This window comes from Populus trichocarpa, chromosome 3 (genome assembly GCF_000002775.5).
Source record: "Populus trichocarpa isolate Nisqually-1 chromosome 3, P.trichocarpa_v4.1, whole genome shotgun sequence".
Taxonomy (NCBI): Eukaryota; Viridiplantae; Streptophyta; class Magnoliopsida; order Malpighiales; family Salicaceae; genus Populus; species Populus trichocarpa.
The window spans coordinates 14,950,197-15,054,786 of NC_037287.2; the positions used below are offsets into that span (position 1 = coordinate 14,950,197).

Genomic DNA, 104,590 nt, shown 5'->3' on the forward strand with positions numbered 1-104,590 from the left:
GAGAACCGTGTGAAGATAAGTCGAGGAACATGGTATCTTCAGGAAGTTTTTGTTACCCAGATGTTTCATCGAGTAACCCAACAATCCAAACCCATCTTGTGAATCAGATCCAAGGATATGAATCCAATCCGGAGATCTTCAACTTGACTACAGGTATGGAGATGATAGGGTTTTCAAAGAATCTACAGCACCAACAAAGCGACAGTAACTCTGTTATGTGGAAAGGTTTCTTTAACAAACCAGCAAACAACCACCACCCTGGTGGTCCTTCTTCTTCAAAGACGATTCATGAATCGACAAGTGGTGATTTTTATCAACATGAATTCAGCAAACCTGATTTCTCAACTGGGATTTCTGAGGCAAGTAATGAGAATCTAATGGTTGGGGCTGATCACTCAGCTCCTTGGCAAGAAAACAGGTTGCTTGTTGATGATTCTTCGTTGACATGTGTGTTTCCATGTGAAGGAAATGAGAGGCCAAGTCAAGGTCTTTCACTCTCTCTGTGCCCAAGCAACCCTTCCAGTATTGGGTTACATTCTTTTGAACTAAGACACACCCCTACTCATCAGAATCAAGATAATTCACAAGAAGAAATGAGGTTCTTTGGCAAATCTCCAGCAAATATACAGCAACAGATGATGCAGGATGGTTTTTTGAAAGCTGCAAATTTGCATCATCAAGCGCAGTTTCAGCTGAGGAACTCGAAGTACTTGGGTCCTGCACAGGACCTATTGAATGAGTTCTGTAATATTCGGACAAAGCAAGGTGATGCGCTAAAGCAAAAGCCACACAAGCCTAAACAGTTGGATGATGATCAGAATGGAAGTTCTTCAAGAAAGCAATCTCTTGAATCTCTTGAATTCATTGAATTGCAGAAGAGAAAGACAAAGATGCTTTCAATGCTGGAAGAGGTATATATGTTCGTGAACTCGTTTTAAAGTCTATAAAGATCCTATCTTTTTCGTTATTCCTTTCGACAAAGATAAAAAGGACACAACAACATGTTTCTTGTACCTTAATTACTGACAAGAAAGATTGAAAATTTTACTCTTGTTGTTGATTAGTTGTGGTTCTAAACTTCGTTCCTGAACTAATTTAGCGACTTGGGGCCTCGTCTTTTATGCCCCCATCATGACAATTCAAGTTTTTTATGTACTTTCAGAAACCTCTATTCCTTTATTTTCTTTTCATGGCATCTTTGTTTTCATCTTATTAATCTCCTTCTGTATGTATTAATCCTTGCTGAAACTCGTATTTTCAATGGCTAATAAAAACTAACTCAATTTTCACATCTATCTCTATCTCTTTCTTTTTTTATCTTTTAGGTGGATCGAAGATACAGGCACTACTGTGATCAAATGAAAACTATGGTGTCATCCTTTGAAGCTGTGGCAGGTACTGGAGCAGCCTCAGTCTACTCAGCTTTAGCATCTAAAGCCATGTCAAGGCACTTCAGATGTTTAAGAGATGGAATTGTGGCTCAAATTCATGCAACAAAGAAAGCTATGGGAGAGAAAGATCCTGTTGCACCAGGTACAACAAAAGGTGAAACTCCAAGGCTTAAGATTCTTGATCAAGCTTTAAGGCAACAAAGGGCTTTTCAACAAATGAGCATGATGGAGAGTCATCCATGGAGACCTCAAAGAGGCCTTCCCGAAAGATCTGTGTCGTTTCTTCGAGCTTGGTTGTTTGAGCATTTTCTCCATCCGTAAATATCTCTCTCTATCTTTGAGCTTCTACAAAATTTAGTGTCTATATAACTACACTACAAAGTAGATTTAATGAAAGAATCAAAGTTTTCTGCAAACAAAAACAAAATACAACACATGTTGTTGTGTTATAGCCCCAGTAACTTCTTTCATATGTTAAGTGTTAAGAAGGGTCTCAATCATTTTGCTTTCAAATACCTTCTTAGTCTCTACCCACCTCCATCAGATTCTTTTTTTTTTTTTTTTTCCTTTTTTTCATATTATTTCAATCATTTTAGTTCTCATTCTATGTACATATTTTAAATATTTGTGTGGATTTGATTCTATTGCATAGGACCCATATCTCTCACTCACACACGCAAGAGGAGTTAAGTAATAAACACATGTTGTTCTAGCCTCACATCAAGCTTAACCTCCATGTTTTTCATGGCAAACCTTTTGCAGGTACCCAAGTGATGTTGATAAACATATTTTAGCCCGTCAAACTGGTCTCTCGAGAAGCCAGGCACGTCCACATCTCTCTATAGATTATTTTAATCTTACATGAATTAATCTATATTATCGATGGGGCATAGCTTCATAGGATCCACAGTTTTGCTCATATGATCACAAATGTGATTACAATATGATTATGTGTATGATATTAATTTAATTATATGATGCCTCTTGTTCTTACGTCTTTCAATAGGTATCCAATTGGTTTATCAATGCAAGAGTGAGGCTATGGAAACCTATGGTGGAAGAGATGTATTTAGAAGAAACAAAGGAGCAAGACAAAAACATGGCCTCCTCGGATGGAGTCACTGATCTTGATGAAAATATTAATGGCCGGCCTAATCAAAATCCTTCTTCAACAGATCAAAAACCGACACCGGACCATCTCATTCGAATTGACTCTGAATGCCTGTCTTCCATTATCTCTAACCCAGATAAAAATGGCACCAACAAAAGCACTATATCATTTCAAAGCCACCACTTGCAACACCAACAACAGAGTTTTGGAAACTTTGGAAGTATGGATTTGGACTTTTCATCTTACAATCATCACGCGGCGGGTGGGGTTTCTTATGCTAATGATAGTGCTAGTAACCAGAACTTCAATGGTGGTGGTGGAGTGTCGTTGACATTAGGGTTGCAACAGCATGGAGGGAGTGGAGTGAGCTTAGCATTCTCTCCTGCCTCTCAAAGTTCTCTATTTTACCCTAGAGACCATATTGAAGATTGCCAACCAGTCCAATACTCACTTCTAGATGGTGAAGGACAGAATTTGCCTTATAGGAATTTGATGGGAGCTCAGTTACTGCATGACATGGCTGGATGAAAAAAAATTGCTTGATCGGACATTCGGTGAGGATATTGCCGGAGTTATTACTAAAGGATGGTGATGGTTGCTAAGTAGTTTTAGGTGTAGATAAATACTCCATACGTATCTACATAAAGCTACCCTAGTTAGTTAAAAATACTGTGGACATTAGTTCCATAGCTAGAATAGTTTTGCCTTCTTTTTTTTTGCATTGGAAATTAAGAACTTGTTTATTTTATGAGAGGCTAATTTGGAATTGCAAGTGATCGATGCAAGGTAATTCAGGTATTTCTTCCCTCTTTTGGGTAGAATCAGTTTTTCAAGAATTTTATCATGTTTTATTTTCTAAAGTTACGTAGATGTCTCTCTTTCTTTTTCTGTTTAGTAGAGTAGTTGTGATTGTTTTTTAAAATATTTTTTATGAAAAAATATATTAAATTAATATATTTTTATTTTTAAATTTTATTTTTGATATTAGCGTGTCAAAATAATTTAAAAACACCAAAAAAATATTACGAAGCAAAGAAAAAAATAAAAAAAAATTAATTTTTTTAAAAAACATTTTTAAAATATAAAAATAAACATGATCAAATAATTGCTTAGACTGAGTGATTGAATGCTCTTGTTTAAGTGGTGATTTCAAAAAAAAATTATAATGGTTTATTATAGCTAGATATTTGTTTTTTATTTGCTAGACAAAATTAAGTTAGCAACTCAATTTGGTTGGACCTCGGTTTTGGAGATTAAGACAATTGCTATACATGGTGGTCCCTAATTCATCTTCATGAAGGTGATCTTTCATGCTCATAAGAATTGCTTGCTTAATGATTTGTCCACTTTGGCTACTGCTTTTGCTGATGGAAAGGTGCTTTTTTTACCTTCCTTTTCGACACGGTGTGATAGCTAGAGGATTTTCTAGGATTATATGCTCCTTCAAGTGGAAAACGCAGCTCTTCCGGGGAAGGTTTTTATTAATTCCTGCCCTTAATATTATTCCCATGATTGAAGATCATGAACTTGTTGAGGTAATCAACATGAGTAGCTTTTTTTCAGTGGGAAAACAAGTAGTGGCCTTCTCGATTCTTGATTTCGTAATAGAAGTTTTAAGTATTTTTTAGCATTAGCAATGGTTTTAATTTTGTATCGCGTGCTAATTAATTAAAGAGCTACATAAATATAACTATGTAGGAGCAAGATTAGGCAAAAATGCGTGAAGATTATATATGCTCCCTTAAGAACAATTTGCATTACCGATTAATGCATTTTCCAAAAAGGTTAGGCCATCATAACTCTCAGGGGGGATCGGAGGAGCTAAAAAACAACATCAGCACTTACATTAGCATGGTAATTAATCTGCATGACCCAACGTTGAAAACGACTTTACTAAAGGCATAGGGCAATAGTTTTTTTTTTTAGTTTTTAGTTTAATGTGGGTGTCCGGGCCAGCTTGCGCGTACCTCGACTAATCATGCAGATGTTGTAAAGTGGCTATCATATGAGCAACCACAGGGCTCGAACCTGAGACCACAGAGAGAGCAAACCTCTTGGTCTCAAACTCTTACCACTGGGCCACCACCTGGATGGTTGCATAGGACAATAGTTAATTAATCATATGGGAGCATTAATTAAACAATAGTTACTTAAGCATATGAGAGCATTAATTAAATCAAACAAACAACAATTAATTTATGCTCTTTTTGCTCAAACAGAAAGTGGGAAAGGTTTTAGTGATTCATGCATTACCTTTGACGCTGACGCTGATGATTATCATTTTATATGCTGTAACGCTTCAATCATTTACTTGTCTTATGAAAAATGTGTGCCTAACTGGCTACTCATCCTGAAGGTGACATCGCTAAAAAGCATTATGTTTTTTTTTTATATCGCACACATGCATTGAAGGCATAGAGTCCATTCTACTGTTTGTGAATATCTATCTTGAAACTCCTCCTTGTTGAAGAATCTAGCTGAATTATTATACTAATTAACTGCAGATCATGCTGGTGGGATCGATCCATTCATGTAATGGATGGAAAGTTTCTCTACAAGTCATTTAACAGTGGTGATTTTGCTACACCTCCAACAGTGCATTTCTGCTTTGCTGAGCAGCTTATTAATTATTACAGTATTGAGGTATGCCGTTATAAGAGAAAACATGGCATGGTAAAATCACCATCTCCCATTTAATTAGGCAAAACAAGGGATGGGTGCCCAAGTGTACATGATCTTAAACAAAAGCCTACACCCAACAACACATGACTAGAGAGCCAAATCCAGGAGGACTGGAAGGCCAAGCCTCTGTGCTTTTTTTTTAAATGAGTCGATGTCATGAATATATTTTGGTTATTTATGATCATCAAAACATAAAGGTTCAAGTTTTTCGGACCTTCAAAATCTTACTTTTAATTTATTTTCATTTTAAAATACCCTAAAATATATTATAAAAACCTCAATAATTCTATTTTCAACCCCAAAACATCCTATAATTAATCTAAAAAACAAAAATCAAACAGAATAAAAAAAAATACAAGCCATGATTTACATTTTTAAACATGGTTAAAGAAAAAAATCACCTCATTTGAACTCTCATCTCCTAGACTAATTAATTGATACTGGTCTTTCTCTCTCTTTTTTTTTTTAATGGCAACTTTCTCTCTTCTTTCTCAACAATTAAGGATTGAAACATTACAAAAATAAAGGTAAGAACTCAAAACTATAGGAACCAAATAATGTAAAAATAAAAAATTTACGAGACCAAATGAAATATTTTGCAACTTATAAACGATATGTGCGTGTCATGAGTTTGATATTTCAAGCTATATTCTTCTGTCGAGTTGAAAGCATAAGCAGGACTAAAATTAACCAGGTTCACATTGGGCCTAATAACCCCACCATTAGCAATAATTGAGCCCAAAAGTAGGATATAGACTTTCTCTCGGGCTTGGAGCTTGGACGTTGGAGCTCTATCTAAACCCAGTCCAAGTCTGTTTGGGCCACTTAATTGACCATCTTGTTTCAGGCATCTCAGCTTCATAGATCAACAGGAGTCTAAAAAGTTCTACAAAATTATTTTTCTAGCTGACTCATACAGTCTAGGATTTTTATTTTATTTTTCTGTTTCGACAGGTCCAAGGCTGTGTTCAAGGACAGTGGCCCAGGACCCCTTGTTTTTAAAATGCCAACCAGGTTCTGGACAAATTTCTCTTGCCTACTATAATCATGCACCGACCACATGCAGGCCCACTCTTGATCATCTTGATTTGCTTGTCTGTTATTTTATTTTTTGTCTTGTAATAAAAAACAATAGTCTAAAAAAAAGGAGGCTAGCTTTGAAAGAAATCTCTTCCCAGGCCAATAATGCAACATCTGAAATCGGCTTTTCAAGGGTCTGACCGTACCTAGTGGACCGATGTATGCTCACAATTCAATTATAGAGCGTACAGTCGATGTGACCCTAGAAAAATTTCAATTCAGGTCTTTTCTATTGGTCGCACCTCAATTCACGTTTGCATGGCCCGTATCTCACCGTATTTTCATTCTTCTACAGCATCTCACGTAGACATCCTGTAAGATTACGATTACGATTACGATTACGATTACGATTACGATTACAAATTATTAAAATTAAAATGCTTCGGTGCATGCACCAAAGTCTCCGTGCGTGCATATTACAGGGGAATGAAAATGTAAAATGAAACTTTTGCTATTGTTAAATAAAATTATTTAACTTTTCCATAAAATCTATTTACTGTTATTATATTAATTGAAGACAAATTAGTCTATTAATATTTTAGAAGAAGAATAAGATAATTTAAATACCATTAAAATTTTAAAAACTAGGGTCCAAAGGATTTTTTTTTCTTTTAACTTTTTTATTGCACAATGAAATAACTACATTGTCCTTAAAAGAAAAGGTTTTAAAACTAACTTCTAGTATTTTCATCATGGTTTTTTAGTTATAAATAAAATGAATGAAAAGCAATTTATTTTTTTAAGAAATAAAAAAAAAATAATAGTTAGCACATGCAACACACACGTCAGTGAGTGGCAAACATGCACACTCTTTAAGAGGTGCATGTTGCGCCTCCCGACATCCAAACATCATCTTCTACGACTACATTGGAAGCATCACAACTTCCTTTTCCCGCTGATCAAGTGTATGCGCATAACGGCGCAACGTTTCTACTTCGATGGACTTTGTTTCTTTCCCTTCTTCTTCTCTCTCTTCTCGTCTAGAATTTCGAGTCAACCCTTTAAAAATTTAAATGTGTCATGTCAATTTGAATTTGTATCAATCATGGTCCTTATTATTTTTATTGCTATTTATCTTACTTTTAATGCATTTTGAAGTTGATTTTTTAAAAAATGTTATCCATCACCTTTTTATTTCCATTTAGTTTTTGTATTCAATTGATTTTTTTTTCATTTACATCCTTTGACATTAGATTATTCAGCTTTAAACTTTGTGGTTTTCCTTGCTTTTCCTTTTGGACTCTGATCTCATATCCAAAGTTACGAGTTAAGTCAAGTTAACCTGGGTTGATTCTTGTTTTTTTTTCAATGTTTTTGTAATTGATTTTTTTCTGTTGTCTTTCATCATTTAGTTGTATTGAGAGCTGACCTCCATTGTTTTATTTAGTTTTTTTTATATGAAGTTATTCTGATCTCATGATGGGGCCATGAGTTTGGCATACTAACTCGAGTTAGGTTTTTTTATTCTTTTTCTTTAAAAAAATTAAGTATGTCCCTTAACGTTTGATTTGTTGATAATCAAACTTCAAGTTTTTTTATTTATTTTTCTCAACATAAGATTATCTTATTCTTATTTAATTTTTGTTTTGTTATCAAATAAGATCATTGAAATATTTTAATAATATTTAGAAGATATCTCTTTATAATGTGAGTTTTTTTTATTAGTCATTTACTTTTTTTATTGTGTTTGTTTTTTTAATCATATTATTAAATTAACCAAGATTATTAAACTTGTTTAAATCAATAATCTGAGTTTTAAATTTTTTTTTCTTCATTAAAAATACTATTATTACCTGAAATTTGTTTTTACAGTTCATAATATAGAACGAACCACCTCTCTCTATCCAGTGTATAACGAGAAGGAAGGGACAAAATAGCAAAAATGTGGTGCTCCCATTATTATTATTTTACTGCAGTCTGTTAATTACCATGCTAAACTCTCCTCGACAGTGGATGATTGGGTCAAATTTAACACACATCACTCATCAATGTTTACTTCCCATCGTATCATCCAATCCTTTTAACAAAACACAACTCATGAAAAATGACAAGAGACAGAAAGATCTACTCAAACTACCTTAATTTATCAAAGCAAGTCCCAATATTATCCTCTTTTTATGAATTGAGTACTGATGCCGTTGTCCCCTGCAAACACCTCTCTTATTATTATTATTATTATTAAAATTATAGAATCTGAGAAAAACCATATAAAAACTTTACAGCAAGAAAATAATTAATTAAGTATTTTATCCACATTAAATGTTTTATAAGGAAAGTTTTTCAAAAAACTAAACATAAGTTCATACATAATTATTAAAAAGGTAACCGCTCATGTTATCATAAACGTATATAATATTATTTGAAGACTATACCATAATCGAATAACTATTTAAATATTAATAGGATAAATTTATTTAAATTACATCCTATTATATATATATATATACATATATATAGTGTCATTAATATAACTTGTAAGGATATAATTTAAAATAAATAAAGTTTTGAGGACCAAATTGGGAAAAACTTCATTCATCTACTCCCAAAACATTGTTCATTTATTGTAAATGAATCGGACCCATTGGAGAGATTTGCTTGAGAAATAAACTCCCCGGCAAAAAGGATTACTCATCCATTTACAAGAGAATTATACCTTACTTATCGAGTACCTCATGAGAAAGAAGGTTTGAACAAGACGCCATACATTATTGTGAATTTATGCCGCAACTGATCATGCCTGAAAATATACTGTTAATTTTCACAGCAAGAGGGGACAAAGATCCGATACTGAAATCATAAATGGGCTGGTACAATAATTGATGATACTCGTGGAAGAGATGGGCCACCGATCAAGGAATAGCTAGGGCCCACCTCTCTGTAAATGAGAAAAACTCTTCCTCTGGGCGCTTTCCGGGGAAAACCATGGCGGTGAATTGAAGATCCCTTCTCCTTCCTAGATCTTACCTACCTTGAGAAATTGCGGTGTCTAAAAAGGCAGTTGGAGCTTGGAGGTGGTAGCTGGTGGAATTATTGCAATCATGGGACATGAATTCTTAGAGAAAGCAATGTTGGAAAAGTAGTTTGACATTTTACATATTTTATGTGAATTTTGGACCGACACTTTTGGCGTGTTATGACTATGTTTCCTTTTGTTTTTAGGTTATTGAATTTCAAGAACTCGTGATTAGTTTCTGTCATTTTAGTGCTGGTTAGATTTGTGATATATTCCTCAACAAGATGCATGGTTCCCCTGGAAAGAAGAGAAGAAGAAGAAGAAGAATGCATGGTCTCAAAGTGGCACGCAGCGCATAGTAGCAATCAATACATCAAATTATTAAGTTAATGTATGTTTATTGTTTCAGTGTAGAGAAAGACAGAAAACATGAATAGAAGGAGATATAAATTTATCTCTAATGTATCAAAAAATTTATTTTTTTTATTTTTTAATTTCTAAAATATTCATGCAAAAAAAATTTAATTTTAAAATTATTCAACTAAGACATGAAATAATAAAAATTGTTATTATTATTGTTTTAAAACTCGACCCGATAATCAACTTAGGACAAGACCCTAATCACAAGTTGAGAGAGTCAATTTAGGTTAATTCTAAATTTTTTAAAAGGATCAAAACAATATTATTTTAACCAAATTGTTTTTTTCAAAAAAAATTAACGGGCTTTTTACTCGGATTTTACCTTGAATAGATTGAGTAGTAAATCGACTGAGTTTTTTATTGAGTTAGATCTAGTCAATCATTTTTTTATTTAAAGAAAAAACTAAATCAATCTTAGCCTCGAGTCGACTAGGTCCTAAATCGACCTATCAAACTAATCCTAATTTTATAATTTGAGTTATTATATTATTATTAATTTTAATATTCAATATAAACTATATGTAAAAAATAATATTATATTCTAAGATATATAGAATGATTTTATCTTCCAACAGGCACTTAGTGTTATCTCTTTGCTTCCATCCTTCCGGCGAAAAATATTCCTAAACCCGCGCCCATTTAAAAAGCGCCCTTCGGAAGCAACAGGAAACAATAATAAATAAATAAGGAATCAATTGGTCCCTTGCCCCGCTATAGGCTCTTTCTTTGATCGAGAGGCTCAATCATGCTCCATATAATGTTTTTTTAAATTGTGATAGATTTTTCTTTTTATAATGTTTTTTTATTTAAAAATATATTAAAATAATATAATTTTTTATTTTTTAAAATTTATTTTTAATATCAATAAATTAAAAAAATTAAATTATAACCAATTTTTATTAGAGCCGCGATACCAAATCAAATTTTAATGTCGGTCACTTCTCAAACTAAAGGTCAGGGACCCTGTGGTGAGCTCTGTGTCCATTCCTGAATATTTCGCACAACGCTGCAGATAAGATGCTAAAGTTAATTTATCACGTCAAAAAAAAAAAAGAAGCGTTGCCTTTAAAAAACGTCTTCGATAATTATGTTTGAGAAACGGAAAATGGTGTTTATATTTAATAAAACAAATTTAAAAAATATATAAACTTATAAATAAAAAATTATTATTAACACTAATTAAATATTATATATGAGAAATTGATTTTTTTAATATAAACAAAAGATAAATGTACATACAAATATTTTATCTCGATATCATCTTTTTTATATATATATGTTTTTATTTATTTTATCTTAAAAGTTAATTTTAGTTGGAATCCACGGTGCATTTATATCCATGGCTCTTTTAGTTTTTATTTTATTTTATTTTTATTTTAATAAAAGTAATACTAAAAGGGAAAGAGGAAATGCCATGGATGACATGATTGAGGGGTCAAACAGGAATCCAAAGCTTCTTACCAGTCACCGCACTCCACACCATGCTACGAGTAGAGTTAAAAAGTAAATTTGCAAGGCAAGAGAAAAAGGTTCTAGAGCTGTGGATATGTTAAAACTTTTAAATTAAGAACTAAAAAGACGATGTTTGTGTTTTATGAAATGAAATTGAAAAATATATGAATTGTTAAATCATAGAGAAAAAATGGTTAATACTAATTAAAAATTAAAACAGGAAGGTTATCTTCATTGTAGAGAAAAATAGATATACATAATAATTTTTTATATAATTACGTGGGTGACTTTTAAATTTTTTTATTTAATTGTGAAGCCATAAAATAAATATTCATTAAAAAAAATAATTCAAACTATGAAGAAAAAATGTATTTTTCAGTCAAAATTCTCTCTTTTCATTCATGTATTTTTTTTTTATTAAAAACACATTTTTTATTAGCATTATGGTTTATTGAATGAAATATTAAGGCAGTTAAAATTAAAATTAGAAAAAAAATCTATTAATTTAAAATACATTGTAAAAATGTATCTCTCTAATCAAAAACTTCTTTTTCATATTCATGGATTTCTTTTTTTCTTTTAACAAAAGCATGAATTATTTTATTAGAAGTATTATTTTTTAAATTAAAACTTATCATAATCTTAAAAGCAAGTTAAAAAAAATTATAAATCAATAATTTTGATGTAAAACATTAAAAAATGTATAATGTGAGAAAAATCATATAAAAATTCACAATAAAAAAATAAATATTTCTATCCGCATTAAATGTTCATGAGGAAATTTCTTTATCCGCATTAAATGTTCACTTACCAGACTTTCCAACGACCTCTGTACCATTATGTTCCTGTTCTACAAGAGTTGGAAGGACCTAAATGCAAAGAAATTAAAATTGGTGATTGAAATGTAAGAAGGCTACAATTTCAAGGAATTGAAAGGAAAAATGAGCTATGAACATTAACGTGAACAGGGAAATGAAGAGAAGAGTTACAGTAAATGAACAATAAAAGCTTCGAATCTTTTGGTTTCTTTTATATTTAATGGCCAAACTTTCCGACAACCATTATTCCATACATTTTATTTATTTATTACTTATTTTTATTCAGAAAAAAAAAGAGAGGAAGTGTAGCCTTTACCAGACTTTCCAACTACCTCTGTACCATTACGTTCCAGTTCTACAAGAATTTTTTAAGAATATTTCTCCCATTTTTATTTTTTTGGTGATATTTCATTGCACTGGGAAATGTTTAAGGCGTAGCTTTCCTTGCGGCTTTCACAAGCCAATCAGCTGCCATTTGCATTCCTACCCTCATGCTTCACCAGCACCTTGATACTGGAGTTATTTTTGGAGAGGTAGAAATGGTTATATCAAGTTAAAGAGATCCATCTGATCTCTGATGGAACATGGCAAGGCACCATGTATTGCATGCACATGGGGACATGATGCTGCTGTGCTCAAATTGATCCCATGCTCAACTTTCTGTCATAAATTACTATTTCCCTCTGTTTATTTATGCCATATGCTCTGTCCAAGGGAAACAAGGATACTGTAGGTACAAGCAAGAATCATGATAGATTTTGATAGAATTAAGGGCAGCACATGCCTTTTGGTAAGGCTATATCTTAGTCTCTAAAAATAAATCAAGTAATTGAAAACTACATCTAGCACATGTATAAAATGTGTAAGCCACAGTGTCTTATATATGAACATATTTCTTTTCTAATGATTCTTTGGAAAGGGCTACACTGGAATACAGTTACACGTACAAAATTGGTAACTAAAGAAATAAATTAAAGAACCAAGAATTTGAAAGGGAAAGAAGGGAAAAGGCTCCTATCTTGAAACTTTTCACTTACCCCCTCCACCCTATACTTCACTGATCTCGTCATCCCTGCAGACACCCACATTAATCATGACACTTCCTTTCTTCTTTGAGTTCATTACACGGCAGCAGTTTCTTCTTGGAGACTGCGAATTACATGCACAAACAAAGCCACAGAGCCCCCATGTTACTCTTTCTGGATTTATCAAATACAGGTTTAATGGTGCTAGTGACGAAGTAAACAAAATTAGAGCTACTTACTCTATCCCATAAATGAGGATCAGGCTTCTTGTGAACCACAATTGTCTCAATTTTGTCAGGATCGGCCATCTTCCACTTGCATGCAGGATGTGGGACGTAATGCCTGGAATACTCGCTCACTGTTGTGTTAAGTGAAGAATCAAATTTGACCTTTGACAAGTAAAACACGAAGGGCTTTTGGCAAGGGTTTCGGCTGACTGGTCGAGTGTTGAATGCATATGCTGTGTAATCTGCTTTTCTGTACCAATTCAAGAATGTTCTTGAAGGCATTTCTATCTCGCGGGGTGAAAAGACCCCTCGGAAAATTTGAACTGCAAAGCCCCATGAAACAGAAACGGTCCACCTCTTGGATTTATCATAGCAAATGGATTGCTGCATTAACCCTGCAGAGTCAAGCTTCATTGGCACTGTTAACCATCGAAGGGCTTGAACTCGAGTTGCATTTGGGAAAATGGGCTCAACAACATCAAGATGATGCAACGAGACCAAGGGTGTAACAGGATGCGCTGCAAGGAGTCCAAACAGGTTCCCATACACATCATACTGACAGGCAACACAAAATATTAGAATCACTATTTCAATGGCAAGGATCATACTTCAGAAACTAAAAATTTCATAAAAACATAGAAGGACAATATAAATATAATCAATGCCCCTGAGTGGATAAGCCCTCTTTCCTGTCAACTAGCTTCATCAGTTGGAGTTCATTCCATATTTTGCAAAACAAATGATACAAGATGTCAAGAACCATACAAATCAAGCAGCTATTATTGAGCTCCTGATTCAAATAATGAATTTTGTCTCACTAATGACAGTGCTTTGCGTCCAAGCAACCCTTTAAAATTGCATGGAGCACACCATATGCACGCAATTGCCAGCACAATTTGTCCCATAATTTGCCACACAAGAAAAGCCTGAAAGTGGTTAAAAAGTTATCTTCTCTTGATATGGCCTACTATTTTTTATAAACTTTTCCTAGATTGCCAGACATCAAAACAAACTGCCTATTGCCCACTATAAGAAATTTGTGCCAACAATATCAAAGATGCCCCATTAGAGGGCATAGCCCACGAACATACTATGCTAATTATGTGGTTCCTTTTACAATCAGCAAATATGTACACCCTATATCAAGACGAGTTTCTCCAGTCTCCCCAGCAAAATCAGCAGAATTTTCTGTCCACTTTCTGGTTAAACGAGTGCGACATACACGAACTCAGAATGCATGCAGGTAGTTATACAGGCATGGTGAGGGGCAAAACTAGGTCCAAGTCCAAAGTACACGCGGGACCCAATCCGACACCCTACAAACTCATCAATGGACAGGACATCTTATTGAGTTAATTAGGGTTGGAACTCAGGACTCGAGAGTTTACGGACCAATGTTAGCACCTAGAATAAAGTGGCCAAACTCACGAGTCACAATTCACAGTTCACAATTCAATGTCCATTAACATCTCCCTGAAATTGCCTGAAAAAAAAAAGTCTTGAAAATGTAAAAAGGGAAAGAATCCTGCTGAACAACAATTAGCATTGCCAATGAGCATGTAGCTCAAGCAGTAGGGTCCCCTCCCCCAAGAAGAGTTCTTATGTTCGAGCCTCTCTTTTGTAATAATAATAAAAAAAAAACAGGTAGCATTAAGTGCGCCTTTTAGCTCCATCGCCAAGCTACTTCACGCAACCAATATCGGCCGATATATCGGCAAATAATCTAAAAACAGAAGAATCCAGAGTTTTAAGGCGTCCACCTGCCACTGGGTTTGTATAGTAAACTGGACACTCCCAATTTGTTAACACTTAACACCATCAAGGCAGAGAAATCAAAACCAAAAAACACCAAACAAAACCCACAAAAAGACATCACCTAGAACAGTGAAAAACAGCAAGAAATTCAATTACCTGGTGAAAGCCAACTTCTTTAGTGAGGGGGACACCGAGTTCAGCCATACAAGCCTGCATTCTATCATCAGATCCATAAAGCCCTGGGTATCTCTGTATACATCTATCCTGCATCTTATCAAGAGCTTTCGCTAACGGATAACTAACAGCAAAACCACCTCCACCATAAGCCATTCCATAAGAAAAGTAAATGTTTTGCAAATGAGATTCTGATAAGCTTCCAATATAATAATACTGATTATGATCATACTTTCTCAAGATTCTCACAAGATTCTCCGCAATAAAAACAGTGTCATCATCTCCCATTACAAACCACCGCACATTTTTTAGCCCGAGACGCAATGTTTCGGACACGATCCGGGAGATCCTGATTGCAGACCTATGACCCTGTTTGTTTGTGTAAGAAAATCTTGATGTATCACTCGAGATTTTAATTGGTGGCAAATTGTTGTCTTCTCTTCCTTGATTCTTCACTTTGTCGTCTAACCAAACAATGCCTCTCATTTCTTGAGGTTTAAACCAAATCTTGATGTAATTTTGTCGCTGTTCCCATAACTTAGCAGACGCTGCAATACCAAAAACTATGTGTTGTAACCCAGTTTCTTGACGGGGTTCATGATTTTCTCTTCTGTGAATGGCTAGAGATGTGTGATTTTGAATCAAAGGTAAGGAATTGTTGTGGGAAATTGCAGAAAGATGACGATTTGTAGTGAAGGGTTCATCATTGCAAGCACGTGAAGTTGAAACAAGCTTGAGTGTGTAAACAACATAAGAGACTGAAACAAGGAGGATTAGCCATATCATGAGTTTTGGTAAGGTTCTTTGTGGCCCGGAAATTGGGTTAGTAGATGGACTTCTCATTTGATCCCAGATTATCTTCTCTGGATCTTTCTGGGCATTCAATTTCATGGTTTCTTGTCTTTTTTTCCTTCTCTTACCTCTCTCGCTTTGTAAGAACACTTGTCTTGTTTTTGGTTTTGAGGTTGTGGGCTACTTTTTACAGCTAACAAGCAAAAGAAATGTGAGTTGAAAGATGTTAAATTTAGGAGAATCTAGGAGGGTTTTCTGCTAGATTGGGGAGATACAGGTGCATGGGAGAGAAAATGGAGCTTGAATCTAGCGAGAAAATAAATTGAGGGACTCGAATGAATATAAAAATCCATGTGAAAACTTAAAACCCAGAAAGAGAAAATGAGGGAAGGCGAAAGAAAGTGAGGTCAAATTTTTGGGAGGTGGGGGATAAGGGAATTCAATTACAGTAGAGGAGAGAAGGTAAAGATCAGATTAGACTGAGAGACCATGCAGAGCTACCAGGGTGCACCCTCACTCAGTTAAGAGCTGCTTTCTCAAAAAGTTTTTTTAAAAAAATATTTTTTTATTTTAAATTAATATTTTTTTTATAATTTTAGAACTTGATATGGATAATTAAAAATATATTTTAAAAAATATATATATTATTTTAATATATTTTTAAATAAAAAATATTTTAAAAAACATTTATTACTATGATCTCAAATACTAATTATATAAAAATGTTATATTGCCTTTATTTTTCTTTTATTTATAAACATTGAGGCTGATATCTGAATTTATTTAATAAGTAAAAAAAAGAGAAATGTTCAATAATAAAAAAATAAATTATGGTTTTTATGTGGTAACTCTATTCTATAAATTTTGTGTTGCTTGTATTTGTTGTTTTTCTTGTGTTGTTCTTGCATGTATCGGTTGCTATTAAAACTTAACAATTCCTACTAGTTAATTATTATGTATTGTTTAATAATTATAGATGGAAAATGTGGTTATAGAATAAGACATTCTCGTGTTAGAGGGATAAAGTATTTCTTTCTTGAAAAAAAATATTCAAGAACCAGTGATATAAAACATATAAAGAAAGATTACAAAATTAACATGTCAGTTAGTGATAATAAAGTTATAAATGCAAGTTGAAGAATTGTCATGTTTAAATAGGATACCAATACATACGGTAATTTATTTTTCCATGGAAACCAATCATTTAAATCTTATAAAATCCACATTTTAGTATTTATACATTGACACTTCGGTCCCTATGAAAATTTACTATCAAATAATTACTTGTAAATTATTATTTTTAATTAAAGAAAAAAAATTGCATGTTTTGTGAGGGAATACTAATATTTTGGGGGTTGGGTTGGTTGTTCGAAGCGTGTGAACGGAAGATGTGGAAAGTGATCTTGCTTGGGTCTTTGTCTTCATGTCTGGTCCTCCAGAAGCTACAGGTAACCGACTTGTGAAAACTATGGACATCGTTTGTTATTATGGTCTGTTTTTTTTAAAAAACTTATTTTTTAATTTTAAATTAATATTTTTTAATATTTTTTTATAATTTTAATTTATTAATATTAAAAATAAAAAAATATTATTTGAATACTTCTATATTACACTCCGAAACAGACTTTAATTGTACAAAGTATATTATGAGAAATTAGTCATATGCACCTTCATAAAAAATTGCCATAAACAATTGAAGAGGAGAAAAAACATTCTTTGTTTAAATATATGGATTTAAGTGCTGGTAATTTATCTTGAAATCTAATAAAAAAAATTAGTCTCGATTTAACAAAAGTGGGTCGGAAAAAAATTGATCATTAATTTAAACAAAAAATTATGGAAAATATGTCAACGTTCTAATTATATTTTTCACCTGAAATACATGTTTTTTTTAAAAAAAATATATTATGCTCTCTACCTTTAACTAATCATTGTTTAAATCACAAATGTATTTTCAAAGTTAAATAATGTGTCAACCAAAAATATAAGGCAATATTTTTTTTAGTGGTGGTGGTGATGAGATGATAGTGATAACATAACGGTGATAATAAAAAGAAAAGTTGTGATGACAGAGATATAGAGATTATAATTAAAATAGTTTGATGATATTATAACTGAATTATTATTTGTAAATTATTTTATAAAATTTTATGAGTTGAAAATATTTTTTAGTAAATAAATTAATTTTGAAGATTAATAGTAAAATATTTTACATTAATTAATTTTCCTGCAAGATATTTAAAAAAAATAAATACAGGAAAATATTTGTTAGAAAACCAAAACAAAAAAATTTAAAAATATTTTATTGTAAAATATACTCCACAAAACAGACGGATCCTTACCGCGTATTCTTTCCGCCTTGAAGATTCAAACCCGAAACCCGTTCCTTAAGGAAAGAGTGTTGCAGTCGATAAAGCTACCGTATATCTGTCTTCTATAGATAGAGACCGAAGTACATAGGAAGTGTTACTTTATGAGGTGGCATGAAAGGTTCGAACAGTAATTATCAATCCAACGTATTAAGAAAGGGAAAGGAAAATGATCATCATTGGTACTCTAGAAAGCCTCGTCAACTTAGAGCGTGTAATTAGGTTAAAATAATTTTGATGCCTTGTGTTGCGAAAGATAATAAAATTTGCTATAGGTTAAAAATTTTAAAAATTAAAAATACTTTAATTTTAAAGAAATATTTAGAATGTTTAATTTTATTCATCAAGGTTTTATTATTAAAGAGTCATTACAACTTTTTAAATAAAAAAATTAAAGAACCCTGATGTGAATAGGAAAACATAATAAGATAAAAATAGAGATTTGTGCTCTGCTCCAAAATTTCTCAAAACCTATAAGATTTTAATAATAAATAAATATTATAATGAAAATAATTTAGTCTAAAGTAATAATATTTATCGAATTTCAATATGTTTCATTTCATGTTTTGTTTTCTATCCCATAACTTTTTATGATAAGAACATGCATCACCTTACACATCAGTTCAATAATTTTTGTAAAATATCCCTGGTTGACACCAACCCCACATGCTTCTCCACCGGAAGAAAACTAATAGTGGATTTGATACTGGAGATGTTTTTGAAGTATATTTTTTTGTTTGAAAATATATTAAAATAATATTTTTATTATTATATTTTAATATTTATTTTTAATATTGGTATAGTAAAATGATCTAAAATTATTAAAAAATTAATTTTAAGTAGAAAATTTAATTCTTTTGAAAACAATTTTTCAACCGCAAATACAAACAGGACCTATCACGATGAGATGTCAACAATTGTGTGATCTTTATATATCTAGCGCATCATTAACATTAATTTAGGTGGTGTTTAAGATTGTGGTGTAAAGTGCTTTTTAAAATATTTTTTTTATATATTTTTAATATTAAAACATCAAAATAATAAAAAATATTAAAAATATAAATTTAAAGTTTTTTTAAATAATAAAATATAAAACATATACGGTAGAGCTACACTTATAAATTGTACTTTAGTGCCTCAACAGTTATCTCTCTCGTTTGTCTTTTCATTTCAGGGGTTTTTGAAATTACAGTAGCAATTATTTTTTAAAATATTTTTTACCCGAAAATACATTAAAATAATATTTTATTATTTAAAAAAAATTATTTTTGACATTATCATATCAAAACGATGTGAAAACATAAAAAATAATTTAAAGCAAAAACAAAATTTATTTTTTTAAAAATATTTTTAAAACGCAAAAATAATCATTTACTTTGCAATAAATGATTTATTGATAATATAGAGTAGAATATTATATGGAGTATATTATTCTATTAATTTATTGCATCCTATTCGCACTATGAGTACATAAATTTTCTGTTGTAAAAACTCACATTAGAGATTTCATTTTCATAAGAGATTTCGTCAAAATAAGCATTTACAATGGAATTACCTATGAAATTTTATTTAGGGTTCTTAATTTTAGTTCTTGATTAACTAATAATTTAGAGAATGACTTTGGCACCAAGCACGTAAATTGATGGAGCATGGTTTTTGAAATTACACTGTGACATTTGTTTAAATGGAGGGATAACGTGTGCTTCAAAAATAAGTTGTATTTTGACAATTGACTGTATGTTTGTTTTTAAATGTTAGTATACGAGAATTAACAATATAAACCTAATGCAGTGGAATATCTATAAAAGAATTTAAAATAGATGTTAAAAAAAATTGAATGAATTAGATTTTCAATTTGCAATATATTCAAGAACAAATTAAATATAATTTTAAAGCCCAACAGCACCCAACTGTATGCCGTGTGCATGTTAATGTGTTCCGAGTCAAAAATGGAGCCCGCAGAATAGTGGTTTTTAGTAATTTGTGGGAAATTGTTGATGGTTAGTCCGAAAATCACTCGGGTCTCCCAAGAAAAATTACAATTGGTGTTTTTTTGGTTGCCAGGAGGACTGTTGACTCCTCCCGTACAATTGACCTGTCTTTTATTAGAACTTCGAGGGCATAATAATCCATAGATAAAGTTACTTTATACTAAAGTTATTTATATTACCATTTATCTGCTTATTTTATACACTGCAAAGTGCAAACATGTCCGCGTGATAAAAACTCACTACTAGTTCCTGATTGGGAGAAGTTGTTAAGCTGGAACCCACAAAAGAGAAGAAAACTCGCCACGTTGACAGTGATGGAAAGAGAGAAGCAGTGACAGCGCTCACCAATGCCCAAAACTTGTCAAATCCCGTTGACCTTCAACTTTTTTTTTTTATTTAAAAAATAATATTTAATTGAGTTGTGTCGTGTGTCGGCCAGCTTTCGGAGGGATTCGAGTGTTATTGATATTGCTTTAAAAAATATTTTTGGTTTGTTTATTATTTTAAATGTGTTAAAAATATATTTTTTTAAAAAAAATATTATTTTAATATATTTATGATAATGTGTTAAAAATAAATGTTAGAGAAGACCATGTATGGAGTAACAGCAGCTGGAAATCAATTAATAGCAGCTGGAAATCAACCAAATGTTTATATATATATATATAAAAAAAAAAAGAGTTTTTTTGAGACGTTACGTCTAATAGGAGATACATCCGTCTCTCCCGCCTTTCACTTGGGATTTTGTCAAAGGTTATGGTTAGATTGGGTGGGACAATCTCACCGCTTGAACTTTGACGTGTAAACTATAGAGTGGTGACAGCCAACTGTATTTGTGGTGTCGTTTTATACAAGGTGCTGTGTCATGTTATTTCGCCTTATAGACATAGCACTCGCTTTAAGCCCATGTCCAGTGGGCTAGCACTGTTGGCCACCGTTGGCCCGTGCATAAGACATTAAATTATTTTTGATATTATATAGATTAATTAATTTGTTCTTGTGTCTACTTACTTGCATGCTGTTCTATATTGTTTTTTCAGGGAACTATATCATGTCAAATATGATCCATATTGTGTTGTGTTTATGCTTTACATGTATCAATCAATTCTATATTTAACACTACTCGCAACTACATATATAAAATCCATTTTGTGTTGATAGCTATTATTATTTTTTTCATTGTAAATTGCAAGAACAATGACAATCTAATGGCTGAGTTAAGAGGCAGATCCTAACGGAACAATAGCGAAAGAAAGAAGAATATTATAAACCCGTTGCCATTCTAAACAAAATCGCTTGGCAGAAAATTTGGCGCCAGAAGGAAATGGCTGACCAGCATTTTAACAATTTGGATTGTTGTGTTGGCCGCCCGTCAAACCAAAATTGTGCTCCGGCGCATATTTAGACTTTAATTACTGCGCCAGCATTTTTAACATCAAGAGACTTTTGAACTGTTCATTCATATTTGGGCCAAAATAGATTTCTTCTGTGTTGTTACCCTCAAGAACCTGAAATATAAGAAGTTGAAAGAAAATTAGACGAATTTTAAAAATGCCTCCTAGATTCCATCACTTACAACGCAGTCATTTCTTTAAAAATGCCTTCTGCGTTGTCCTTGAAGCATGTATAACAGATATGCATCAGGGAAGAGCAGTCCATACCCTATCACTAAAAACTGTATTTGATCAAGATAGCTATGTTGAAAGTTCTGTTATTGACATTAATTTATTACAAGTGTGGCAGCATAGGAGAAGCAAAGAAAGCATCCAGGAGTTCATCTATGCACAACTTGGCTGCTTGGAATGCCATGATGATGGGATTTGTCCAGCATGGTTTCTGTCAAGAATTTTTTTTATCTCTTTAACAAGATGCCTCAATTTGGAAGAGAACCTAATGGGACAACTTATCTTGGTGTTTTTAGTCATGCTGCCATGGAAGGCTCTTGAAAGAGGCATGTTACTACTTAAGACTCTATGTTCGAACTTCATGGAATTGTCCCACATTTAGAACATTATGCTGGCATGATTGATCTACTTGGTTGAGTAGATTTCCTGGAAGATGCCAAGAAAACCATAGATCATATTATTCAATCTGATGTTCATATATGGCAAAATCTTCTGTCTGCCTGGAACATCCATGGACATGTTGAGCTGGGAAGAGTTGTGGCAAGCAATCTTCTTGAGATGCATCCTGAAAACGAATCTGCTTATGTTCTTCTATCAAATCTCTATGCTTCAGTTGGTATGTGGAATGCTGTTGGAAGATTAAGAAAAGAGATGAAAGAAAAAAAATTCTTTCAAGAAAAATTCTGGTTCTGGCAGGATTCAAGTTGGTAGATCAATTCATAACTTTATGGCTAATGATACCTCACATCCTCAAAGTAAAGAAATATATGCGGAGTCAATAAGGTTGTATGAACAAATGATAGTGTCCATGGAACCGGAACAAGATGGTGCTTCTCTCTGGATCTATGGACCCAACAAATACCCCTTGGTTTTTTCATTTCAGAAGTGAACTGTTAAATACTTCTATCCCATCAGGTGTCCTCAATTATAACTTCAAAGGCATTTCCGCTCAATCCATTCTTTATTTGAAATGAGTGTCTAATGATTAACTGAAAATCTTCTTTATCCCTCATGTCAACTCTTCTAGAATACACTGTCTTCATATTGAAAAATGAACGAGTGGTTCCAGTTGCTGTGAGGTGCATGTAAAATTTACAGCAAGGGAGATATATAACTGTTTATAATAGTTAGTGTAAATAATGTCCTCAGTGTTAATTAGAGCAGGGTGCATTATGCCGTTCATCAAAAATAAAAAAATGGGACAGGACGTTGATATTTGGCTCAGATCATGCCATCCTGGAGGTTAGATTACTATGGCAATGCTGATCTCTGTTATTTGATGTAGAGGATAAGAATATGTAGTCAGACACTTTGCGAACCATTTTGTTTTCATTATTTTCTCTCGCTGCTCTTTTTTTTACTTGCTTGCTAATCCGAGTTAATGTCTCTCCATTGTGTCCATGTTGATGAACAATTAGTGTCCTGAAAAATTCATTGATTCTGATCCTTTTTCTAGGTAAGCTGAGTGAGCAAATGTTAGCCAGATTATTACTGTGAGGAAGTTGTTGGTAAATTGTCTGGGAATTCAAAATATGTGCTTAATGCCTAGGTCAAGTGTTTGACAGAATTGCTTTGCATTATGTTCTAGTGATCCCTTAACTTTGGAGATTCAGAGGTTTTATTATTTCTTCAAATTATGTACCCTAGTTTAAATCTAATCCTTAGCAATTCATCCTTTTCTATTGGCCATGCTCTAAATCTGTCTTCCAACAAGGAAATGCAGACACCATTCCCATTATTTGCATAATAATAATAAAAAAATACAGGTGCTAGAAGTGAACAGGAAAAGATAAGAAAATTGCAAGCTCAATTGTCAGTGCTAAACACTATACCATTAATCTTCAGTAGCTCAACCTATACCCTCGTGCAAGACAACAATTCCTCTGGCATGCCTCCCAAGTCCCAACCACCAATTCTTGCTACAAAGCCCGTTTTCTGTTTCTAACGCACGCTATGGTTGGTATGACACCCAATTCATCTCATCTGCTTAACGTAAATGTTTAATGCATGTTGAACTCTTTTTTGTGGCAACGAAAATGGGGAAGCGAATTGGTTACTCCAAAACTGAGGAGAATATTTTTTACAGTTCAATAAAAAACATACCAGGTGCAATTAGAAATATTTGAATGAGATACCTCTAGAAGAGCAAACTTGAAATTGAGGCAAATTAAAGACAAGGTAGAGGACAAATATGTTGTTTTTGGAAGATCAAATACATTACTATTATGAAAATTTTGAAAATTCAAGTAATAGTACCATGCCCCCTCCCAAAGAAAACAAAAGAAACAGCATAACATTTTTTTTTTTGGAGTGAAGTGTAGTAACAGTTGCTTTTTAAAATGTTTTTTACTTAGGAATATATTAAAATAATATTTTTTTTAAAAAATTATTTTTGATATCAGCACATTAAAATGATTTGAAAACATCAAAAATATTGATCTGAATTTTTTTTTTTTAAAAACACTTTTAAAACAATAGAGGAGGTGATACCAAACACAAGCTATGATCATGACAAGGATCATACCAGACATGCTATGTGACCATGAGCTTAAACGACGGAACCACCCCATTGCTGGCCTTGCACAAGGAACTTTGAGATATCTCTATTTTTGTAGGTAAACCCAGGGGCATATTGAATCAAAAACTGCAAAACAAGTGGTCATTTCCCTTCCCATTAACCACTTCTACTCAGATTAAAAATTAGAACCTTCAAATTGGAAAGGGTGGTAGTTCGTGCTGTAGGCTATTCCCAAACTGGAAAGGGTGGTAGTTCATGCTGTAGGCTATTCCATTTATGTCTCGAGACACCTGATTTATTCCTCGATTGTGTTATTGACCAGGTCTAAATTGTAATCATAGTGAAATACGAAAGTGGAAATTAAGTGATTCTGAATTTAAATGGAACTGAATATTTAAGCTTGAAGAATTATGTTTTTGCAAATTTTTTCAGCTTCTTGTACAACTAACATCCCCATACATATATTCACTGTAGGAAATTTGTCTTCCAACATTCCGAATGAAAGCATTCAGGTTTGATAGTCTGCCTTCAAATGGAATCTATTCCAAGAGAGGCCTCAAAAGGCTTAAACTACGTAAAGTGGGTGGGTGTTTTCGCAGCCCGAATTTAGGTGGAAATTAGTCTTGGAGATTCTTCACAAACTTTACGGGGCTAAGAGCTTCCTCGGCTCAAGCTTGCATCATCATGGGTAACACTAGGAGAACATTCTTTGATTTCCTGCCAAGGCACAAAACATGCTACTTTATTCTTTGCTCGATTCTCTCATATTTGGCTCATTCTTATACTCCTTTCTACATTCAATATCACCATTTTCTTATGTGAATAGACAATGGCTGCTGCTGTCAATTTCCCTGGCCAGCTCCCACGGCAGACCATCTCCCTCAAAGGAGTGGCTGGACTCACTCTCGCCTCCTCTCCCTTTAAAGGGTCGAGTCAATTAATGCTGAGCAACGTGAAGATGGAACAAGAAGTAGCATGTTTAAGAAAACAGGTAAATAACAAATTGTTCAACAAAAGATGGGTCAACTTGGTTGTGTCAGCGGCTGCTGATTTCGACTTGAAATTGGGTTCTTCTCCGTCCAATATGATCAAGCAATTCTATACATGCATCAATGACAAGAAGCTGAAGGAACTAGATGGCTATATCTCGGAGGATTGTCACTTCGAAAACTGCTCCTTCCTTCAACCAATGCAAGGGAAAAGGGTCTCTTCTTATTCTTCATAGACTCCTTTTAAATCTAACAAATACATTTCTTGATTCTTCCAATTAACACAGCCTATAATGTATCACTGAAGGAGGTTATGCATTTCTTTCGACAACTTACAGCAGGCATGGGCGAGAATATGAAGTTCATCATTGAACATGTATGTGAAGATGATGAAATGACAGCAGGCGTGAATTGGCACTTAGGTAAAAATTATAATCATCAGACATTGTCAAGCATTAAAATGTATTTTGTTTCATAACAATTTAACAAATTGATGAGAATTCTCTACCATGCAGAATGGAAAACGATCCAGATACCCTTCACCAGAGGATGCAGCTTCTATGAATGTTCTCACAAAGACGACAGACTTGTTATCAAGTAAGAACCAAATTTAAAAACATATTTGGCCCCCAAAATCCATAAGAAAACAAGAGTCTCTCTAATAAAAACTATGCTTTGCTACAGGAAAGCTCTGGTTGTGATAGAATCACCCATCAAACCAGGAGGCATTGTTCTGGTAATCACCCAAAATAAATTTTTCTCAACATTTCCTAAATCTTTTAGGCTAAAGAACATTTTTTTCTAACCAATTATATTACATGGTTTAACAACTTTGTTTTCTTCTTTATGCGCTCTTTGCTCCATGTATGAATACAGACTCTGTTAAAGAATATGACTGCAATATTTGATGATTTCCCAAGAGCTGCAGAATGTAGGTGAAATTTTATTAAACTATAACAAAACTTCCATTAATATCAAACTCATAGCTAATAGCATTAAACTACACCTATGCTTTGTTTTCTGCAGGGTTGCTAAAGAGTCCTCATGTCATAATGCAATTCTGTTCAAAAATTTACAGCAGGCTTTTGGCCCCTCTTGTCAACCCACTTCTTGCAGGCTACATCAGAGCCTGGAAACCCATTGCAAGATTATTTGCTTTTGCACTGAACATAGTATTCCATTTTCTAAATAAGTATTTTGGATAGGATGCACTCACAAAAGTTTTTATATACATAAACACCAACAGTAGAGATTGCAGCTTTACATCAACAGTCAGTCATCATCACCGTCATGGCTCGACCACATTTCAAACAACGAGAGAGCAATTAATGGTCCAAAAACAGGTGGTAATGGAGGAGGTTTGCTGAAGGCAACAATAGGATCCATCTTTTCATTTGGAGCTAGCACTTTTTCGAAAGAAGCATTGCCCTCTTGTCTCTTCCGAGTTGAAGTGGCTACAGTACCTAGTTTTGTGAGGATGTGATTATCAGTAATAAAAGCTGTTAATTATATGATTGTCTTTTTCGCTACAGTTCAAATAAAAACAAGAATCGTTTCAAGGGATGGGATGTTACCCCATGATCCTGTCATAGGGCGTATCTGCTTGAATTTGTATTTTGCAGGCAATAATGCAGCTATTCCACGCATACGCTATGATATTGTGATCCTTTTAACAAAAAAAATAAAAATAAAATGGTTACTACTAATTGTGAGAAATTTTACACTACTCGAGTAATTAAATAGACGAATTATTGTAACGTGTCGGATATAAGTCATCAAATTCCTTGCTTCTGCTTAAAATATAGGCATCAATAGAGAGCATGTATCCACCAAAGCAACAACTTTCAAGAATACAAAGATTTAAAGAATCACAATAATAATAATGATGGATTAAACACTAAATCAAACCAAAAGCTAGAGACTTTGCAAACAAAAATCCACATACAAGTTGAAAATCATGAAAAATTTCACTTTAACCATCTTCACAAAATAACCAACAATTTCAAGAACTCCAAGATCCCGTTTTCAAGAAATCACCTTAATCCTAAAAATTAACCACATTTACATAAAAATCTCCAATTCTCATCAAAAGAAGACGTCAAGCCAACTGCAAAAAACACAAGAAAGAGAATTATCCATACCTTTATTTGATGATATAATAAGATCTCCTGCAGTGCTGGCTTTACTTCCTATGGAGCAACAGAAGAAAGACACCCGGGAAAAATGGAGTTGATGTGGAGAGTGAGAGAACTTTCGGGAAAATTCAGGTTCCACGTGGCATGCGACGAATTTTGTTCCTTTTTTTAAGGCGGGCTTTTCAGCCCAAGCCTTACATTGAATTTGGGATTGTGTTATATTTTCAACCTTTCGAGCTTGGGCCTCATCAAACCCCTCCTAGCTACCCTTTTAGGATAACGCTGATGGCTGTGGATCCTATGATACCATGTTAAATCATCATAGTAACTGTTGATTACTATGCTAGTGAACACTAGCTAGGGGTACCTGCGCATGCTATTATTTATTTATTTATTAACATAAATATTTGATTTGCATCTTCCTTGATTAATCTCATTGGTGTTGAAGTTAACGATCATGTAAATCTTTAATGACCCTAAAATTTATAAAACTCAAATTGATAACCTTTAAGAAGCAAATATAAACTAATTTATATCATAAGAGCATGCAATTACTTGTCCCTAACCTTTCCTCTACTCTAGGAATTTTGAGAATTTAGCCTAATGGAGCAGTTGATGAGCATAGAATATTACAATTGAGTATATTAAAAAAAACCCTCCATTTATTTTTTATTTAAATAAAAGCTAAAGATTAAATTAATGGAAAAAAACTAACAGATTATAATACAATAAAAAATATTTAGTTTAATTTTTTTATTGTATTTAGAAATAACAATATTTAGTAAATATTATATTTTTAAAGCACGATCAAAATAAAAATATATTATATTATCAGAATTTTTTCCAACAGTATTAGTCATCTGAATTGTTACATTTAGTGTGATAATTGCCAAATTGATCGAATAGTCTAAAGTCTAATAAAAGTAGAGTAAAGGTATTTAATGGGCTGTTAGTCAATAATCTGTCACGGCAAGAAGAGCATAAAAGGTCGCCGAAACTTCAGTGTTTTATGATATTAATGGCAACGTCACTCTTCTGTTGGCGACAAGTCAATAGTCTAGTGAATATGGGATCCTTTTTGTTACTCAGTTTTCCACTCAAGAACATAAATTTCATCAGTATAGTGACAGAAAATCCTTAATATATACGGTAGCATAAGATGAGAAACTCATATGCTTTGTTTCTCTCTACAAAACTGCTAATTTCCTTTCAATCTATACCAAATATATAGTCTTTTTATTTTTCTTTTTGAACGCATATGGAGTTAATTTTGTCTATTTAAAAAAAAAAAAATCATATTAAGAGGTCTAAGTTGTCCCATAACCAAGGGCGGAGCTAGGATTGAAAGATAAATAAGAAAGATAAAGTTTTTTTTTTAAAAAAAAAACCGGGGCCAAACATTTAAAAATAAAAGAATTAACCTAAAAATAATTAATTTCTCTCCTTCTTCTCTATGTAACTCTGCCTTGACCATAATTAACCTCTCTTTAAAGGGTTTTTTCAATCAGAAAATATAGAAAAGGAAATATGAGTATATTCATGAGCTTGTGTAGTTTAATTGATTTTTACATCACCTTTCTTTCAAGAATTCTCAAGTTCAAATTTCATATATATATATATATATATATATATATATATATATATATATATATATATATATATATATATAAGTAGGCGAAATAATAAAATATTTGCCCAAAACAATTGCAGAAATGCTTAGAAGTGATGAAACCACTTCGGAAAAAAATCAATGTAGGCGAAATCAGTTGCTCTAATAATATAAGCTTAATAACTCCAAAACTTTTCTAAATTTCCTTTTCTCAATAAAGGAGCATCACTAGTCCTTCCTATTTTAGAAATGTGATGGGCCTGATAGCAAGTCACTGGGAAAAAGGAGAAATAATTGTATAAATATATATTTAGGAAGCATCTATACCTCTCTTTCATCAATGACTAAGCTTTCAACATTATAAGAAAATAATAATAAAAAACCCTCTTAACCTCTACAATTAGGAGTTGTTAATTACTGAAACAAAACGACACTGTTGGGTCCTGCAGGCATCAGCTCTAGGGATCCTTATAACCACCACACATTTGATTGAATTAGATACTTCAGATCTAAACGAAGTTTCAGTGATACGCTTCATCATTCAGGACTAGCAAAGGCCAAAAGGAGTTCACATAATATCGAAAAAGAAGCATAAAAGCTTATGGAGGGATTGCCATTCTGTTCGCTAAGCTATCTTTGAAGATGAAGTTTAAACCATCGGCTATCCTGTATTTAGATGAAGGGACTCACCTACAACTCCACTTTAATTAGTTGGCGAATATTGTCAACCAGAATTATAATATGATGCATTTCTACAATGACAAGATCAAGTGGGCCAAGCATGTATATTGTGGAGTTTTATTATTGTTGAATCTCTCATGATTCTCACACCTGATATCACGGTGAGATTAAAAAGATTGAATAAGAAGTCACAATCTAATTAATTTATAATAACTAGAAATATTACCTAATCTATAAAAATTCTTAGACAAGAAGGTGGTTATATTAAAGAAAAAATCTCATCACTCTAAAACATTCTATCTAAAATAAGTTGTTTTAATATTCTGAATTTATGATGATATACCTATTAGGGCCTTTCTAATTATTTCTCTATACTGAACACGTGTTTTTTTTAAAATAATTTGGGATCAGATCCTCACTTCTCGAAAATAATTAGGATTTCAGGTTAACTGAGCTGTAGACAGAGATTTCGGTTCTAGTTAAAGGAAATCGTCAGATTAGGATTTCAGGTTAACCGAGTTGCAGATAAAGATTTTGATTTTGGTTAAAGGTAATTTTCATATTGGAATTTTAGGTTAATCGAGCTATATACATAGATTTTAATTCTAGTTAAAGGGAATCGCTATGTTGAAATTTCAGGTTAGCCGAGTTGTAAATAGAGATTTTGATTATAGTTAAAGGGAATAGCTAGGTTGGAATTTCAGGTTAGCCGAGTTGTAAATAGAGATTTTGATTATAGTTAAAGGGAATCGCTAGCTTGGAATTTCAGGTTACCCGAGTTGTACATAGAGATTTTGGTTCTGGTTAAAGGATCACCAAATTGGAATTTTAGGTTAACCGAGTTGTAGATAGATTTTGATTTTGGTTAATTAAATGGAATCACCATATTGAGATTTCAGGTTAGCCGAGCTATACCATGAATTTTTTTTTGTTCTAAGGGAACCACTAAGATGCGGAATTTCAAGTCAACCCTGCAATCAGGAAACACAAAGAAATTCAACTTTGCAATCAGGAAGCACCGAGTTTTCAAACCTCGTAATCGGGAGGTATCAGAGATCAAGGTTTTGGTTAAAGAAAATCGTCAGATTGAGATTTCAGGTTAACCAAGCTGTAAATAATTTGATTATAGTTCTGGTTGAAAGGGATTGCTGCAAAGACAGAGTTTCATATCAACCGATATAAAAGCTGTAAGAAGATTAGTTTTGAAGAACAATTTGTTTATCTTTACAAACTTACTACATAAAGCACTTAACAAGTCTTTGCTCAGTAAGTGTTGTAAAGGCTCAATAAGTGTTGAAAAGAGGGGACATCTATTGCTACCCCTTTTGAGGTCTCACACAAACAAAAAAAAATCAAAGAAAGGAAAAAAAAGAGAAAATACAAAAAATAAAAAATATATATCAGCGAGAAGAGTATATCAGAATGCCCAGGAAATCACCGAAAATTGGTTGAAGAAGATCAAATATACAAGATCAAAAAATATGACAAAGTATTTTCGACTGATGAATGCCCTACTGATAAAGAAAATTTAATTTGAGGAGGAAAATAAAAAAAGTTGGATGTTTAAAAACTCAGTTAGAATTTTTTTAAGGTTTATTTGAATTTATTGAGGGCTTAATTGCAAGAAAAATTAATTTTTAAAGTTAATTTAGGCTTTAATTAGAAGAAATTAAAGTCTGGGGGTTGAATTGTAATTTATAGGAGTTAATTTGGTCTAATTAGGGGCTTAATTGCATAAATATTGAAGTTTGATGGACAATTAGGGACTTGATTGAAGAAATCCAAAACCAAGGATCAAACTGGTAAAAGCACGGGAATATAGAGATGAAATTGACCAAATCAGGGGCTAAATTGAAAAAACTAAAAGTTTGGTGGTCAATTGGGGGTCAAAATATATAAATTCAGAACCAATAACTAAAAGGAAAAGTCAACCAACTTAGGGGTTGACAATCAAGATTAGCGGGGGTTAAATTACTTGCAATTAAAAACAATTTGTGTAAATTAAGGGTGTTACGCCACAATTGAAAGAGCATAGACTAAATTAAAACTTTGTCAAATTTCAAATTAAAAACCCTAACTTTTATGGTTTTAACCCAGACAACGAGTCATTCAGGATTCAGCCTCTGTTTATTTTCTTCCTTGATAGTTCATGATGATTAGGTTGACATCTTCCAAGAGCTCGTTTTGAAGTTCTAGACCTCCAAATGACATGAGTTTTTTTTTTTTTTTTTTTGCAAATGGAAGTTGAGCATCCCCTCTACAACCTATTTTCATGAAATTAAACATTTACATCCCAATTTCTCTATGGAATTCCCTAACATCTTATCCTTGATCAGCCATCATTCAGTTTTTAAATTTTGGGTTGATCAAGTAAACAACTTCAAATGTATGAATATGAAGCTACAAACCTCCAAATTACACAAGGTTGGATTTCAATGAATGGTGTGCATCCCTTCTACCAGTGTCAGGTTGTCTTAGGCAATGATAATGTCAGAATTGCTTCAGAGAATTCTCGAAAGTAGGCAACTCAATAAGCTCTGACAGTATTGGCTAATCGAGTTGACAATTTTAAACGCATGAATATGGAGCTACAGACCTCTAAATGGAGCAAGTTTGGATTCAAATGAAAGAAGTGCATCCCCTCTATCAACATCAGTTGGTCTTAAGCAACAATAACATCATAATTTATCTGACGAAGCCTCAAAAGTAGGCAACTCAGTCAGCTATGACAGTGCTTTTATCTTGCAAAAATTGATTTGGTTCTCGTGTGTTCACACATAAAGGCTCCTCAATGGGTCTTTATCAAGGGTTCACAACACTCCTCTCAAGATTAAGTGGTCAGAAATGGATTTAAGACCTCTCAAAACGCTATAAATACCTCCTTCAAGCATGTTGAAGGGTGAACATAAAAAGAAGTAAAGAAAAAGATATGAAAAAAGAGAGTAATAACGTTAAGAAATATAAGATTAGAGATCCAAGAGTAAAAAAGAACAAGTTTTTTTAAGTTTTGTAAACTTGTGAGAGGCAAAACTTTTCAAAGAAAAGCCAAGAGAAAATAGCTCGTTCTAGGTATACATTGCAAACCCAAAAGTAAGTTCTTTGTGGCTTGCTTTTGTTATTTTTGTTACTTGTTTTGCTTTATATTTATGTTTATACGTATAGAAAAGAGGTTTGAATGCTCAACAAGCCATGTTGTATTCACCTTTTTGTTGCTGTGTTTTTTTAATTATTTAATGATGTTATTTTAAAGTTTTTGATATAGAAAGTTATTGTTATAAGTTTGTTTTTAAGTTATAATGTTGTTTTAACTTGTGTTTGATTTAAGCTATGCATGTTAATGTAATAATGTTTACTTTGGGTTTGCTAGGCCTGTTCATGCATAAAATAAGTTAAAAAAACTAATTTTGAATCCATGTTGCATGAGCATATAGACTGTTTTAAGTTGACAGTTTTTGAATATGGTACCTCAAGCTTAATTTTAATGCTTTAATGTTTTTTTTTGTTAGTGTTTTAAATTCAAATATGTTTGTGTATGTTAGTGTGACTTGTTAGGATAAAGAAAACATATTTTAAAAGTTAAAAATACCCATTTATGGGCTTGAAAGTGGCTGCCTTTACTAGTTCTGAGTAATGTTCTTTGTGTTCTTGGGAAGAATATTACCTTAGATCCTTGATCTGGACCAATTTTGGTCTATTTCTTGGCATTAGACACTTTTTTGGACTTGATTAGTCAATTTATAGTTTATTTGCAGCAATAACATGTTTTAATGAGTTTTAATTCTAAGGTTTTGTTTTGGTATTGAAACCTATTTTGGCCAAATCATGTTGATTCATTGATAGCCAATGTAAATGGATGCTAGATTATTGATCATTGCATGATTCCCAACATATCTATGCCCTCGGTTTGTCCATTTCATGTCTGATTTGGGTTCCACGTTTGCTAGGTTTGACTTTAGGTGTTCTTCATGTTCTTCCTAAGAACATTGTCTTAACTACATAATTATGACTTGTTTTATTTCATTTATTTGCCTAGAACCCTTCCATATACAAGTTTAGCAAATAATCTAGTGTTTCTTTGCATCAATAACACAATTTCAACGGCTTTTAATTAAAAGGTTTCGGTTGACAAAATCATGATGTTTAAGTGAATATTAAAGTGGTTGGATGCTAGATTATTGATCATTGCATGATTTTCAACATGCATGTTCCTTCGTTTTGACCATATTTGGTATGATTTGGAACATATATTGTTGGGTTTTATTAAAGTTCATGTTGGTGTTCTTCATGTTCTTTATTTTTTTAGTGTTTGATCCGTTTTGTTTAAGAATTTTTTATTTTTTAAGTGTTTTTTGAGTGTTTAATTTGTTTTTGGACTGTGGTTTTGTTTTTAGGTTGTTTTCGGGACAAACTAAGTTTTTTTGGACAAACTAAGTTTTTTTAGGTCGGTTTATAGTCAGACCACAAAATTTCTGGTCAACTCGGTCAATCTTTTTCTTTCATATGGCCAAAAATCCTATATATATTAGTATTTTTTAAAAAATCTAAAATACTATTGCATAGATTTTACAACAAATTTGTAAAATTCCAAAGGATTTTGGCCTACATTTCAAAAATACCAAAACATTTTTTTTTATATACGAGATTATGAACTTATACGTAAGACATATTTCTGATATTAAATAAAAAAATAATTTATTTTTATTTTTATTTTTTTATTGGCATAAGAACGGTTATGTTTTTTCACTTGATAAAATAAAGATCTTCTTACCGAGGAGAATTTGTTTTTCAACTGTAAACAGACCAACAGTTAGAAAACATAATATTTTCTTAGTTTATATCAGAAAAATAAATAATGTAGCTTATCTCAAGTAAGGTGTATTAGGGGTGCTAATACGTTTCCTTTACACAATCAGTCCCTTTACCAAACTCTGAGACCAGTTAGGGTTTTTAGTAACCAACATATTAGGTGGCGACTCCCATTCCCTCTTTTTATTGATAAAAAACAAGAATTTCTTATCTTTTCCTTCCATACAATTCCCGTCCATCCTGATTCAGGAGGATGATCGTCGCGATGCCGCACACGTGCAACAATAATTGTAATATTTTATATTACATAACCAATTTTTTTTTTAAAATCAGTTAGGGTTTCTAGTTATCACAAAACTAGATAATGACTCATATTTTTTTTTTTGCATGTAGTTTGTTTTGATACCACAATATATTTAGTTATAACTTGATTTAAATGTCTTTTCAAGAATGTGTAAAAATAAATAAAAAATTGTTTTAAATGAGAAGATTTTGATAGAAAAAATTGATAGATGAATATATTAAAAATATGGATAAACTACAGGTTATAAAGAGTACAACGATAGAGTTTTTTGCAAGAAAATTTTCTGGTAACTAGTATTAGGAGTTAGACTCAAGAAAGGCAATAGCTTCACGGAAGGTAGCTTTGAGTTTTGACAGATTATAAGCAAAACGTCCCTCATATATATTATCATTTGAAAGAATCTATCCAGCGTGCCTTTTTAGAAGGACAATTATTCATTGCCATTGCAAGCTCAATCTAACCCCACCTCTGATGCTGATCACCTATCTTTTCCGACTATAGACATCATAATGATTTGTTCCATTTCTTACTGCGAAAGTTGAAACACACACAGACACCTAGTTGCTGACTAGACACCGACAATGTGTATAGGATGGCCGTATGCTCAACTTCTGCAGTTCTCTGGGACCTGAGTTGAAAGCTACTGCCTTCAATCATTTTGATTTGAATGTGATATATATATATATATATAGAGATAGAATTACACGTGAAAATGCCTTTGAGAGCTTAAGATGCCATAAATCCCGTAAGAGACTGCTAGGAGGTTAATGACATTGGAGGTGAATGTGGTTTTAATTACGTCTATCAATTAAACTATGTAATGATTTTAGAAAGGATAATTAGGTCCGGTCCTGACATTTTTAATTTTGACCACTATTAATATCCCTTTCTCTAATTCCGTTGGCATTTTCTGTTCAATTCAAACTTCTAACAAAGTTTGATCGTTAACTTTAATGAAAATTAATAACAAAATCGGAGGAAGAAATTAACTTCGTCACAAATTCAAAATATAGGGATCTGATTAACATTTTTTTTTTTGGGGGTAAGCCAGGATCTATTAACAACTAAAACTCCTTCTAAAAGTGAGAAATCCACTATATACTACAACACTAGAATATATAATCGTCTGAAAAAAAATAAATACCAAACCCAACTTGATAGAAATGGAAATCATCACCACCCTCGCCTCCATTAAATCAGAGACCACTTGTTAAGGATCTTATGCTACGATAATTATTCTCCTCTAAGCCAAAATCAGGTGTGCAAATTAAACCATTTTGTTCAATGGATTACCCTGGCCCTACGAGCTCCCTTCCAACCGGACTATTTCCATCTGAATTTAAGCTAGTTTACTTGTTTCTTTTCGCACCTTTTTTTTCTTCATTGAGGAGTACAAGTCATTGATGGGTCCAATTTGCAACACTAGGCCAACCGAAAGCTATTATTTCTCTCTATATTTTCCTGATAAAAAGTCACCCATTATCTCGATTTAACCCTACTTAAAGCTCATAAATTAGTGTGTGGTTTAGGCCCAAGCCACCTGAGCCTGTCGAGACTGGTGACACTTGAAGCATAGTTCACGGTAACTATCAAAGATTTATATTTTTGTACTTTTCATAGTGAGGTATCATCACCCTTTTAGACGATAAATTATATTGCTTGATTAGACGTGACCAGTTGCATGACCGATAAGTTTCGGCTTAGATGCCACAAAATCCAGTAAAATGGGCCCAATGATAACTATGAATTAAGGCATAATCCGTGTGATTAGTGATATTACTTAGTGACGGGTTATGCCGCTAATCTCAAATTATGGTTGACATTGTTTCTATCTAGCAGATCGAGCCCACCAGATTTTGACAACTAACCTACTTATTCCGTCTACTTTGCTAAGCAGCGTTACCATATGACACATAACGTGAACTTTCCACATACAATTCTGTGCATTTTGGTGGCTCTGACATATCTTAATTAGTTAGCAGGCAAGCCTGAGATGCAAGGTTTTTTTTTAAATCCTGGTAATTAAGAAGAAGGTGTATCTTTTAACAAGGAGGTCAAATTGGGTACTGAAAAATAAAAAATTCGTTAATTTCATAGTTTGGGTGTGAAATGATATGTTTTTGACCTGATCATATAGGTGAATTAAGTCACTAAGAAATAAAAATTCAAAAATATATACCATCTGAAAAAAAAGAGGGTGTGTTTCGCATTCCTAGAGCTGATTAATTCGATATATATCTGTATATTTTGCGTCTACTTTTGTAACATTTTCACTAGCAACTCTATCACTACATATGCTGCAAAACTGAGTCAGGTAAACGCGTGGAGCATTATGCTGCAGTTTATTAATCTTAACGGAATTCACAGCTAGTGGAGTCATGAATATTGAAGAATTATGAACAATTCTTTTTTCAATTAGAGTCCGAGACGCAAAAAAGAAGGAGAAAAACTTCTATGCCTGCCTGACATTAGTATGCATAAATTATGTTCCGCCAGCTTCTTTCAACTTCTATGCCTGCCTGACATTAGTATGCATAAATTATGTTCCGCCAGCTTCTTTCTGGAACTTGGAATTTGAAGTACAATACCGAAATAAAAAAATTCATTTGATATTGCACTAGCTAGTTCCATTTATATATATTTATTTTCGAAGGAACTAATGCCATACACAAAGTCCATGTGAAATAAAATAGTTTGTTTACACGTTCTCATCAATTTTCAAGAAATAATTTCTTTTGTTGTACAGTCCATCCACTAATTGGTGCCTGTCTGTAGCTAAGGTTTAATTTGGAGATGCTTTTCAAGCTTTAAATACACCAAATGCCGATCATAGGTGTTTGGTTTTCCTCTGTTTGAGTTTTTTGCCCGCGAACTCCACGCTAAAAAAGCCAAAAAAACAAAAGCTTCTTTGTTCTATATTGCATGCAACTTCTATTTCAACACTTTTTTTAATCAGAAATATTTTTTTTATTAGCCACCATTATAGCTACAGCCACTATATATATATATATATATATATATATATTCCCTTCTTTGGATCAATCTCTTGCTTAGAAGATCGTCATTGAACTGCTGCTCTACTTTCTAGTACAAAAGATCACTACATTACATGAAGAACATTGAGAATGCGTTGCTGTACTTGTATATGTAGGTTTATACATGACCAACTTATTTGTTAATTATAATTTTTTCTTAAGGTAAATGATTTAATATGTTCTTATATAATTAGGCATCCTTATCATTTTAATTGTGTTTATTATGTTCTTAAATGGTATTCAGTTCTCTAATATGGTATTCTGTCAAGTTTTTCATCTAAATTGAAAGAATTATATTTTTTATAACAAAAATGCCTCGTAGTTATACAAGGATATGATAGAAAATAGTTTATGATCATCCAAAGATTTAAATACATTAAAAAAACTCAAATAACTAAATCATTAGAATTTTAGAAAGTAATATATATTTTTTCAAGACCTCAAGCTCAAGATTATATAGTTGTATAGATGAAGGGAATTTTTGAAATACAAAAGTAAAATTTTGTGAAAAATGATATGTTGAAAAATGAAATATTATATAAAAATATGATAGACGTCATAGTTAAAAACATATTAACATGTCATAGACTTGCTCAATTATATAGGATTTATATTCCTTTTCTCACTCCTGCCTAAAATATTAGCATTTAGTTGCTTTTATACTATATTAATGTTTCTGGTTTGATCTGTGTTTAATACTAGTTATTCAAAATTAATCATACAAGTTTTTGGACATAAAATATTAAAAACAAATCGAAAAGCTTATACACACATCAAATTAAATAAATTAAGAACTATCTATGTCAATAAATGAAAAAAAAATCATTAACAATAACTAAATATATATCTAGAAAAGTTAAGAAGCGAATGTAGGTTAAGAAATTTGATCTCGTAACACGAATTGTTTACCTAATTGTGTTTAATAACTTTATTTATTAAAATTATTTTTTTTTAATCAAATGATAATAGAAATAGACACACATAAAATTGATGAAATAAAATCAAAGAAAAAAAATACCTTGCAAGGTTGCAGTTATTAGAGATAATATCCAAAAATAATTTTTTTAAAATAATTTTTAACTATATAAAATATAAAAAAAATTATAGTTGAGTTAGAATAATATTTTTAAAAATTAAATACATAAAAAATAATTAAAAAACAATCACTATTTAAAAAGGCTAAATACAAAAAATAGAAATATGAGGGAAAGGGTATTAATTTAAATATAAACCAAAAAAATATTCAAAAAACACATGAAAAAAGCATGATTTTTTTAAAAAGGCAACATTACAAAAAAAATAAAAAAAGGCCACGCGTCGTTGGGCCTGACAATAAGTTTAGAAAGTGCCCCTGCATAGGCACTATTTTTTTCTTTAAATGAAATTGGGGCAGACATTATTTGTTGAAAAAAAATTCTAGATAACTTGTCGTCTAATTTTCTCCAAACAGTGGCTGAAAAAAAAAGAGATATATGTTTTTTTTTATCTATCTAAAACACTTAGAAAAGGGCCTAAACACTTTGACAAATCCATAAATGGCCTTAAAAAAATAGAAAAGAAAAACCATACAAAAATCCAAGATCAACCCCGAAACAAAAAATCTTCATAGCTTAGATCTTATTTTTTAGGCAAATTCAAAGTGAAAAAACACTTAAGTGAATCTTTTCTTACCGAATAAAACTTGTTGACACCAAGATCAACCATTTTAGTAACTGAAATTAATATCAACTTTGATTTTCTCTTTTTATTACTGGAATCTACCAATCTTTCTCTCTCTGCTCTCTCAAAAAACAACAAAAATAAATTTGATTTTATCAAAATTGATTTTTTAAATTTAAAAGGACCTAAATTGCATATTATTGATAAAGATAAAGGATCTAAGTGTATTTTTTTTATCTAAATCTAAAATACCACCTATTTTTGTTTCTTTTTTATTTTAATTATTTTTCTTTTAATTTCAGCATTACTTAAGAAATCAAAAGGATTTTATCAAATTGTTTAAAATAAAATTACGAGAATCAAAATAAATTTAAAAGTAATTAAACAATGACCCCACAGTAACATGCGAGTATGTGAACATATGTAAAGTAAAAATACCACACCTATTAGTGTTTTTTGTAATTGTAATATAATATAATATAATAATCTCACCAGCGAAACACAAACACTCGGTGTATATATATGTATTAGGGTTCTCTCCTCTTCTTTCCCTTCTTTGTAATTGATTCATTTGCAGATCTTGATCATTAAGTATACAGGCAGCCATGAGTAGAGGTGGGAGCTATGGCGGCGGGCAGAGTTCTTTGGGCTACCTTTTTGGTTCTGATGAGCAACCAAGTGCACCTCCGCCTTCGCGCCCGGTTAACCTACCATCATATGGGGTTGACATTACCATAGAGAAGTCACCAGATAGTGGTTCTTCTGAGAAGAAGCCGGTCTCAAACAACTATCACAGAGCTCAAGGCCAGAATACAGGAAACTTCATTACTGTGAGTTGTCCTCCTCAAGTAGGGACATACATACACTAAGCATATATTTTTACCTGATCCATAGGCATAATAATTCACCTACTTCCTGACCTTTTCAGGATCGCCCATCCACTAAAGTCAAGTCAGTGCCAGGAGGAGATTCATCTCTTGGGTACCTATTTGGAGATAAGTGATGTTTCTTTCTCCAAACTTTGTCTACCAGCTTTCATAAAGGCAATATAAGAAAATATTATGTGGGTTTCAAATCAAATACCATGTAAAATAAGGGATTCGGTTCCTATTGTTGTTAAATTTGAAACTAGTTTTGTTATAGCATATCGTGTGTGATTTTCAAGAAGATGTGGCTGCAAATTAGTCAATTTGTGTATTATAAGGTATGTAATTTACTAATTTGTATGGTTTATTATCTATAATAAGCTAGTGAAGTACGATTCCTATCACTATGCCATTCTCATATGATTTTGCCTGTCTTATATTACCACTTTATTGCATTTTATTGGAACTGAGCTTGAGATTTTCAGTTAAATACAAGAGCTTATGTACAATTACTTATTTTATTTCTTTCTAAAAAAAAGAACCCCTGAGATTAATTATTTGTTAATACTAATTGCAAGTATTTCTCTCTTCTGTGCTTTTCATTTTGTTTTCTATGTATGTGCAAAAAAATGAAAAACAAATAAGCATTTGAGTTTGCTTTCTTTTTTCGATAGGCAAATACATTAACAACCCAAAACGGTCAGAGAAAAGCTGATACAACATAAACAAAATTGTCGTGCAAAGGCACAAACGTAACCCCACAGCAGAAATTAGCAAAAAATAGAGATCTAGAGTCTGTTTTCCGACACTTCTATGTTTCGGAAAAGGATGATTCAGCTTCATGTTGGCATATTTTGAGATTGTTATATTTTACACCAATATCAGTGTTAGTAAGCAGTTAGATATGGAGAAGATATTTGATTTCAACTTGTCCTGATTTCTCTTCTCGAAATTCAATGTGAGATGGTAGCTTAATTATGGTCAGCTGCCTAGGACAAACTTTCCACAAAATATTACTATAAAATTGAACGACGGCATGCATCGATTTATGGAGGAGGGACAGCGAAAAAAAGGCCAGGAAATGAAAAATTTATGGTATAGTCTAACATGTTCAGTGCATTAATCTAATTGAAGCCTGGTCGTCTTATACGTTGTTTTTCTCCATACTTTTGTCGGCAAAGAAAATCAGAAATTTATAGAAGGGGCAGCCAAATGATTGAAACTCCAAAACTTTTTTGCAATAAAAATCAGTTCTACTGTTGTAATACACAAACCAAGATATATATAAATTAATAGTATTAAATTTTAAATTTGTTTGCCCATAAGTCGATTTGAAATCCAATCAACTCAAGATCAAATCAAAATTAAAAAAGTAGGTAAAAATTTATCTAATTAACTCAATTTGATTTTTTTTTAGAAAAATTCAAACAACATTATTTAATTCTTTTTAAAATATTAAAATAATTAACATGCATTAACTTGATCCGGCCATAACCCCACCATTAACTTTGATTTACAGTTTTTGCACTAAATTTTCGTGCATTTTGTGGCAGTGATATCCGGAAGAGCTTGCATAATTTTTCATGAGGGGTGCTGCAGTTTATTCTTCACAAAGAAAAGTTATTTTTACTACCTATATACCATTAGATCAGTATTCATTCAGAAAAGTAAACATCCTTAAACCCATTAAGAAAAGCATGTACTATATCCTTGAACTTAGTAGAGTATTCACGTGTATAGTTGGGCTTTTACACGTGCATGCAACACGAAAATGTTTCTCCTTCTTGAACAAAAACTTGAGAAACTTCCATTCATACCACAATACGGCTTAAGGGTTTTGACTGGGATTTTGAGTCTTTAATAGAGCAGATAATTAAAGCTTAGCAGCCTGCCTTTGATGAATATGAAGAAAAATAAAAATAAGAGATATAAGGATAGATTGAAGAATCATTCCATTATATGAGTACAGATGAAGCCATTATCTCTGAAATTAATTAAAAATTCTCCGTGAGTACTCTTGGAATGTTGAAAAGTTTCCAGCTATTCTTAGTTCCAGTATAGTAAGATCATATGAACACAATAAGTGCTTGTTTTACTTTATCGATACCTTTTCACTTGAGAGAAGAAATAACACAGAATAAAAACTTCCTAGAAACTCTTTCATATATTTTCTTCAATATTGGTTTTCTTGATATCTTTTTCTTCCCTTTTCTGCCTTTACGGTTAGCTAGTGCTCTCGGGCTATTTTTTATGTATTAAAACTACATCTCTATGATCAAAGATAAATAGTCCATGTGTAGTCATTCATGCTTGATCGATCTAAGAGCTAGGAATTTCAATCTGCTCTAAGATTTTAACAGGATGGTTAGGGAGGGATCTTGTCCCTTTAACATCAAGCAATCCCCTCGAGTTGGTTTTCGAGCCTGTATTCTTATGCAGCTGTATCTATCAGATGGAATACCTTCATTATGCAGTTGAATTCATGGATCCAATGCATGCATGGTTTGGCCTCTATCAATCAATCTCATATAAAAGATTAGAATGCGTACACGTGAGGACCAGTCATTAAATTATTAGGTTAACAACAAGCTCTACAGACGTAGTTTAATTGCTAGTTTTACTGCTTTATGATATATTGTTTTGATGGCATATTAGAACAAAAATCCCTATGCCTTGTTCTTACTCTCCTCAGTGACCAGGCATTGAAATAGCTAGCATGAAGATTACTTGTTTAAATTATAATATATGATGTGATATCTTGATTAGAAATTATGGAACCTTAATCAAATTAATAGCAATGAGTTGACAAGAAAAGGAAACGACTTACAGGAAAAGAGTTTGATCTCCCACAAAGTTCTACAGCTTTTCATGCTACTTTTGTTGAGTTGGAAGCATTTATCTACTGATCTGATGCAGCTTCTTTGCTCTGCAGAGAAGACATGGGTTACTCATTTATTACCGAATCTAATCCAATGTAAAACGAGGGTTAGCTAGTGTCTCGCTGTCTGATCACCAGACATATACATGCTGCCATTTCGGCGTTTCCTCGACCAATTGTATTTACTAGAAGTAACAGATATATATAATCTATCTATATATTTCTTCTGAAGAATGAAAATTAAGAAGAGTTATCATGCTTGGTCTTCATGTTATGGCCTTAGCCTTAACAAAAGAGAGCTAGAAGAATTGAAAGAAAAAGAAGATGAGAAAGAAGAATTTGTTACAAAAAACTGTCATTCATTGATTACTTGCTTCTTACATCTCCCAATTACACTTCATATACAATGAAACCAATTACCAGAACTAACTGATTACTATCTAACTTCAATCACCAACTAACCAATCATTTATCACATGTTTTTTTGCCTATTTACACGTGACTATTGTATTTTTATTGGATCCTCATCTTCAAGTTCTCAGCTTTCCAGTTCTGCAGAATTAAGCCTTCAAGTTCAGCAACATTACTTCTTACTACTGTCTTATTGAATTCCTGACTTAACAATACTCCTCCCTTAGAGATTCTTGCCCTCAAGAATCTGTTTTGAATTCTAGAAATTGACTGGACAATTCCTCCAATTCTTCCCACGTAGCATCTTCAATTTTAAGAGGTTTGACCATTAAACCAGTACCATTGTAACAGCTCTGCTTCCCTTCTTCATGATTTTCCTGTCAAGTATGGCTAATGGATGAACCTTCATAGAACCATAGTCATCTATTTTAGGAAGAGATAATTGCATCATCTGTAACTGACTTCTTTAACAGTGAGACAGAACACATGGTGGATGTTTGAACCCTCTGACAGTTAAAGTTTATAAGCCACAGCTCCAACCTTCTGTAAAATCTTATAAGGTCTATAATACCTGGGATTTAATTTGATATTTTGTTTGAGAGCAATACTAGTTTGCCTATAAGACTGAAGCTTAAGAAACACTAGCTCACCAACCAGAAATCCTCTCTTGGTTCTCTTCTTATTAGCTAACTGTTTCATCATGTTCTTTGCCATCTACAACTAATATTTAAGTAACTGACTCATTTCAACTCTCTGCTATAACACTTCATCCACAACAGCTACATTAGTCGTTACCTGAATGATCATTTAGGCTGGTGACCACCAAATAAGGCCCGGAAATGTGTCATCTTAATAGCTGAGTGGTGACTTGAATTGTACCACCATTATGCAATTAATGCAATTAGAAATTTGATTGAAGAAATCCAAAATCAATGATCAAATTGAAAAAAAAATGTACATAAAGACTGAAATTGATCAAATTAGAGGCTAAATTAAAAAAATTTAAAGTTTATTTGTCAATTAAGAGTCAAAATGCATAAATTCAGAACCAAGAATCAAAAGAAAAAAGTCGGCTAACGTAGAGGCTTACAATTGAGTTTGACGGGAGTTAAATTGCATGCAATTAAAAAGTTTTTGTGTCAATTAAGGATGCATGCCACAATTGAAAGAACAATGACTAAATTAAAACTTTGTTAAATCTTAAATTAAAAACCCTAATTTTTAGGCAATTCACGATGATCAGGTTGGCTCCTTCAAAGAGCTCATTCTAGAGCTCTAGACCTCCTAATAACATGAGGTTTTTTGCAAATAAAAGAGGAACATCCCTTATACAACTCTATTTCCATGAAATTAGATGCTTACATCCCAATTTTATCATGGAAGTCCCTAACATTTTATCCCTAATCAGTCATCACTCAATTTTCATATTTGGAGCTGATTAACTTGACAACTTTAAATGCATAAATGTGGAGTTACAGACCTCCAAATTGAGCGACGCTGGATTTAAATGAAAGGTATGCATTCCCTCTACCAAATTCAGGTATTCTTAGGTGACAATGACGTTAGAATTGCTCCGACGAAGCCTCGAAAATAAGCAACACAGTCAGCCATGACAGTTTTAGCTGATTGAGTTGATAACTTCATATGCCTGAATGTGAAGCTATAAACCTCTAAATTAAGCAAGATTGGATTCCAATAAAAGGTGTGCATCTTCTCTATCAAAATCAGGTGGTCTCAGGTGATGATAATGTTAGGAATGCTTCGACGAAGCCTTGAAAGTGGGCAATTGTATTTTACAAATTGTATGGGGTTAGATTAATAATTTTGTTTTTTTAATAGTAAAATTACTAATTTAACACTATAATAAAATAATATAATGCCTACTACTCAGGGACACTTTTGTCTTTCTAGTTTTTTTAAAATAGTGTAATTATTTTGATGCTTTTAAAGACAAAACCAATATAACTCTCTTATAAGGTTTTTTTTTTTTGTCATTTTACATTAGTTTTATTGTAAATTTTAAGGCTTCCCCAGGGGTATTTTTGTAATTTACATTTATTAAATATTATTTTAAAAAACTTATTGCACATGTGGATGACCCCTGACTGTTCGGGCGGCACGTGCGAGGCCATTCGAGTGCGCGTGTGGGGCCATCTGAGTGACACGTGTAGGGTCATTCGATCACCAAACGCTGCCTTCTGTTGTAGCATCTTAAAGGTCTAGGTGCTCTCGACGTGATAGGTTAGCACGTGCCCCAAAGCTCCTTGAGTTTGACGCCAATGATTGTTTCTTTTTTTTCTCATCTCTCCACATTGAATTCTGCACTAGCCTCTTTATAAATTCAGACCAACCATTGCAATTTATTTTTTCTTCATATTTGATCCATGTTCTTTTGATTACTATTTTTTTTTAATTTTGAATTATCTATAAAATTACAAATATTTTTCAATTTCAGCCCTACCATTTTTTAATATATAAATAATCTATCAAATTACAAATGTTTTTCAATTTCACTCTTTATGATTTTTTAATTTTTCAAATTTGATCTCTATTTTTTTTATCTCCATTTTTTTTTTGTTTGGGATCATTTTTTAAATTGTTTTTTTTTTAGTATTTCATTAGCTTGAGTTTTTTTTAATCAAATTTTATCCTTGTTCTTTTTGTTGCTATCTTTTTTTTTTGCAAGTTTTTTTATTAATATTTTTTTCAAGATTTCAACATTCAAAATTAAATTGGCTGTGAATTAGGCGTCTTGATTGAACCCGGGTCCAGGACTTAAGGAGTTGTAAGTTCTAGAGATTATATTTGGTTTAGGAGGTTCGCACGAGTTTCTTAATTTTTTTTCTTCCTTTCTTTAAGCTAATGATTTTTTATTTTTATTCTTTTTTTTAGTTTTGTTTTGTTATTTTTTACGGTTTTCCTTTTATTTGGTTAGCCTCGGGATGACTAGGATCACTAGTTTCAAAGATTAATGCTGGTTCACCTTTTTTTGTCCTTTTTTAAATTAATTTATTTCAATTTCATCTTTCAAATTTATTTTTCTACTTTTCTTTCTTTAAGATTATCCTAATTTTATGGTCATGGTCGAGGAGTTTGAAAGTTCATCCGGTTTAATAAGGATTTTTTTAAAGGAAAAATAGTGTTTTTTTTTTTACAATTTCAATTTTCAAAATAAGGTTTGCGAGCATATCCAAATGGGCTCAGGTCTGGTTTTTTTTATTTTTTTTTGTTTATTTATTTATTATTATTGTATCTATTTATTTATATTATTTAAATTACCAATTAAATTAATTACTCGGATATTGAGTTTTTTTACTGTAGCATTTTTATGGCGGAAAAAAATCCTAGCCTGCGGTGTGCAGGCAACAAATCTAGTCCAAGCTATAGGGAAAAATATTAAGGTGGGGAGGTTATGAACAAGGGAGCCTGAATCTACCCTCAATACCCGAATGTTGATTACATATTTGTGGGCTTGGACATAATGTGTGTCTCATTGCTTTATTAGACTTTGGAGGGATGGTTCAATCACAATAAAAAGCCCACAGACTAGTCTACAAATTGGGCCCGAAATGTTCACATAGCCCAACTAGATAGCACTCCCTGGCAGAGGACCAACTATGATTCCCCAGAAGCTCAAATGAGACGCACCCAGAACCACTTGATCACCCCCCAAATGCATCCTAGAAAAAAAATTAAAAAACCTAATGTCATCTCGTTAAAAATTAACTAAAATTTAATTCAACTATACCAGACAAACACTATTTTAAGAACAATCACGTAATCAGTCACATTATAGATAAGATTTATATCTAATTATTAGTTTTTCTATATTGAATAAATTAGAAGAATGATAGCCCACTAAATATTCATTGATAAAAAACAACCTGACAATTCATAACACGCCATGCATGCGATAAAAAAATTAACAAAAAAAATAAATCACTCGGAATTTATCACAAGAACCAACTAATTTTTTTCTGAGAAATACTATTTCAATCCACATAAAAATACTTATAATATACGGTACGCATAGCTCTTTTAATTTTTTTTAATTGATTTATTGGTCACCAATCCTAAGGATTGAAGGTACATGTATTAAATGAAAGCACACAAACCAGCCACATTTCTCCTAGAAATCAGATTACTTTTATAGAGGCTCGTCGTCACTAAGAACATTATCTCCACGCAGTTCAAAACTACAGGTAGCAAGTTCATTGACTGCTCTACCATGCATATAAACATGCTCATATTCGTTCAAAACTATATAAACTGCCTTGAATTTCAAGGTAAGTCATCTCTAACCTCTCTATCTTCATCCTCTTACCATGTATAATTCTCTCTATAATTAATCATCTTCTTTAAATTTTATAAATGCACACGCAACATATTCTCTAAGGCTTCATTCCTCTTACACTGGTACTAATTTAAAGCACCAGAGAGTCTTCTAAGCTCAACAAGGAACTACTAGTTTCCCAACCTTCTAATCCATCCACCAGCCTCAGAAAGAATCGGATCTCAGTAGGGTTTTTCATGAACTTGCTCCTATAATTTTGATTAAGGCGAAATCACGTCCATACTAATGGATGACTTGCCGGCTTTCCATGGTTGCATGTACTTTGAAGCTAAACAAAGTGACATTTTCTTTCTTAGAAGACTCCTCTTGTTGTTTTCTATTACACAAGAAGAAAATGAAGTTTTGAATTTTAAGCAATCTGACCAGGGCTGGAATTGTAATTTTCTATGTTCGATCCACAACGACAAAAAATAACTGTTTACGGTTAATATCCATGAGTCACATTGAGTATATATATTGCACAGATAGCCCATCTGTCTCTGCAATAATAAACCGAAGGACCTGGTTTTCAGCACCAATGGAGTTGTGGACAAGTGCAAGAAGATCTAAGGTAAAAAAATTTTGCAATCATGAAAACAATGAAAGCATCATCACATTTTAAAGCATCTTCTCAACTTTCAACACCTTGCTGTTCTTAGGATCATGTTCTGAGACGTCAGTTATATATCCTTTTGCTCTGCTTATAGATGAAAGAGAAATAAAAATCTCATTTCCATGCATGATTTTCCTGACCAGGCTTTCATATTCTTGAATTAAATGAACAGGTGATTGGTGTCAGAGTAGTACTTGTTTATTTGGTACTGTTATGTACAATTGGTGTTGAGAGCAGAAAATCTTCGAAGTGGGATTGTTTTGAGTATGCAGCTGTAAGTTGCAGGGTTCATAGTGCATCAGTGTCAGATTTTGGGGGTGTTGGAGATGGAACAACAGTAAACACAGAGGCTTTTCAAGCTGCAATTGATCATTTGAGCCAGTTCTCATCAGAAGGTGGATCCTTACTCTATGTTCCTCCAGGAAGATGGTTGACTGGGAGTTTCAATCTCACTAGTTATTTCACTCTCTATCTTGACAAAGACGCTGTTCTGCTCGGTTCTCAGGTTAGAATTTGTCAAGTTTCTTAATTATTTTTTAATGTAAATTGAACTTGCTGATTTCCTCTTTCTTTCCTTTATTCCATTTACTTAGTAGCCCTTTCTTCAGTTCTTGCTCGAGATCGGTCTACGAATATAAATTTGTTTGGATGCCTAGAAGATGCTTTCCTCTTTCCTCCCATGGCCCATAAGAGAAATAACTTAGTTCTTCATTCTTGCCAGAAATTTGGTTTAATTACTAATTCGTTCTTCTCCATTATGATGTTATTTTTCATAAAGAGGAAAGAAAAAAGGGGGTCTCCTTGAAATGGTGGTTGAAAGTAGTTCAGTTAGATAAATGGACCAACTTTCCTAGGCTGCTATGGTCCAGTAACTACCAGTAGAAACTTATGCAATAAATATTGTGGGCCTAAATTGGAAAGTGCACCTTGAAGGAGCCTGATTGAAGATTATCGGCTTCACAAGCTAGACAGGTCCACTCTGTGTCCATATGATTTTGTTGTGTTTGATATGTTTGGCGAGTAAAGGTGACTGGGTATGAGAGGTGGAACAAAAATGGAACTATGATAGTGGACAAATTAAGATTGCTTTTATATATCATATCCCTTGCCTGCAACGAACACCAATACAAGTATGAAGTTGTATTATGATATCTTGTTCAGTCTCATATACCAAGCACAACTTCAGAATCATCAAGAATAAATAGAGGTGCAAAATGACCAAAAAGAAAAAGAAAAAGAAAGGAATTGTAGATGGGGGGGGGGGGGGGGTGAAGGTAAGAAAGATATAGCACGGTCATAGAGACTTCTTTGAAATATGAACAATTTAGGTTAATTAATATGAGTTCCATCAGGTTAAGATTCTTATATATCCAATACCAGAGAAACAAAAATGAAAAAAACATCTGGTTTATGCATTAATTTCCAGTTTTACTCAGAAAGCTGGCAAAGCTCTTTTAATTCCACTGCTGGTGCTTGCAAATATTATAAATTTATCCTAATATAGCAATGATGTATCAATATTTCCATCTTAGTTAGAGAGTCCCCTAAGTACTACCCAAGTTAGAAGATGCCTTTAGCTATTTGTTGAAAGGTATGGGGAGCCACCACCCTTTACAAATGATAATTTTTCCTGCATTTTGAACATTTCATCAGGATGAAAGTGAATATCCACTGATTGAGCCCCTGCCATCCTATGGTAGAGGAAGAGATGCAGATGGTGCAAGGTTTAGCAGTCTTATTTTTGGAAACAACCTCACAGATGTTGTAATAACTGGTATAATATTAATAACTCCTTTTCTAAAGTAAAAAGGAAAGTATTTCACATATTGACTATGAACATATTCGGCTTTACAGGCGCCAATGGCACAATCGATGGTCAGGGTGAACTCTGGTGGACAAAATTCCGTGCCGGAGAGCTGAATCACACCAGGCCTTACCTGATAGAAATCATGTTCTCTACTAACATTCAAATATCCAATCTTACATTGATCAATTCCCCATCATGGAATGTTCATCCTGTTTATTGCAGGTATTTCTCCTTGTGCATGGTTGTTACTAGTAGTTGCATGCTTCGCTCTTACTTCTCTGGTGTTGATACTTCCTAATTATTCCGTTGGAAGAATGTGTATTGATATATTAAATGCAATGCAGCAATGTTGTAGTTCAAGGCTTGACAATTCTTGCACCTGTGAGATCTCCAAACACTGATGGGATCAACCCAGGTAAACATGGAGAAATTGAATTTGCTTCTATAGAGTATAAAGCGAGAACAGTTTTTCATACTTGGTACTTTTTCATAAAACTGAAAAGAATGCCAGAATGTCATTCTGAAATTCTGAACATGCATGTGACGGTTGAGTTATTGGTTCTGTAACTTCTTCAGATTCTTGCACAAACACCAAAATTCAGGACTGTTACATTGTGTCCGGAGATGATTGTGTGGCTGTTAAGAGTGGTTGGGATGAGTATGGTATTGCTTTTGGGATGCCTACCAAGCAAGTTGTTATCAGAAGGCTGACATGCATTTCACCGACCAGCGCAGTGATTGCACTAGGGAGCGAGATGTCTGGGGGGATTGAGGATGTTCGGGCAGAAGACATCACAGCTATTGATTCAGAATCAGGTGTTAGAATCAAAACTGCTGTAGGAAGAGGAGGTTATGTAAAAGACATATATGTAAGAGGGATGACATTGAAAACAATGAAATGGGTCTTTTGGATGACAGGAAATTATGGTTCTCATCCTGACAACAACTACGATCCCAATGCAATTCCTGTGATTCAGAATATCAATTATCGTGATGTGGTTGCCGAGAATGTGACAATGGCAGCTAGATTAGAGGGCATAGCTGGTGATCCCTTCACTGGAATCTGCATATCTAATGTGACCATTGGACTTGCACGGAATCGAAAGAAACTTCAGTGGAACTGCTCTGATGTTGCAGGGATTACAAGTGAAGTGACCCCAAAACCTTGTGATCTGTTATCAGATCAGGGACCAGGAAAGATTGGAGCATGCAATTATCCAGAAGATAACCTGCCAATTGAGAATATGGAGGTTCAGACGTGCTCTTCCATGTTGGTGACATGAAAAAGGTTTCTGTACATTGGAATGTGTTTTCCATTGGTTCTAATGGTATTATAGTGTGATTTATATAGCAAACAAAATTTGGTTATTGAGATGATAAATGACATATCCATGGAAACTGTCAGGCTGCACAAGTAAATCAACCTAATGGTAAAAGACAAACGGTATTCCAAGCACTCAATTTGAAATTCCATGGAATTTATATAATGATTGCATAAATAATTGCAGCTTCGCTATATTTTTATTTTCCTTTAGATGTCTTGTTAAACCATTCACTGAAAAAGAACAAAGTACCAGTCCTAGGAGAAAAGCACATCTACAAAATTTAAGCACTCAACACCAGCTTGCTCTGCAGCAAGTTTTCAACACCCAAGTTCACCAAGAAACCAGCAAACATCAGCATGGTTTACAAAACACGGCAAAAATGAAAAACAAACACTTTTTATTAACATCTCAATTTTATTGGAGAATCATAAAGGGGAAAAAATAGATACTGGATCCATCATATGATCATACAACACATGATCCTTGCTTTGCTCCTTAGATCAAATTCCCAAATTCTAGTACTCACGATAATCAACTCTACTTTTTACAACGCACTTCAGGCATTAACATTTTATATAAGCACCCAAATGTGTCAGAAGTTATGCTAACTTCGTGATCATTAAATAAGTTCAGCTTTTAGGTTCTAAGAATGTGGTGTTCGTATTCTCGAGAAAATGATGAATGGAGGACATTCCGAAGAAGAAGCTATTCCATTTCCCAACATCTTTCTGCAGCATAATCCTTTTCTCCTAACAGGGTAGATCCGGATTGAACTTCACTGATTCCCTCCAGATGAGCTCTTTGATGTGCTCTTCAGTACATGATGGGTGCTCAAAATCAAAATGAAAAGGCCTGGGGCAGACAGGCTCATCATTGATGTCATGGAGAGATGACAAGTATGAGTGACAAAGAGCCTCATCGACTGCAAACACATGAAGAAGCGTGACCATCTAAGAGTGAAGGAAAAAACAAAAAGGGCTCGAACTACAAGCCACTGCTTAAAAATGTCTCAAGTAAAATTTGAACTCTGTCTTTATACCAGTGATGCGGTTATTGGGATCAAACACAAGCATTTTCTCCAGTAGATCAACAGCTCCTGGAGACATATTGGGAAACCTAGCAGAGAAATTTTGCCTTTTGTATTGTGGAAGCTGTCTAACATATCTTCGGGCATTATTACTTCGCAGAAAGCCAAGGCTAGCATCATCGGGTGAACCTATCAACTTTAAACAAAAATAAAAGGAATGAATTGATGGTTGTTAGTGAACACTAAATAAATAAACAAGTTCTCTTCCTCAGTTTTGTCACAATTAAAACAATCAAGAGATATGTGCTGTTCTTTTCTGGAATAAGAATTTAGCAGCACCACAGGCTAGCATCATCAGTGCATGTCATGATGTCTCTAACACCATGTCAAAAACCAATCATCTGTTTTCTTTACAGACAATGCAATCAAATATCTTACAGGCGATGCAATCAAATATCTTGAGATGTGTGACTATTTGCAAGCCACCACGCATATAGAACACTGATGGTGATTTTCATGTCTAAATCGACACATCCATTACTAATCAATCTAACAAGAGAGTAAACATCAACTAGTATATATAAATTGCTAGCCTCATGTTCACTAGTGGTATGAAGGTCACTTAACAAAACCATTATGGCAAGCTATACTCAAAGCAGGATTTCTTGGAAGGAAATATAGAGGAGTGAGGAGGTGGCAGGGGCTGAGGGGGGTACTAAACCAGACTGGCCTTCCATATAGTATGACTGAACCACGGATCCTATATCATAGAGTGCATAAAAGGTGTAAAGGAAGATGCAGCAAAAATTAACTACACATGAGGCCCAAAAGGCATACCTCTGTAATAAGCCTCAGCTGATGAACATAATCTTTCCCTGGAAATAAAGGTTCTCTGGTCATAATCTCACCAAGTATGCAACCAACAGACCAAATGTCAATTGCAGCAGTGTACTCTGAGCAATTAAGGAGCAACTCCGGTGCTCTGTACCAACGAGTGACCACATACTCAGTCATGAAATCTGTTTCAGATGTTGTCCTTGCCAACCCAAAGTCTCCAATTTTAAGGTCACAATTTGAATTGAGAAGCAAATTGCTGGGCTTAAGATCACGATGCAGAACATTGGCTGAGTGTACATATTTCAATCCTCGCAATAACTGATACAAGAAGTACTGCAAAAGGTTCATTGAGAATCTATTAATCCCATATGCAATGTCAAAGTCAATTTTATTCAAGCAAGTCATGACATATTAACTCAAATTTTAAAACATAAAAATTCCAGATTTTGACATGGGTAATGTCCCAGTACACAAGTTCAACATTTTGACAAATGACTGTTCAAATATCGTATTGTCACAGTAAAAGTGGACATTATGAATTGTCAGAGTCAATTTTATTCAAGCAAGTCATGACATATTAACTCAAATTTTACAACATAAAAATTCCAGATTTTGACATGGGTAATGTCCCAGTACACAAGTTCAACATTTTGACAAATGACTGTTCAAATATCGTATTGTCACAGTAAAAGTGGACATTATGAATGTGCTTTACTTTCTCTAAACTTTAGAGTACTTTTACCGACAACATCTATTTAAGCTGGCATTCTTGTTAGTTACTCTGGACTGAAGAGTCAATAACGTTGTTATTTGAGTTCATTAGCTATTTTATCATTGCATACACTAAGCAACAGGAAGAAACAAAAGAAACTGGTTTATGTACATCAGTTAGTCAATGCAAGCATTCATTTACCTTTTGCAAAGAAGCGCTAGAAAGAGAAATGGAAGCCTAAATTTATACAGATTATGAGTTATGCTGCTTTAAGATTCTAAATTTTCAATTGTTCACATTAATTTTCTTCACAAGAGAGCCAAGCACTTCATACTGTTAATGCAAGCATTCATTCATCTTTTTGCATAGAAGCTCCAGAAAGGGAAGTGGAAGCCTATATTATACAGATTATAAGTTATCATGGCTGCTTTGAGATTCTAAATATGGAATTGTTCTCATTAAATTCCTTCGCAACAAAGTCAAGCACTTCGAACTGCAATAATTTGAGGGATAAAATCCCCAAGTTTTAGTAATCATTATGGTACCATTTATTTCCTTTCTTGCTGCTATGATCTTTATTGAAAGAAAATTTGAATTATATGATTCCAAGTTGTGATCAGAGAATCTAATAAGACAACAGGCAAGCACATAGATAAGCTATCAAGTTTTTCACTAAAAGAGTCACAAGGTATAAGGCCTAAACATTGTTCTTGGTGCCATACCTGACAATGATCATCATTCAGTGCTTGATCAGAACGAATAATCTGATGAAGATCAGTGTCCATTAATTCATAAACAATGTAGACATCATTGAAGGCCTCCTTTTTGGGTGGCCGTGTTATGTCCCTGATAGCAATAACCTGCAGAAAAGAAAGAAGTGGAAATCTAAACACACAAGGAGGCATATGGAAGAGTGATGAATGTAGAACCACTAGTGAACACAATAATATAGGTAAAAGAGAAAGAATTGATGAGGCATATGTGACCAACAAGTATCATGAATTTAACCCTAGGTAAATTACATGCTTACATTTTCATGATCCATGTGTCGGAGAAGCATAATTTCCCTCAGTGTCCTTTTAGCATCTATTCTGTTGTCAAATGCATTACCAATCTTCTTTATAGCAACTTCCTCATGCGTATCTGAATTCACAGCAGCACTGAAAAGAGCATGCACAATAAGAAGTTAAGAACCACTCTTCCCACCACTCAATATACTGGTCTCATGAATGGAGGACATGAAGAAATCTTTCTGAGAAGTGGAGGAACAAGAAAGTATACTTGACTTATGTTCCAGCCACGAAAAATATAACATATATAGAAACAATGCCTCAAGGATATGAAAAAACGCAATATAGTCACCGATAAGTATAAATGGAACTGGCAACTCCTACATGGTATGAACGTGAATAATGACAACTCATCATGATCCCAGAGAAACAAATTGAAACTATCATGAGAAAAATGCAACGGATTCTCTCAAGATCTTTAATAAAGCACAAAATTATACATTAGGTACTATTTATTTTTGGGAACTATTTGCCTCTCTTTCCTCCGTGGAAAGTCTTGATCCTTCTGGAAAACACAAAGAGTTATACCGGCCTGAGAAAAAACTTAAATAACCTATTAAAGAACGTAACATCGATAACCCACAAGCAACAGCTGTGTGCATGAGATAAATTAACAAACAAAAATTCAGCAAATCTACCCCAAGTTTCAAATTCAGCAACATGAAGCACAGATTGAATAAAAGAAGCATATTTATGAAATAAAAAAGAAGTTCAATTGATCAATTAAAGAAAGCTTCGATAGCCATGGAAGTGACGACCAAAAGAACCCAATAACAAAAAGATAACTGAAAACCCTCCATAACCCATTTCCCATATAGGTTAAAAACCGCAATTGAAAGATCAAAACGGAGGAGGTTATATATCAAATCACACCATGAAAGAATGAGTAAAATCCCAAAAACCCAGAAACAGAAAACACTTACCAGACAATGCCATAAGCACCACGACCAATAGGTCTAATAGGAGGGACATACTTGCTAGAAACCTCAAACAAGTTACCATAAACATTATACTGAACATAACGACCTCCATGAGTTAAGACTCCTTTTATTTTACTTCCATGGTGATGACCAGCTCCTCCTCCCTCTGATGTTGAACCAGAGCTGCTAGACTCTTTAGTGGTATTAATAGCAGCCATAAAGCCAAGCTTCTCTCTCGCAAAATCTCTTCTTTTCCCTTTGTGTTCGGTCTTCTTTTTCAGAGTAGAAGAAGAAAAAAAATGGAAAGTTTCGTTGTTGCCTAGTTGAATAAAAAGCAGGGAGCTTTCTTGGGAGGTTTGAGTGTCCGTGAAATGAAGCTGACCTTTTCTTTTCCAACGTTCAAACTTTTTTTTCCTATGAAAAAAGAAAGAAAATGAAACTTTTGAATGGTTTGATTTACTACGTTTTAACACCCAGCCGCCTCGCAGCCAGTCATAGCATGCCACTTGTCCATGGATTTTAATACCTCATTTCAAGATCTTAACACTTTTTTTTATTATTTATGAGAGGCTATACTATGCTTTTAGCCTTTCTTTTTTTAGTCCTGTTTAAGAGATCTTGGGACCATTTCTTTTTATATCAAAAAAAAAAAAAAACAGACAATACATGATCATATATCATTTAGAAGAAAATATTATGCCCTCTAAATTTTAAACTTGCGACAGCATTACACCTACATATTAACCACTAAACTACAATATGAAGCTGTAAATTAAATTATTTAAAATATATATTATCCTGGTTTATTTATCATTGTAAAATAATTAGACGTACGCGTCATGTTGAGTGGATAAATAATTTTATTTCATGTATTTGAAGCTGAATTAACAATGGAGTGAAGAAAATCTGTGAGTAAAAATATGCAATTCCGATTGCCCATTAATTGGTCAGTTTTTTAAAATTATCTACCGTAAAGAAAATAATGTACAATAATTATTGTAGACAAGTCATTAATTCCTTATCTTCACCTTCGTTATAGTTTCTAAGCAAGACCAAGAAGTATATATAGTCTCTCTCTTAAATGGATAAGATGGTCAAATTTTATATGCTCTTCTTTCGTTGACCAAAAACATTTTTGAGGTTGCAAAAACAACACTTAATTGTACTTCGAAGACCAGGTAGAATGCATTATCAGACAAGTTTGTGTATATATATATATATATATATATATATATTAACAAATTGGAGTTCATCAATGGCGGTCCGTTGTCTTGGTCATATATATGTGGTCACCAGCCTCTTCAGTAATTACTTTAAGAAAACTGTACATGTGCGTGCTCTAGAAAGTGTCAAAGCAAATCCACAGATCGATCTACCAGTAATAAACTCGCTGCTTTATGGATTTGGTGGTTGCGGGGTCATGGGATTTATGTGCATTTGCCTCTCAATCCCTCACGCCCTGGTTTCTTTTTTACTTGGCAGGTGTAGCATGATAGCAATTTCTATTGCTTTGCTTTTCCATGCACATGCCTCGCCTATCTTTGTCCAGATTCTCAGCATTTCCTCCGTATTTTGATGCCGATATAGCAATTAATGGGAATGGCGAAAACACAAAAATAAAAAATAAAAAAAATCGTCCTTTTAATTTGCTGGAGAGGATGCAGGGCATTCATTGCTGGGTTGCCTTCACCAGATAATGCAGATAGCGTAAGAGAATTTGAAATATGAGATCAACCCTTGTAATTGTCAATCTCATAAGCTGTTAAAAAACTACAGATAAATTTAGCTCAACTGGGCTTTCCTGGTTGATAATCTTGGGCGGTGTAATTACCTGGGAAAAAAAACTACAGTATAGTATATTGTTTGAAGAACGTTGTTTTCTTGCAGAGAGAAAGGATGACAGTAGATAGCAAGTACGAAGAAGATGATTCCAATCTTCTCCCATTGCTCTACTTTTCTCTATATAAAGTTTGATTGGATTCAGTTTGATCTGACAAACCGACCCACGAACAAAAAGCGAGCACAAATCCAAATCACTACAAGTTAACAAAATATAAATTTAGACAGTTTATTAAAAAGGTTTTATTGAGCCCATCAACAAGAGGATGAGTGGGACAAGTGTAAATTTATATTTTATTACACACCGAGAATCCATAAGACATTGTTTATTGACTTTCTCTTGAAAAAGATAAGCTAGAGAAATTGATTGAGAGGAGAATATGTTGGGTGAGGGGTGGAAAACTAATACCATGAATATTTTTGTGTTTCAAAAGAATTAAAAAGGAATTATTTTTTTTTATTTTTTGTTTTAAAATATTTTTTTGTTTTTAAATAGTTTTAATGTGATGATATTAAAAATAAATTTAAAAAAATAAAAAAATTATTTTAATATATTTTATAATAAAATATATTTTAAAAAATAATAATTACCGCATTTCTACATATGCTGTTACTTTTTTTTCTTAGAATTAGCACTTATTAAAGCTACATTTTTCACAAATTTTATATAGTTGGGTAGTGGGTACAAATGGCTTATCTTTTACCTAATCTTCAAGTCAAAAGTATCATTATTTAAAGACTGCTGCGCAGAACCTAGTTTTGAGAGCCTGTAAAGTGTAAAAACCCAACGAGAAATGGAAAAGGAGAATAATTACTGCAATAAGATTGAGAGGAAAAAGGTGAGCTTGATGCATTATGAGCTGCTCAGGGCAGGCTGAGGATCTTGAATTTATAATGGCCTTGGACCATGGATTGGTGCTTAAGCTAAGCCCATTACAACTTTCTAAAACTCTAAGGAGATTCAACATTCTGGAAAGCAGATCCAGAAAAGAAAAAAACACAGTCTCAGCTCACCAGCAATTGATTGGACCCAACATCTTACCGAAATTGAGACATAAATCATTGGGCCAAGAAGCTCCGAAACCTTAATTTTGTCTTTTCAACCAGCTGATTCCAAAACACAGTGAGTTTTTCCAATGGAAAGGAAAGAGGTGTATCGAAACCCGGGAAAATGAATTCCAAAACTGAAGCCATCAGAACTCCTTTCTCTCTTACAGACATGCAAATATTAAGCACAGCTTTATGTTTCCTCTCTAACTTTCAAGAATTATCATCCAAAATCCAATAAACCACTCTACTCCATCACCAACTAAAGCGACCTACTTGCTGCAAAGTCGTATATTTCTTGTTTATATATATTGGGTTTTGTAGAATCATCAAATGGCAGAAGTGAAGATGGAAGACACTGAGCTGTTTGCGTTCCAGGCTGAGATAAATCAACTTCTCGGTCTTATAATCAATACTTTTTTTATAGCAACAAGGAAATCTTCCTTCGTGAACTCATTAGCAATGCTTCTGACTTAAGTGAATGACTCTAAATCTCTCCTTTCTTTGTTGTTCTTCCAACCATGTTTTGTTGTTCCTGGAGAAAAGACTAACGGGAATCAAGAAAACAGACTTTTTTTGTGGGTGTTAGGATTTTTATTTTTATTTTTTATTAATTAAGACCTTGTGATGCTAAGTTTTCTCTATTTTCTTGGGAGCAGAAGGAGGGGAGAAAAAGGAAGGATGGGGTTTTTGGATTCCGAGATTAATGAATTATTTGAGTAATTTGTTGTTTTAATTCTAGACACCGGACAGGATAAGATTTGAGAGCTTGACAGATAAGAGCAAGCTTGTCCCTGACAAGGTTAACAAGACCCTGCCTATTATTGACAGCGGAGCTGGCATGACTAAAGCAGGTAAATGTTAAATTACACAAATGTTGAATTTGAAACTTGTTCTGTACTTGTCTTTGTATGGTCAGCTTTAATAGAACCGGTAATTGTGATCTTAGATTTGGTGAACAATCTGGGTACAATTGCAAGGTCCGGAACAAAGGAATTCATGGAGGTATTGCAGGCTGGGGCTGATGTGAGCATTATTGGACAATTCGGAGTTGGTTTTTACTCGGCCTTCCTTGTTGCTAACAAGATGATTGTGATCACTAAGCACAATGATGATGATCAGTATGTTTGGGAGTCTCAAGCTGGAGAGCCTTTGGGTAGAGGAACAAAAGTCACTCTAAGATGATCAGGTTACAATTAGAACAACTTGCAGTAGTCTTATTTTAGATCCTGCGATTAAGAGAATTCTGGATAACAGAGTGGTTAACAAGATTGAGATTTTATTCAATCCAGGATAGCAGAGTGGTTAACAAGAATGAGATTTTAGTCTTAGAAGCTTTATATTCGGTGTTTGGTCTTGGATTCTGTATTTAAAACCATGATAGCTTGAGAGCTCAAGCCTCAAATTTTTTTGTTGAATACATGTCTTGTTGAAATGTGGTTTAAATCTATACATTTTCTTTCCTTGTAACGATATCAATTCAATTTGTTCTCACCCTAGTGCAGTTCGAGTAATTGGAAGAGAGGAGATTGAAGGACATTGTGAGAAAGCACTCTGAATTCATTAGCTACCCGATTTACATGTGGACTGAGAAGACTATTGAGAAAGAGGTTAGTGATGATGGAGATGAGGAGACCAAAAAAGAAGAGGAAGGTGATGTGGAGGATGTTGATGAGAACAAAGAAAACGATTCCAAGAAGAAGAAGAAGATAAAAGAAGTGATCCATGAATGGGAACTTATCAACAAACAGAAACCTATTTGGTTGCGCAAGCCTGAGGAAGTCAGCAAGGAGGAATATGCCTCCTTCTACAAGAGCCTCACCAATGATTGGGAGGATCCTCTTCCTTTTTGTTCCCAAAAGAGCTCCATTTGATCTCTTCGACACAAGGAAGAAAATGAACAACATCAAACTTTATGTTAGGAGGGTATTCATTATGGACAACTGTGAAGAGTTCATTCCTGAATATCTAGGATTATAAAGGGTGTTGTGGATTCTGATGATCTGCCACTCAACATTTCTCGTGAAATGCTGCAGCAGAACAAGATTATGAAGGTGATAAGGAAGAATTTGGTGAAGAAGAGTATTGAGATGTTCAATGAGATAGCTGAGAATAAAGAAGACTACAACAAATTCTATGATGCTTTCTCTAAGAACATTAAATTGGGTATCCATGAAGATAGCCAAAACGGAACCAAGCTTGCCGACTTGCTGAGGCACTACTCAACCAAGAGTGGTGATGAGGTGACCAGTTTGAAGGACTATGTTACAAGAATGAAAGGACAGAAATACATACACTACATCACTGGTGAGAGCAAGAAAGCAGTCGAGAACTCTCCATTCCTTGAGAAGCTCAAGAGGAAAGGGTATGAAGTTCTTTTCATGGTGGATGCCATTGATGAGTATGTTGTGTCACAATTGAAGGAGTATGATGGCAAGAAGCTGGTGTCAGCGACCAAGGAAGGGCTGACAGTTGAAGATGACGAGGAGGAGAGAAGGAAGAAAGAAGATAAGCAGCAGTCTTTTGACAACTTGTGCAAGACAATCAAGGAAATCCTTGGAGACAGGGTGGAGAAAGTAGTGATATCTGATAGGCTTGTGGACTCTCCTTGCTGTTTGGTTACAGGTGAATATGGATGGAGTGCTAACATGGAAAGGATCGTGAAAGCTCAAGCTTTGACACATGTCTAGCAAGAAGATTATGGAGACCAACCCAGACAATCCGATCATGGAGGAACTGAGAAAGAGAGCCGATGCGGATAAGAATGACAAATCAGTAAAGGACCTGGTGCTTTTGCTCTATGAGACAGCCCTGTTGACTTCTGGGTTCAGTCTCGACGATCCTAACACATTTTCGGCAAGGATTCACAGGATGCTGAAGTTGGGTCTGAGCAGTGATGAAGATGAGACCGGCGGAGATGACCCACAAATGCCAGCAATATTGGAGGAAGAAGCAAAAGCGGAGAGCAAGACGGAAGAAGTTGACTAAAGTATAACAGCCACTGGCATCAGAGAAAAAGCATGATCCAGTAGTAATGTCGGTGTCTTTTTAGTGAGTTTCTGTTTCCCTTTGGAGTGTGGTTCTGTTGCGTTTTGGATTCAGGTTTCCCTGTTTTTCTTTCTTTTCTTGTTTAGAGTTGCAAGTTTGCTTTCTTCTATGTAAACACTTTGCAATCCAAGTTCTGCATGCGTTAATTAGCATCATCAGTGGTAAGAAACCATCTACCGCAGACAGTACACTGTATCTTGAGGAGCTCAGCAAGTCAAAATTACACAATTTTCAGACCTCTTATTTTTTGGCCAGATTTTTAGGCAGAAACACTGTCTGGAGCAAGAACGATTTCTTCCATAATCTTTTCACGGTAAAATTTCCTTATCGATTCAAAAATGTCAACAGAGTTTAATATTTCAGCATATTCTATTTAATTGAGTTTGTTGACAGAAAGTTTTGAAGACCAGAAAAATTTAGAGTTAATATTTTTCATAGCTTTTGTTTAATTTTTTGAAGGATGCAAATTTTTTTAAAAAAAATCTAGCCAAATTGTTTATACTGACTTTTAAAATTCAGAAAGGGCCATTTATGATGAGAATGAAGGAACTAGTGATGTCCTGCCTTAAATTAGGTCAGGAAGTTTTAGTGTGTAATTTCTTTATATATGAAAAAAATAATATTATCAGCTACAGATTCATTAATTTGTTCATCATTGTGGCCTTTTTTTAGGTAGACTGAATTCTGTAAGCAAACAAGCTGTTATGAATTAAATTCTTTGACAAATATAAGACAGTATTTAAGGTTTAATATACATGTGAAAATGTAACAAGTATATAGAACATGGAATCTACAATAATTTAAAATTAAATCAGTTCGGACTCATAATTAATTTAATTTCCAAACAAGTCAAGGTTCAATTGAATAGATGGTATTCTAGGTAATTATGTCTAAATCGGTTAATAATTTCTTGTGTTTGTGCAATTCTAGAAACAAGGTATGCTCATGCTTCATACCACTACCAAATTATATTTATTCGTAAAACAAAATCATAAAATTCAATTGAATAGATGCTAACCAGATACTTGATAGAATTGAAAAACTTTGTTTTCAACATTCTTAAAATTGCAACAAAATCTCATATATAATGCAGTTGAATCACATAAAATATAGTCGAAGTTGTGCGGGGATTTGGAGAAAAACTCATAGCTTGCATGGTCATCATTTTGATCTCTTACACTTGTTTTTAAATGGAAAAAAGCTAAGCAATTCATCATTTTTCTCCTGCATCTCAATCATTAATTTGGCTCTGATCTCTCATAGCCACAATTAATTGATCATAATGCTCATTGAAATTCTAGAGCTAGAGGATGGTGTACCTAATCTAGATGAACTATGTCCGCTCCTCGTAGAAGAAAAAGATGCCATAGACAACTCATAAACATGATTCCTCTCAAATCTATTAGAAACAACAGCTAGTCAAGTGCTAGAATCATCAGGCAAATGGGTTCATTCTATGTTTTTCTACCATCAAAGTTTTGTAATTATCCTAAAAGAATTATACTACTTTTTATTTACTTCTACAAAATAATAATAATAATAGTACACAAAATATAACTTAGAACACTCACGACAAAAACATGAGGTATTCCATCGCACAACTTCGTATCTTTTTTTTTTCCTCTCTTGATCTATTATTTTTATGTGAATCTCCTCAAACAGTTTCATAGAAGTAGGTGGTAAAACCAACACTATCTTTCAACCATAAATGAACTCAAAACAACAAATATTACTAGCTTTGTCACCAAAAACCAGCAAAACCACTGTCGTTAGCTATTATTGTGCAACGACAACCACTTGGTACTAGTTGTCGCACTTGTACAGCGTCGCAGCGATTATTTTTCTGAATCAAGATAGTCGGGAATAATATATATGTAAAAGACAAGAACTTTTTGTCGTTTATCAGTAAAATAAAATAAGTCGCCACGTAATATTAATGTTTTTTAGAACAATGATCTATGACAGTAAACAGAATTATAATATAAGATATAAATTTAAATTAAGTATATAAAAGTAGCATACAAAGTGTAATTTATAAAAAGTAGGTGTGAAAAATATTGGTGCATTCAAACTATATAATGTTTTTAATAATTGACCCTATTTTATTTTATTTTATTTTACACGTGGCGTGTGTGTTTATAGTGTTAATTTAATTGCTTCAGGAAGAGGAAAAGGTCCCAGTATAACAAAGACACTTATAGGGATTAAGGGAAGGGTGGGATGAGATGAGAGTACTCTTTATGCTTTCATATGAAAAAAGTGAGCTTAAAAAACAACATACCAACTCAAACTCTATAAAGAAAAAGAAGCTAGTGAATAAGAGAAATTAAAAATCTAAAACAATAATATATTTCAATTAAAACTAATAAAATCATAGTCATTAAATTTAAAATTAAAGGTGTACTAGTACTAGGTTGGCATGATCTATCATGTTATATCAAACATGACTTGAGCTCCTGTTCCTGAAATAAGTGACCCTTAATTAGAAATTAATTATGAAGAGTCTAATTAATTGGTACTTCGTGCTAGCCAAACCCCAACAAAAAAGACTCAGGATTTCTCATCGGGCTAGTGATGCTGGTTCAGAGGTAAGATGCTTTCATTAAAGTGCCTTAATTTAGTAAGAAGTGTTTTTTTCTTAAAAGAAAAGGTTGCTAGTTGCAGAAATGACTCTAAGCATTTAATTACTACTACCAACGATGATCATTAGTAAAACTGCCCTAGGATATGATTATCAATGTTGTTGTTGCATTATTGTTACATAATCATTACTGTTAAGAGATGTTGCGATTTTGTCACACTGATTAAACAGACTGAACATGGGAGAAAGTGATGATGAAAAGACATTGAAGATTGAGAAGCATGACCTCCTACCATGTAAATTAATGAGCCATATATGCAACAGAAAACATGACATAGAGCTGGTATATGTAACAGGGCCGCAACAGTTGGAGGGTGAATGATAACGTTTTTCCCTTTAACACAAGGAATTTATATCAGGACAACCATGGTTATAATGAAAGTTATCATTTGACAGAGAACAAACAGGGCGACGTCATCATTAGCTTCATAAACATCAACAGCACTTACGCTCCTTTACGTACTATGTATGTGTAGAAAGATGTCCGATCAAACGGTGTATTCGTATAATCGATTTAGTTAATGGTTTTCATGAATAAAACATGTCACTTGATCATCTACCACCATGAATTAAGCAAAACATAATTAATTAATTAATTATATTCACGATGTTAGTGCTTAATTAATGCAGATCCGTTAGAGATATCCTTGTAAGCTCATGAATCCTAAGCCATCAGCTCGATGCAGGATGAGATGATATCCTTAATCATAAATTCCTTAAAACACAAGTTATTATATCCCAGATTATTTTTACAGGCCATTCCCCTTAAATATCTTTCAGTATCTTAATTTTGAATTAAGGCGCCACCAAAGAAGAAGGTATTTTTCACTGCCATTATACTCCTTAATTAATTCTTGGATTAGAAAGACCGCCATGATCTTGGTTGGATAGCTTACCTCGAGAGTATCGTCAAGATTAAAAAAAACAAACACTCAACATTCAATGATCGATCCCATAATCATTTCTTAAGTTACATTTCAGCATTTGGTATGCCCTCCTTTAACTTTTTTTTTTTTTCTTTTTTCAATGTATCAGCTTGTCATAAGAAAGATATACACGAAGTCCATTAGAACTGTTATTCAAAATTCTTGAAAAAGTGAAAGAAAAAAAAAATCACTCGTTGACATCACCATAATCATGATCAAACTCTGCTGGGGTTTGTTGCGTTGCCATTATTCTTTCCTCTGAAAACGCCTAGAAAACAAGATTACATGCATCCTTATGCAGTTATCTGTTTTCATTGCCTCAATTCTCACAATCTCACCTGTGGGAGTTAAAAGGCGGGGTAGAAATGAAAGAAAAGAAATCAACAAGCTGTCTTCAAAAGCCTGAAGCCCTGGACCATTCTGAAAGCTCTATAAAAAGATGAAGAGGGAAGAGAGATGAGAGGCAGTTTTCACCATTATAAATATCTTATAGAGATGAAGGGAAAGAAGAGAGTGTAGCAGCTCCCATACTTGATGAAGTTGGTGCAATTTCTTCTCCACCAAGTGGTCCTTCAACATTATCCCAAAAAAGAAAGTTTGAGCATTGTTGGGATTCCACCCATTCAATATTCAACTCTTGCCTTTGTAAGCATTCCAGTGATATCTCTCCTTCGTCATTCATGCTACAGGATTGCATCTCAATAGGCACCATGTTCTCCATGTTGTCAATCAATGGAGGCAAGTAATTTGTATCCATTCCAATACTAAAAGTTGCTTGGGGGGGCAGCACTGCTTGAACATGATGGTGCTGGCTTGAATTCCAAGTTTCAGTGTTTAAGCTTGCCGAATCATGAAAAAGCTCCCCACGTACACTACTATCCACAATTCCATCAAGTGAGGCAGTACTGGTGTCAAACATAAATAAGGGAGCTGAAGACGAAAATAGGGTTTCTTGAACTTGTGGCCTTGTCAAATCTTGATGACCTAAATCTAGTTGGTTTGAGGTATAATTTATATTTGAATGATCAGTACTAGTAGTTGCATTGGTTATTGTTGCAGGTGCTGAAGGCTTTCGTATCTTCTTTTTAATCCAAGAATTCCAATAGTTCTTTATCTCATTGTCTGTTCTTCCAGGCAAGTGACTTGCAATATGAGCCCATCTACAATTGATCAACCATGCATATAAAAACTTAATTACCACAAAACTAGCTAGTGACTAATCATAGATTACAAAACAACAGACAAAGCAATTAATCAATTAGCTAACTTGTCTGGATTTAGAGAAGCATGGAATTTGTAGCAAAAGTACTAACATGATTTGATAAAATATCTTACAGAAAGAGAAGGGGAAAAGACAACGTTACGGTGTTGAGTTAGTGCTGTGCATAGCATAGACAGACATTAATTTCCAACTGAAAACCTATGTTACAACTTCTGACATTGCTTTCTCAACGTCTCCCGTAATGCAGTTGATAGGTGTTTATAGAACTACTTAAACATTAATTAATTATGTGGTGGCTTCTAGCTAGCTTATCTTTTGAATATATATATAGAAACGCATGTCAAAACTTACTTTTCAAGTTTCCATTAAAAACAGAATAAAGAATGAATTTCCCCCATAAGCTCCCCAAGAGAGAGAGAGAGAGAGCGAGAGGAAGTCTCAAGATTATTTTAGAGCACTTGTCCTATTCTTTTTTGAAAAACCGTAAGAAGTAAGAGCTTATATACTTGATTGCAAGTGCATTCTATGAGGCCCAGCTTAAAATTATTAATCTCTGTGTATATATATTAAACTTGTAATTGCAAATGCCAGTTTTATGTAGTTTATAGTAAAAACCTGTTTCCAACAACACCATGAAGGCTAATTATCAACTTCTCCTCCTCTGGAGTAAATCTTCCTCTTCTTATATCAGGCCTCAAGTAATTAATCCATCTCAAACGACAACTCTTGCCACATCTTTGAAGCCCTAAAATATTCAACCAAAAAAGAGAGAAATTATTCACTAATTATACCTATATCAAACAAGAAATTATACAGAGCTTAATTACCGGGGAAAACTAAACAAAGAAGAAGGACAAGAAACAAGTGGTTGAAAAGAGGAATAGAGAGGCAAGTACCAGCTTTCTCAGGAACCTCACTCCAACATCCATAGCCATGTGTAGTGATATATCTGATGAGCTTTTCATCTTCTTCAGGTGACCAAAGTCCTCTCTTAACCTTTTGCTGGTTGCAGCAAGAATGGTGACCCATACTATGATATATCTGATCTTATTGATCCTTTCTTCCTCTTTTGTTTCTTTGAGTTTGGTTTCTTTGATTAGAGAGTTAGAGCAGTAGGTTATTTCTGGGGCTAGGCAAGAACTATTGGCCACTCTCTTCCCCATTTAAAAGTAACACGAGCACAAAGGGAGCCGACATGGATCGAAAAAAAGATGGGGTCCATGCAAAGGGACCCAGATATTCATCTAACCCTAAAATGACATTTCATCAGCTATTATTTCTCATTCTCTCAAGGTTGGGGTTTGTGTTTTACTATTTTCTACGTAGAGTTAAGACTTAAGATTGTATTACGTAACCAAAATTCACGTATCCTAAAAGCACTGCTGGTTGTTTCACAGGCCTAGCTATTTCTTTCTTTCTCTCTCAAGAAAAGATTTTGTAATATCCCCTTGGCATTGTCCCGTCATCTAATCCCCAATTATAGTGTGACACATTAGGGGAATGATCAGGAGATACATGAACCTTTGGAGAAACCATTTAAACGTTAAGTGAGCACTGTAATTTTTTATTTTTTAATTTCAAGGAGTGTGATCGATGATGATGATGATATGTAAGTTGCAAGTAGAGGGGTAGGTTTTTTCTCTTCAAGTTGATGATCGTCTGCGGCTAAACCCACATAAAACTTGCCCAATTAATGCGGCACAAATAACGGCCGCAAACTAATGATTACAACTCACAAGTAGGAGTAATTGATTTATTCGTCGTTTCGAGTTCTACTTTATGGTATAATGCAAGTACTGGTTTTTTTCTTCTTCTTACAAGTTTTAACTCATGAATTTCACTTCTTGCTTCTACTGTTGTGAGAAACAAAATGATACTTAGTATTTGTTCTGGAGACTTATGGAATATATATATTTTTTAATATCTCAATTAGTATAAATCGAATCGATTAATTAATTAATATTGTAGCACCAATCAACGTATATCTTGTCAATTATACATATTTTCTTACCATATATAATCCAGCAAGGACTGTTTATAGTTAAACTAGCAACACAAATCCTTGTCTTTCTTCTCTTATGGTCTTATAATCTTGATATTTCATAATATGAACTAGAATATTGTCTTAATTTTCTAATTAATTTGAAGTTGGGCCTTCCTTCACCAAGATAACTACTGGGAACTGTGTTATCCTCTAATTTGACATAAAGTTGGGAGCCATTCATAAATTTAAAGGTGAATCCTATGATTATATGAAAAAATAAATACAATTTCAAGAGTGCCCAATAATTTTTTTTTTTTTGTAAACATGAAGACTAGTGTTAAAGAGCGAGGCCTAAAGTTTTGCCAATACCTAGATAGAATGGGAAAACTTTACTCGTTCCATGATTACTTCCAAATATTACACTTATTGTTAAGCATTAAATCTTAATTGTCTTAAATCCCAAACAAACTTATATGTCCTTAAAATATTATTATATTCACGCTAATCAAGTTCACTGATGCAATGATTGGATTAGTAATAGATTAATTTGGTGAATATGTAGAGGCACTTTTTAAATTATTGGTGGTTTAAATAATGATTTGTTTTTTTTTCCTCCAGATTGACACATTTTATATTATTTTTTTATAGTCATACATGCATGATCTATGATTGAGGGCTCCTCTATTAGGTTTCACTCAATATTAATGACGATACCATCACCAAATAAAATGTTTTGTCAATGGGAGCTCATTTATACCTATCTTGAACTCAATTATTGTTGAATTTGGATGTTTTAAGACTTCAGATTTTTAAATTAAAAAAAAAACTAAAAAATCAAATAAAAAAAGAATAAGAAGTTTTCATTTCCAAGGATCAATAATTCAATAAAGACTTTTTTAGAAAGCCCAATAACCGTTAATGCTCAAAATTATTCGATACCATTATTATTTTAACAGAAGAAAACATTATAACTACGTACAAGGCCCGTTCTTGATTAGTTAGGGGACATCCAGAGACCTCATGAAAATGAAATCATTTAATTTTGATTTTCCTCAATACTTACTTATATTTATTCGTAGTTTAGTAAAGAGCTCATCGATCCCTAATGTTAATTCTTCAATCATCTTGATAAATACTGGTGACGGTTGCATCACGTAACGCATGAATTGAAATCATATTCCTATGAAAATAGCATTATTTGATCAGTTCCTCGCGCCTACAAACTGTTTTCTTTTTTTCTTTCTTTTCTCCTTAATTTTAAATAACAAGATCAAAGAAAGTCGACATTGAGAAGGACTCTTGATTTTATCGTAATGCAGTGAGTCTAATTAATACACTTAAAGCAGTTTGACTAAATTTTGTCCCCTTGCTTAATTATCAAGAAATTATGTGCTGATTGTGTGGGAATAACGTCTATACGTAACATGGTTAACATCACTAAATCCAAATGGTTGTTGATCTACAACAACTCGATCCTTGATGAGACTTCAGCTCGTGAGCAGATTTTACATTTCTTAACATTTAATCGTAATTGATATTATTATCTACTTAATTTGCTCATTAACCGTATAATTGAGTTAATTTTGTGCAAGTTATTCATGATTTTCTTTTAAGAATGAAATTCTACAAGCAGCCTGTTCGTTAAACAAATACATCGGTCCTGGATGAAGAAATTGGTTCGTGGAGGAAAAACAAATAAATTAGACGGGCACTGTTAATGGGGCCAAATCGATCTTGATTTACCAGCTAGCAGTAAAAAAAGAGTTGCATAGATCATAATTATTAGAAGGGTTCATCACTATTCAAACCAATTAAATAATAATTTTGGCTCAATTGGCGAAGCTCATGCAAAGTTTTCTCAAACAACAAGTGCACGAGGATTCTTATTTATTATAGAGTTTCGAGCGCTTTATCACTGTCACACACACTTGTGTATATTGGAAATTCAGTGAATATCACTGAATTTGTTCTTTCAAAAACATAATTTCCAGAATTGATATGGTAATTAAATCACTCAAATTCATGACCGAAATATTATCAAGGCTCCAGAAGCATATGTGTTCCTCTTAAATTCACCCTTTTGCTGGGCTAATAAATCATTGAGATTGCTTGATTGTGAAATATAGTTCCAGAAATGCGAGTGATTTTCTTCTTCGATTATTCCACGATACCGTGTATATATATTGTCCGTACGTACGCACGCACATGCCATGATACACTTGAAGTACTGAATATTCGAATCCACTACAGTGCAGCGTATTAAATAAACAAGGTCTTTGTCTAATGACATAAAGCTCACAGATTAGTTAGAAACATAAAAAGAAAGTGGTATATATCTTCGAGTATGGTGTTTTAATCGTCTGTACTATACGTAGATGGATCAAAATAAATGTAGAGAGAGAGTTTGTCGAGAATGAAAGCGAGGGCAATATTATTCTGTTGATTGATGCAAATCATCCACCATATTTGATGTGAAGATAAGAATGTGACTTTTGCTTGGATGGATCGCAAGCTAAAACTTTGAAAGTAATATACAAATCATTTTTAAAAGAGACTCATTAGGAGGATATTGAAAAGGGGAAATGATTATACTTAGCTTTAAGGAGGAGCAATGGAGAGGCACAGGGCCTACCAATGTGGAATTTCAAGTGCCCATTAGAGAGAAATTTTTTGGGACATTGCCTTTAAAAGCATGGTTGGTTAAGTTATTAATCATGGATGGAAAGACTCTACCTTTAGATCCTTGCTTAGATGTGGTCCTCATGGTTTCTCAACCTTGTTTATCTTAATATAATTAATAATGCACTTTAATGATGGTTTTCTTCACTCATGCCCCACCATGCATGAATCTTCACACAGACCCTTTTCCTTTCATATGGTGCTCATCCTTTCCCTTCTGCTGATCCTCATATGGGACTCCAGCTTCATCTCTCTCTCTCTCTCTCTCTTGCTGCCCCCACCATTGCTTGCTAGAAATGGTAACAATGGTGACCGAAATTAATCAACAAGTCTAAAGGTGGCCAATTGAATTGCTTTATATCATATCTTAGATCTGATTTCCTTTATCCGACATGAATATTTTATAACTTGCTTCCAAGTCCAACAAACTCAGTTGCAAATAAGACCGGAAACAACAGACATTTAATCTTAATGTAGACATATCATGGCTAAGCTGATCGGGGCCATACCACACATGAAGTGAAATGGTGTCTCTTCAAACCAGTTAACCAATGCTGGAAAGAGAACGAAATTATCTCATTCTGCAGGATTCTGTGTGATATGTTTAGGGCTTTATTCATCTCTGTGGGCATAAAGACGAAGGGGCATGTGCGTTTTTCAATCCATGTTTTGGAGGTTCAGAAAGTGATTGGAAAGGAACCTTAGCACCATCCATGTAGGCCCATATGCATTGCAATTTTCATAGAACAAGGAAACAATCCACCCTGGCTTACTTATTGGCTTGATAGATACATAGCTGCATGTATATTGCAATCATTCTTTCCAACATAGAATTGATTGTGAATGTGAAATTTGCAATTCCAAGACAAATATATCTACATCATGGTCTCTATTTGAGTTGGGCTTACATAATGAAACCACCGGCTTAGGCTTTTATAGGTTTTTGAGAGTGAGACTCTTCCTGGAGGCCCACGAACTAGCCCAATGAAAGATAAATGGCTGAAAAGTGAATACCTCTTGGCTCTTGGGCATCTCTAGGGGTACCAGCTCCTTGAACTTGAGCCCATCTAACTCCTTTTATTTTCTTTTTGCAACGCCAAGTTCCTTTATTTTCCTTTACTTGTGCAATTACTCTCCCTGCATTTGCCCCATCTAGGCTGTGTTTTTCTTTGCCAGATACAATGTCATTAATATATTAATAAAATTTTTCTCTCTCGCATTAGTGAGAGTGAATTAGCTCATGTTCTGGGCATGGAACTAAAACGTGTTACCATAATTATCACTTCGCCTGGTCCCTTCTAATTATATAAAGCCGATGCCCCCATGTGAAAGTGCAATAGTGGTCTGTCTGTTTCTTTGGGCATTGACTACAAGTTTGCTGCTAGGAGGATTATGGACTCAGTCATCATTTGGGGCTAAAAAAGTGTAGTGGGTATCTCGGGCATGCTCATGGTGATCACATGATCTTCAGGAGACTTTTTCTTTCTGTATTGTCAAATAAAAATAGCTTAGTTTCATGTTGAAGGTCTGCATACATAGAGCATACCTATGCTTATCGATTCCTGGTTCTCTTCAGAGAGGACAAAGATACGTAATAGTGGATAACTAGTTTTTTGTTTTTCAACCCGAAAGAAATATAAAAATGTTAGAAGGTCTAAATTTTAATTTATAGCAGCTGAAACAATTTTTAAATGCTTAAATGATAATACATTGCAGGATATATTTTAAAAAATATATATTAAGACGGTGATAAACTGAATTAATTATGGTTTTCATGCAAAACCCACATTATATGTATGAGATAATGATAAAATCATTGAACCAAAAACGAAACAAAACAAGAATCTTAATTATAAGGAACTAGGTTTTAAAAGCTAAAAGTGAAAAGAAATAAATTTTAAAAAAATAAAAAAAAATAACTTGAGTAAACCTATATCAATGGTAATGAAATACCTTGAGATGGGACAAAATTTCTCAACCTAAAAAAAAAAATTAAAGCAACGCTAGTATCTTCAAATAAGTAAATGAAATTAGAGACTCGAGGAATTAAGTAAACCAACTTTTTATGTATTAAAAATTAACATTACTCTCATGGACCAGATAGTTGTTGCTAACAAATTATGAAATGACAAATTAATTCCTACAAAGATGCTTAGAGAATATTGATTTTAAAAGCAATAGAGTTATTATATTGTGTAAAAAACACATCAAGAATGCCCCCAGCCTTAAGTGAAATTCAACGATTTTAAAAAGATAAATAAACCTGTGAAAATACAAATATACCCTTGTATTCAACGAGTATTTTTAAGAGTAAAAATGTAAATCCACTACTATGATTCACGGTGGTTTACATCTACTGCACGGCAGTTTGGCCCGTGGCCCGTGGGGTTTAGACTCTGTAAATTGCTGAGCAGTAGATTCTGACAGAAAAGAACTTGCCCATGCTCACAAGCAAGCTCGTAAACTAAAATAAAATCATTTAGTCACCCCGCCAGGTCAGCATAATTGTCCTATTTAGCAGGCCACGGTGATGGCAAGAGAAACATCACTACCACACCTTTCGTTCAAATATTTTCCAACCTAATATCGGAATAAATCAAAGGAAAAAAAAACACAGTAGCTGGCCCCACCTTTAGATAAGTTACATAAAATACAAATTACAGGATAAGTCTCTGGAAAATATGCCCACACCGAATGTGAATCTCCACCCTCCAAACTTCACAAGCTTACTTCTTACTTACTGTACGAGTCAACGCCTTAAAAACATAATTATTACCTATAATCTAAAACGCGTGGGGGTGTTTAGCTGTAGTAGCCAACACTATTCGCCCACACACAAAACGAAAGGGTAAACAGTTTTTATAATTTACTTTGGTCAACATGATTTTATTTTAGGTTTGATCTTAATTTAGGGTTAAAGCTAATTACTCCTTATTTTTTAGTCAATGATAGAATTGAAAGAATAGATACCTTCAAAGTTTATATTAGATGTTTTTTACTATTTATGTTTGTGAAAAAACATATCTAAGCTCGGTTTAATTTTTTATTTTGCGTTGATTTCTGTTTTTTAAAACAGTTTTTTTTTATTTTTTTTAGATCATGGATATGTCTATCACGATTTCTAAGGTGTTTTAGATATAAAAAAAATTGGTTGATAAATAGGTTTTTAGGTCTATACAACTTAAGTCCTGATTTTTCAACTACTATAGTGGTTGGGCAAATCAGATGACACGTCGTTTGATTTTTTTCAAAAAATTTTGAAATGACCCAGTTGCAATAAAAAAAATAAGGGCCAAGTTGTGCGAGCCTGCCCTAGTAGGCCGTGTGTGGGCCTTCATGAGAAGGGCATAGCGGGCTACAGCAAAACCTGACATTTACTCTTTTTTTCACATTATTGGTTATCTAATTCTTTTTCAAAGTAATGCTTTTTTATATGGTTTTTTCTCAATTTTCTTTAATTATATTTAGATTAATACTCTTTTTTATTTTTTTTAGAGAATCTCTTTTAAATGATGATTATTTTGTTGTTATGTATTTAAATTTTGAAGATTTTTCTAATTCATTTATAATTTTTTTTTATCTTTTGTATGGAAGAATTTTATTTTTAAAAATAAAAAAAAATAAAAAAATATTTCTAATACTTGCAAAATATATATGAGCACTGATGCACCAAAACTCATTGCAAGATACGGCGATTGTGATTATACTAAGCATGTGAACACGTGATGTGTGAGAAAAAATAAATATCCGAAGAAGAGATGAGTTGGGGAGGGGAGGGGAGGGGAGGGGAGGTCGTTAATTATTGACTGAGCAGGAGACCACTTCAACGGCAATCAACGATAAAAACGGCATTGAAGGATAGAAAATCAATAAAGAAACAAGACACTAAAGATCCATCAGTTTCCCGATACTAAAGTGCCTTTAAAAAATGTGAAATTCAACCCATGGTCGGCTTGATTTGTCATTACATGCATTATCTCCAATGAAGAAAAAAGAAGAGGAATTAACCGTCTAGGTGGTGGCACAATATTAAAAATTTGAGATCAAAATGTTTGCTTCCTCTGTGGTCTCAGGTTCGAGCCCTGTGGTTGCTCATATGATGACCACTGGAGGCTTACATGGTCGTTAACTTCAGGGCCCGTGGGATTAGTCGAGGTGCGCGCAAGCTGACCCGGACACCCACGTTAAACTTAAAAAAAAAAAAACAGGAATTGAGTCTATGACACAGATTTCCTCTTCCTCGTGTCTTGTCTCGATCACTTTATTTTCTATTCCTTTGTCTGATTTCTTGCCACAATCAACGCTAATCACTGTAATGTAATGTTGGTGAGTGAGGGAGTGGGGTTTGTTATCAAATTGCCCAAAACATCAGTAAAGATCAGTAACAGTGATTGCACTATATATCTACCCATCATCCATTCTCTTGCCAGAGGTTTTTATTTTTATTTGTAACGATCGAAGCAAGGCCGGCTAGATCTACTTCAAATCTAGGAGTACTTGCCAGGTGGGTCAATGTTCGCTGCCACCAACCTGAGGGCTTTATTTCCTTTTTAATGGAGGCCGGGCATGGTGGCCAAATATTCCATCCAGATTGGGATTTCTTTGTTAATTTCATTAATTAGACCATAAAATGATCTTCCAAGCTGTCAGCACAGTGAGAAATTTGAGTTAGATCACCAGTTGTAAGATTCGTGACAATTAATTTCTCAATTCAATTGGTTACCTTAAACTAAATATACTTAAGGAGTAAATTAATGTTAAGTGACAACAACAAATCTGAAAGCTGTCAAAGAATTATCTCAACTCAATAGCTTAAGCTGTTAGGTGAGGTTCCAGGATATGATTTATATTATTCTCTAACACATCCCCTCAAGTAAAAACTCTTTGGGCTTGAAACTTGTACAGACTCACATTACCTTATGCTTAATTTTTATCAAATAAATAGGGATGTTGAGATTCGAACTCGTGACCGCTTGATCATCAAGACTCTGATATCATGTTAAAGAACTATCTCAACCCAATAGCTTAAGCTGTTAGGTAAGATACCGGGATATGATTTATATTATTCTCTAACAAAAACTTTAATATTTTTAGTCATTCTCAATTGATGATGCAGGAAAGGATATCTTAAGATTCAAATTATAAATTATTAGACCAAAGATATGATGTTTCCTACTTATCCTATTAGGCAGCTCTCAATGGGTCATTCCAAGAAGCATGGAGTCCCTTGCACCTCTCTGTATCATGAATGATATCGGTGTTGGTTCTCTTATTAATTATGCCTCATCTAATTTCTAATTAATTTTCTTTTCTTAATTAATGTGTATGATCTCTTCCAAATTTTCTTGATCCTCCTCTTTATTTATTTATTTTTTCTTTTGCAAAACCCCCAATATTGTTTTTTAGTACCTTGTTCTTTTCTTTTTTTTTCACTTCTTGAATTTTTTTTGTTCTTTTTTTTTTATTGTTATCGTGATAAAATTAAATTAAATTAAATTAAAAAATTAAATCGAATCAAATACATTATTTTTTAAAACACAGAAAAATTAAAGGTTAAAAACAGATTATGACAATATTCTTTTCATTGACACCCTTTTCTAGAGGTACAACTATCATCAATTATCCCTAATTTCTCACCATACAATACAAAATAAAGGTTTATTACAACAAGTGAGAATTTTTACACCTTTCACCCTTCCAACACGCTATCAAAATGTTCTTAATTAGAAATTAAATCATGTTAAATCATCTTTAAGCTGTTGTTGACTTGGCTTAATTTTTTAGGAAGCATAAATATATAATGGATTTTTTATATAGTTATTGTCTCAGACCAATATAAATATCTAAAATTCTTACATGTTGGATAATAAATATTGTATGAGTAATTGCTAAACTTGACTAAAAACATGATCTAGACCCAATTCAAAATATAAAAATTAACAATAACAACATTAACCCTTTTTTAGATACGATATTAGAGACTAGAAAATGATTTATCCTTTCTTTCTTAATTAATCATTTTGTGTCTGACGTTTAAACTAGAATCTTTTGTCATACATACATGGGGCGTAGAGAGTAGACTAGAGACGCCTCCCTTTGCTGCGATGAACTTGTTCTTCTGTGTATATAAAAAAAGATTAATTTTCAATGTTATTAATTAAAATTGATGACGTGAACAAATCTAATTATTTGTAAAAAAACTCGTTTGTTGGTCCACTAGTTTTACTAAATTCACTCAATCCTTCGTCACTAACAACTAACATGTAGTCTTAAATATAAATGCGAATAGATATAATTAGAATGGTTCAATCGATATTATCAATAATATATAATTACAAATATCTAAATCAATTAATGTGTATCCTTAACGCATATGTTAAAAGAACTCTCTCTTTTTTAATAGATGAAGTAATATTTCCTTCTTTCTCTTGTTGTTTTCCCTTGTCCATTTATAATAGGGAATAACATCAGCAGTAACATTAATTATATCTTAATAGCATGTGTGGTATTGCTGTCAAAATGTTATTTGTTAAAAATTTATTTATTTTTGTTTAAAATTAATTTTGTTAATATATTTAAATTGTTTTGATCTATTAAAAATAAAAATTATATTTTTTAAAAAATTATTTTAATACATTTTAAAATAAAATTATTTTAAAAAATAATCACTTCTAACAATCATGATATCAAACACAATCTAAAAATTCTGATTTGTAGTGGCTTTGGAATAATAATACGACATTAAATGGAGACAGCATACATTTTGTCCGTGACACACTAACTTTCTTTCAATTTATTTATTTTTCTCCTTCCATAAAACACGTGAAATATCACTTGGGGTCCAGGGGAATACTTGTAAGAACCCCACTTTTTTTTCTTTTTTTTTTGTAAAAAAAGGAGGTGATTACAGTGTTGATTTGCAAATGAAAAAAGAAAAAAGAAAAAAGAAAAAAGAAAGGAAGGAACATGAGCAATACAAATGATTGATAGAAGGATCAATATATTAGTTTAGTTTAATTAGCTAACATAGTAAGCGCAATTTATTTTGTATTTTAAAAGTATTTTTTTAAAATAAATTTTATTTTATTTTTATTTTAAATTATTTTTTAATATTTTTGAATCGTATTAATGTACTGATATTAAAAATAACTTTTAAAATATAAAAATAAAAAATATTATTTTAATATTTTTTCAAACAAAAAATATTTTAAAAAGTAATTAATAATACAATACCAAAAAAAAAAAACCCTCTGATTCTATTAAGTTTGAAACCTCTAATTCTGTTAAGTTTGAAACCTTTTTGCCATGTGAGAAATAAACCTGCCTTTTATCATATTCTTTTTTCATCATTGCTTTTATCAAATTTGTGAATGCTAACAAGGTGATAATAATTCAAATCAAGAAATAATTAACAAGACAATAATAAGTGATGTGCTCTCTTAAATTGTTAAATTTTAATTAGAACATAAAAAAATATTAAATTCAAATTAAATTTCTAAAAAACAGCTAGTCCAAATTCAATTTACATGCATTTATGTCACCTATCCGTTAATTTCCTTTTCCTTATATAATAATAATTATTTCCACACAAAAAAAGGTTTTCATTTCCTAGGAGCCAGCCAAGCCAACAATTTTGGGCAGCTTGGGGAAATAAAATTGCTAAGAAGAAGCCTCCGTGAGAAGAAGAAACGGTCTTGCACAAGACAAAAGGGCATAAAACCATCCACTCCCTCGGATATAACTGCGCAACTGTCTCTTTATCTTACAAAAAAAAGCCTGTCCTTCTCTGACTTCTTCCTCTCTTCCTCCGTTCTCCCCTCGCATTCCTAAAAACGCAAACACAAACACTACCCCTTATCCACCATTCTTCAAGAAAAAGAAAAAGAAAAAAAGCACCATCAATCACCTGTGGTGTTTCCTTTTGAAATCTTTATCCAAAAAGGAAAAAAAAAATTGAAGATGCCTGCTACAGAGCACCAGCCATCATTTCTTGGCAGAATCAGCATTAGAAGAAACCAGGTAACTGCTATGGATGGTAACCATGAGCAAGAGCTAGAAGACTTGGAGCTTTTTCAAAGGCACATCGGTGATCGTTTTGCTGAATTACTATCACCTCCTGATAATCAAGATTCTCCTTTCTCTGGCGAGTCATTTCTCTCAATTTCTTGGCTAAGAAAACTAGTCGATGTTTTACTGTGCTGTGAGGCAGAATTCAAAGCTGTTTTAATTATGGGGCGTGACCCTTCTCAAATATCTAAACCACCTTTGGATCGTTCACTAAGTGATTATATGGAGCGTGCTGTTAAAGTTCTTGACATTTGTAATGCGGTTTCTGGTGGGGTTGATTCTATTCGTCAATGCCAAAAATTGGCTGAGATTATTGTTTCTGCTTTAGAGCAGAAACCAATTGGTGATGGTCAAGTTAAGCGAGCTAAAAAGGCTTTGAGTGCTTTGATGTCTGCTTTGGCAATTGATGATAAAGAAAGTAATCATCCAAGGTATGCAGAGAGAACTTGGTCTTTTGGAAGGAGAGGAAATAACAGTGGGGGTAATCATAAGGACCGAGCTAATCATGGCTCCTTTCGATCTTTATCAATGGTTGTGGCTAAAAACTGGTCTGCTGCAAAACAGATTCAAGCTATGTGTTCTAATTTGGCGGTACCGAGAGGTGGAGAATCAACAGGGTTGGTTCAGCCTGTTTATATAATGAGTAATGTTATGGTTTTTGTGATGTGGGCTCTTGTGGCTGCGATACCATGTCAAGAAAGGAGTGGGTTGTTGACTCATTTTCAGATTCCAAAGCAATTTGGGTGGGCACATAGCATAATTGGGATGCAGGAGAAGATTGGAGAGGAATGGAAAAAGAAAGAGAAGAAAGGGTCAGCTGGATTGCTAGAGGAGATGCAAAGGATGGAGAAGTTGGGGCAGAGTTTGATGGAATTTGCTGATGGATTCCAATTTCCTGCGGAGGATGAGAAGGTGGAGGAAGCGGCTGCACAGGTGGTGGAGCTGGCAGAGATTTGCCGGAGAATGGAAGAAGGATTGTTGCCTTTACAGCAGCAGATCAGAGAGGTGTTTCATAGGATTGTAAGGAGCAGGACAGAGGTACTTGATTTGTTGGATCATGGGAAAGTTTCTCAACCTATAATATAATGCAAGTCCGGACTTTTGTCCAAGACGGGGACTTGAAAGTTTGAAAATATTTTAGGTACTTTCGCGATTGCAGGTTCAATCTGTTCATGTGGGCAGATGAACATGGGCATATGTTGAACCTCAATGTGAATCTTCATACAGGTTTTTTTTCTTCTTTTTTTCCCCCTCGTTACTAGAGATTATATGGCTCCAACACGCCAAGTTTAGAGTTCTAGCATGCATTTCTATGTGTGAAACGTGCTCTTCTACTTCTCTTTCTTGGCTTAATTTGTTTTCTTGTTGAGTGCAAGATGTTTTGTTTAAAAAATATGTATAGTACTAATTAAGGTTTACTTTTGTATTTATTGGAGTTGTGATGGCAGTTTCTGATTTGAAATGGATGTATTAGTCCTTTGGTTTTATGATCAGGGCAGGCGAATTAGGGACTGGAAAATTGATTTTTACTTATTCTACCCTAGAAGGTCTTGATTCTGTTGCAGAACAAATGTATAGGTGGTTGATTCTTGCAGCCAAAGACTAGATCAACACTTGTTTTGCTGGTTTTGTGGAATTACATTGCTGCAATTTCCTTTTTGTGGAGCAAATGCCCTCAATTAGGGCATTAGTATGGCTCTATATTGCTGTAAATTCCATAATTAAGGTTTTGTAATTTGACCTCCTCTGTTGTATGCTCTCTAATTCATGGCGTGCTTTGCTTTTCAACTTGGAACACAAAAGTCCGAGAAGAAAAGAATCATTTCTGGATTATCTCAATTTCTCTGTTTAATTTCTCTTGCCTTTATTTCCATAATTTTTGTAAGAAAAAAGGGGAAGGTGAATAGTGAATACTTTTTTGTGGAAATTCACAGAAGAGACAAATGTACATGGAACTTGTGTCAATGTCTTCCGCCCTCTCCTGCTCGCTTGGAATCTACGTTCTTTTATATATATAACTCCTGCCAACTTGTTGAGAGTATTCCATCTGTGTATGATGGGAGAAAATGGACAACAAGACAGCTACAAACCACAAGCCTACAACTAAAATTTAGTCCTCTTTGTGGATCGCCCAGCTAGCCACCATCTGAATAGAGTCACAAACAGCTTAGCCATTGCAGGATGGCACCACCTGTTTGCCAATTGTCTAGTTCGATAGGATGATTAAAATTCATCGTAATCCATTCATTGTTGTTATTATTAGTAATATTATTTTCCCACAAGGTGGTCCATGTCTCTCATCATTTTCAGCCATGTTTGAAACATTTTCAAAGTAGCCATGCACCTGCAAACTGGGAACATATCCTGCCACTTGCGAAAAGTCTCGTGTGTGCGTTCTGATTTTTGTAAATGAAAACCTGGATTTTACTGAATTGATTCTGCATCGCTTAAAACACTGTGCTCCTCATCAAGGCTATTGTAGAGGAAGAAAGTCATACAAGCATTAAAAGCATCCAATTTCCAACTTTTATCGTGAGAGTAATATCTCTGCCCTGGTGCGTTTAGAAAGAAGAAAAGAAGAAGAAGAAGCATTAATCTGTCCCTGTCTGAACATTGCATTTTGTTGATGATTCATGTGGCTTCTTTATTTATCTACTCCTATTTATATTTATATTTTAGGTTTTAATAAATATCCTCCAAATAATATTCGTTGCATTCAGACTAGGGATTAAATATTTAAGCACGTTATCTAGATACAGACTAGATGCCATGCCCGTGCGATACTGCAGGCTTGTGGCATGTTTGTGCGTTATCGTGAGTTTGTGAAAAAAATCATAAAAAAAATAAATAAAAAATCATATAGCGAAAAACTGTTGTAATTCACAATATTTTCAAGCAAAAAACTACACAGCTAAATTCTTAACCAGTTTAATATTAAAAAAATAAAATTGACAAAGATAATTTTAAAAAAAATCAGAACAAAAAAAATGAAAGGAAAAAAAACCATGCAGGGAAACACTGTAGCAATATATAATGTTTTATGAGGAAATCTACAATTGTAATTCTCAACCAGCTCAATATTAAAATAATAAAATCGATAAAGATAATTTTAAAAAAAATCATAAAAAAAATCATATGGGGAAACACTATAGCAATTCACAGTATTTTAAAGAAAAAAAACTACGAAGATAAATTCTCAAGCAGCTCATTATGAAAAAAATAAAATCGACAAAGACAATTCTGGAAAACAAACAAAAAAAATCATGAAAAAAGGAAAAAAAATCATGTGGGAAACACTGTACAATCCACAGTGTTTTAAAGAAAAAAATTACAAAGCTAAATTCACAACCAGCACAATATTAAAAAAATAAAATCGACAAAAATAATTTTGAAAAAAAAACAAAAAAAAAGAATAAGACAATTTTGGAAAAAAAAATTGAAAAACAATGGGAAAAAAACATGTAGGGAAAGTTAAAGTTAAATTCTCAACCAGCTCAATATTAAAAAAAAATCGACAAAGATAATTTTAAAAAAACATGTGGGGAACCACTGTAGCAAAACAAAAACCATGTGGGGAAACATTGTAGCACTTCACAATGTTTTAAAGAAAAAAACTACGAAGCAAAATTTTCAACCAGCTCAATATGAAAGAAACTAAAATCGACAAAGACTATTTTGAAAATAAAATTCATAAAAAAAAAGAAAAAAAAACCTTGAAGGGAAATATTATAACAATCCATAATGTTTTAAAAAAAAAACTATAAAACTAAATTCTCAACCAGTTCAATATTAAAAACAAATTGACAAAAATAATTTTGAAATAAAAACACAAAAACAAAAAAGAATAAAAAAAGAAGAAGAAAACAATCTTGAAAAAAAAAACATGTAAAATAAAAAAAAAACAGAAAAAAAATACAGTATTTCCCCACCTATTTTAAAATATTACTTAATTGGTACATTTAGCTTCTAGAAGAGTCTTCCAAGAATAGTGAAGAACTGCTCAGGGCAGCTGCCAGCTGTGTCTATCACCTATATCCCACCTGGGCTGCCGTGTACGGCTCACATTTGTTGGTCCGTGGATCCAACCAGTTCATGAGGTCCATGAATAGCCTTGGACAAGAAGGCCGAAATAAATAGTCATTAAGCCTTTCACATCTTCAAAAAAGTTCAAACTGTTCCTCTAAATGACCATCTGTAAGAGGCAGACATGGGCCCAGTCCCGTGGCTATATTATTATTTTTTGTTGTAAGAAACGATGTTTAGACGTTGTAAGTTTATTTTTTTTAAAAAAAATACAACTAGAATAAATTAATTTATTTTAATTAAATGATAAAAAAATAGGCAATACTACTTTATTCTTTTGATACATATCTTTCCTGGATAATCTGGTTAGATAAACTTTAATCTATATTTTTTATTTGATTCTTTGAGATATATCATTTTTCTAGAGAATAATTTTTTGCAAAGAATTTTCACTCCTCTACTTGCTTAGAAATAAGAAGAATTATATCAAGAGAATGATGTTAACCTTATAAAGGTACTCCCCCCTCTCAATTTATATTAATAGGTATCTATATAGCTTATTTTCTTAAAATAACCTTATAGTATAAATGTTGACTTTCTTATATTGTTGACCAATGAGCCTCCATCAAGAACATAGAAACTGGTTTTGATGGGTATATAGCTGTAATCAAACTTGAAAATGGATATACTATACACGCAGGCATGACGAGTTTCGAGTTATATGTTCACTGATTTTTAATCTTTAAATTCATTTCATACTGATGCAGGAGGAAGTATAATAAGGATAGCAGCAGGCATAAAAAGATAAATAATTGACTGAAATAGGCCTGAAACCAAACTTAAACAAGGTAGAAAAAATCAGAATCCTAAAACCAAAAAAAGAAAAGATTGCTAAAAATATGAAAATAACATAAAATCTAGAAAAATCTAGAAAAAAAAATGAATCAAACATCAAGGCCTAATTTGATATCTTTTAAAGCTTTGTTGTTTTTTTTATATATATAGAACTAGGCCTCAAGAATTTTCAGGAAAAATATGAAAACGATCCAACAATCAAATAAAAAACTAAGGTATTTTATTATTATTATGCTAGTTTGGCGCGACAATGCCTACTATTGGACCTAACCCTATCCTACTTGTCTATAAAAGCCTTATTAGATTATCTGTAAATCTATTTGTAACATATCTCTATCTAACTATTGTAAATATCTATATAACTAATTAGAACCCGTAATTTCTACTAACCCGACTATATTATTGTTCTTAGGTTGGAAAGAACTTACTCTCAAGTTCTATACATCATGTTGTTGCTATCATCGAACACTTATTAATCTCTAAGGTGCAATCAATTAGATAAAACAGATCAAGAATCAATTTTTAAAACACTTTTAATCTTGATAGAAATACTATTGATTATTAGGGACTTGTTCCACCATATACCTTTACACATATTATAAAGACTCTTCACATTCTTTTTAATTCTTCCCTTCTTCTTTTTTTCTTTTTTTTTTCTAGATAATACATACTCATAACTACTGTATTGTATCAAATATTATCAAAATATTTTTTATTTATAAAAAATAAAATAAAACAGTATTTATCCATAGTTACCTTATTATATTTATTTGGTCACGGTTGAAACATAACTTACTGCCCATACTAGCACGCAAGTACGGATTTTTCACCCTCACATTTCCGGGGCTTAAAATGTGCTGAAAGTGCATTTTTCCTTGTTGAAATGCCCTTTTAGATGAATGTGTTTACGCATGAAATCCAGATATGATTATCTCCTATATTTTTATTCAGGGTTTTTTTAGCATGAAGGGAGCTAAAGAAAAACACGGTGGCAGGTTTTTGGAGACAATGGTACAAACATGTTAGCTCCTTTTCTTTTCTTTTTTTCACAATATGGTGTATTATTAATTATAATGCCTTACATTTTGGTTCGTGTTTTCTCTTGTTGGCAGTTGGAGAGACAATTGAAGTTGGGAATTTTGATCCTAATTAAAATTGCGACCTGGATCGATTTTGGCAATGCAGTTTGTTTTTCCTGCTTATTGTCTCATATGTATATATATATTGTCTCTCACCATTCTTCAGTGTTTTTGGTTGAAAGATGTTATAGTTAATCATTGCTCCTGCTTGGAAGCGGAAGTACCGAGGTATGTTGGTAACTTATTTAGCTTGGTGGTTTGGATAAGCAATCGGCAGTCAGTTATTTCAACTGCTCCCTAAACTTGCAAAGAGCCAGCCTATTGCTGATAAATCCGAACTTCAGTCTGCATCTTCAGTGAAAGAGGCCCTAGAAATTGCACAGACATCCCTACAGGCTGTAGTTTAGTTGAAGAATAATAGGAATATTACGAAGTATCATTGTACAATTGAGCAGACTTTGCAAGTTGCAGGTTTCTTCTGTGTATTAGGTGAAATAAAGTGATTGAGTAATCTGAAAATTACTTAAAATAGCTCGTTAAATTTTTCTTCGAGGATATTCTCTTTTCTTCAACTTCTTTAAAATGCTGGATGAAACTAGAGCCCGTAGGGAGTTTATAAATTTGAACGCAATGGTGCTCTGGTAAGGTTGGGGAATAAGGATGTGTGTAGAAAACAGTTTGATATGATCATTCACCACTCAATTCGCTCTGATGTTTTTCCTGGGTTGAAAGGTTTAAGTTTTTGCATTTGAACAAGTATATGCTGACATGATTGTAACCGGTAGCTGGACCACTGTCAACATTTGCCTGGCAAATTATATATGGGCTGGTTCTCAGAATCACGAGGTGTACGGACTTCATCATCTATCTGTTTTAAGTAGGATTAACTGTCAATTGCTAGGCTATAGACTGGGGTTGTTGGGCTTTAAAGGAATTGTTTTTGTTCGATGGAAAGTGTTTTTTTTTTTAAAAAGCACTTTGATGATTTTTTTTATATTTAACTATATTGTAAAAAATATCAACTAAATTCACTTTTTAATTAAAAAAACATAAGTTTTAAATAGAGAAAAATGTTTTTTTATATAAATGATTGAAAAACACTTTCCATCAAGAATAAAAAAACTAAATTGATACAATACTTCATTATTCTTATATATATATAAACAATAATATATTAATAAAATACTTTAAAATATAATATTGTTAAAAAATAATAAATTACTAAAAATAATATATTCAGATATATTAATATATAATATAAAAGCATATTAGTTTGAATGCATATAATACTTTAATTTAGATAATATAGTTAGAAAATATTTTCGAATACAAAACATGTTATATTATATAATAATCATATAAATAATGTTATAAAATTAAAATACTATATTTTTTTTTTATTCTTAATGTTCTCAAAACACCAACAAATACTTATATGTCTATAATATTATATTTAAAATATTTATATTATATGTATATTTTATAAATATATAAACTATAATATTTTTAAAAGGAAAAAACAAAATAGCATAAAGGCTAGGTACTGTGTACAACCAGTTGATGACGATAAGTACATGCGCATCAGGTTAGGACTGAAGGCTTCTTGACATTTTCTAAGTTTTCCATCAATAGACAGATTGGGATTTGACGGGTGCAGATAATAATATAAGCAATGGAAAAACCAGGTCCTAAATGGGCCGGTTTATTTGTCTATAGTGGCTAAATTACTGGGTATTATTTGTCTATATATATATATATATATATTTAAAAAGGATTTTCAGCCGTTGTAGCCTGTGAGCTTCACCTAATAACTAATTCATGTTTTGTTCTTTTCCTTTTTTAATTTATATTTTATACTATTCTCTTGATTTCCACGTTAGGGTGTTTATTTTTTAGGGGCTGTCCTAATCATGCCTGTGTTGCTATTCAAGATCGGCCCGTCGATGATTTAGGTTAAGTATGTCACTCGTTGAATTATACTTTGGACAATTGCAAGAAATAATTGCGACCTCTCAATTATCTATAGCGTTCCTCCGTCCTCAGTGCTCGTTGGAAAACCACTGCCACACATATATAATTAATTAATTAAACTGAGTCATTGTCCCAACATGATAATGATTTATCAACTCGGCTTATGATGTAAGCAAATCACTCCAGATGGATTTGTCACCTTAAACTAGCAGGTTAGCATTACTCTTTTGAAAAAATAAAAAAGTAATGCTGAACGTCAAGATGACAACGTAAATCCAAGAGTATATATAAATAAATCCTTGGATCATAATCTAAGGATGAAATTCACTTATAGATCTTCCCATTCTAATGATTTATGTGTACTTTTAAATTTTAATAAAACTTGGAATTGTGAATCAATATATATATATATATATATATATATATATATATATATATATATATATATATATATATATTAATCTCCCTATACTCAGTAATATTCCACTTTGACCCCTGTAGTTTAGTGTTTTCCGATACTACCCCTTGACCCCAGAAACCATCGACTCCAGTTCAATGATCACTAAACATTGAAGGGAACCTAAACTGAGTGCCCTTTTTTTCCTTTTCTTTTGCAACCTTCTTTTTTTTTTTTTTTTTTTTTCTCTAGAGTCTTACATAGGCGATGATATCACACAAAACTTCTTTAAAATATTGGAAGGTTTAGCTAATTAAAAGGTGGAATTGTTGTTAGCTTTTCAATTACCTTCAAAATGGGCGAAATCCAAATTCATCAATTCAGGACCCAAATGGTCTTTAATTCCTCTATGTCCATTATTACATAAACCGAACCAGAGTTGTTCCTAAAATAAATAAATAAAATTCACAGCTAGCGTAAATGAAAGCCGACTCTTAGGCACTAGAGGAACCTCGAGTGTTTGTAAAAAAAAAAAAAAACCCAACAGAGGCTTTGGACTTAGCTAGGCTCCAAGTCCTCTGCTTGACTTGTTCCAAGATCATTTGGTTCCTTGTTGAGAAGGGTTTCTTGAGGTTATGCGCGACTTAATTTTGTTCGACTTGTTTTGGCTCTTTTATTAAATGAAATCCTGTTGCTACCTGCCTACACACTTGTTCAACACGGATTAGAAGCTTCGTTCATTGCCTTCTTGTGCCTATATATCTACGCTTTTCCTCTTCTTTTGCGTGTCCTTGTTAATTTATCCTTTATTTCATTTACTTTCTTAATTTCTTGAGTCTAGGTCTCAGCTTTGAATCCCAACTGAAAATGAAGGTGAATCTTCCTCTATCCAGTCTCCATTCTTGCTAACCTTCCTATCAAAAATATGAATTTTGTTTTAGTTCAATTTGATTTAATTTATTGGTTCTTTCTTTAGGGTAATAAAACTATGATTTCTTGTGAAATTTACCCTTTTTTCCCCTCGTTGACATATGATAAAGCATTAGTCTTTTTTCTGCTTTTGTCAATGTTGCGACTACATGTGTAGATTAGGGAATCAGACATCTTGTTGAGTTTTCTTGATGTCTCAGCTTGGTCACTTCATTGTTATTTCTTTGAAAGACAATGAGTAGTTTGGATTTTAATACATGGCTTGTGTTCCCTTTTGGTCCTTTATAGGAAAATCCCCTTCTTTCTACAGGTCCTTGTCTGTAGTTGAAGTATGTATTTTGTTTACTTTCTTGTTTCTAACCCACTAATTTCTATTTCTATTACAGAAAGTGGTGTTGAAATTGGACCTCCATGATGACAAGGGGAAACAAAAGGCCATGAAAGCTGTTTCGCGCTTATCAGGTTTGTGACTTCTTTAGTTACTGAGTAAATCCTGTCAAGTTCCACTTTTTAGAAGTGTAAATATCTTTGTTTTCTGTTCTGGACATGGAATTTGTTCCTGTTTTGGTTCATTCCATTCAATCCCAATGAAGCAATACCTTTGCCCTGTTTTATCATGCAGGAATTGATTCCATTTCAATGGACATGAAGGAGAAGAAAATGACAGTAGTTGGAGATATTGATCCTGTTGATGTGGTGAGCAAGTTGAGAAAAATTTGGCACGCAGAGATTTTGACTGTTGGACCAGCTAAAGAGGAGAAGAAAGACGAAGGCAAGAAAGACGAAGGCAAGAAAGATGAAGGTAAGAAAGACGAAGGCAAGAAAGACGAAGGCAAGAAGGAAGGTGATAAAAAGGACCCTAACGAACAACAGATGGCTGATCTCATGGCACTTTGCAAAAACTACTACAATTACAATCCTTACCCACCTCAGTATCATTACCGTGTCGTAAGAGACGAGGAGAATCCAAATGCTTGTGCTATCTGTTAAAAGAAAAGGACATGGTGGTGAGACTTTTGACAGGAAAAACAAAAAGAAAAAACAACTTGGAAGCACAATGGAGATGAACCCAAAAAAACAGGGTGCTTGTTTTGTATAGTCTATGACGATGGGTTTGATTAAAGTATAAGGCTTAATAGTCAAGAGATGTGTACAGAAGACTAATAGAAAATAAACGAATTTTGGTTTCAAAATCATATTTGCAAGTGAGTGTTGGTAATAGAAGAATTCAATTTCAAACCCTTCTTTACTTCACAGGGTCCTCCGATTAGAAAAATATTAGCAGCTCCATCAGTAAGAACTAAGAGCCCCTTTTCCTCAACGTTCAAGCAGATTTGTAGATGAAATCACGGAGACATATTATGATGCAATGATGTGGCTACAGAGATTATTTTATCTCAGTATTTAAAGGTGAAAAAATTGTATAGATCAACAAATCCACTAAGAAATTCTACAATATAATACGAACAAGTTGTGCAGGGGGCAATGATTTATTATGCTTAAATACGTCTACAAGGGATTGTTACTTGCATTAATTATTTAATAAGAAAAGTTCTCCTTTTGCCCCCCAAAATCTTCTTTCCTTTTCATTGGATGAATGATATCTCATCATACATAGTATTTTTTTTTCCAGATAAAGAATTACACATCATTAAGGGACATATCATCCCTTTAAGAATACTCAGGAGATTATTTTTTTCCGTTGACTTTTGAAATACGTTTTATCTCTTTCGTATTTTTCTCATTTCTTTTTATTTCTAGGGTTTCATTCATCATTCAAAAATTAATATGAGAGGTGATTTTAATTTGAATTATTATCTCAGAAACATTTAAGGCTCAAAACTGAATAAAAAAAGATAAAATTTTGTTAGTGAAAAAGATTTTAAATATGACATTTTCTCGTCTCAAATCAATCATGCTTATGTTGACAAATTTTAATTTTATTCAAGTATTGTTATTAATCAGAAAAATCATGAGGTTAACCTTTAAAACAAAAAAAAACAAGATCATGACCCAAATATATAGTATTCATCATTATCTATATCATCAAGTCATTTGATTCTATTTTGAGATTTATTTTAATCAAGAATTAGTTTCAATAACAAACTCGTTATCCTTCATTTACATCTATGTCATAATGCTTAACACAATTCAATAATAAAATCAAGTTTAATAAATATACTTAGATAGTGTTTATCTAATTTTTGTAAGGTTACTCGATAGTTTTTATCTAATAAAATTTAATATTAATGATTTTAGTGAGAAAATCCAAGTAAAATAGAGGCACAATTTTATTTCTTTTAGATCAAGAGAAGATAAAGTTGTTTCTCTTTGTCTATGGATTGGTATATAGATTCTCTTTGTGTGTAGATCAAGCTTATCCCTTTAATGAAAAATACAAGAATAATATGCTTGAAGGGAGAGAAGAAGAAACATCACTATTTATGAGGTTTGCATAAAAGAGGAGACGAAGCCCAAATAACAAAATAAAATAAAATGGAAGGGTGAAATCCATAGTGTAAGATTTAGTGGCACTACAGATGGGTAATAAGATCTTTTTTGTTTTTTTATCATCTTATTAAAATGAAACCAATATATTTGACATAGTTGGGAAGTCATTAATTTTTCTTCTTTCTTGAAAACATGCTTGTGATATTTAAATATCATTTTTAAATAATAATAATAATAATAATAATACGGCCCGGCATAGCCTAAACAAAGAAGATTTAAGTAATAACAAGGGATCACTTGATCATGTTCAGGTTCATCTTTCTTCTTGGTAACTAATGAAACAAAAAAAAGATGAATTTATTGAATATTCATTAATTTCCTGGAAAAAGATGGCATGGAAAATAATGTAGCATATCATAAAAGACCCTACTTTAATAAATAAGTTTAGAAGTTATCCTATTTTGGGAATAAAAATTCAAAAGTGCCTTGGTTTGGGGAAAAAAAAAAAAAACCTCCAAGATTAAACTACTTGTAAAAGCACCTGCAAATTGTCCCTTTCGACTTAGCCGACTGGCCCCTTGCTAACAAGGAAATCGCACTTTATGTAAAGGGGTAGAATAAAGGTGTAAATCGCCCAAGTATGGATTTAGATGTTAGAGGGAGCCAGGCCATCCTTGGCCCTCCCAATTAAAGAAAATTATCATTTTTACAAGATTCTACAAAAAAAAAAACTCCAAGTCTTACACAATGGGCCCTATAAAACCCAGATATTTGAGAACGAAAACAGGTGATGCATCTGAAAGGCCGAATAACCCACAAATTAATTAGTGGCGTGCAGGTTTATGTCACAAACTCTGTTTTCAACTCGCTAGCTGGTGCCAATAATTTGTTGGCATGCTCGTGGAATGGATGTGCTTATCTGATTGCAGACTGTGTCGTCCGTAATGGAATTCGTCCACCAATACCCGGCTACTCTGAGGTTGTTCGAGCAAACTCAATCCTAATTCCCGCATCATAGAGCCCCTTTATGCCATAAATTATTAGCACTTCTTTATTAATTTGTAGGAGAAGGATCGTTACGAACAAGTTTAAAAAGACATTAATCCACCGGCTTCCAACTTGATTAGCAGTGATGATGTGAGATGAACTCAATCATCCTGTTGGTAGTTGAAGTGTCTACACATCACTGTAAATGATTCTTAAGCAAGCTCCGCATCAGTGTTTTGAAACCCGGCCCTGCCCGGCGGGTCGACCCGGGACCCGGCTGACCCGGGGCTGGAACCGGGCCGGGTTGATGAAAAAATAGCATAAGCCATGACCCGGTATGACCCGGCTGACCCGGTCAAAAACCCGGTTGCAACCCGTTGACTTTTGTTTTTTTTTTTTTTACTAAAACGACGTCTTTTTGAAATTTTTTAAAATAGAAATTGACCCGTCCGACCCGGTCAAAACCCGGAACCCGGGCCTTGAACCGGGCCGGGTTTAAAAACTTTGCTCCATGTGTGTGTGTGTGTGTGAAACAATGTCCCGTCCCTTTCTTTTCAAGTGCATAGAAATGAGTAAAATCATTTCTTCTCATAAATCCCACGTTATGCTGAGACATTTTTCTTATGGGCTATGCCAGTCCTGTCCTTCTGGTAGCCCATGTATGATGCACAAACAAGCCCGACTTGAATAAAATTCTTAATTTCCTTTCAGAAAGTTACTAATTTTTTAGTTATTGTTTGTTTTATGCAAATAGTTTTTTAAAAATTCTTTTCTAAATTTTTTAATGTTTTTTTATTATTAAAAAAATTGATCAATGAAAAACACTTTCTAGCCAAAGAAAAATTTAGTTTAGTTTTCAGGAAAGTGTTTATTTTTATTTTGGACGGAAAACACTTTCTAGAAGTTGTCAAAAATTTAGAAATGACATATTATTTGTTGATTATAACAAATTTGTTCCTCAAATTTTTTATTGTTATATATTTTGTTTTGAATCTTTTTTTTTATTTTATCCCTTAAAATTTGATTTTTATATTAACTTTGGTCCTTATTTTTATGATTATTATTTGTTTTTTTCTTATTATTTTTTTAATTGAAATTTTTTTTCTATCAAATTTGATCCACATTCTTTTGATTGTTACTTATTTTATTTGAAATAATTTATGAAATTGTAATTATTATTATTTTAATTTCATCATCATTCAATTTTTTTATTTGTTAGATTTAATCTCCATTATTTTGATTGTTATTTATTTTATTTGAGATAATTTATGAAATTAGAATTTTTTTTCAATTTTATTCTCATTCAACTTTTTAATTTGTAAGATTTGTTCCTTATTATTTTAATAAACTTGAAAGAAAAATAAAACATTAATAAGTTATTTTCCATAATATAACCAAATACTGGAAAATGTTTTCCAATTTATTTTTCATGACACTACAAAATATCAGAAAATAATTCCAGAAATCCACTTTTCAAGAAAACTACTTTTAAAAAAAAAATATTTTTCAATAAAAAAACATAACCTTAATAGTTTTTTTTTTTGGAATAGAAGAGAAAGGAGTACCTAGCCTTTAGGTTTTCAATTAAGAAATTAGTAACTTTCTCGAAGGAAAGTAAGAATTTTGTTTATCTATTATATTATAAAAATGACGCTTACATGCAAACAAATGACTTAGTTTGATAAACAAGTTTTAAAAAATTAAATACCCCATTCTTGAACAAACTAAATTACCTAAAAAACTAAATGTTGTGGGTGCTTTATTGTAGTCAAATTCATAGTAAAATATATCTTGGGCTAAGTAAAGTTACTTTTGTGTCTTTTGATCAGAAAAATTAAACCTCTTGGGGTTGGGGTATTGATATCTTTTTTATTTTTGTTTGCAAAGCAAAAATACTTTTTTGCCCTTAAAGTTTACAAAATATAAAACTGTTAATCAAGGGTGTTCTTGACTATGCATAAGCTTCTTAATAGTAAAAATACGTATTTGCCTCTAGAGTTAAAAAATTATTGCACTGCCGGATAAGGGTCTTTTGGGGTTTTTAAATTTTAATATACTATGTAATTACATCTTTAACCTTGGAAGAGACAAAACATAAGCTTAGCATTTGAGGTGTTTTTGTACTTTTATATGGGTATTTTGTGTAATTGCTGAGGACGTGAAAGCATTTTGGTATTTTTCATATTTTTTGAATTTTTTAATGCTTAAAGATGTCAGAGCATGCTCAGCACGTAGGTGGCGTCTGTGTCATTCAAGCGATGCGTGTGACGCTACCCAGTGGACATAACTGGCCATCCGTCGTATCCTTATATGCAACATCGTGTCTTCTTTTATTTGGAGTGGCACGTGGCAGCTCAAGGTGGTCGGATTGTCGTCGGTGGTCATTTGATTTTTTTTCTTCTTTTTTCTCTCCCGACAGGTAATGTACACAATTATCCTCTTTGTTTCTTACTTTTTAATTTCAGTCCTTATTCTATTAATTTCTTATTTCGTTCATTTTCCATTTATAGAATTTTTATTCTTTTCAATTTAGTCCTTCAATTGCAATTTCTCATATGTTTGGTTTTTCATTTCAGTCCTCATTTTTTAAAATTTCTAATTTTGTCCTTTGTATGTTTGTTGAAGGTTTTTTGTTCTTTCAATTTCATCATTTAATCAAATTTTTCGTTGTTTTATTTTTTTTTCAATTTGACCCTCATTTTTTTTTTATTTTTTTTCCTTTTATTAAAGCTATTTTTCAATTAAGTTAAACCCTCAAATTGAAACTTGGTATCCCTCTAATTAATGTTTTTTTTCTCACCCTCCTTTGTTTCGATCCTTTTATGTAATTAAATTTTTTCTTGATTTTATTTTTTAATATTTAATTAAATTTCACAATGAGATGCATATCTCATTCTATGTTATAAAATATCTTAATTTTGCTCATATAACTTTTTCAATTTACATTTGGATTTTTTATATAAAAAAACACAACAAAATAAAATACATATCCGATTTTTTTTAACAAAAAAATTATAAGCCGCGCCGAATTTCAATACCGGGGCATGGAAGTTTCAATATGAATTTTTTTATATAAAAAAAAATCATAATGAATGGCTTGATTTCATACATTTCGAGGACCGATTTTCCACACATAAATGAACAAAAAACGCTGAAGAGGAAGTATAATCGCTCTCATGACTAGTTTGATCCTCCCGAACACCTTTTGAAAATAAGAAAAACCTTTATACAGATTAAATGAATTTGGTCAGCTAGCAAAACTCCACAACATCTTTCACATTATAATTGTGCAATGTGCTTTTGGATGGTTCTTGAAAACAATGAACTCTATTTTATATATATATATATATTCAAAAAAGGAAATAGAAGGGAGATTCATGAACCAAAAAACAGCATCACAATGAACACATGCATGTGTAATAATTACAATATCTCTAAGGGAGAAAGTTGCATGGTTAGTCCAACTTACCGCTTCCCATCGATCAAGTACATTGACTTCAATTTTCTTACAAGTGCATCTATCAAACTATTTTCGTTAAGACTCCCCCTTTTTCCTTTTCCTTTTCTTTTTCAATACCATCTTGATTGATTTTGATCAAGTAATTTCAAATTTCGGGTTCTATTTCAGGGGAATTTCCTTCCAAAACATTATAGTAATTAATAAATAGAAAATATTTCAAGTTAAAACAAATATTTTTTTATTTGTTAAAAAAAACGCCATTTGGTAAAAGGACTGCTTTCTTTTTTAGTCAATTCTTTTGTAAAAGTTTTTACAATCACATGTATAAGAACCGAATATTTATTTAGTTTAGAGGTTGATTGTGTTGTACATGTGATTCTAATTGTTGGTGTGATTAAAATATAGTTTGACATAATATATAGATTTTACTAGTTTCGTGTTCCATGTTATGCTATGAGATCGGCTAAATTTTTTCAACAAAATTAATGTTGAGACAATATTAATGTTTTTAAAAAAATAAAAAAATCCAGAACTTGAGTTATTAACTTGATTTTGTTCGATGAGTACAGTTAATTTAATAATATAATTAAAAAAAACTGGTAATGATAATAAATAAAATAAGCTAAAATATATATATACAATGATCGAAAGATATCCTACCAAAATTTAGAAAAAATATCTGCCAGATGGTCTTCATTAATTATAATTAATAATGATCAATGCTGAGCTACTCTAGCCTTTAAGTTCAAATACACTAACTGAACACAGCAGAATATCATGGCTTGTTTAGGAGCCTAATCCGGCCTCTGATCTCCATAAACCGTTGTCTAAACAAAGATTTAGTAAAAATATCTGCCAGCTGATCTTCATTGGAAATAAATGAGACCTGCATAAACTTTTGTGATGCCTGCTTCCTGACAAAATAATAATCACACTCAATGCGTTTTGATCTTGCTTTAAAAACTGGATTGCAAGACAAGCTAAGTTGCTCCAATATTGTCACACCACAATATTGAAGCTGCTGCTATAGCTTGATGCCAAGTTCTTTGAGCAAAAGTTGAAGCCAAAAAAGTTCAATAATAACGTTAGTTGACCAAGAGATTATATTGTTACCCAAGTATATAGCAAAGCCTCCAGTGGACCTTCGAACATCACAGCTGCCTGCACAATCTGCATTTCAATACGCTTGAAGAGTAGTTATAGAAGACTTTGTCATGAGAAGCTTATGATCCAGTGTACCGTTAATGCATCTCAGAACTTGTTTAAAAGACTGCTAGTGATTAATAGTAGGATTTGCCATGAAGTGGCGAAGTTTATTAACTACGAAAGATAAGTCTGGTTATCTTTCGTGGAAAGAAGTTTATTAATAATGGTATAGTTAGATTTTTTAAAAAAGTAAAATTATTTATTTAATTTTTATTCATCATCTACAATATTATTTTAGAAAGAAATTTGCTTCGAGAAAAAAAAAACTTCAATTACCTTAAGTTAATTGGTTAAATTAATCTTATCAAATAATCATTTAAACTTAGATTCGAACTTGTGACCGTTTGATTATTAAAATTTAAATATCATGTTAAAGAATAATCTCAACTCAATAATTTAAATTATTAAGTGAGATTTTAATATATTATTTATATTATTCTCTAATAAAATTACCATAAAAAATAATAAAATTAACTATTTTTTTATGATAGTGCGTGATCATGTATAATTAATAAAAACAATTGATACAATGAAATGAAATAATTAAAATCCATACATTCATGGATAATAAGTTGGTAGTTGATGGGATGATCTTGCAATTATCCGTAGATAGTCGTTATTTCTATGGGAAACCATAAATTTATACACTCTAAAATAGACAAACACACACAATTGCATGAATACTTGGGAAAAAAACGTGGTTGAATACATATCTTGATCAATAGGAAAGAATTAACCAAAGTATCTTCCCTAAGCAACGTATATAGGAATGCAGGGATGAAATTGAGATTCTTATCTAAAGCTCTATTTGTTTGCTGGAAAGTAGTTTTTTTTTTAAAGTGAATTTCGGAAAAGTAAATTCCAAGAAAGTGAATTATTTTCTGATATTTGATAGTATAATGGAAAATAAATTGAAAAATATTTTTCAGTGTTTAGTTATGTTATGGAAAATGAGTTGGAAAATAACTTATTAATGTTTTATTTCTTTCAAGTTTATTAAAATAATAAGGAACAAATCTTACAAATTAAAAAGTTGAATGAGAATGAAATTGAAAAAAAAAATATAATTTCATAAATTATCTCAAATAAAATAAATAATAATCAAATTAATAGAGATCAAATCTAAAAAATAAAAAATTGAAAGATGAAGAAATTAAAATAATAATAATAAACATTTCATAAATTATTTCAAATAAAATAAGTAACAATCAAAAGAATGAGAATCAAATTTGATAAAAAAAAATTTCAATTAAAAAATGATAAGGGAAAAGCAAATAACAATTATAAAAATGAGGACCAAAATTAATATAAAAATTAAATTCTAAGGAATGAAATTGAAAAAAAAATATTCAAAACAAAATATATATAGCAATCAAAAGTTTGAGGACTAAATTTGATATAATCAGCAAATAATATGACATTTCTAAATTTTTCACAACTTCTGAAAAATGTTTTCGTCCCAAAATAAAAAGAAAACACTTTCCTGGAAACCAAGCCAAATTTTTCTTTGACTAAAAAGTGTTTTCCATTGACCGGAAAGTATTTTTTATTGACCAACTTTTCTAATAACAAACAAAAATAGAAAAGTTTGAAAAATAATTTTCCAAAATCTCTTTCAAACAAATAAACACAGCCTAAGTCCTTGCTCGAACAAGGGGCGATTGAGGTATGGGAGAGTGCGGGGAATTGATGAAATCATCGTATATTCGAGGAGAGTTGAGTTTAAGGCTGCCTTGCCAGCGTAGGGTCTTTTTAGGCTTCTTGGTGTCGACATCCTTATTGACAAATGTTCTAATTCTTGACAAAGCAACTTGCATGGTCTGGTCATCCATGTTGGCAAAGCAAACCCGAAACCACCCTGGCTCTGTGCAATGAAAAGAACAACCTGGCGAAACATTGAGCTTGACTTCATGGATTATAACTCGCCATAGTGCCATTTCAGCTTCAAATGTCTTTTCTTCGAGGAGTCCACTCAAATCCATCCACAAAAACAGGCCAGCATTACTTGTCGTCAAGCACTTAATGCTTACTTGAGCAAGTCCATAAGTGAAGATTCTATGCCTTGCGGCTAACCTCCTTTTGCTTTTCCTAATGAACTTCCCCACAAATTCATCATCTGATAGCATTGATGCTATCATGTGCTGAGTTTGCGAGGATACCAATCCGAAGCTTGACATTTTTCGGGCGCAACTCACTACTGCATCATTGTAAGAATAGATAATGCCAACCCTAAGGCCAGGGAACCCCATGTCCTTTGACAGACTGTAAACAATGTGTACAAGATCAAGATTGCATTCAATATCTTCCTGTAGTATCTCTGCTATGCTAATGAAATCAGGCTGGCTGAAAACCGTGGCTGCATAAATCTCATCGCAGACTAAATGGATGTTCTTTTCATTGATGAAGCTCACAATGCTTCTTAGAGTTTCCCTATCTAGCATGGTGCCCAACGGATTTGATGGATTGGTTATGAGCAAGCCCTTTACTTTGATGTTGCCTAATTTTGCCATCTCATAGGCATTTTCCAAGGCTTCTCTTGTTACCTTGAAGTTGTTAGAACTTTCAGAATCAACTGGAATGAGTTTTACTCCTGTTCTCCATCTCAAATCTCGATCGAATCTGCGATGAAGCACATAAATTAATTAGTAATACAAATTACTAATATTGTTGTTGTCATTAACACTACTACTACCACTTTCAAATCATTCATGTTAAGTTTGTTTAGCAAAGTTATTGTCATTTAATTCAATTACGTATATGCCTAAAGCATTGTCGGATGACAGCTATAGAAATTAGGAAAAAGTAACGAGGGAATTATCCTCCACAAAAGTCAATATATAGCAGAGACATATATGTCTGAACTATGAAGTCAAGCAAAATAAATGTAGACCAGACCAATGCGGAAGATTGGCCTCACTTTCCTCCCCCTAGTTTGGCATTTTTCGTCTTGACACCCCATAAGTCTTGCAACAGAGAAGAATCTAAGTGTAGTTTTGATGACTTTTTGGGACCCCAACTTGTATATGTTCATGCCCCCACAAAAGTAATTATACAAGCAGGTCTGAAAACTATTGATTCTGGCATTTCATGAATAGCTTAAGATGTTAACATTACAAATTGTTTATTATCGGTACTTATTATATGCACTTAATGATAAGGTTGCCAAATTCTAGATAAATTAATCTATAGTATTTTCATTATGATCAAATATTTATAATTAATCTCTCTGCAGTCACCCTCCCTCCCACTTTCCTCTTGACTCTCTCCTTCTTGGCCATGGAGGAAAGCAAAGGTCAAGGCTTACCACTCACCACATATAGGTGGGCGAAATGTCAAGGTGAAGCTTACTACTGTTATAATTAATCATTCAACTAATCTACCTTTATTTGAAGAATATTTACAATAAATTAGAATAAAGAAGATAGAAAATAAAAGGTAAAGTAAATGGTAGATTACCCTGGATAATAAGGAGTAGGTACCAAAAATGCCTCGCCGGGATCTGCCAAGCAAAAGGCAATTGTTTCATGAGCTCCGGTAGCTCCTCCATTCATAACAATGCGGTCAGGATCAAATGTAACTTTATTTCCTCTCACTTTTTCCATGAACTTTGCTACAGCCTGTATCGTAATGTCCATAATTATTTAGCTATTACACATATATACTTAAAGATGAGAAAACATTTTTTTTTCTTAATTAATTTATATTTCCTTACATTTCTAAATTCTGGCAGGCCATGATAGTCCTGAAAGATAGCTACCTCTCTGAACTCATTAACTCCTTCAGGAGTGCAAATGGAGGCTTTTGGGTTGTTTTTGAGCCAGTCTTGAATCAAATCAAAGCAAAGCTGCATTTCATATAGAAACAAAAATCAGTGACTATGTTCTGCTGAAAAATCTTCATGGAAATTCAAGAACCAGCAAATTAAAACATCATATTCAACCTAGCTAGTTAGTTACCTGATTCTCTGCAAGACCCATCTGGATAACCCCATTTGGATTCTCCGTGGGATGATGGGGATTACTGTCATAGGCTTTCCAGCCTTCAAAATATGGGGAGTCTTCACCATGTCCGTTGCTGCTTGCTATACTAGACAACAAGTGGTTATTCAACTTGAAAACCATTTTTTCTTCAAATTAATTCACCAGGAGTTTGTAACCAAGAATTTCAACAAGAGATGTTTTTGAGAGAGCAAATTTTTATAGAGAGTTTTGACTTTTGATGCAGTCGTAATGGCTGGCGTTAATACACGTATGTTGAGGTGAGGTAAACAAACAGAGACAAGCTTTATGCAAGAATGATAGTTTGCAGCTTTCATTCACCGAGTATTTATAGTCGCTAAGGCGTGAATATGAATTTCTTTTTTCTCAAATATCATGGATATCTGTGGTCGGAGATAGCCATGCTTTTTAAATTTTTCATAAATTAGTTAATGATAAAGATTCATCGTAGGTGGTTTTTTTGGCGCTTAAGTTTCATGAAATTTTAAATTTTAAATTTTTACTTAACATTAAACTTTTATATATTTTTAAATTATTTTAATATATTGGTATAAAAAATATTTTTTTTAAAATATTATTTTGATATATTTTCAAACAAAAACCATTCTAAAAAAATAATTGTTACCGTACTCTCAAACATCTCATTTTTATTTATGATAAAAGTGTAGAATATTATAGAGGTTTTTTAAGGTATTTTTTTATTATTATTTATGCCTTAGAGGTATTGAAAAAGATTAGTTTATGTTTGGAAGTAGGGTGGAAATTATATTTTAAAATGTTCTTTACTTGTAAATATATCAAAATAATATATTTTTTTAATTTTTTAAAATTTATTTTTGATATTAACATATTAAAAAAATTTAAATCACATAAAAAAATTTCAAAAATAACAAAATAATAGTTAAACCACAATGTCGATCAAGCCTTAAGCATTATTATTGATCACATTGTGGGAATAGTTACAGAACATGCATGTTTATTATATTGTCTTGTTGTTTATTTGTAAGGAAAGCAATTTTCAACACCGACTGATAAACCGTTTTATTTGTTTGCATGATTTTTAAATGTTTGGCTCTAATTTGAAAAACTTGTCAAGAAAATTCTTTTTTTATTTGCAATTAAAAAAAACTAAGATTAAAGAGATGAAAAAAAAAGTTTAAATAACATTAAAACATATTTCATGAAGAATCAAGACATCATTCTATTAGAAAATAATATAAATCATATCCTTGTACCTCATCTATCAGCTTAAACTATTAGGTTGAGATAGTTCTTTAACATGGTATTAGAGTCTTAATGACCAAGTAGTCACGAGTTCGAATCTCATAATCTCTATTTATTTGATAAAAATTAAACACAATGTGATTTGGGCATATGCAAGTTTCAAACCCAAAGGACTTTCACTTGAGAGGGTGTGTTAGAGAATAATATAAATTATATTTTTGTACATCACCTAACAGCTTAAGCTATTGAGTTGAGATAGTTTTTTGACACACTCCATTATTCTCTTATATGTGTGTATGAAATTAAATTGAATATATCGTGTGTCTATACATGCATGCATGCATGCATCACTACTAGAATTTTACATATTACCAACGAATTATCCCGTCGATATTAAGATATTGATTCTATCAGAAAAACTTTTCCCGATGGAAACACAGACGGATATTGTTTGCTAAAAAAATTATCTTCGGTGATTTCTATTATGTCAGTAATTTCATCGCTAATTAAACTCACTAATGAATTTACATACGGAAAAAGCGCGCCACAAAAAAATTATCGGCATATTTCCATCAGTAACTCCATCGATGAGTATGTCATATCATCGACAAAGAGAATTGTTTGTAATTGTATTGGTGATTGATTTAATATTATCAACAAACTGATACCGTTTAAAATTTCATCGGTAATTCCAGTGAATTGTCAAACCCAACACCTTTGGGATTGACTATATGTCTAGCTCGAGTGAGTAAGGGTAATACGAGCTGTCAGACCCAGCATCCTTGGGTCTGGCTGTGTGCCGAGCCCAATAGAGCACAGGTCCGGAAAGTTGTCAGACTTAATGCCCTTAAGCTTAGCTACATGTCAAGTCCAAGCGGACATGTGCTTAGCGAGCTATCAGACCCAACAACCTTAGACTTGGTTGCTCGCCTAACCCAATTAAGCATGGATCTAACGAATTGTCAGGTCCATCGCCCTTAGACTTGGTTGCACACCAAGCCCAATTAGACATGGATTTGGCAACCTTTTCGACCCATCACCCTTGGATGTGCCAAGCCTAATTGGGCATGTGTCTAGCTCGTCGTCATACCTATTAACCGTGAGTTTGGCAGTATGCCAAGTATAAAGGGCTAAAAGTTTGAAGGTTAGTATAGGCCTCATAATGGGTCATAAGACTCTATTTGCTTATTTGTATAATATTAACATAAAATATTAATATCAGAGATATTCATCTCTCCTTCCCCATTAATATTAATGTCAATAATATTGTTAAAGTAATTTAGATCAAACATAAAAGGAGGCTACAATTCTGAATAATCTGTTTATTATGAATGCATAAGTTAACCTAAATACAAAGGAATTATATATAGGTTAAACTGAAAATATTATTATACCCTTAATAAATAAAACTAATAAATATTACTTAACATCTTCCCTCAAACTCACGATGCGGCATCTACAAGCATCGAGAGTTTGCCAACTAGAAAACGAAAACGAGATATGGAATGCGTCTTGTTAAAGAAATCTGCAATCTGCAAGAAAGAATGAACAAAAGGCAAAGTAATGGTGCCATGCTTGAGATGATGACGAGTAAGATGACAATCGATCTCAATGTGCTTAGTTCGCTCATAAAAACCGAGTTATGAGCAATTTGAATAGAACTCTGGTTGTCACAATTCATAGGAGTAGGATGAGAAAAGAAAACTCTCATATTAACAAGTAACCAACGTAACCAAACAATCTCTTTGGTAGTAAATGCCATGACAGAAGCTGAAGATGAGACAGACAGAAATACTAAATTACAGAAACTGAAGGACAGTTGAAATACCAGATTTTGCAGAAGCGGAAGACAAAATATCACTCCAAATTTTTATTTTTATTTTTTGCAGAAACTGAACACAAATACCAAATTGCAGAAACTGAAGAGAAGAAGAAATACCAAATTGCAGAAACTGAAGAGAAGAAGAAATACTAAATTGCAGAAGCTGATACCAAATTGCAGAAACCGAAGAGAAGAAGAAATACCAAAACAATTGCAGAGACAGAACAGAAATACCAAATTGCAGAAGCTGATACCAAATTGCAGAAACTGAAGAGAAGATGAAATACCAAAACAATTGCAGAGACAGAACAGAAATACCAAATTGCAGAAGCTG

General features: G+C 32.9%; 10 protein-coding genes and 1 pseudogene across 14 annotated transcripts in view; 7 read left to right on the forward strand and 4 right to left on the reverse strand.

Moving 5' to 3' along the window:
- Positions 1-3,338, forward strand: part of LOC18097045 (homeobox protein BEL1 homolog) — a 3,952-nt gene extending 614 nt beyond the window's left edge. For all 3 annotated transcript variants that reach the window (XM_024596394.2, XM_006385709.3, XM_006385711.3), the window contains exons 2-5: positions 1-911; positions 1,326-1,708; positions 2,154-2,214; positions 2,398-3,338. The exon at positions 1-911 is cut by the window's left edge. In XM_024596394.2, the coding sequence (XP_024452162.1) occupies positions 1-911; positions 1,326-1,708; positions 2,154-2,214; positions 2,398-3,030 (1,988 nt within the window). In that variant the 3' untranslated portion in view covers positions 3,031-3,338. The remainder of the gene's footprint in view (positions 912-1,325; positions 1,709-2,153; positions 2,215-2,397) is intronic.
- Positions 3,339-12,641: 9,303 nt separating this feature from the next.
- On the reverse strand, positions 12,642-16,371 carry LOC7497133 (uncharacterized). Its single transcript, XM_002304479.4, has 3 exons — positions 15,071-16,371; positions 13,172-13,714; positions 12,642-13,056 (listed from the first exon to the last, which is right to left on the reverse strand). The coding sequence occupies exons 1-3, from the start codon at positions 15,977-15,979 to the stop codon at positions 12,955-12,957; spliced, it is 1,554 nt and encodes a 517-aa protein (XP_002304515.1). The 5' UTR covers positions 15,980-16,371; the 3' UTR covers positions 12,642-12,954.
- An 8,814-nt stretch (positions 16,372-25,185) lies between these two features.
- Positions 25,186-26,935, forward strand: LOC7458195 (uncharacterized). 2 transcript variants are annotated; one of them, XM_024597201.2, is made up of 6 exons: positions 25,186-25,587; positions 25,680-25,794; positions 25,888-25,969; positions 26,057-26,108; positions 26,249-26,307; positions 26,399-26,935. In XM_024597201.2, exons 1-6 carry the CDS (start codon positions 25,213-25,215, stop codon positions 26,562-26,564), a joined length of 849 nt encoding a protein of 282 aa, XP_024452969.2. In that variant the 5' UTR covers positions 25,186-25,212; the 3' UTR covers positions 26,565-26,935. The 2 variants fall into 2 exon arrangements, with proteins under 2 accessions (XP_024452969.2, XP_024452968.2); XM_024597200.2 differs by having other exon boundaries at positions 26,249-26,303.
- A 13,082-nt stretch (positions 26,936-40,017) lies between these two features.
- Positions 40,018-40,871, forward strand: LOC7497799 (protein SPIRAL1-like 5). Its single transcript, XM_002303568.4, has 2 exons — positions 40,018-40,431; positions 40,530-40,871. Exons 1-2 carry the CDS (start codon positions 40,207-40,209, stop codon positions 40,602-40,604), a joined length of 300 nt encoding a protein of 99 aa, XP_002303604.2. The 5' UTR covers positions 40,018-40,206; the 3' UTR covers positions 40,605-40,871.
- A 7,110-nt stretch (positions 40,872-47,981) lies between these two features.
- Positions 47,982-52,011, forward strand: LOC7497800 (probable polygalacturonase). Its single transcript, XM_002303569.4, has 7 exons — positions 47,982-48,042; positions 48,575-48,660; positions 48,875-49,207; positions 50,356-50,476; positions 50,557-50,731; positions 50,854-50,924; positions 51,086-52,011. The coding sequence occupies exons 1-7, from the start codon at positions 47,985-47,987 to the stop codon at positions 51,790-51,792; spliced, it is 1,551 nt and encodes a 516-aa protein (XP_002303605.3). The 5' UTR covers positions 47,982-47,984; the 3' UTR covers positions 51,793-52,011.
- A 203-nt stretch (positions 52,012-52,214) lies between these two features.
- Positions 52,215-56,822, reverse strand: LOC7497801 (mitogen-activated protein kinase homolog MMK2). The gene is made up of 6 exons (XM_052451428.1): positions 56,404-56,822; positions 55,441-55,570; positions 55,133-55,270; positions 53,699-54,031; positions 52,874-53,057; positions 52,215-52,756 (listed from the first exon to the last, which is right to left on the reverse strand). The coding sequence occupies exons 1-6, from the start codon at positions 56,616-56,618 to the stop codon at positions 52,584-52,586; spliced, it is 1,173 nt and encodes a 390-aa protein (XP_052307388.1). The 5' UTR covers positions 56,619-56,822; the 3' UTR covers positions 52,215-52,583.
- Positions 56,823-59,077: 2,255 nt separating this feature from the next.
- Positions 59,078-62,574, forward strand: LOC18097046 (heat shock protein 83-like; annotated as a pseudogene).
- A 3,316-nt stretch (positions 62,575-65,890) lies between these two features.
- LOC7497802 (transcription factor MYB46) lies at positions 65,891-68,276 on the reverse strand. 2 transcript variants are annotated; one of them, XM_006385714.3, is made up of 4 exons: positions 68,020-68,276; positions 67,739-67,868; positions 66,433-67,061; positions 65,891-66,330 (listed from the first exon to the last, which is right to left on the reverse strand). In XM_006385714.3, the coding sequence occupies exons 1-4, from the start codon at positions 68,150-68,152 to the stop codon at positions 66,296-66,298; spliced, it is 927 nt and encodes a 308-aa protein (XP_006385776.1). In that variant the 5' UTR covers positions 68,153-68,276; the 3' UTR covers positions 65,891-66,295. The 2 variants fall into 2 exon arrangements, with proteins under 2 accessions (XP_006385776.1, XP_002304517.1); XM_002304481.3 differs by having other exon boundaries at positions 65,891-67,061.
- An 11,239-nt stretch (positions 68,277-79,515) lies between these two features.
- Positions 79,516-81,315, forward strand: LOC7458197 (protein ROH1). The gene has a single exon (XM_002303570.4). It carries the CDS (start codon positions 79,746-79,748, stop codon positions 80,937-80,939), a length of 1,194 nt encoding a protein of 397 aa, XP_002303606.2. The 5' UTR covers positions 79,516-79,745; the 3' UTR covers positions 80,940-81,315.
- Positions 81,316-88,836: 7,521 nt separating this feature from the next.
- Positions 88,837-90,301, forward strand: LOC7497804 (heavy metal-associated isoprenylated plant protein 39). The gene is made up of 3 exons (XM_002303572.4): positions 88,837-89,051; positions 89,495-89,570; positions 89,731-90,301. Exons 1-3 carry the CDS (start codon positions 89,046-89,048, stop codon positions 90,096-90,098), a joined length of 450 nt encoding a protein of 149 aa, XP_002303608.1. The 5' UTR covers positions 88,837-89,045; the 3' UTR covers positions 90,099-90,301.
- An 8,303-nt stretch (positions 90,302-98,604) lies between these two features.
- Positions 98,605-101,510, reverse strand: LOC7497805 (1-aminocyclopropane-1-carboxylate synthase). The gene is made up of 4 exons (XM_002304482.4): positions 101,169-101,510; positions 100,925-101,056; positions 100,669-100,829; positions 98,605-99,831 (listed from the first exon to the last, which is right to left on the reverse strand). Exons 1-4 carry the CDS (start codon positions 101,331-101,333, stop codon positions 98,847-98,849), a joined length of 1,443 nt encoding a protein of 480 aa, XP_002304518.3. The 5' UTR covers positions 101,334-101,510; the 3' UTR covers positions 98,605-98,846.
- Between the last annotated feature and the right edge of the window lie 3,080 nt (positions 101,511-104,590).

Excerpts from the sequence above, each read along its gene's own strand:
- LOC7497133 (XM_002304479.4), bottom strand. The coding sequence starts at position 15,979 with ATGAAATTGAATGCCCAGAAAGATCCAGAGAAGATAATCTGGGATCAA. Across the intron at positions 13,715-15,070 it reads AAGAAGTTGGCTTTCACCAG|TATGATGTGTATGGGAACCT; the intron begins GTAATTGAATTT and ends GTTGCCTGTCAG. Across the intron at positions 13,057-13,171 it reads ATCCTCATTTATGGGATAGA|TCTCCAAGAAGAAACTGCTG; the intron begins GTAAGTAGCTCT and ends TGTAATTCGCAG.
- LOC7458197 (XM_002303570.4), top strand. The coding sequence starts at position 79,746 with ATGCCTGCTACAGAGCACCAGCCATCATTTCTTGGCAGAATCAGCATT.
- LOC7497802 (XM_002304481.3), bottom strand. The coding sequence starts at position 68,152 with ATGGGTCACCATTCTTGCTGCAACCAGCAAAAGGTTAAGAGAGGACTT. Across the intron at positions 67,869-68,019 it reads TGAGGTTCCTGAGAAAGCTG|GGCTTCAAAGATGTGGCAAG; the intron begins GTACTTGCCTCT and ends TGAATATTTTAG. Across the intron at positions 67,062-67,738 it reads CATGGTGTTGTTGGAAACAG|ATGGGCTCATATTGCAAGTC; the intron begins GTTTTTACTATA and ends GATCAATTGTAG.
- LOC7497805 (XM_002304482.4), bottom strand. The coding sequence starts at position 101,333 with ATGGTTTTCAAGTTGAATAACCACTTGTTGTCTAGTATAGCAAGCAGC. Across the intron at positions 100,830-100,924 it reads GCCTGCCAGAATTTAGAAAT|GCTGTAGCAAAGTTCATGGA; the intron begins GTAAGGAAATAT and ends ATTACGATACAG. Across the intron at positions 99,832-100,668 it reads CCTACTCCTTATTATCCAGG|ATTCGATCGAGATTTGAGAT; the intron begins GTAATCTACCAT and ends GCTTCATCGCAG.
- LOC7497800 (XM_002303569.4), top strand. The coding sequence starts at position 47,985 with ATGCATATAAACATGCTCATATTCGTTCAAAACTATATAAACTGCCTT. Across the intron at positions 49,208-50,355 it reads CTGTTCTGCTCGGTTCTCAG|GATGAAAGTGAATATCCACT; the intron begins GTTAGAATTTGT and ends ACATTTCATCAG. Across the intron at positions 50,477-50,556 it reads CACAGATGTTGTAATAACTG|GCGCCAATGGCACAATCGAT; the intron begins GTATAATATTAA and ends TCGGCTTTACAG.
- LOC7497801 (XM_052451428.1), bottom strand. The coding sequence starts at position 56,618 with ATGGCTGCTATTAATACCACTAAAGAGTCTAGCAGCTCTGGTTCAACA. Across the intron at positions 54,032-55,132 it reads TGAATGATGATCATTGTCAG|TACTTCTTGTATCAGTTATT; the intron begins GTATGGCACCAA and ends AACCTTTTGCAG. Across the intron at positions 52,757-52,873 it reads TCCCAATAACCGCATCACTG|TCGATGAGGCTCTTTGTCAC; the intron begins GTATAAAGACAG and ends ATGTGTTTGCAG.
- LOC7497799 (XM_002303568.4), top strand. The coding sequence starts at position 40,207 with ATGAGTAGAGGTGGGAGCTATGGCGGCGGGCAGAGTTCTTTGGGCTAC. Across the intron at positions 40,432-40,529 it reads ATACAGGAAACTTCATTACT|GATCGCCCATCCACTAAAGT; the intron begins GTGAGTTGTCCT and ends TGACCTTTTCAG.
- LOC7497804 (XM_002303572.4), top strand. Across the intron at positions 89,571-89,730 it reads AGCTGTTTCGCGCTTATCAG|GAATTGATTCCATTTCAATG; the intron begins GTTTGTGACTTC and ends TTTATCATGCAG.
- LOC7458195 (XM_024597200.2), top strand. The coding sequence starts at position 25,213 with ATGGCTGCTGCTGTCAATTTCCCTGGCCAGCTCCCACGGCAGACCATC. Across the intron at positions 25,588-25,679 it reads AACCAATGCAAGGGAAAAGG|GAGGTTATGCATTTCTTTCG; the intron begins GTCTCTTCTTAT and ends GTATCACTGAAG. Across the intron at positions 26,304-26,398 it reads TTTCCCAAGAGCTGCAGAAT|GGTTGCTAAAGAGTCCTCAT; the intron begins GTAGGTGAAATT and ends TGTTTTCTGCAG.